The sequence below is a fragment of the Polyodon spathula genome, chromosome 4, assembly GCF_017654505.1.
Source record: "Polyodon spathula isolate WHYD16114869_AA chromosome 4, ASM1765450v1, whole genome shotgun sequence".
Taxonomy (NCBI): domain Eukaryota; kingdom Metazoa; phylum Chordata; class Actinopteri; order Acipenseriformes; family Polyodontidae; genus Polyodon; species Polyodon spathula.
In genome coordinates this window covers 8230339-8365136 of record NC_054537.1, presented here as the reverse complement: position 1 = coordinate 8365136, position 134798 = coordinate 8230339, and the positions used below count along the sequence as shown (strand labels likewise).

General features: G+C 37.8%; 3 protein-coding genes across 5 annotated transcripts; 2 read left to right on the top strand and 1 right to left on the bottom strand.

Annotated features, from left to right (window-relative positions):
- Window positions 1-5652: 5652 nt before the first annotated feature.
- On the bottom strand, window positions 5653-15530 carry LOC121314130 (enkurin-like). Of its 3 annotated transcripts, none has more exons than XM_041247071.1 (6): window positions 14951-15530; window positions 9845-9990; window positions 9018-9038; window positions 8500-8729; window positions 7098-7244; window positions 5653-6111 (listed from the first exon to the last, which is right to left on the bottom strand). In XM_041247071.1, exons 2-6 carry the CDS (start codon window positions 9921-9923, stop codon window positions 5938-5940), a joined length of 651 nt encoding a protein of 216 aa, XP_041103005.1. In that variant the 5' UTR covers window positions 9924-9990; window positions 14951-15530; the 3' UTR covers window positions 5653-5937. The 3 variants fall into 3 exon arrangements, with proteins under 3 accessions (XP_041103005.1, XP_041103003.1, XP_041103004.1); XM_041247069.1 differs by lacking the exon at window positions 14951-15530 and adding an exon at window positions 12766-13035; XM_041247070.1 differs by lacking the exons at window positions 9018-9038; window positions 14951-15530 and adding an exon at window positions 12766-13041.
- Window positions 15531-15557: 27 nt separating this feature from the next.
- On the top strand, window positions 15558-20646 carry LOC121314129 (threonine synthase-like 1). The gene is made up of 2 exons (XM_041247068.1): window positions 15558-15755; window positions 17063-20646. Exon 2 carries the CDS (start codon window positions 17099-17101, stop codon window positions 19328-19330), a length of 2232 nt encoding a protein of 743 aa, XP_041103002.1. The 5' UTR covers window positions 15558-15755; window positions 17063-17098; the 3' UTR covers window positions 19331-20646.
- Window positions 20647-47874: 27228 nt separating this feature from the next.
- On the top strand, window positions 47875-128584 carry LOC121314128 (probable G-protein coupled receptor 158). The gene is made up of 11 exons (XM_041247067.1): window positions 47875-49188; window positions 58851-58956; window positions 92981-93083; window positions 97801-98030; window positions 100674-100742; window positions 114435-114544; window positions 118241-118479; window positions 122005-122143; window positions 124433-124538; window positions 125612-125758; window positions 126066-128584. The coding sequence occupies exons 1-11, from the start codon at window positions 48242-48244 to the stop codon at window positions 127935-127937; spliced, it is 4068 nt and encodes a 1355-aa protein (XP_041103001.1). The 5' UTR covers window positions 47875-48241; the 3' UTR covers window positions 127938-128584.
- Window positions 128585-134798: the final 6214 nt, after the last annotated feature.

Sequence of the window (134798 nt, the reverse complement as noted above, 5' to 3'; positions counted from 1 at the left end):
AGCTGGTTGGACTGTCTCCAGGACGCCGTCCTATCCAAATAACAGCATAGAGCCCGAACTGGGCATAGCGTGTGTTGTCTATGCTCTTCCTCTGACTCGTGCAGGGGAGGTCTGAAAGTTTCCAAAACCACTGATTGGTTACTATGGAATGAGGATACCACCTTTGGCAAAAAGAATGGATTTGTTCTTAATATTACCCGCGAGTCACTTCCAGTGAAAGCCATACATGTATCATCGATGGACAGCTTATGAAGCTCACTTACCCGTATGGCAGATGTAATGACTATTAAAAATGTCACTTTTAATGAAACAGGGCACAGTTCTGCTGACGCCATGGGCTCAAATGGGGGACCCATAAGGGCCCGTAGTACCAGTTCTAGATCCCACTTGGGGACCATACTTTTCATGGGAGGATGAAGCCTCCGAGCCCCTTTAAGAAACTGTACTGCCAGGAAATGTGCCCCAGGGGACACCTAGTCAATTTTGTCATGGCACACTGATATTGCTGCCAGGTATACCGTCAAAGTGTATGCTGATTTTCCTGCGTCAAACAGGTGTTGTAAGAAGGTTAATATCGTCTCAATCGGGCAAGACACCAGATCGTGACCTTCGGCAAGGCACCAGTCTTGGAAAACTTTCCATTTATATGAGTACTGGGCTCTAGTGCTCGGCGCCCTAGTAGACTGTAGTGTTTCTACTACTGCATCTGGCAAACCTCATCTGAATAGACAGCTTCGTTCAACGGCCAGACCCAGAGTTGGAACTGGGCTGGGTTCGGGTGCCATAACAGCCCCTCCACTTCGCTCAGGCGGTCCTTACTCAGTGGGAGCTCCCATGGCTGATCTGACAACATGTTGGAGAGGAGAGCAACCAAGGGCGTCTCGGCCATCTGGGTGCAACCAGCAGAACCTGTGCTCTCTCCACCCTAATCCTCTCTAGTGTCAGGGGTATCAATGGTAGCTGAGGGAATGCATACAAGAGCCCCTGTGGTCAGGGGTGAGCTAGCACATCTACTCCCAGGGGACCCCCGTCTCTCTCCATGGAGAACCATAGGGGGCAATGAGTGGACTCAGCTGTGGCAAAGAGGTCGACTCGTGCCGGCCGAAACCTCTCCCAAATCTGTTCCACCACTTGAGGATGCAGCCTCCACTCCGAGCTGTCTGGAGCTCCTCTGGACAGGAGGTCTGCTGCCTTGTTGTCCACACCGGGGAGGTGAACTGCCCTGATGGAACGCAAGTTTCTGTGCGTCCAGGACAGGACCGTGCGCTGCGTGGTGAAGGCCCGGTGAGAGCTGGCTGCCTTCGTGATTTATGTAGGTTACCACTGTGGTGTTGTCCGTCCGGACCAGCACATGTTTGTGTGCTAATTGCTGGCCAAAAATGTAATAACGCCAGACTCACTGCTTGCAGCTCTTGCGAATTTATGTGCGCTTGCTGCCAATGTCCCTTCCACTGACCTTTTATTCCTCTCCCATTCCAGACCGCTCCCCAGCCCAGACTTTAGGCATCTGTAGTGATCACTTCCCTTCTATGAGGGGATCCGAGGGGAGATCCGAGGCTCAGATTGCCGGGACGGAGCCACCACTCCAGTGTCTTCTGGGACTGTCTGGACACTTGCACTAGCCGGTACCGATCTCGGACCGGGTGCACCTTGAACATATTCACCCAGGCTTGAAGCAGGTGCATTCTCAGCAGCCCTAGTGGAAGAATTCTCGAGGTGGCTGCTATCAGCCCCAACAACCTTTGATATAGTTTGACCTGTAAGAGAGCATACTCTCTGAATAGGGAGTGTGGTCTCCAACAACCGAATCCTGTCTTCCGACCATGAGGCAAACATGCTCACAGAGTTCAGTTTGATATCCAGGAACACTGGGGACTGAGACGGTATGAAGTTGCTCTTTTGTTGATGTATTGAGAGCCCCAACTTTGCCACATTATCTATGACCTGTTTTGTGTGTGCCTCTGCTCATGCTTTTGACTGCGCGCAAATCAACCAATTGTCCAGATAGTTTGGGATCTGAATACGCCTCAGCCTGAGTGGAGCCAGTGCTGCATCCATGCACTTTGAAAATGTGCTGGGCACCATCGAGGGGCCAAATGGCAGCACGCAGAATTCATACGCATTGCCTTGAAATGCGAAGGGCAGATATTTTCTGTGCGCGGGACGGATCAGGACGTGAAAGTAGGTGTCTTGCAGGTCGATCGATGTGAACCAGTCTCCCGGTTGGACGGACTGGAGGATACGCTGTGCTGTCAACATGTTGAACTTCCTCTGCTTGAGGAACAAGTTGAGGACCCTGAGGTCCCTAATTGGTCTGAAACTACCGTCCCTTTTGGGCACCAGGAAGTACCTGGAGTAAAAACCACTGAGGACATCGCTTGGACTTACCAAGCGTACAGTGTTCTTCCTTTGAAGATTGACAATCTCCTGTTGAAGGAGTATCACCCTTGCTGGTTCGATGATGGTGGGGAACACACCCTTCAAGGGTGGCGGACCTATGTGGAATTGTAGAGCATATCCGTGTCTCATAGTCGATAGCACCCAGGAGTCCTGGGTGCAGCCTTGTCATGGGTCGTTGCCGTTGGTCAGTCCGGTTGTGGGGGGGTTTGGTGGCAGCCGGGGCCCATCAGGGGTGGTCTCCCTTGGGCTTGAGAGGGGGCAGGTCTTTCTTAGGCCCTGGCCTCAGTCTCCAGCTGGAAAACCGGTTACCCCTGGCCTGCAGTGGTCACCTACCGCTGTCCCTGCCTCTGCCTTTGCCTGATTGTCTACTCTGGGGTGGAGGGCGATGTTCAGACCCTTTGACTCCAGCAAGCTGTGCATGCCACCTTGGGTGCTGCCTGTAAGCTGGAAGGCGTGAGAACTTTGAGACAACCTCCATGGCCTTATGGGACCTCTCAAGGCTCACATCAATGGTTGCCCCGAAAGTCTGCCCCGGTGTAATGGGGGCATCCAGCAGCGCCACCTTCTCAGTCTCCACGACCTTAGCTTGCGTCAGCCACAAATGCCGGCGTGCGGCCACCATTACCGCCAGCGACCTCCCTGATGCCTGACCTAACTCCCCTATTAGGTCAGTCATTGCCTTAGCCACTGCCTGGAGCTCACCTGTGTCTGCCTCCGTGGCTCTGCCCTGCAGCCTCTCTGCCAACTGGCTCTGGTAGAGCACCAGTATGGCCATGGCGTTTGCTGCTAGCACGGACAGCACTGCCGATGCGTATGCCTTTTTTAGCATCGCGTCCGTTGTTTTGCAGGGCTTTGAAGGGCATGTTGGGTCCTTATCCCCCTTGGTGAAGGTGGAACCTTGTACCAGCACTATGACCGTGTCCCCGATGGTGGGAAAGCGCCTAGTCCTGCTTCTTGAGCTCCAGCAGTGTGCAGCAGAGACTCTGCTGTTCTGGAGGCTGAGGACGCAGACGCTGGGTTGCCCCAGGAGGAGCGCTCTGTATATGGGGCACTATATTAAATGTAAATTTGATTGATTGATTGATAGACGTTACAGTCAAACTATTATATACTGTACAAATATTGTGTAGCTACATAGTATTTGATCATAAGTCATATACTTTTTTTAATTGCATGACAAATTAATCTATTCCTCAGAAAGTGTATACATCCTCAGTAATAATAATAATAATAATAATAATAATAATAATAATAATAATAATAATAATAATAATAATAATAAAAAAAAAATTCTACATAACTCCCAACGCACTATTGTTAATGACACAGCTCAATATCTTTATTCAGTGATGGGTTATTGAGGTCTTGCACAGTCTTCAGACGATGTTTTTCCATATCAGTGGCTTACCCCATGCAATGGTAGACCTTACTTGTCTTCTGGGGCGTTTGCTATTCCTCAGCAGTTGCAGTCTTGAGTACTGATGCTATGAAGATAGATAAGGCACCACCTGGAGAATGTAAATTATTGAGGTTATCTGTTTTTTTGTGTGATTTATCTAGCAGAAATAATTGAAAAGGCTGCTAGACGTCTCTGAGAAAACCATTGGACTCTAAAGAGGAGCTAAAACCAAATCTTGATTTATGAATACCTGTTAGAATCCAGGACCCCCCCCCACCAAAAAAAAAAAATGGAGACAGACTTTGTAAGAATCACAGGATTGACTCATCCTAAACCGTTTCAGAATAAATGAACAACTTCTCTTTGTGAACAATGCTGTGACTGTGTTTTAGAGTGATATTTATATAGAGGCACTACTTTCAACCTCATTCATGTATTAAAGCAAAACACCTCAAATATCTGTAGTATGTAAAGTATTCCTTGAGCACACTACAACTTTTCAGACTCTCACAGTGCATAAACAGTTTATTGCTGTCTCTAGTACTCTTAAACAATGACGTGCACTGTTCAGGTCAAGCGCACACACACAGGATCTTGTTTTAGCTGACTCCTCTGTCCTCTGTGTCTTGTACCTTTTTATCTCTGTCTATTATGTCTTTGTTCTAAAGATGTCAAGACTCATAAACGGTCTGCTGTGCATTTCATGGAACATTAGGTCAAATTAATACATTTGAAACTTTGTGATCAAATAAAATTCCAGGTATGGGTGAATCAAACAATTTATAATCAGTCATAGGAATATTACAAAGTTTACAAACGAGAGGAGGCCATTCGGCCCATCTTGCTCGTTTGGTTGTTAGTAGCTTATTGATCCCAGAATCTCATCAAGCAGCTTGTTGAAGGATCCCAGGGTGTCAGCTTCAACAACATTACTGGGGAGTTGGTTCCAGACTTCCACAATTCTCTGTGCCTCCAATTTTCTGTTCTGAATGCCCCTTTATCTAATCTCCATTTGTGTCCCCTGGTCCTTGTTTCTTTTTTCAGGTTGAAAAAGTCCCTTGGGTCAACATCGTCAATACCTTTTAGAATTTTAAATGCTTGAATCAAATCGCAGCTTAGTCTTCTTTGTTCAAGATTGAATAAATTCAATTCTTTTAGCCTGTCTGCATATGACATGCCTTTTAAACCCAGGACAATTCTGGTCGCTCTTCTTTACACTCTTTCTAGAGCAACAATATCCTTTTTGTAGCGAGGTGATGTGAACACAATATTCTAGATGAGGTCTTAGTAATGCATCGTACAGTTTTAACATTATTTCTTTTGATTTAAATTCAGCTCTTTTCATTATATATCCAAGCATTTTGTTGGCCTGATTTTTACTTTTTATAGCTTCACCACATTGCCTAGATGAAGACATTTCTGAGTCAACATAAACTCCTAGATCTTTTTCATAGATTCAATTTTAGTGTCTCCTATATGGTATTTATAATGCACATTTTTATTGCCTGCGTGCAGTACCTTACACTTTTCTATATTAAATGTCATTTGCTGTGTGCCTGCCCAGTTCTGAATGCTGTCTAGATCATTTTGAATGACCATTGCTGCTGCAACAGTGTTTGCCACTCATCTACAAATTTAACAAGTTTGCTTACTATACCAGAATCCAAGTCATTAATGTTGATTAGGAAGAGCAGAGGACCTAATACTGATCCCTATGGTGCTCCACTGGTTATCTTGCTCCATTCTGAGATTTCTCCTCTAAAATTGGCTGTGTAAGCAGTACACATTGCCAAATTGTGGCTGGACAATAACATCCAAGAGCAGATTCAAGGAATTCAGTTTATTAATGGGACTAATATGTTACTGATTGCATCCCCTGTGTAGTCATTTGTTGGTTGCATACCACTGGCTAACCAATGTTAGAGAAAGAGAATACAATGAAAACATGGTTATAAATAATGGTTCATCTGGTTCCCACTTGCAGTATCTATGTAACAACCAGTATGCAAATTTCTAAAATATACTTGACTGTAACAATAGGTGGTATCATTTATTTAAAAGAAAATGTATTTAATTTAGATTCTATGATTTATTATTACACATGACGACACTTATTTAACACAGAACCCTCTGGAAAGTCATTTATTTGCAATGTAGATCGTTTTGTGTCTCTCAATCATATCAATGTCTTTCTCCAGCTGTTTCATCTCTGTCTCCAGTCTTTCCTTGCGGTACTTTTTTGGTGTTGTGTCAGTGACTACAGAGATGCCCTGGTATTGGTGATGGAGCTCCCCCCAGTTCTTCTTTAGACCCTGACATCAATACAGAAAACATGCATCAGTCACATCTTATTTTCATCATAAAAATAAATCTAGATCTTGGCAACTCTATTAAGAAACACTCCTGCAATAATAATTATTTTACTGTATTTTTTTTACAATCAATGCATTGATTGACAACGAGAATACTAATAACTATTGTTTTAAACAGACTTCTTTAACCACTTGATGCCCATTTGACTCAAATTTGGAGCCTTGCAAGTTGCTTCTTGATTCAGTTCCCAGTGGCAGAGCATGTGGGAAGAGGCAAGGTTCTGTTTGAGCGGGCAAGGTTCTGAGGGAGGGGGCAAGGCCCTGTGGGAGGAGGCAAGGTTCTGTGGGAGGGGGCAAGGTCCTGTGGGAGGGGGCAAGGTCCTGTGGATGTGCTGCTCACACATTCTTACTCCTCCTTCACATTTTCTTCATTTTCAGGCTCATATTAAATGTAATAATGAGAACCTACATATCACATACAACTAATATACTGCTTATATTATCATGGCCAATATTTAGACATCCCCAATATTGACCTTTCCAAGACCTTTCCAATATTGTATGAAAATATCAATACTGGTACTGTATGTTTTTATTCTGAAAAAAAAAAGAAAAAACATAAATGCTGTTCTAAATATGAATAAAAAAGGTTATGCTGCTTTCAAACGTGCACATGTGTGCACACGCACAAAAATTAACACACACACACAAACATGCACGCCAGATTCAACCCCAGCACTTGAACACACAAGACACACACGCACACACATTGCTTTTCACAGTAGAAGCATAGCAAAGTGTAATAAAGCATTGTGAACACATCCCAAAGAACAGATAATCATTCTAAAGTCCAGAGACTAGGTATATCAAAGCATATTAAAAACATGGTAAACTATGGTCAATGATGCTAATGTATAACCATGGGAAAACTGCAAGATTACCATGGCAACTTTGATAAGGGCTATGAGATGCTATTATTAGCTTACCTGGAGAACTGCATCCCTTTCTTCATCAGAGAGCTGCTTCATTGATCCTTGTCGAATCCGCTCCTTTATATATGCATCATACTCTTCCTGGGCCCTCTGCACCTCTTCATTTCGCTTTATCAGATATTCAGGAGTCTGTCCATAGTCCTGCAGGGGGCATGCATTAAAGCAAATATTATTCAAGGGATACAATCTTAATATTTTGTAAGGCACAGTGAATGACAAAAAAGCAAATTTTTACATTTGGTTTTCAGGACTTAATGAAGTTACAATCCAAGCAATGTAAGCTGATAAAATGGTTGCTTGTATGACAGATGGCAGTTAACCCCCATTAGAAAGAACAATGACAGAATTGCTTACATTCTAAATACATACTGTAGAGGTGGCAGAGACTGTGTTACCTCCTGAGGGATTCACACTATATTCATGAAAGTGATTTGCTCCCTTTCTTGTATAAAGATATAAGTGAAGAAAAGCAGTGCTAACATGGCTTGTTTATTATTACTAGACCTCTTTATTATAACATTGTCACTCTGTCCTTTTCACATCAAATAGAGTACATTAATAGCTTGATTAAATATACAGATGGTGATCATTAAAGTAAGTAAATGGCAAAGGAAAAAAAAAAAAACATTTTGGTGGCTTGCAAAGCGAGTTAATTAAAACGTTGGGATTATTCTCTCTACAGATGATCAAAATCTCAATCCTGCATTCTAATAAGTGAACAACCCCCTGCAATACAGTCCAGTTGGCTAATAGAGCCAAATCTTGGGTGTCTTTTTTAGGGTTTTTATTTAGGGATCTCATTAAAAAAACAGGAACCCTTATGCACTGGTCATGTGTGTCTGTCCATCTACATGGTGAAAACCAGAACTACCTTGACTTTGCACCAATCGTCACCAAACTGTTATCATACACTTCTAGCCTCCTACTGACGTGTCAGATTGCATGTGGTTATCATCTCAATTTTATTTTAACCGTTCATGAACTGTGCAATGATAAGAGTTCTCTATATGAGGATGCATGTTTTATGACTAAACCTTGACTTTTTTTTTATTTGGACAACCTGTGCCAGATTCAACCCCAGACATTGAGAAATTAATGGTATGAAAGGCTGGAGAACTATGCTGTTGTTACTTGTAATTAGAAATGTTGCATAATATGGCTTAAACAGCTTTACCAATTAAGATGTTAAGGTGTTTTGAGTTCACAAAATGCAGATTTCACTTTTTACTTGTATATCACCATCTGCTGGATGAATATTGTAAATGCACTGTTATTTTAAAGATCATTTCAATGTTTCTAGAAAAGGGGAAAGCCAAATCTGAATTATCGAAAGATATGCATTTCTTGTTCTCTGGAGTTGCCAATCAACATCACAATAATTATTGTACTGCCATACCTTTTTATTTGTGAATTTTGGAACAAGCCCTGAAGTGTCCAGAAGTTGCTTGTCTCCTCTTCTTGTGTCCACATAGTTTGGTTGGGGCTTCTTTGGCACTGACATAATAGTTTCAACGGCGTTGGTTTTGATGAAGTTCTTCTTGGTCTGAATCCCCATGACTGGGTGATCAGTTCTGAGTGGTAATCGAGGTTTCTTCTGATCACCACACAGCTTTTTTAATGGTTTCTCTGTAAAATCAATACAATCATCTCCTTTTCTATCTCTGTTCTCCTTTTAAAAGCCCCGAATACAGACTTGAGTTTAAGACAGCGCAATCAATGATGAGCCGCACGGCTTGGAATCTGCTCATTCTGGTCTTTGATATTATTTTCAGAAGCAGCTCATAAGTAAATACTACCAAAATAACTAAACATACTAACCTGTTGCCAAATTCTACTTTTCTTTTTGTTGTATGTATCTTTAAATAATTATATTAACTAACAAAATGAGCTTTAGTATTGTAAATATATATTTACCAAGTAGTCCACCTTCAGTAGCTGTAAAGAACGAAAAATAATTACTTTTCGAGAGATACACGCAGATCTCTCGTACATGGGGGATTACTCTACATCAGTGGTCCTCAAGAATTACTGATCATGGGCTCTTCTGCAAATTTCTCATAAAGTAAAGAGCATTTTATATGGTCTTGGCATTGATCAAACTACTTATTTCAAAAGATACAATTAAAAGGCCTTATCAAATGGAACAAAAGCAGAGATTGCGAGCAAGGAGTAGTAGGTGGCAGTGCCTGTAGTTGCTCTACTGCTGTTTCAGTATTGCAGTCATCCAGATTATGCCAGTTGGCATTGTGGGCACTCCACTCTCACAAGCACAACTCTGTCCATGGCAACAGCTTTGAAGACCACTGCTCTGTGGTTAACAGAACACCATCTGCTTTCCATTAGGGCTATGCCTTGCCCTCAATTTTTGTGCAGTATTATCAATATTTTTTAACAGGTAAAACTTCAGGATAATTGGTTTAAATATATAATGTAACATATGTCAGTAATTCTGAGGTTATTTTCCCCTGATCTGAATTTGTTGGAATATTGAAAAACAGTTTTTAATTTACTCTAATACCTAAAAAATTATGTCATTCTGTCTGATTAACTGTTTCTGTGTTTCAGTGAAAACAAAAACATGGATCAGTTTATTATTTTTGTTTTGTTTACAAAATGCATTTTACATTCAGGGGTCAGGAAATCCAGATATTCCTTTTATAGGAAGCAGAGCTCCTGGCTAAGCACTCTATCTTACATTAATACACAAACTGTTTACTATCATTTCATTAGCAATGGCTTACTGTCAGCAAGTTTTGGTTCCTTTGAGTGTTTCTGCAAGAACTTTTCTGGAGAAGGGACATCTACTTTAACTGGTCCCATGGTTTTGTTTGGAGCTTTGTGCCTTTGGGTTTCTTCTTTGACAGTTTCCCGAAACTTTGATGTGTGTCTGTAATATACAAGACCAAATATTACTGTATGTAATACCACATTTAAAATCAGAAAATGATAGCATTTTTTCTGATTTATAGGTGGCTTTGCTTGCCAATCTAAACACAGTCGCTGTTTCTAAATGGGACCAATCACCAACTGTAGTATCTCGCACCAAGTTATCAGTGAGAGTTACTGCCAGAGACTCTATAGAGCAAGGATAGTTTACACGTATTTTTCAGTACAGCAATGATAGTTTTTAGGGTATTAGCGCAAAAGCACCATTTCACTTTTAATCTGTAGTTCCCCCAGCACTCTTAGGTAAAATGTAGAAAAAAAAAGTCAATCAATACCTGCCATACAGTAAGAGAAATAAATCATCAAAGTAAGGTAAAAATTTCCTCCTTTTTCTTCAGTTTTTTGCAGACCCCAGGCACTTTTAGCCATGCATGTATATTACAGGACATATGAGTTTAATGACAGTTAACCTATTTTGTCAACATGGAAGTATACTAGGGAATGCACTTATTGTGACGTCTGTTTATATTAAATGATTTGTTTATGTTCTAAAATGGAACCTTTGCCTGCAAAAAAATATATTTTTGCCATTCTGTTGAGCTGTTTGTAATTTTTGAGTAATTTTTGCACTGAGGGTCCAGGTCTCACATCTGTAAGTTAGCACTGGCAGCACGCACTGGTCGAAGACTTTTCTCTAGAGGCATAAGGGTAGTTTCCTTTTCAGAACCGTGCTTAATCTTCCAAAGGCACTCCAGCCTATTTTTGTTCTTCTGTTGATTTTGCACATTTGGTTCTCCGTTGCTGAAACTAACTGTCCTAAGTATACATAGTTATTGACTTATTCAAGCTTGATCCCATTGACTTCAATTGCCTGTGGAGTGGTATATTACTGAACATGACTTGAGTCTTCTTCAGGTTCATTTTCAAACCCACTTTGATGCTGGCCTCGTGTAGTTCTTGTATTCTTGTTTGTAATTCTTCTGGGCACGTTGCAAATAGAAGGATGTCATCAGGAAATCGTAGGTGATTCACATAGGCTCTACTGATCTTTAGACCCTTATTTTCCCAATCCAGTGTTTTGAAAATGTCTTCTAGGGTGGCCATGAAGAGCTCTGGGGAAATTGTATCTCATTGATGAACTTCTTTTTAAAACTGTGGATGTGGCATTCTTGTATATGGTGCTGATCAAGTCTCTGTACGTTTTCTCAATTCCTTGTTTTTTCTGAGAGCTTAATACAGATCTTGTGTAAACAGAGTCAAAGGGTTTTTCATAGTCGATGAATCCCAAGCAATGTGGTAGATCGTACTCGTTGCTGGTTTGAATAACTTGCCGTACAACTTGAAGACAATGCATTGTGCTAAATCCACTCCCGAATCCTGCTTGCTCATTTGATTGTGCCGAGTCAAATTTACCTTGAATATATATCTATATAAGGCAATATTTGAACCCTAACTAGGCATACCTCTACTCCAGCTACATAACTGCTACTCTACACAGATTCACATCTTAACCCTTTCAACAGAAACTTGATGCAAGTTTGATCTGCTTTTATTGTGCCTGAAAAACACAAGCCAAGTTAGTAGAAACAATTGGGGCTACCTTAACCATTATCACTTTTACAGTTGTGCCTATTTGCTTGGTGCTGGCCAAGGTTGCCCCGGTGGTTTCTTGAAACTTGGCTTGTGTTTTTGATATTGCCATTTTAAATGGCTGGGCACTTTATGTTTTTTTCATATTTCCAATGTGTTTTTGTTTCAGATATATTACATAGGCCCATAAAGCAGATGTGAAGACTTCTAATTAAAACATTTAAAAAAAACTGACACTTCTTCACAACCAACTCACACAAATGCTGTCTTTTCAGCTGGTAAGTGTAAATTAGATACAGTTATGCAGTCCAGGTCACATTACAATATAAGATATGCATCTGTCTGTCAAGGGCTGTGTTTCTAATGAAAGCCCAAGAGTATACAAATGACCTCTTATATTTCACTGTATCAGCCATCTGAGCATACAGACACTTTGCAGGCTTCTGTCATCTCATTGTCTCAGCAATGCTGTCAGCTCTGTTTTTTTCCACCACCAACAAAGAATGATCACTTGAGTGGTAATGAAAACTAGAGGAGAGATGAAATCTGGCTCATTAGATATGATGTAATTCACCAGGGACTTTAAGATCAAGTGTGGTGTGGAGCTTAAGACACGTTTTTAAAGAACAAAAAAAAAAAAAAAAAAAAAAAAAAAGGATTTACAACCAAGTTCTAACTGTATTTTGCAATCTTGATAGTTACGAGATCTGGTGTAAATAGGCTACTATTCCGTACAATTATTTACATTGCATGTCATTAAATAAATTATTGCAGCACAGGGCACAAAAAAAAAAAAAAAAAAAAAAGACTGCGTGAGAAACCGGTGGCGTTTAATACATACTAAGATGAGTAACACGCTATAGTATTGAAAACGAATTATAAACGATGCATTATTGTTTCTGCGTCGATAACAGGATTATAAAGAAAAGAAAAAAAGCAAAAATCGCAGTAACCTTCAGCAAACACAGGATCAACCTCTGGCATAAAAATTAAGTCGTTTCTAAAATAAAAATAAAAATAATAATAAAAAAAAAGTATTTTTCCTGAATTCATTTAGTTAACCAACGATAGGCTAAACAAGAAGCCAGCGTCGATATGTAAATATATGCAGTACAATGCAAATGAAAATAAAATAACATTTGAAAAAAAGGATCATTCAAACGTATTTAATTGTTTAATAACTCACCTCGGCTGTTTGGTAACTTTAACCTCCTCTCGGGGTATAAGATTATAAATGCTTTCGGCAGGAAACATATCTGTCATTATGACTAAATATTAAAAAATGAAATTATAAAATAAATCGAAAACTTAAATTTGGAGAACTCTGGTGCAAATGGCTGCTTGGTTGATTTGTTTAGCAACTGTTGCCCTTGGATACGGTTTCCTTAGTAACAAGTTCTAGTTGCTACAATACCCACTGTGACGTCACAGTCTGAAGCCAAGCAGAGGTGAGGATGTGTTGCTGTTTTGAGCTCTTTATTAATTTCATTCGAAAAAAAATGTCATTTCATTTTAAAAATTTGCACCAAATATCTAGCATAATCCAACTGCAACTCACCCAACCAGTTCAAGCGGCTGGCAAAACGCCAAGCAGGGGAACAGGTTGCACAGTCCACAGCGTGGCACTGAGCCATACGCACGGAGCCACACGCAGGCCCTTTACAATAAAGTAACAATGCAGTGGCTTCTTGGAACGACCCGGAAAGAGGCCCTGACACAAAGGACCACACATTACATGTTGCTAAAGGCATTGGACAAATACTTAAATACTGTTATGCAGTTCAATAAAACCATTTCGGCATCTGCAATTTTTTCTAAGCCAGAGAACAAGCAATGGCATTGAAAAAAAACAAACAAAAAAACAAAAGTCAAGGGTCCAGAGTTTAAATAGTTATCAGATCTGAGCAGGGAACACAGTGACCAAACACACCAGACAACAAGGCCACTGTAGTGAAGCTTCAAGGCAAATTCTATACTGATACAGCTGACCAAACTGAAGTAAAATGACTGCTCATAGGGGCTGTGAATGCACAGGTAGTTGAAGTGAATATCAAATAAAGATACTGTAGCGATCCGTGCATCTATGTAACTGTGTCTTGTGTAGTGTACTGTAATTGCCGTTGTATTGTTTTCCTTTCCCCCTTTGTGTTCCCTGCAGTTGCTGGTCGACGTGTTGTGCTTTTTGTGTCCCCCTGTTATTGGTTGTTGTTTGTCTGTGCCCATTGGTCCTGGTGTAAGGCTGAGGACCAATGGGATGTGTGTAAGCTCCAGTACCCGATTAGAATAGAGAGGGGGAGCTACTTTATAAGAGGGCGCGGCGCCGGCAATTGTGTGAGTTCTCAAAGCAGGTTACTGTTCATGTATTTCAGTGAAGCAGGATTGAACTTGAATCAAGCGTGCTGTCTCCTCCTTTCTACTGTCTGTGAAACGCTACAGTATATTCTAGGACACACCTACATTTCAATATCCGTATTTGTTGCACTTTGTAAAACATCAAGGAATAATTTTAAAACAAATATGCTTACAGTGCTTGCTGTTCTGTACTAATCAAAACATTTTACTGCAAATGTACAAAATAAGTCAAGTTAATAAAAAAGTTAGTCATAGATAACCGTGGCACATGTGCAACGCCTGGTTCAGTTTTGATAGCGCTACATGGCTGCAGATAGACATGTAGCCTAATAACTGCACGTTTTCTTGTTGGTCTGAATGTGTGCTTTGCTGTTTTTTTTTCAAACAACATTAAAAAGCAAGGTGTTGTTGCTTTGGTAATGTTTTAAATGCAAAAGTTCAGACTTAATGTTCCCAGGTGCTTCATAACAGAATACAAGTCTGCAGCTCAAGGCAACACGTGAATGATTGCAATCAATCAGTACATGCCAGGATACAGCCTGTTTACTACTCGGAATGGAAAAATGTGTGTAGAGCGATGTGCATGTTTAGGACATGAGTTTTGTCATCTCTGTATATGGCTACAATGATAATAAACTGATCACATTCCCCCAGATAGTACAATATACACATTTAGCCATATAACACGTATTGTGTAATGGAATAATTCAAATATCACAAAACTGAATATTGCACAATTGTATTTGCAGGGTTCTTTCATTCAGAGCATATCAATGTACCTGTCATCCTACATTTAAAGTTGAACCCTCTTATAAGTGTATTACTGTTTTCAAATAAAAAATCTACATAGCTTACTCCTGTTGACATTTCAAAACATTCCTTTCAATGCATTATGTTGTCAATATATTATACAATCCGCCGTGTTTACACTTTCACATATATTTTACAATATCAATACAGTGAATCAAGTTTGTTATGGAAAATCATGTCTGAGCCAATAAAAACGAGCCGTTCCTTACCAGATCATCTGAGGTCAGATACTGTCACATGTGTTCAGCATGAATGTAGCGAAGCGCATATATCAAAAAAATATATATATATTTTAACACCTGAAAATTAATATGAAAAAGGAGAATAGTGTTGCTATGTTACAGTTGACGTAACGGAGATTTGCTCACCAACCGGTACTTATCATCATAAAGTATTAGAAAGTGTTTTGTCGTAGTATCTCCGTTTTGTTGTTTTAGGTAAACCAAAAATAATCTTTAGCTACAAAAATATAACCTTTTTGAAATGAAGAAAGCGTGTTTTTTTTGTTGGGGTATTTTTTTTTCATTTCCCTTGTTATTTTATTTGAAATCTGGTGGACTATTTAATGTTGTGTCGTTAGTATACACAGGCAACACTATCACAGTGCTAGTAAAACAATAACTCCGTTTTTAAATAGCTTTGCACGACCTTGTTTGATTATTGTTTGTAACAATATAACGTACATCCGAAATTTGAAAAAAACAAAAAAACAAAAATCTATTTTCGTCTGTGGAAAACATCGACCCCAATAGTATAACTAGTTTCACAATTGTAAACGACCGTGTCCTGCTACGGCTACCGTACCGAACTAGGCATGCTCTCTCTCCGAGTACTTGAGACAGAATTTTAATAGGCTCTGGTGACAGGGAGGTAATGAAACGGAGCAACGGGATTGGAGCGACATCTGTTGTGATATTAAATGACAACCTGCTGATGCCAACACAAGGGTAATGAACTGAAAACGCCCATGTGAAGTTGAGAGAGACCCGCTTCCTGTTGTGTTTACGCAAATTTGTAAGTAAACAGAAAACAAGTATGCAGGCTGGAATTAAGAACATGCTGGCTGGGACAAATAATTTTAGGCATCAACTTTCAAACATTGCACCAGAAGTTTTTTTTTTTTTTTTTTTTGGCCGGGGGGGGGGGGGGGGGGGGGTGGGGTGTGTTTAGTAAAGTAAAGCTTATTGAAGGTGAAAATTGTATGATACAGTATTTCTTTTTATTATCATTAAGTGTTGTACAGAATTCCCAGCATGCATACTGAGTACAAAGAGATTTGATCTATTTTAAATGCAAAGTAAATAGTTAAGTAGAATTACAGTCTGAAGAATTTATGTGACATTAGGTTACTTTTCATTTATGCTTCAAAGGAGGTGATTGACATGTTTGCCTTGGTATAAACCCCAAGCAATTATCTGAAAATTGTGCTTTTAAATAGTTTGTTAGTTTCAGGAAGCCTCAAAGTGTACAAGTAGGAGAAAGTCTGTTCTAACAATGATGAAAGGAGAGTCCGACAGAGAAAGACCACAAATTAATACAAACAGGATTGCTCTAAATTGGCCCATCATTATAATCTCTCTGTTCGGGACACAGTAATGTAGGTGGGTATCCATCGGTTAGTTCTGCACAGAACCACTTGTCCAATTGTGGCAACACTTGCGAACGCTCTTCTGTAACACCAATGATCTGTATCACAATGTTATGAAATGCGGAGGCTGTTTGTGTTTGTTATTCTGTACTTTGTGTAGTTTTATATCTATAGAACCAGTTTTCTAGATGATGTGAAACTTGCTAACATTCTTTAGTGCAGATTATGATCTCAGAGTATAAGGATGCTGTCTGTATATCTGTCTGTATGTCACACATTTTTATATATCAAATTTTGATAAAACTTGCTTAGGATATTCTTTAGAACAATTTAGGAGTGCAATCTAGGGATATAGAGTCTGTTTGTTTATCTGTCCGACCCTCTCCCTGTATTAATAATTATGTAGTCATTTAGCAGATGCTTTTATCTAAAACGACTTCCAGAGACTGGGGGCGAACTATGCATCAGAATGATTATTATGACAAAATTGATACAGTATAAAAGAAACACATATCCAACCAAGACAAAATCGTGAAGAGACTACATTGCAATGTTAGCACTGCTTACGACACAAAATTTGTAGTTCTAAAATCTACATTTCATTTAGTACAAATTAAAAACCACACATAGTTTTGGTTTTTAGTGATCAGGCTCGATGGTAAAGTTCTTAAAGCTGCCATTTATAGGAATTAATCTGAGCAAAATTAATACTGCCCTTTTTATGTTCCCTTAGACTGGACTCAGTGTGTTTTCAAGTTCCAGTCTCAAGATGGTTCCAGTCTCATCATTTTGTCTTGTGAAAGTACTGCTAACCAAGGGAAGACTGATGCATTACTTATTAACAGAGGGAAAGACTTTCAAGTGCTTAACTACAACCTTCCTACCCAGCACAGCATGTCTGTCCACTCTGGGATCATGCATTGGAAAAAAAAATATCCTCATCATGGGCCCTCCTGGAGCCGGAAAAACAACTGTAGGGAGAATTATTGGCCACAGATTGGGACGCTCTGTCATAGATGTAGATGATGACATTCTTGAGAAGGCATGGGATATGACTGTAGCAGAAAAACTGTCAGAAGTTGGTGGGGAGCAGTTTTTAGAAGAAGAAGGCAAAGCCCTTTTAAACTTTACAATTTCTGGGAGTGTCATTTCATTGACTGGGTCCAATCCAATACACTCTAGGAGCATGGAACATGTGAAACAGAATGGAATAGCGGTATATCTTGATGTGTGTACAGAAGACATCATTGAGAGACTTGAGAGAATGAAAGTTGATAGAATTGTTGGGCAAGGCCCAGAAGTTTCAATGAGGGACATTTTACGATACAGACAGCAATTTTACAAAAAGTGGTGTGATACACGGGTGCTGTGTGGCGCTGGTGACACAGCAGAGAAAATAGCAGATAAAGTACTTGAAGCAGTAAAGAGATACCAAGACTCAGAATCGGAGACCTTTGTTTCAACCAGAGGCACACTATCAAGGAACAGTGGATCAAATACTGGCAAGAAGTTCTTCAGTGATGTTATTGTTGAGGGTCTGGCCCCAGATGGAGGGCTGTATGTGCCCCTGAATGGTCTTCCGAAGCTCACTTCCAGTGAGTGGCAGAGGCTGGTGAATATGTCTTTTCCTGAAAGAGCTCAAGTGCTACTGGAAAGATGCATACACCCTGCTGATGTACCTCCTGCACATCTGCTTGAGATAGTCGAACGGGCTTATGGGGAAAACTTTGCTTGCTCAAGGATTGCTCCAGTTCGACACCTGATGCACAACCAGTATGTTGTGGAGTTGTTTCATGGGCCCACTGCTTCTTTTAAAGATTTGTCTCTGCAGCTGATGCCTCAGCTTTTTGCATACTGCATACCTCGAACGTGCAATTATTTAGTCTTGGTGGCAACCTCTGGAGATACAGGTAGTGCAGTTCTTGAAGGTTTCAAGAATCTTAGTGACATTGATAAGCAGAGGATCACTGTGCTGGCATTCTTCCCTGAAAAAGGTATAAGTTCAGTTCAGAAGATGCAGATGACAAGATATGTTGAGGGAAATGTAAAAGCAGTGGGTGTCAACTCTGACTTTGACTTTTGTCAAAGAGCAATCAAAAAGATGTTCACTAACTCTGAGCTGACAGGTTTTCTTGCAGTTGAATATGGTACAGCCTTGAGTACCGCAAACTCCATAAATTGGGCACGTCTGCTCCCACAGGTGGTTTACCATTCTTCAGCATACTTTGATCTCATCAGCCAAGGTGTCCTTTCGTTCGGAGATCCCATAGATGTTTGTATCCCTACCGGTAACTTTGGAAATGTTTTGGCAGCTGTGTACGCAAAACGGATGGGAATTCCTATCAGAAAGCTAATCTGTGCTTCAAATCAAAATAACATTCTTACTGACTTCCTAAGGACAGGGGAGTATGATCTTAATGGTAGACGTCTTCTAATCTCAGTTTCTCCTTCGATAGATATTCTGAAGTCATCTAACCTTGAAAGATATCTGTACCTCATCTCAAACGGTGACTGGCAGCTGGTGAGGGATCTATACTCACAGCTGGAAAGGCAGAATCTTTTTCGGGTGCCGGGGTCTTTACTCGAGAGAATTCAGCAGGATTTCCTGGCAGGCTGGTGCTCTGAGGAGGAGTGTTTAGCCACTATCCAGTCTGTGCACTCTGCCACAGGATACATTCTGGACCCCCACACAGCTGTTGCCAAAGTTGTAGCAGACCGTCTGCAAGACGGGACGTGTCCAGTTGTCATTGCCTCTACAGCTCATTACGCCAAGTTTGCACCTGCTGTTCTAAAAGCTTTAAAGTTTAAGGAAGTAACTGAGAATACACTACATCAGCTTCAGCTGCTCCATTCGTTGGGTTCACTGCCTCCTGTTCATAACACTTTGCTAGAGTCTCTGAAAGAAGACAAACAGAAGCACAAGATATGTGAAGCAGACCACAGTGCTCTCATCCACCAAGTAGAAACTTTCATTCAGGATAAGTTCATGAAAGTATTGTAAACATTGAACAATAAATGAACAAGACTCACATTGATGCTTTAGGAAATCCAAAGAACAGTCAGACAAGACTATAAAGTACAAAGTACAATACAGTGCATGTGATTAACTTGCTGAACTTACAAAACAACAATAGGCTTGTGCATCTTTAATATGCATCTTCCTTCACTAGAGCTGAGCATGGGTTAAGCCTTCATGATACCACCAGGAGTACACTGCATCTAAATGAAATGTGACACATTAAAATCCTTTTTTATTTTATAAATGTTATGCTTAACCTCCTATTCCTGTATGGAGTAGCAGGGGTATGGTGTCACTACAGCTAAGTTGGACTTCATCTTAATTAAAATGGGCTGTCAAAAAAGCCTACATAATTTAAATTGGTATAATTAACAGATTTATGGGACAGGCAAATAGAACAAAAAAGCGTTTCACAAGATCAAAGAACCATAACACTGAAAGTAATGAAATAAAGAAAAAACACAACATTTAAGTCATTGGCATAAGAATTGCTCAGGCTGTTCATTCCCCTTGGTCTCTTTAAAGTAGAGACAACTATTGTGGTTGTACTGTAGCGTGAATTTATGCCCATGGGGGCAGGTTGAGACCACTAATTTAAACTACTTTCACTTGTGGCCTGAGCCAAATTCTTCCACTTGCTACATAGGTGAAAATAAGCCTGCTATAACACCTAAGCCCACAAGAGGTTGTAATTTAATGAATGTAATACAAACTGCTTTCATCCCCACTCTGCATGTGTGTGTCATATTCAGGTATCATACATTTTAATAAACAGAATGCCTTGCATCCAGTGATAGCAGATGTCCTTGACCAGTGGTAATGCAGTTAACAACAAATTTGGTGGCTTTGTATATGGTTTGATTTTAGTATTCTGAGCTACCTGATTAATGTTCACATTGGATCTTCATTTCATGGAATTGGTTATTTTTGTGGGTGCATGGATTTGTGCCATTAGTAAGTAAGTAAAAAGCTTAATGATGCATTGAAATGATTGAAAACATACGGAGGCTTGTAACTAATACAATAGAGCAGAACGAAAATAGAAGCTGCCAAAGTACATTAAACCAAAGAGAGTATTGAATTGAGGTGACAGTCAATAACACAAATCCACCACAGGATGGCATGATCGTTTCTGTTAAGCTATGTGTTTCAGAATGGTCTCGTATGCCTGATTAATTACGTTAAATTTAAAATTATAGGCTAGACAGGTCCCAGGATCTTTCATTACACAAATGAATAAAGAAGACTAGTTAAAATTGTTGTATATTTTAATTTTATAAAGTAACAGGAAAAATCAATCTACAGCCCAAGTGTACAGATGCATCATCTTTTATGGAGTTACATTTTCCAATGTAATCCAATACACTTTATAATTTATACATTTATGTACAATTTACTTAATAATGTATTATCCATTTGTGCAGTATAATTCTGCATTGCTTTTGTATTTCAACCAAATTTTAATTAGCTTTTTTTTTTCTATATTCTGAAATAACGTGATTTTTTTTTTTCCTTGTTCCATTAACAACATAAGTTACCAAGCTTTGAAAACCAAGCCCTTGGTTAAAAATGCAGATTCGGATTAGATCTCTAATGGTAGAAAATCGTTTTTTCAATACTGCAGTTATACTATCGTATCTATTATTTTTTTTCCCATTCAAGGACGTTCCCAATTGAAGGGACATGGGCCAATTATCATGTAGATCTCTCTTGTTCATTTTTTTTGTTGGACAATGGCTTATTTTCCCACCTGAGATTGCCTTCGAACTGATATTTTCTTGTGGTCTGTATCAGCACTCCTTGTTCACCTGTTAGAGTTAACAGTGCCATGGTAGGATTCTGTGGAGGAGGCGTTTCAAATGTAGAAACTTCGGTAATCTCAACTAGCTGCTGAAGCAGAACAGCGCGGATGGAAAGTCCAGGTTCAACTGGCTCTGCTTAAGATGAAGTTTGTGGTTGAGGACCTCAGCACAGTAGAAAGAAAGCAACATCGATGGAAAGGAAGGTAAGTAAGCTGGGCTTAGCTGAGTGGGGGATGGAGGGGGGTGATGCTAGGATGCCAGAATCCCTGTCAAGCCCTCTTAAGGTGTATTGGGCTAGTCGACAAAACACAGAGGATGGAAGGTGCCCACTTGAAGACCCCAGAGAAGTACTCTACTCAGCTCAGTCCAGATGGTTGTTATGCTGATCCGATAGGGAGGCTGCACTGTGGTTGATCCCTGGAGCCAGCATTACAGCTCTTGTATTTGCTGATGCACCAGGGAGGCAAAATAGACTGATTCCTGGAGCCAGCATTACACTTCAGCCATCAACACCAGGCAGAAGGATATCTACATCATTAGATGGAAGGAAATGCAGATGGGTCACATTAGTTTACAGTAAAAGAAGCCATGTCTTAGTTGGTGCTTTATTTAATTTTATGCAGAGTTCCAGTTTGCAAATACTGTTCCCGAAAATAATAATGCTATTGATTTTCACAATATGAAGGCGCTTTGGTATGGATCCTTTTGTTACAGTCACATCTTTAAATATCTGCACAATATTAAGATACCATGGCCATTAAGATACTTGGCTACTTGAGACACTGCTGAAAAAAATATTCACCAGAGAGGCTCCAGATGATGAGCAGCAATATTCTAGGATTAACACCTTGGGTTCATAGTGACACGGTAGCAGATGTCTATGTTACTTCATAAGCTCCTCAATCTTGCAACATGTCTATACCAGGAGGCTTTGAGTGTTCACATGGAAATGATGCATTCATCTGTTGAAAATGTTCTTGTTTTATGTAGTCTGTCTGATTCCACGATTTAAGCCAGCTTCCTCTTTTGCACCCAGGAACTCGAGAGCGATGTCAGCGAGCCACCAACCTCTGGAGATGTCGGCTTTTTTCAGCTCACTGGGTGTCTAGCCTCTCTAACCCACAGGACCGTCGGAGACAATGCAACACTCCCTTTGGAATCCCCACTGAAAACTGGCAACCGCACAACCTGCGCTGTATGACTCACACCCTGCACACCACGCCGCTGTGCTTTTACCAGTTAAGCCACTGGGAGACCCTGTTTAAAACTTTTTTAAGAGAATATTGTGTGTTTCATCAAAGCAGCTATTTTTTAAAATGTATTTCAAAGCAGCAGACAAATTGGGTGTTCTCATCAATACAATATATCTGAAATAAAGTTATGTATGCAAGTTTATACATGTCATAGTTTTTTTTTTTTTTACCCCCTTTTTCTCCCAATTTGAAAGAGCCAGTTATTTTAGGCTCAGCTCACCGCTGCCACCCCCGCGCTGATTCGGGAGTAGGCGAAGGCGAACACATGCTGTCCTCCGAAGCGTGTGCCATCAGCCGATTGCTTCTTTTCACTCTGCAGGCCCACCATGTAGCCTCCTCAGAGCTACAGCGTTGGAGGACAACGCAGCTCTGGGCATCTTACAGGCAAGCCTGCAGGCGCCTGGCCAGTCCACAGGGGTCGCTGGTGCGCGCTGAGCTGACGCTCGGCCAATTGTGCGTCGCCCCTTTGGAGCTCTCCTTATGTTTTGTGCTGCGTATTAATGTGGGTTTCTTGCTGAAGAACTATAATGGATTTAAAATAAATAAATAAATAAATAAATAACCCTTTTGCCATCCACTGTGCATCTTCCATCCACCACAGCTTGTAAAGTCATTGGTGCAACCGGAATCTAATAAATCAGATGTAAACATGAAATAACTGTTTCTTCTTAAGGGAACGTGGGTGGCTTTGTAATTTCACTAAACACATTCATAACAGTCCCTAGTTACTGAAAAGAAATCTGCTGAAGGCACAGTGTGTTTTCTTTTTAAAAAGGAAAGAAAAAAAACAAATTGAAACTTAATTTGCGGGGCTGTCAACACACACACAAGTAGCACACTGGTGGACTGATGTTATAAAAATGAATAGATTTATATGAAGGTACTGTACAGTAATTTGCAAAATAACTAACTTTTTTGTAATGCTTTATTAAAGACATGTTTATACGCACCAGTTGTCTAATGCTGCAAGGTGATCAATGTCCTCATGTTAATTTGAACAAGGCACTTTTGTTTACTGAAAGGTCTTTCGAACCTAAGGTTTTCTAAAGAGCATTTGCTCTGCCCACTGCCTATCAATGTCAGATCAATTCCAGGAAAACAGCTGAGCTTGCTGGAGTTACCACAGTTCATCTGAATGCAGATTGCACTCAGTGATACAGCACTAGAAAAGGGAAGGCTGGATAGGAGGTATTCAGAATGATTGAGTAAGCCACCTAGCTGGGTATGGTTTACTGATGTAAAACACTCAAGACGTTTAATAGAAGGTGAATAACAATGTTGTGAGCATTCGTGTGTATGCAGGCACATAAACAGAGATTAAAGAACTGGACTCCTGCAGAGGTCACAGGGAAGGTTTGCAGTGTTGTGTTTGTAGCGTCACAGAGCTGGGATTCTGTAATGGTGTGTGGCAGATTGGGATGTATGGCATCTTGCTTTTCATCAATAACATTTTTATTTAGAAAATTCAGCTACTTTCTTCCCCTCGTTGATAACTTCTCGCTCGATGTCCCACAAGTATTTATTTACGGTAAAATGTGTTCTTATCTGTGAGATCTTATTTTTTTTGAAAGAAGGTTTGGTGTTCTTTATTTTCCCATGTTGCATCATGCACACTGCTGTTTCAGCGCTGTTAAGATTCTCACTCCTCCATCATCATATATCTCAGGTACAGTACAATTTGTTAGATCTGTTTTTCATTATCACGGTTTTAAAGCTGCTGTTATTAGGGTGATATTCACAACTGCTGAATGCCCGAAGGGTACTTCCTATTAAAATAAATGTCTAAAACTTTTTGCACTACATCGAAGTTCTTGAATTGATGGAAGTGCCTTCTAGACTTTGTAGAATGTAAAATTGTACATTGTAAATTGAGGATGGAAATTACAGCAGCTATGGCCAAGCATGGTAAAAAAATTGGTAAAATCAGGGAAATGCATCTGTAAGCCACAACATAAGTAGGTGTATGAGGAAATAAACCAATGGTGAGTGGATAATGATACCTTGCCGAAGGCTGTTTCTACAGTTTTAGCAAGGGCAGCATGTTATCAAATTACACACTGATAACTGTTAACTTTAAAAAGTGAATTGTGTAGGACGTGATCTGCATTGCACAGGCACCTGCCAACAGTAGAATCTCTGACTGACTGTTTTGAAAGTGTATGTCTGTGACAGTTTCATCAAAATGATTGACAGGCCCCTTGAAAGTACAAGTCGGTGTCAGTATCATTCTGGGGCTGGAGACTGATTTGTGCTGAGGGTTAAAAAAAGTAAAGACTTTATGATGCCTGGTTTATTTCAGGATATACCAATTCTGTACTAAATCAGTGTATTGTAGGATTTCCCTATAGAAGAAAGTGGGGCAATCAATTCTCTGTTGCATAGGATAGTATAAGCTTGAGAAAAGCATGGGCATGCTGTATGGTAAAGTACCAATGCTTTGAGATATTGGCTTCATACTTGATACGCATTTGCATTCTGTGATTCGTTAGGTCAAGCTTGAGTGTGGCTGTCACAGTACAAGCACATTTAGCTTTTATTTTAGCTGCTGTGTTATGTAATGTACTGCCGTTGCAGACTCTGGTTCCTGTCGGTTGATGAGATGAGCTCGAAAGCTCTATAATTAAGAATGTAGATGAGCCCGGCTCTCTTGCAGAGTGGTTAAGATGCTAGTATTCAGTGCCAGGTTGCCATTTTGTTATTGTACATGACCGCTGCTACAATGTCAAAGCCTCATATCTCAAAAACCTTGAGGTAGTAACTTCATATTTTCAGGGTTTTATTGACTGATGCTAAACCAGCCATTAATGTTTGGGACACAATTGTATTCTTGACTTTCTTAGTTAAGTTCCATTGCCGGTGCTGTCCATTAAAATGAACTGTTTCAAGGCCACATTCTTTTATCCTCTGATGGTATTACCAATGCAGGCCACTCATTTTCAGGCAGCATCTTTTCGAGCTGTATTCTATGATTCTCTCACTAAAGTTCCATTATAGGGGGTGTCCAGTGGAAATCTTTTCACTGCCACAGCCTCTGACCATATCAATGATACAGATTTTTTTTTTTTACCATTTCCATATTACTTCATGTTTACAAACTAGTCGATCTGATATTACATACCCTTTAGATAACACCACTGGGAATGTTTTATTTTTGCTCCCATTTCTATTTTTTTATTTTATTTTATTTTATTTTGTTTGTATTTCTTTTAAACAAAATGGTGGAAATCAAAGCTGCTATGTCCCTCAATCAAATTGCATTTTATAATCATTTTTTGTGTAATTCGTCTATAGTTTATCAAAAAGCTGATCTTGTTGACAACGTTGTTTACATTCCCTACAGGTAGGTGTAACTGCAGGGACACAAAACCCAACTATGAGATGGTTCTGAATGTGTAATGTGCTGTTATTAATCACAAATTTAAAGTAATAGCCATGGCTTTTTTTCTATAACAAAATCTCATTATACTACTTTTCATTAGCATAACAATATAGATGGGATAGAATTGAAACCCTCCCTGCATGGATGTTGTGATAATTAAACACCAGGTGCAGCTTCAGCAACTGTGAAGAGAAGCAAGCCCCAGCTATCTTTAGTGTTGTCATGGCTGTGATTGTGCAAGCCGGTGCATGATATTCAAAAGCACAAGAAACAGTACTGTGCTTTGAACTGGCTTTTTTTGTTGTTTTGTTTTTGTGACGTGTTAAACTGTGGTAAACATGTTGCATGCATTGTTCTTTTCAGCATTTCACATGGTTGCAACACAGTGGTAAGACATAATAAACACCATCAGCATGAGCTGCAGTCCTTTTAATTAAATCAATGCAGCAGGGCAACCTGTGAGAAATGACATTTAACAATTCAGCAAGTGAGCAGTGAAATTAATCTCAGTAGGGTGCCAAGCTCACAATAGCATGCCAGCGTCAACTCATTAGAAAAGTCGGATTGCCTTAAATGTAACTTTACAGTGCAATTACACTTAGGTTGCTTTTTTTCTTCCCATTCTATATTTGTACTGCATAATAAGAAAAGGGATGGATGTTTTGGTATTCTGTGCTGGGACCAGATCCCTTTCAGCTGCTTACTTCACAGGGTAATCCTTTGAGTTTTCATTTGCAAGCAGGCTCTGTCACCATGCTCAGTCATGAATGCAAGGCTTCTTGGGGAGAATATTGACTCGACTGTTCATTTGTATACTGTACATATGCCCGATCTGCCTCTGGTACTGGTAATTTGAACTGGAGTGGGGTAGGGGAGCAGTAATTTAACAAATTAATTCTAAATAAATATGCACAGCCAATTTATTATAGCATCAATACATACTATTTAAAATACACAATCATGGGGATCTCCTTGTGGCTCATCTAGTTGAAGTGCTGCCACGGGGAGCGCAGGGTGAGTCACACAGCTTGGACAGTGTGAGTTTGTGTCCAAGCTGTGCAAAGAGGCTGAACTTTGCTGGGGACTCCGAAGGGGGCGTCACCTTGGCTCTGACACTCCCAGGGGTGGGGGATGGGAAACTGGCAGGGACTTATTCTCCTCATTGCTCAACAGCGAACTCTACTGGTCAGACACCAAGCACATTCAGAGTGGATAAGAAGCAGGGCTGATCTCTCTTTTGAAATCGGTAGCCTGCCCACCTCTGCTCTGCTGTGAGATTGGAGGACGTTCATTACTGCTGAGAATGTCTGTGCTGTATGGGGACTCACTGCGGTGAGGAGAAAAAACATAATTGAACATTTCAAATTGGGGAAAAATAAATACAAATAATAACTGGTCACTCTTAAAAAACAAACAAAACAAAAAAATTTGATCATAAGACATGCAGAAATACTGTCAATGATATATTTATCATTATATTACTCTGCTTTAAGATGATTGTACAGTTTTTGGACCATTATCAAACTAGGACTTTTAAAAAAAAAAAAGTCATGGGAGATTTATTTTTCAAGCTGTGCTCCAGTCCATAACTAAAGCAGTACAGTACACCTGACAGCGATGGAATCTGATTAAAAAGGGTCTTCAGCAGTAATGGCTGAGAACCTGTGGTATGAAGAAAGCTGCATGGCAGCTGTTCTCATGCAGCTAACACCCTTCATTCTGCGATGCATCTTGCCTAGCTCGAATGAGCAGAGATAATTGCATTTTCCAGCTTTTCTCCTGATTTATTTAATGCCTGTAACAAAACAAAGGGCTATGTTCTCCAAGCTCTTTGCTCCAAATTGGCATAAGCACTTTTTATTTTCAAAAAGGAAATTCACAGGAATCTTGGGACAAACACGTATAGAATTAAACAGTGCTTGAAACGTATCTGGAACAAAGCTTATACTTCTCCTTACAGAATATGTAAACAGAGTGAATCAGAAATATATGATGGGCTGGAAACCAGTTCAGAAATTAATGAATGGGGTATCAGATACCAGCATTTAGAAATTACCAGACAACACATTGGATTTCAGGGCTTCTAAATTTCTCTAAGTTGTTTTACGCACTGCACTTTTTGCTAAGGAAGCACAGATTGTAGAGACTGATTTAGAATCCTACTGTAGCCTCAACAACAGCGAAACCAGAATGGCAGACTGCTTTGCATAGCCCCACCAGGGCTACTGTCTATAGTGACCCCACTACATATTATCATAGTCCCTTGAGTGGTCATTATTAGGCTTTTAGATTGTATCTGCTTGCCTTAGTCACAGGGTCATGTGAGACAAGACAAATGGTTTTTCTGTTGTTAACAGATACTATTTTCTCACCAATATATTTTAATCATCTACAGTAGGAGCTGAAGCATATGATGTGGCACTTGATCAGCTGCGCAGTGTATATGACCTAAAGGCAGACTGATAACGACTACAGACACTTTTACATCAATAAACAGCAATCTCTCTTTCCTGCGTTCACCTGATGAAGAGACCCTGAGGTCTCAAAAGCTTGTGATTAATTATTTAGTCCAATAAAAGATATCACATCTCCTTCTCTTTGTCTATTAGGGAACTAAAATACTTACAAATATATATTTAATATTAAAAGGTAAGACAAATAATCACTAATTAAATATACATTAGTTTGTTTCTATATAATCAGATTGTTACTGATTGATGCACAATAATTGTGTAAACAAGGGAAACCCAGGGACCAGATTGTTTTGAGTAATTAAAACATTTTATTTCATTCATACCAAACAACTTCAGCTTTTTCAATGGTAATTTTCAATAGTAATTACAGAAAACACGTCTACATTTAATTATTATTGATGGGACAATAATGCTTAATAATAACTGTCGGTCCAGCCCAGCTTCATGGATTGAGTTTAATCTACAACACGCCAAAGACTTTACAGCAAAAACAGCACAAGTCCCACAAGTTTGAGCCCTAGCCATGTGTTCAATTCGCACCATTTCTAAGGTTTCTCTAGTAATTTTCTGGCATGAATTGAATCGATATCTCTCAATTAGCCTGGAAGTCATATTTGGAGATTCTCTTGGGCCCCTGTTGTGTTGAACAAGATGTAAGATACAATGTGGCAGGCTGGCAAGTGGATAGAGGCCCAGAGACAGTCTGTAGTTCAAAAAAATAACTGTTTTATTATAAATAAACACAAAAATGAAAGGGCACAAGGGCCAAAATAAAGGGATTTAAACACAAATAAAGCAAGACAAAAAGCAAAAATAACAATTTCCAGGCTGGGCAATGCCTTCACTGGATTCAAACATTCAAACATAAAAACAAAACACCAACCTGCTTCCTCAGCTCCCTCCTCCCCCAAATGAGAAGCAGAGGCCTCCTTTTATGTCAGGTGGCTGGGTGCTGATTGATCGTTAATTAACCTAATCAACTAATCAACCCCAGCCACCTGAAGATAATAAACCCAGGCAAGTAGGGGAAATTAACCCCATCCCTGCCAATTTAAAAAGGGCAGAGCTTTGCTCTGCCACATGCAGATGTAGGATTCAGTAGTTTGTCAATTATTCCTGCCCATTTCCCAGGATAATTGAGAAGATTTCTGTATGAGTGCTGCTGTCTTGCACCCATTTCTTCGTGTACTATAGAATACTACAACTAAATAAAACAATACAGAAACATAGCGTCAATATGGTAAAAGACAGTACAGTATGATGAAAGAAAAGGGATTTTTTAATTACTTTATAAAGGTAAATCTACCTCTTACAGTGCCGTTGTGAACATACTTTAGTATGTAAGTCAAAACTAAAATTACAGCTCTAGCCCGTTGCCATATGAAAGAATATGATAGAAAGAACTATATGATACTTTTGGCATTTTCCTAGGAGTTAGTTTGTGAAAAAAGGTAGCAAGCAATTCTTGTATGGAATCAATACTTGATCACTAGAGACAAGACTTTTGTCGACTGTTTCTTTGTCAGTGCCCTTATCATTACTGCTCTAAAGTAAAAAATATTTGATTTTAAAGAGTTAATTGTAACTGTAGGTGACATACTTTACCAACAGATTAAATGAAAGTACATTCGTTTTCATGTAATGGTTGCTCGCTATCAAAGTGACCAGATAATCCTGGTGTACAAGATAATGTTCCTGAAATACATGCCAGTGGAAAGACTGACAGGGCTCATGCTTTTATTGCAGAAAGCCTTCTGGCATATCATTGGAAGACCAGCCAGACAATGTGTAGAGTCATCCATTGTAATTCCTCTGTGGTTTCTGGTTAGATTTGCACATATTTATCTTTAACTCTGCTTAAAATGACAAATGCTAATGATACATATAGCAAATCTTGAAACCTCAATTCTGAGATACTTTCAAAGGGGGTAGAAACAAAGGCATTCTATCTAAAACTTCTGACTCAGAATCTAAAAAAGCTTGATCTAAAGGCAAATCCGGTTCTTGAAAGATCTCTATATGAAAAGAAAAAAGTTTCATGAAACAGCAACACAATAATCGTTAAATTCTGAGACTGCTCTTCTCACATGGATCATTTTCCACCTTCCCAGCTCTGATACTTTGTTCTTTTTCAGTAGAAAGTATTATGCAGGGTCTTTGTAAGTCACAGCTTGTGTTATTTGAGCTGAGATTGATTTGTTCCTGGGTCCTTTATGTAAGACTGGTGTCTTCATTAGTGAAGGGAAATCTCCATGCAAAAGATTTCTTAAATCTCCTTGCCAATCCTTCCCATAGGGACTACGGAATGAATACCTGTAGGAAGAGTACAGATCAGCAGCATCATTTTCCTTTAAATCACTATAAAAGACAAATAAGTAGCTTCTTGCCTCAAAGCCCATCTACGCTACTATCTTCAAATACCCTAGAAGAAATCTCTCTTTGCCTAAGTTTTTGGGATTCACAAGTTTTATCTTGTAAACCCATGCTAAAGAAATGTAATAGTTTTCTTATGCTGCATGTTTTTAGTCTGCGGCATGTTGTTGCTTTGCAATAAATCATGTAACCAGTAAGGGATATTTCTTACCTACTGTACATTGCCATTCACAAAATGGTAAATACTGTAAAGTTTAAGTCAGGACATGCATACACTAGATTATTTAGTAAAGCTTAGCCTAAACAACATTATACATCTTTTCACACTACATTCTTTGGCCTTGCCTTTTGAGGTGCCCCTGCCCATAAATTATGTCGCAAATAAGTGGAGAGGCCAGCTGTAGGGAAGCCATGAGCAGGGGGACAGGATAACTACTCTCCCCATGAGACAAAGCCAAAAAGCAGGTGGAGGCTAGGGAGGAGGAAACGAACTCTGATGTACAGTAGGGACATAATGGATTGAGGTAAGATATAAATCATTTCCTTGCGAATCATTGGACATATTGTTTATTGAAAGAGAAATGACCAATAAGATACTAGCAGTTCAACTGAACGATTTTTTCTGAGTACTCAAAATGCCTAAAATATGCTTGATGTTTACATGGTTTGATCTAAGGTTAAAAGAGAGTTCTCTGTCTGAACCACCGCATTGCTTAAAATACCGCATGATTTCAATTAAAGATGTTAGGGTTACAGTTAAAAGGGATTTAGCAATTTAGATAATTATATTCATATATTTTCCATTGCATGGACATCAAGTCACTATATAGGTCTCAAATGTGTACTCCCGAGTGGCACATCCAGTAAAAGTGTTTCTCATGCAGTGCAGGATGCGCCCTATAGCCTGGGATCGCAGGTTCAAATCCAGGATATGTCACTGCCGACCGTGACTGGGGGTTCCTGGGAGACGGCACACAATTGGCAGAGCGCCATCCGGGTAGGGAGCACTTAGGTTGGCAGGGAAATCCACGGTTCATTGCACACTACCGACCCCTGTGGCTGATAGGGTGCCTGTGGTTCTGTAGTGGAGCCATCAGATCTGTGTTGTCCTCCAGCATTATAGATGTGATGGCCTCACTGTCATCCGCAGTATGAAAAATGACAGATTGGCAGGAACACGTTTTGGAGGACTCGTGTTCCAGCCTCCACTAGGGGGTTGCAGTGGTGAACCAGGATAGAAATAATAACTGGGCATTCCAAATTGGGGAGAAAACCAGGGTAAAACCATTGGAGATGACTACATTAAAGTAAAAAAAAAAAAAAAAAAAAAACATTTTAGAATTAGATCTGGTTCTGCACTTGGTTAAAGAAATAATTGTTTGCAGAGTCTTGCAATTTCAAGGTAGTTTCATCTGGCATGTGAAATTGGTCCCACCCCTTCGCACACTTCTATCCTGCCAGTACCCAACCAGCTGATTCTGCTAATGATTAACAGGCTTTGCAGCCAGTAGGTTGCTTGACCTCAAAGACACTGAAAGGTGAAATGACCTAGGAGGTGTCAGATATGTTGAGTCTCACTCATTTGAGGAATTTTTTTTGTTGTCAATTTTAGCAGTCTCTCCATTCTTTAATGAAGTGTTCCCAAATCTTGCTCCTAAGTTCATTTGAATTGTCTGACCTTGGAATCTCTGAAGTGTAAGTGTAACAGATACGCTGGGAGAACAGCCAAGCAAACTGAGAACTTTCTTTTACCTAGGGTAGTTCCAGATGTCATGCTTTAAAATGAAAATACATGTTTGCGATATCAAAGTTCCTGCCTATCCAGCTATACATAAATAATAAGAGAATGCTAGTTGGCAGTGGAACATTGCAGTGCATCTAACACATGTGACTCATTGCTGTTACTGTTAAGTTATTCAGAAATGATTATGAATTAGAAGTCTCAGGCTGCAGTGAGCCTATCTCTGATACAATTGTATCTTTTGATACCATTTATTCCTGCTGGGGCCAAATCAGGAATTCTTGGTGTTTGCACAACTCCACTGGCATTGATGTAATTAGTTTACATCAGTGCCAGTGGAGTTCCCTGTCTAGTAAAGAATATTTTAGTATCTATCAGTACCATCACTACATATGCATCATATAAAGCCACTGCTGGGCTACATAAATTAACCCTTCAAAGCAGATTACTGTAGACTTGTGCACCGAGTTTGGTATGAAAAGATGATGCTGAAAAAGCACCTCATGATCCAAGGTCATGCATCTCCCAGAGGATGCCCTCTTCAAGCTGTCCCAAAGAGGCGATGAGAAGGAGACTATGATTTCCAAAGGCAATGTTCTTCTTTCCTGGGCAAGCAGCCATTTATGTAATTGTAACAAGGTGGCAAACCAGCAGTGGTGCAGTGGAACTGGAACTTGCATAATAGGCAAGCTAAGTCACATGACTCCCATCTCCCACACACTGTTCCTCCTGATGCAATGAGAAGAGCATTGGGAAATTCTTCTATTACCAACTACTTCTTTAAGAAGGTTAAAAATGCTGACATAGACAACAGCAACAAAGCATCCACTACGACTGTGGACACAAACTCTAACAAAGCACCTCCCGGAATGGTAGTTAACCGTGGAGGCACAACAAGTAAAGCATTCAGACAAGATGAAGAAAGACACTGTGGAAATACTTGTAGAAAATAGATAAATGCATTCCCTATTGTATGTGTTACTAGAAGTGCAGTATACAAATGCAGTGTCAATTTATATGATGATTCTTGTTTAAGAAAATCAGTATTTCAGTGGCATTCTGGTACCTTCAGATACAGGACTACACCACTGAGAACCAGCGGCCGTGAGCTTCTTAACCGCAGCAAAAAAGAGCTATTCTTCTTTCCATAAGCAGTTCTAGAGCATTTAACCACCAGCAGGGGTCAGAATGTGCAATGGTTGTCCTTCAGACAGCAATGCCCATTACAAGGAAAATGCAAATAATCAACAGAAACTATAGGTAATGTGGATTGGCCATATGCTAATATTCCTTGCCTTTGCTGAATGCAATATATATATTATTATTATTAATCATGGATTATTTCAGGTTTACGAATACACAGTCACGGCTGACAGGAACACATACACTGTTGATTAACACATGGACGTTCATCTATACAAATCATGTACAAAGTACTTGCATTATAGTGCTTTAGAGGCCATCCAATAAAATGATCCAGAAAGGGTAAAGCCAAGTTCCGTTGCCGTGCCAGGCCAATGGTAGCGCTCAAGTTCTGTGTGTTTTAGGAATCTCCCTGTATATAATTATGTTGCTGGTTTACTAAAAATAAAATAAAAACATATCACCAGAAGGGATACACATGGTGGTGAGATCCTTTGAAAGAAATGGTAGTGCAGGTGCAATTCCTGTCCCCTCGCAAACTATGGAAATCGATTAGGAACAGTCCCAAAACTCGGTTCCCCTCAAGGGCATCTGGCATTCTTTAAGAAAGGCTATTTAGGCAGCCTGTTCGCTGACATGTTGTTTTGACATGAAATTTATTTATATCAGATGGAAATTACGTCAAATTACAGCTAGCTATACTGTTCGGTTATTCTTATTTAACTATAGATATAAAAATATATAGTGCAGGGTGCAGTGCAGTGGGTACAAGTTGATTCAATGTTTCTGTTGAAGATCTAGTTACTTCACATCGATCCTTAAGATAACAAACCAGAGTGCAAAGCTTGGAAGTATCAAACTTAGAAAGTCAAAACAAAGCTGTTAAATGAAAATCAATACCTGTACAAGAATGATCTGAAGACTGTTAATGTGAAGAAGAACTGATGAAGAAATACACTCTGCAATACTCAAAATATTGATTTGAATAAACATGTGAGTTTTTTAGATGTTTGGTGGGCTAGGTGGTCCAGCTGAGCTGACTGAGCTGACTGATATTTAATATTTTGTGATATTTACCTCTGGAGACCTGGGTTGGAAGCACCAAAGTCATATCAAAAAAATGACTGTGGCTTAGATCCAAGTAGCCTTGTGATTGTGTAAAAAAGAAACACAAAAATCTCTTCATTCGCAAAAAAAAGACAACATAATGTTGCAGCAAGTGGTACATGTTAGAAAGTGGTCCTTGTCATCCCCTGAAGCCACTGTGGTCTATTAACTAGATCTTAGCATTTTAGAAGCCATCCTCCATAGAACGTGACTGGCTGTGATGATCAGTGATGGTCACGTGATGTATGCTGCATCCGATAGAGAAAAAAATGTTACTGAATCTTGGAGACTGGAAACCAGCCTTTGAATTTTCTGTCTGGACTTGTTGGCCAGTAGCAGTTAATGAAGCAGAACAGATTCAACAACGCGTTTAATGGGGCATGACGTGCTTCAGTTGCCTGTTTAATATCCTGGAATTGATGCCATCCAGAACTAAGGCTTTATGAGTCATGCTCTGTTTCAAACTGGCAATTCCATCATGTATACTCTACTTAAAATTCTGCCTTTTGCAAGTATCAGTGGCTGGCTGATCCCGTTTCAACACTATCCTCTCTACATTAATATATTAACACTGTTTCTATTTCAAGCAGCATCTTGAGACTTTTGTTTGACACATTTCCCCTCAGTGGGTAACAACCAAGTTGCTTCACAATGTGCTTATTGCTTTAATATTAATAGCCAAGGCCCAATAGTGTTATCAAAAAGCATACATCCACAATGCATGATAATGATCATTATACTACAATATACATAATGTACTGTGCAATATTTGACCAACTCAGAGGAAATACTCCATAGACCTTTACAAAAATCACAATGAGATTTTGCCACCTCAGGTGGTACCAATAAGTGGAAATTCTGAGCTTGACACATGAACTAAGAGCGTAATGAGCGTACATTCAAAACACTCTGCTGCACTTTGAATTCACACTGAAAACACTCTGCTGCGCTTTTAATTCACGCTCAAAACACTCTGCTGCGCTTTGAAACAATGCAACACTTTGAATTTACACTCAAAACACTCTGCTGCACTTTGAAACACTGCAGCACTTTGAATTCACGCTCAAAACACTCTGCTGCGCTTTGAATTCACATTCCAAACACTCTGTTGCGCTTTTAATTCACACTCAAAACACTCTGCTGCGCTTTGAAACACTTTGCAGCACTTTGAATTCACATTCAAAACACTCTGCAGCGCTTTGAAACAATGCAGCACTTTGAATTCACACTCAAAACACTCTGCTGAGCTTTGAATTCACATTCAAAACACTCTGCTGCACTTTGAATTCACGCTCAAAACACTCTGCTGCGCTTTGAAACACTCTGCAGGACTTTGAATTCACATTCAAAACACTGCAGCACTATGAATTCACATTCCAAACACTCTGCTGCGATTTTAATTCACGCTCAAAACACTCTGCTGCGCTTTGAAACACTCTGCAGCACTTTGAACTCACATTCGAAACACTCTGCAGCGCTTTGAAACAATGCAGCACTTTGAATTCACATTCAAAACACTCTGCAGCACTTTGAAACAATGCAGCACTTTGAATTCACATTCAAAACACTGTGCTGCACTTTGAAACACTGCAGCACTTTGAATTCACGCTCAAAACACTCTGCTGCGCTTTGAAACACTCTGCAGCACTTTGAACTCACATTCGAAACACTCTGCAGCGCTTTGAAACAATGCAGCACTTTGAATTCACATTCAAAACACTCTGCAGCACTTTGAAACAATGCAGCACTTTGAATTCACATTCAAAACACTGTGCTGCACTTTGAAACACTGCAGCACTTTGAATTCACGCTCAAAACAATCTGCTGCACTTTGAATTCACATTCAAAACACTCTACTGCACTTTGAATTCACATTCAAAACAATGCAGCACTTTTAAGTCACATTCAAAACACTCTGCTGTGCTTTGAATTCACATTCAAAACACTCTACTGTACTTTGAATTCACATTCAAAACAATGCAGCACTTTTAATTCACATTCAAAACAAGCTGCAGCACTTTGAAACAATGCAGCACTTTGAATTCACGCTCAAAACACTCTGCTGTGCTTTGAATTCACGCTCAAAACACTCTGCAGCACTTTGAATTCATGCTCAAAACAATCTGCTGCACTTTGAATTCACTTTCAAAACAATGCAGCACTTTTAATTCACATTCAAAACACTCTGCTGTGCTTTGAATTCACATTCAAAACACTCTACTGTACTTTGAATTCACATTCAAAACAATGCAACACTTTTAATTATTCACATTCAAAACAATCTGCTGCACTTTGAATTCACACTCAGAACACTCTGCTGTGCTTTGAATTCACGCTCAAAACACTCTGCTGCGCTTTGAAACACTCTGCAGCACTTTGAATTCACATTCAAAACACTCTGCAGCACTTTGAAACACTGCAGCACTTAGAATTCATGCTCAAAACACTCTGCAGCACTTTCAATTATGCTCAAAACACTCTGCTGCACTTTGAATTCACATTCAAAACAATGCAGCACTTTTAATTCACATTCAAAACACTCTGCTGTGCTTTGAAACACTGCAGCACTTTGAATTCACACTCAAAACACTCTGCTGTGCTTTGAATTCACAATCCAAACACTCTGCTGTGCTTTTAATTCACACTCAAAACACTCTGCTGCAATTTGGATTCACATTCCAAACACTCTGCTGCGCTTTTAATTCACATTCAAAACACTCTGCTGCACTTTGAATTCACACTCAGAACACTCTGCTGCGCTTTGAATTCACATTCAAAACACTCTGCAGCGCTTTGAAACAATGCAGCACTTTGAATTCACATTCAAAACACTCTGCTGCACTTTGAAACACTGCAGCACTTTGAATTCATGCTCAAAACACTCTGCTGTGCTTTGAAACACTGCAGCACTTTGAATTCATGCTCAAAACACTCTGCTGTGCTTTGCATTCACATTCCAAACACTCTGCTGTGCTTTGAAAAACTGCAGCACTTTGAATCCACACTCAAAACACTCTGCTGTGCTTTTAATTCACACTCAAAACACTCTGCTGCGCTTTGAAACACTCTACTGCACTTTGAATTCACGCTCGAAACACTATGCTGCACTTTGAAACACTGCAGCACTTTGAATTCATGCTCAAAACACTCTGCTGCACTTTGAATTCACATTCAAAACACTCTACTGCACTTTGAATTCACATTCAAAACAATGCAGCACTTTGAATTCACATTCAAAACACTGCTGCGCTTTGAAACACTGCAGCACTTTGAATTCACGCTCAAACACTCTGCAGCGCTTTGAATTCACGCTCAAATCACTCTGCTGCACTTTGAAACACTGCAGAACTTTGAATTCATGCTCAAAACATTCTATAGCACTTTGAATTATGCTCAAAACACTCTGCTGCGCTTTGAAACACTGCACAACTTTGAATTCATGCTCAAAACACTCAGCAGCACTTTGAATTCACATTCCAAACACTCGGCTGCACTTTGAATTCACATTCAAAACACTCTGCTGTGCTTTGAAACACTGCAGCACTTTGAATTCACACTCATAACACTCTGCATCACTTTGAATTCACACTCAAAACACTCTACTGCACTTTGAATTCACATTCAAAACAATACTGCACTTTGAATTCACATTCCAAACACTCTGCAGCGCTTTGAAACACTGCAGCACTTTGAATTCACGCTCAAAACACTCTGCTGCACTTTGAATTCACATTCAAAACACTCTACTGCACTTTGAATTCACATTCAAAACACCGCAGCACTTTGAATTCACATTCAAAACACTCTGCTGCGCTTTGAAACACTGCAGCACTTTGAATTCATGCTCAACACACTCTGCAGCACTTTGAATTCACGCTCAAATCACTCTGCTGCACTTTGAAACACTGCAGAACTTTGAATTCATGCTCAAAAATTTCTATAGCACTTTGAATTATGCTCAAAACACTCTGCTGCGCTTTGAAACACTGCAGCACTTTGAATTCATGCTCAAAACACTCGACAGCACTTTGAATTCACTTTCCAAACACGCTGCTGCACTTTGAATTCACGCTCAAAACAATCTGCTGCACTTTGAAACACTCGCAGCACTTTGAATTCACATTCAAAACACTCTGCTGTGCTTTGAAACACGGCAGCACTTTGAATTCACGCTCATAACACTCTGCAGCACTTTGAATTCACACTCAAAACACTCTGCTGCACTTTGAATTCACATTCAAAACAATGCAGCACTTTGAGTTCACATTCCAAACACTCTGCAGCGCTTTGAAACACTGCAGCACTTTGAATTCACGCTCAAAACATTCTATAGCACTTTGAATTCATGCTCAAAACACTCTGCTGCACTTTGAAACACTGCAGCACTTTGAATTCACACTCAAAACACTCGTCAGCACTTTGAATTCACATTCCAAACACTCTGCTGCACTTTGAATTCATAATCAAAACACTCTGCTGCACTTTGAAACACTCGTAGCACTTTGAATTCACATTCAAAACACTCTGCTGCGCTTTGAAACACTGCAGCTCTTTGAATTCACGCTCATAACACTCTGCAGCACTTTGAATTCATGCTCAAAACACTGCTGCGCTTTGAATTCACATTCAAAACACTCTGCAGCACTTTGAATTCACATTTAAAACACTGCTGCACTTTGAATTAACATTCAAAACACTCTACTGCACTTTGAATTCACACTCATAACACTCTGCAGCACTTTGAATGCACACTCAAAACACTCTACTGCACTTTGAATTCACATTCAAAACAATGCAGCAGTTTGAATTCACATTTCAAACACTCTGCAGTGCTTTGAAACACTGCAGAAATTTGAATTCACGCTTAAAACACACTGCAGCACTTTGAATTTATGCTCAAAACACTCTGCTGCACTTTGAATTCACATTCAAAACACTCTACTGCACTTTGAATTCACATTCAAAACAATGCAGCACTTTGAATTCACATTTAAAACACTCTGCTGCACTTTGAAACACTGCAGCACTTTGAATTCATGCTCAAAACACTCTGCAGCACTTTGAATTCACGCTCAAATCACTCTGCTGCACTTTGAAACACTGCAGAACTTTGAATTCATGCTCAAAACATTCTATTGCACTTTGAATTCACGCTCAAAACACTCTGCTGCACTTTGAAACACTCGTAGCACTTTGAATTCACATTCAAAACACTCTGCTGCGCTTTGAAACACTGCAGCTCTTTGAATTTACGCTCATAACACTCTGCTGCGCTTTGAATTCACATTCAAAACACTCTGCAGCACTTTGAATTCACATTTATAACACTCTGCTGCACATTGAATTCACATTCAAAACACTCTGCTGCACTTTGAATTCACGTTCAAAACACTGCTGCACTTTGAATTCACATTCAAAACACTCTACTGCACTTTGAATTCACATTCAAAACACTCTGCAGCACTTTGAATTCACATTTAAAACACTCTCCCACACTTTGAATTCACATTCAAAACACTCTGCTGCACTTTGAATTCACGTTCAAAACACTCTGCTGCACTTTGAATTCACATTCAAAACACTCTGCAGCACTTTGAATTCACATTTAAAACACTCTGCTGCACTTTGAATTCACACTTTCAAAACACTCTGCTGCACTTTGAATTCACATTCAAAACACTCTGCTGCACTTTGAATTCACATTCAAAACACTCTGCAGCACTTTGAATTCACATTTAAAACACTCTCCTACACTTTGAATTAACATTCAAAACACTCTGCTGCACTTTGAATTCACATTCAAAACACTCTGCTGCACTTTGAATTCACATTTAAAACACTCTGCTGCACTTTGAATTAACATTCAAAACACTCTGCTGCACTTTGAATTCACGTTCAAAACACTACTGCACTTTGAATTCACATTCAAAACACTCTACTGCACTTTGAATTCACATTCAAAACACTCTGCTGCACTTTGAATTAACATTCAAAACACTCTGCTGCACTTTGAATTCACATTCAAAACACTCTACTGCACTTTGAATTCACATTCAAAACACTCTGCTGCACTTTGAATTAACATTTATAAACATGCAGAAAACGTGTGTGTAATAGTACTAATCTTAAATGTGGCTAAACGAGACGAAATATGAATGTCATTCTGTATTTGACTAAAAGTGTAGGGCAAATACTGTTTAGCTAACTAAACTATACATAAAAGAATGCAATTGTGCTTCAGGTTTGTTGTTGATATTATGTGCAATATCACAATCCAACCACGTGTAGAGTTCCAACTTTCAAGAAATATTGTTATTTATAACAGGAAATATCTAGATGCACTTAAAGAGAACAGTGGAGGAAAGGCTAATTTTCAGAGACAATGCCAACGTTTTTTCATTACATATGGCCAACTAATGTACAAACACAAACTACATAGAAAAGACAAAAACGATGGAATAGACACGTTCTATCAATATGTACAGGAGTATGTTAATAACAACTGGTATTTGTTCTAATATTAAACAGATTTTTTTCATTAACAACAAAGTTATATTAAACAAGATCACATATTCAAAACGTGTTGTACAGCAATACATTTTGTAATCTCTTGAGAATGAGTGTTGTTTTTGAAGCAAAATAACTTAAACCAGTATGCATGAAATAAAGTCACCCGTTAGCCATATATTCCAATTTATATATATTATCATTATTGTATAAATAACAGTATTGTTAATTTTATCATCTTTGAAAAACAACTGTCTGTAATAATTTTGCATACTATCGACCATCTAGCAAACCAAATAGTGTACACTACATGTACTAAGGCGGTGAAAGCAAAAAACTGAGATACGAAGTAAAATTGAATTTGGAACAACACGAAAATTCACAGCGACATAAAATAACATCGAAATAACTACAAAATGGAAATGAACTCACATGGTACATTTGACATCACCCGTTATTATATTGTAAATTGATGCTATTGTGTTTGAATCATAGTACTGGTTGTTTTTGTTTCTTGTAATGTATAAGTAAAACCTATATATATATATATATATATATATATATATATATATATATATATATATATATATATATATATATATATATATATACACACACACACACACATATATATATATATATATATATATATATATATATATATATATATATTTATAACTATATGTTACAATCTAAGTACATGGTCAATATAAACTATTTGCTTTGTATTTCAACTCTCTGTATTTTGATAGACAGTACGTTTGTACAGTTACAGTTTCTATTAGTACATTGCTCTGTTGGTTAATTCAGTTAGCTTTAGCTGAAAAACGTCTGGGGAAATACAAATGTAATAACATAACTGTAAAAATCTACATGAATGCTTTGAACTTAATGTACTGTAAAGTGTTATGCGGGTTAGAGTGTTTTGAAAGCAATAAATGCTTTGAATATAATGCACTGCTGTAGAGTGGAAAGTGACTAGTAGAGTGTTTTGAACGTACACTGAAAACAATAACACTTTATATTAAGGTGCTGTTTATTAAAGTTTTATAAATATATAATAGATGCTTAATAACTATGTTATAGAGTGTTAATAGAGCATTATAGATGGTTTAAATAAAAAAAGCCATAGATGGAATTATGTTTTTATATAGGGGACAGTCTATAGCCACTTATTGTACTTGGGATGTTTAAACATAATTCTGCCTATAGCTTTTGCATGGTTATAAACCATCTGTAATGCTTTATTAACACTCTATAACATAAGTATTAAGGATCTATTATATATTTATAAAACATTAATAAGCAGTGCCTTAATATAAAGTGTTACCCCCGTGTTTGTTTTTCTGTGTGAGTGTTTTGATTACAAGCATGGGTATTCAGGTTCGGGTAGCGATTGCGTTGCCACCACCGTTATCTACAGGGAGGTCTGGATGTGGTAGAGAGTGGAAGAGGGTAGAGGTTCAATAACTCGTCAGAAAAAAAGTTTATTCATTGATAATCTTTATAAGAAAGCATTTTAATACATAAAAACCAAATAGCATTTAAACACACTAATCACAATATCCACAAAAAATATAATATCTCCAAAGCTGTAGAATACCTTTATGAGAGGAATATGTAGTACAAACCACAGTAGCCAATGCTAGTGTATGGGTGTCATGATAAAACTAATAAATCTAATAGTATATAAACACATATTAATCACTGCAAACAAGCATAAGAGATAAAAAGAAATAAAGTAACCAAACAGCAAGCACTCTGTACAAACAATAAAATAACCACCACACTCAGTGATTTAAAGCAATACCTACAAACACATGCATGAAATCCCATGCACCTGCTAATCCCATATACTGCACTAGCTGCTCTCTATCTATCTAACACTCCCCTGGCTTTTCTAATTGACAGTCTGTAGCCACTGCATAAAGCACTAATGGCTAAATCAGAGAAGGTAAATATTAAACAGCTAACTGAATAGAGCAGTTAAAAAGGGGCAATGTTTACTTAGAGGGCTAGCTGTTAACACTACATGAAAAGATAGGGTCTTGCCTGAGTTAGTGTGCTGCACGTCCCCAACAATCAAGAGGTCCCCGTAGTCTGCTGCTCCTTTTTCTGGTATTTCACACAGCGGTGTGCATCTGAAGTGTTTCAATGCGGTACGCTATCTGTTGTACTTCCTTGCTATTACAGCCTTGTGGTGTTGTCCCATTTCACTTTGGTTACAGCTGTCATTCCGATTGTTATCTGGAACCATATGTTGATTCAGCTCACTCCAAACTCTGGTGTAGTATGCCTGTGCGTCCCCACTGATCTCCACCCGCTCGCTTCCTAACCTGCTCTTAAATACTTCTCCTGTCCCTCTTTAACAAGACAACAGTATTCAGTCAAGCATCCAAACAATACCTACAAAGCATTACCATTGTACACCAGCCCAGACATTACATACCACACCAGTAAAGGCATGAAGCAACAGACATGAATTTCAAGTTTCTACTAAAAAGGCCATAAACAGCATTTGCTGCGTGTGTGTGTGTGTGTGTGTGTGTGTGTGTGTGTGTGTGTGTGTGTGTGTGTGTGTATATATATATATATATATATTATATATATATATATATATATATATATATATATATATATATATATATATTTACAAATGTTAGTGCTATTTATTTAAGACAAAATGTAGAACCTACTTGTGGTATAAACAGAATGCTGAATGCTTGTTTGCGGTATACATGTTTTAATTGCAGCAGGAGGACGTCCTTAACCACTCACCCCTTTTGGCGCTCGTGATTTACTGGAGCATCCTCCTGTGCTGAATAAAAAAACGCACACCACAAACGATCATTCAGCATCCTCTATATCTAATAGGAGCTTTCCTTCAGATGGACTTCTATCCTTAATAAGTATCAAGTGATGTCACAGTTCAAAGACTCCTTTCACGTCAGGGTCATGGTTCGGTTCTGACCCGGGATACCATTGTAAATAATCAGTTATTGACATGTACAATAAACTTGACTAGAAACATTGTTAGTGAAGCCATGTTCTGCTGGAAAATCAGACTGTCTGTAAAGCAGAGAGAGGACGCCGAAAGAAAGTAAAGAAAAACAAAACAAAACAATACTGTATAGAAAAAAGTTTTGATCCCTTGTAATTTGTGAACTGTTGATATCATATGAGACAGGGATTATAGGGATGTAGAATATTTGAATTACATTACACTGCATCACTCTGAAGAATCTTCTAATTCTCATACTCCCTGTAGAAACAGTATTAGTAAATAGAAACAGTCAAAGGTGAAGTGTGCAAGGAGAGACAAATCGACTTCAGATTTGTCAATTCCTTTTTCATTTAAATGGCTGCTGCCAATTGCTTTTTCATTTACAGATAGTGTGCAAGGAAAGACTAATAAAGTTACAATTTGCAATGGCTTTTCAGAGATTTCAGTTCACATGAAGATAAAATAGATCAGACCTGTTTAAGTAGTTTTAGCCACTTCAGAAAAGTTTCAGCCACCCGAGGAACATGACTATTCACACCACACATAGAAAATACACATGAAAGCTTTAAGTAGTTTTAGCCATCGCAAAAATATCAATAGCTCCTCTATAGCACAGGAATCACTCTGTATATACAGTTACATATGTATGTATTGTGTGATTAGTCATTTTCCTGGGGTGGCTAAAAATACTTAAAGCTGATTTCATGTATATTTTTGAGATGGCTAGAACTACTTAAACAGGTCTGATCTATCTTCTCTTCATGTGAACAGAAATCTCTGGAACAGAAATCTCTGAAACAGCAATCGCAAATTTTAAATAAACAAACCAAAATTAACCCTTTGATGATTGTGTGCAACTTTAAAGTGTATGAGGAAATAACCTGATGATGAATGGATTAAAGACTTTGTTTACTATGCCTACATTTATCGTAAACGTGCCACTATATTAGACTGTCTACCTGATTAGATTCACCATCGCCCTGAAATAGAGATTAGGGCTGCAAATAAAAATGCAAATAATTCACTAAAACGTGTTTTAAGGAAACATGTTAATTGCACAGCACGAAACCTTTATTTGCACTTTATTTGCACTTGTCTACACAATAATTGAGCACCAATCAATAGACCTTATTTAACCTCTGATTAAACGCAACAACAAAATAAAGACTTCCCAGTATACACAGCGATAGATAATTCAGGCAGCGTGACTGGCTCTGCGGGTAGGGATAAGGAAAGGTCACATGTAGTTTCTGTCCATTTACAGCCTCGATAAGGCAGTACAGTAAAAATGTCATCACCCTGAGTGTAAGAAAAATGTTACCTCCAAGCGGCTTTTACATCATTCAATGGTGAAGTTAAATTGCCATTGATTGGTCGTCAATTGTATATCCGAGGGCAAATGAAAGCAAGGCAGCTTTTCCTTGTTAAATTGACATGTTTGAAAATGTATTTTAATTCACATGTTAAAGGGCACTACACCTGAGTATCTGCACAACCTTTATAGAGATTCAAACTAGATTGGTTATGTGATGTGATCTCTGCAGTCCTATAAAGTTTATTCACTGTTTTAAGCATCATTAGAGATCAAATACACCCAACCATGCTGCACTTTTATTCTAACAGCGATGGATACTTCCATGACAATAATGCACTAGAATTGTGCACAAATATTTTAAAGAGCACGACAGAGACTTCAGGCCACCCCATCGCTGCATCTAGCTCCAATAGTGCATGTTTGGAAGAACTTGAACAATGCATTTGCCATTGTGCCCCTCTGACTACCTCTCTTCATTATGTGCATGAAATATGAATGACTGAATGGATTAGCATCCCTTGAGATGTCTTCCAGAACCTTTGTATTGTGTCAAGGCTGTCACCAGGGCAACTGGATATTAGACACTGTACACATGTTCTAATTAAGTGGCCGGTCAGCAGTTGTAAAGATATCTTGAAAGCATTCTGTTCGGATAAGAGTGAAAAAATGCTCCTGCTACCTGTCATTTTTGGGCAAGCTTAAAATATCTTCTGGGAGCATGCTCATTCTGTTCTGGTCCTGCTTATGCCAAATTTTATAGCAATATAATGGACTGAGTATCAAGGAGGTGGAATGACTCACTCAGTGCAGATTGAGTCATCATGGCTATTGGATAAGGTTGGATTCTAAACCAGAATCTGGTTGCATATTTTAACTGCAGTATAGAAGATAAACTTTACATGCAGTGGCAATTTACACAGCTGTGTCCATAAGCACTGAGGCCATTTAATAATTGCAATACTGATTGATCTCTTCATTTCTCCATGAGTTTATGGTTGTGAGCAACAAGCAATAAATGTGGATTTTGATTAAAAATTTTAACACTGGTGTTGAAACATCAAGGCTCTTGGTCTGTATCCCTTATTATCAGCAGTTTTAATCCACTCAAACTTGTAAATGAGGCTTCTGTCTCAATGACTGCTGTGTTATTAATCCACACCAAAAGCTTGAATTATCTGAAAATAAGGGATATTCATTTTTTTTAACACTATTTTGTCAAATAAAGTTATGTCATTGTATGTGAATTACTATGTAAACCAACACAGCTGTATAAACAGTATTTAATGTACAAACAACCGAAAACATACACAAACAGACACACGCACACTCTAAAGACAAGATGATTAGCCTAGCAATATCACCATACAAGCATAGTAGTCAGGATAGTTTGCAGTGCCAATACACTAAATGCTTTACTGGCAGAAAACCAAACTTGTTGTACAGCATGCCTCTCTTTGTCATTTACATAAGTAGATCGGCTTTAAAGAGAGTTTTTGTTATCAGATCACTTTTATAATTCTAATATTACTGTGTTCATTTCGGGATAGCCACTGATAACATTTTTATGTAACAGCATCACTTAAAATCATCTCATAAGCTGGATTTGTCTATTTTTATATGTAATAATAATAATAATAACTATATTGATCTATTCAGTGTAGAAATGTTTGATTAATAGTATTTGTTTTTTTAATATAAAATGTAATACATTTTAGGCTATAATTAGTACATAGTCCATTAAATTTTAGTAATTAAATATATATATATATATATATATATATATATATATATATATATATATATATATATATATATATATATATATATATATACACACACACACACACACACACACACACACACACACACACACACACACACACACACACACACACACACACACACATATATATATATATATATATATATATATATATATATATATATATATATATATATATATATATAAAAAACTGAGTGCTTTTAATATAGTACTGTTTACATTTTCTGGGCATTTTAGGACGCCTCTGACAGGCATAAGTAGCAATCGAAAAATAAACGAGTTATATTTTGCTGTAACTATTACATTTCCATTTATGTACAGCTGTTGTATTGACCATGCAAAGACAAGCTGTAGATACGACTTCAGTCCCCTCCTGTGCAATAACAGTTATCCTAACATGTCCTAAAAGCGCTGCTCTGCTTTCAGCACTGGACAGCTCCTTCGCCTCTACCTAACCTTTCTCTAGCACATGATTGACAGAAAGATTAGCCATACAGGAATCAAGCCCACTTTACAAACCCTATTAGAATATTAAGAAGACCGGGTTTAAGGGCAATTGGTTCTTAGCTGCCCCTGTGTTTAGTTACTGCTTCTTTTATAGAAAGAAGAGGGTGGAGTTTGTTTGTTACCGAAGTGTGTGAACGGTACGCTTCTCTTCATCTGAATAGTCATCGTATTTTCCCCTGCAGTTCAGACTGCTTGTGGGCGAGTATCATAGTGTATAAAGAGTGACTGGCAAACTGGAGGCGCTACTTTTCCCGGAGGAAGATGTTGTTTCCCCTACAAAGAGCTTGAAAAACATATTTTAATAGCAACCACAGACAGGCGGATGTGGATACAGGCGTAAGCAAGCTAACTATAGAATATCTCCGAGAAAAGGATGTGACCTGCTGAGAATAAGACTGTCCTTAGCGTATTTCCAGAGCTAAGCCACAGTTCAGAGTGCGTTAGCTTATCTACAGGTGATTATAATTGCATTTGGTGTTTTGAAGATTAGCCACTGTTTGGCTGCATGCATTTGCATTTCTTCTTCGAGTATCATAAGAAAGAAGACTGGGGTAAAACCGATATGGCTGTTTTTCTGCTTTCCATACTATTGCAGATACAAATAGGATTTGTTATTGGATCAAATCATGGATTTGAAGGGCGGGCTGTGCACCACAGGGAAAAGACTATTAAAGGAAAGCAACCTATTTATAACAGTCATATGAACAACCCGGAATACCAGCAGTATTCGTCTTATTTGATGAAATCCGCTACTGATCGCCCTGTTTTGGCACAGAAAATAGACGGAGATCTACCCAGGGTCGCAACGGCTTTTCTTCATACAGGAGATTCTTCTAAATTGAAAAATGTCAACTGTTCCAAGGGATACGAACTGGAAAGTCTACGGGGCATGTCACACACCGCATCCCATTCCTCCCTGCACAGTGCGCTGGATACGGTGCTGCATGCCACCAACTTCCTCAACATGATCCTGCAAGCAAACAGGTCCAGGGAGAAAAACCTCCGAGGGGACGTCGAATGGTACCACGCGTTAGTTAGGAGCATTTTGGAAGGGGATCCCAAAATTCAGAGGGCCGTGGTCACCTTCAACGAGGAGCCCGTGTCGTCAGGTCCGCACGTGTTACTGCAAGCCACCAGAACTGACAGCGAAATAGTACTCCAAGACTTGTCGTCCACGGCCCATCGCTTGAGAAACAAGACGCTGGAAACGGAGTGGTTCAATGAGTTCAAATCCAGGAGGAAGCCTCACCTGCACAGGAGGGTGTTGATCCACGACATCGCGTCGCTGGATGCTTCACTGAGGAGAGGAGACAGTTACGTGGTTGATAAGACTCACATCAAGTGGTCTGCACCGTTCCTTGAGTGTCAGAATGGAAATTTTATCCCCCATTGGCTTCTTACTCTCTCGGCTGGGTTCTATGGACTCAGACCAAACCTCATCCCCGAATTCAGGTATGTACAAGTAACGTATATTGGTGTCACTGTACTGATATTGTTCTTTGCAATGTGTGACTCGCTTACTACTTCCAGTACGCGTTCTTCCATTTGTTTTTGTTTTTATTATAGCAGATTGTAAATATGACGTACGGGAAATCTTAAAGTTTTGAACAAACTAATGCAGCTTGGATAAATCTGTTATTTGCAGTAAATTATTATTATTATTATTATTATTATTATTATTATTATTATTATTATTATTATTATTATTATTTAATTACCATGTGTATTTGTGCAGCGTTTTGCCAAAATGATTGAATCGTTGGTTGTTTTCGGTTTTGTCATATATTTCATTTTTTTTCGCCCAATTGCTATTTGGGTCTGACAGTAAGTGTACCGAGACGAACTGGTATGAAGGCAACATCGAGGTTTGGGGTGAATGACACAATGTGCATCCAGTAATTGAACATTGTAAAATTAACTTGTATTATTGTAGTCATAAATATTGTACTTCTAAAAGTCTAGCGGGGATAACATACTGAAATGGATTATACATACTCTATAACATACTGAAATGGATTATACAGGGTGACTCGAAAGTATGTTTACCTCATGAAATATGGTGCGTTGATGTGGCAAACTTACTTTTTAATCACAGTGTATAGTATGACTTTTATATACGACGTTTAAGTAGTTTTGAAAGGCTTAATCGAAAAGAAAAAAAAAATCAATATACAGTACAGTACTGAAGAGAGGCTTCTGGCATTGTACAGTCACGTGTTTCCCCTCAGAGAGGAAGTGCTGGCTTCCCTCTCAAGCCCAAGGCACACTATATCATGTGCTTCGTTCTACTGCAACATCAGTATTTTAGATCATGAATCTGCTTCTTGGCCAACACCTGGACATTAAACACATGTGTTTGTATATTTGTTGGTGCCAGTTTCACCCAAGTTTCTTCTTTTATATATATAGTGAATTCTAAAAGTGTTTTTAATTAATTTCCGATTAAAAAATGAACAATAATCAATTTGAAGTAATCTATCTATCTATCTATCTATCTATCTATCTATCTATCTATCTACTTGTCTGTTTTAGGGGCTGGTCATGTGCATGTGAAACAAAGCCTGTTTAGGCATAAATAGATTTTTAATTCTTTCTTTTTTTTACACCTCTTTTCTGCACAAAGAAATAACCCAGCAATTATATTATTATATTATATAATATTGTTATATTACTAAGCAACTTGAAACAAAAGCCAGAACAGGACAGAATAATTTAGATTAATACACTGCACTGAGAGTAAAAGCCTTGACCCACCATTCGGCTGTAATAAAACACATTCTTAATTGGTCTGAATTTGTATAATTGTATTCACTGTATTTAATTTATTTAAAAAAAAACAAAGACAACACTTACCTGTGCTCTGGTGGCATTATGAACAAAACATCAAAGCCTCTCACATATTCCCATCTGTGTCTTTTCTATGGGCTACCCAATAAATAGAAGTTTTACTTACATGGCTTATACACCTTTGAGCTGCACAATATTGGCATGTTTTTGGCTGCTAATTAGTTTGACTAATTAATAATCTTCGCATGCTGTAGCTGCAGCTGCAGTTATAAAGTATTATCCTGATAGCTTCAGACAGTTATAGCATTTACAATGTTCCATGATAAACATTTCTGTGCATAGTTTCAGAGTGCAATATGAACACAATTTGTTTGTGAAAATGGTGAACTTGTAAAATGAGGCAAGTGAGGTGCAGTGACTTAATCAACTAGCCTTTCAGCACAGGAGCTGTGGTTTGAATCTGGCCCTCACTGAGCACTGATCCTCATCACACAAGCATTCAAACTTACAGCAGAGACCCAGCACTAAATTACCTTTTAGTTCTGAAAGTAGAGTTCATTGACACATATGCCTACTAGTCTTGTATTGTGTAAAGCGTTTTGTGATGGTGGCCTACTATGAAAGGAGCTATATAAAAATAAAAATATATATATATATATATATATATATATATATATATATATATATATATATATATATATATATATATATATATATATCCACTCCGTAGTACTGTAAAGCCATTAATATTTGCAACCAAAATATTTAACGAATCACAACCATAAAACCTATTTTGCTCCAGAAATTTTGGCTACCTGTTGCAATGCACGAAGTGTGTATTGTTAGTGGAATTTGATTTCGTGCCAAAAATGTTTTTTTTTTTTATACGCTTAAAACGCACCGTAAAGGCTCGCAAATATTTATGGCTTTACAGTGTTGACTTATTGACTTGCACATACTTTAGTTACTATAGTTTGTAGTATAACCCTTTAGTCTCACCAATGACAATGGCATTGTTTAATTTATTAAACATGTACACCTTTACAAATTGCCTGTTTAGATCACTGGGGTTTTTACATAAAACAAAAACCCTCCATTAAGCATTATTTAGTTTGGACCTCTCCTAATAAATTATCTTAATGGCTTTAATCTCTCCCTCTAAGTTCTGGTTTAATAAACAAATTACAATACTGAATGCATTTAAATATCTTATCTGTCAGAGTTTAAATAATATAGTTAGTTGGTCTCAAAATTATATATTAACAATCATTTAACTATATATATATATATATATATATATATATATATATATATATATATATATATATATATATATATATATATATATATATATATATACACACACACACACACACACACACACACACATACACACACTGTGTATATTTGTTGCTTTTTTAGAACAGTTTTTCATTGCACATACTAATTTTGGATTCCTCTGGTATATATTTTGTGTCTGCTCTACGACTTCTTGACTGTCCTGCTAACTGTTTCCTTGGTGACCAGGATGTGGGAAAGAAAAAGGCTAATATTGTAGTAGCCAAGCTACTGGAGGGGGATAAGTGATAGCAGAAAATAATAATAATAATAATAATAATATATAATAATAATAAAATAATAATAATAATAATAAAGCCCACTCCCTTCTTGCTGTGTATTGAAATGGCAGGACAGGCATGATTACTAAAGCACTGACCTCTACTCTCATTGCAATGACACATTTCATAAGGCATTTGTAACCAGGGTTAGAAATGTTGGAAAAAAATACAAAAAAATGTATTCAATAGGCAGGACAAATGAAATCTAATGTAAACCCTAAGGCAATATATTGCTCACTAGATATTGTTATCATCAAAGTCTTCTTTCTGCCAATGGCTGCATTATTGTCTGTCAGCACTAACAGCAAAGTCTTAAGTGCCATGTATTTTAAAGGGGCCACTCAGATCTGGCAAGTTATATCAAATCAGTCCTCATAAGTGGAATACAATTCAGAGGAGGAAAAATAAATACAAAATGACATTTCAGAAGTGAATCTGCCCTTACAATTTTCAGCTCATTTAGTTATTTTCCACTTAGTCATGGGATTTGTGCTTCAAAAATGTCACAGTCATAAAATGATGTTTCCATTACTTGAAATACCTGTTTATACTTTACTCTAGTTTACTACTCTGTGGTACTGGGATTTGCTGTGAGAGATTTAGAATCACACTGCAGCAGGTAACTGGGCAACAGGCAGATCACACTTGTGAAGAGTAAATTGAGTATGACAGGGCAGCATTGACCACCAGCAAAACCCCCAAACAGGTAGCATTACATGGACGAAGACCTGGCAGGTCTACACCTTCTATAGCAACTGGACGCTGAAATGTAAAGCAAAGTTCAATGTCATCTCCATGCCTCCAAAACACAGTTAAAAGCACTGAATGTTGGTGAAACCAAGGAAACAACAACCCTGTGAAAGAAACGATCAACATTACATTCTCACACTGATTGAACACAAAGTAATCACATTATTATTATTATTCTGGATTTCGCGTAACACAAGGCAGTCAAAATTCCATTGCGTTTTAATGAAGTGTTCTCAAACATTGCAATCCTATGTACAGGTGTCAGGATTTCGTGCTGGCTGTAATATCTTGCACACAAGAGGGGTTACAGTGTAACTCACAGTCATGGCAACTACTGTGCATGGGGCCAAAAAGCTACAGTGAAATAAAAAATGTGACTCCATTGTTTAAATTAGTTGTGTAAAATAGCTGATCTTGATATTATTGCTCTGAATAAAAAACTAGGGTGTGAGTATGATCAGGAAATATTGCTATACCATAAATTGGACATGAATTCAGCAACAAACCCAGGGAGGATTGTGTGGTTTCTTATGAAAGGGTTTTAAACTGGCAAACCACAAACTTGTCTCTCCCAAGGTAGTTCATTTAGTTGTGATAACAGGGAACCCTGCCACATGTCAGGCATTATGGCCAATATTTTATTAAAGTCTATTAAGAGTATATATATATATATATATATATATATATATATATATATATATATATATATATATATATATATATATATATATATATATATATATATATATTGCCTTCAAAACAGCATCAATTCTTCTAGGTACACTTGCACACAGTTTTTGAAGGAACTCGGCAGGTAGGTTGGCCCAAACATCTTGGAGAACTAACCACAGGTCTTCTGTGGATTTAGGCAGCCTCAGTTGCTTCTCTCTCTTCATGTAATCCCAGACAGACTCGATGATGTTGAGATCAGGGCTCTGTGGGGGCCATACCATCACTTCCAGGACTCCTTGTTCTTCTTTACGCTGAAGATAGTTCTTAATGACTTTTGCTGTATGTTTGGGGTCGTTGTCATGCTGCAGAATAAATTTGGGGCCAATCAGATGCCTCCCTGATGGTATTGCATGATGTATAAGTATCTGCCTGTACTTCTCAGCATTGAAGAGATCATTAATTCCAACGAAATCCCCAACTCCATTTGCAGAAATGCAGCCCCAAACTTGCAAGGAATCTCCACCATGCTTCACTGTTGCCTGCAGACACTCATTCGTGTACCGCTCTCCAGCCCTTCGGCGAACAAACTGCCTTCTGCTACAGCCAGATATTTCAAATTTTGACTCATCAGTCCAGAGCACTTGCTGCCATTTTTCTGCACCCCAGTTCTTTTGTTTTCGTGCATAGTTGAGTCGCTTGGCCTTATTTCCATGTCGGAGGTATGGCTTTTTGGCCACAAGTCTTCCATGAAGGCCACTTCTGACCAGACTTCTCCAGACAGTAGATGGGTGTACCAGGGTGCCACTGCTTCTTCAAAAGACCTTGGACAGCACATCTGGAAACCCCTGTCTGCCTTGAAATTTCTGCCTGGGAGAGACCTTGCTGATGCAGTATAACTACCTTGTGTCTTGCTGTGCTCAGTCTTGCCGTGGTGTATGACTTATGACAGTAAACTGTCTTCAGCAACCTCACCTTGTTAGCTGAGTTTGGCTGTTCCTCACCCAGTTTTATTCCTCCTACACAGCGGTTTCTGTTTCAGTTAATGATTGTGTTTCAACCTACATATTGAATTGATGATCATTAGGACCTGTTTGGTATAATTTAAAAAAGTTAAAATAAGTTTTCAGATTTTATATTACACATCTGCACCTGAGGAAAACTTCAATTAAGCCATCATAAAAACGTTTCCAATTCCCTATCCATTTAGGACATGCTTGTGTGAAAAACTTTGATGAAAATATAATTTAAGTTTGTCTTGGGGAATAAACAGCGGAAATCTACACAGAGAGCTGGGCACCCTGTGTAATAACTTTTTTTGTATTCAAAATGTGTGAAGATTTATTTATGTCATTAGGGGATTACCTCCCAATAGGCAAAATGCATTAGTCTAGCAGATGGCTTCCGATTACCATTAATATTATTATTACCTCATCACTCACAGACAGAGATACACAGCGTCCAGGTTAGATCATCCTCACACTGACATTATGCTGACAAGAAGCCCTTGTTTGTACACCGTTGAGGCTCATTGTACAGTCCTGTTTCTTCTACACACTAATGCCTCATTTCCACTGCGGGCCGTGGCTGAGCAATAGATGCTGTAATTGAAAGAACGTTGGGCGCTGTTATTATTTTCGCTCTACATGCGATTTCAGACAGCCCTCCCAATATCCAGTCGTCCAAACCCTCTAAAAGAAGACAAACTGCAGTAGTGAAGAAAGCTTGAATGTCAGCTTCTTATTCAGCACATGCCTCCCTGCTATGGGATGACGCAGTTGCTTTGTGTCCAGACCTGGCCACATCGGGTGGAGCATGGCAAACCAGGCCAGAAAAAGCATCCGCGGCTGGCCAGGGCTGGTATGGCCAACAGTGGAAACACCCTTTTTAGGTGAAAACTAGGTATAAAAAAAAAAACATAACTTCAAAACTCAATACAAGAGAAACAGTAGGCATTGTTCTTTTATGTGTGAATCCACAGAAGACACTGGTATTGCCTAGGCTAACAAACAGTAATATATTACAATACACTATATACAGGCTAGCTTCACTATAACGAACCCCCATGGGACCTGGAGAAATGTTCTATATCAGGGTGTTCACTATAATTGGGTTTGGCATTTTTCTGTATCAGAATAATGACAAAATGGCAAATTTGAATTGAACATCAATATATAGTACTTTCATGAAAATTCCTTCACATTGATCAACATTTAAGCTGTATTGTGACAAGGTACATGTGTCACATGTGTGGGTAACTGTATTACAAGACAGAGAAACATGGGAGTTGGAGATGAAATGCAGGCACAGACGGGCAGGACTTACACAAAACAGAAAGTAAACACACGGGTCATGTGACACTATCAATGATGGTAAGACACAGAGGACACATAGAGAAGACCATACAAAACTTAAAGTAAAACAGTACAAAAAACTACAAATAAAAGGGATTAACACAGGGCGAGCGCTAGCTTTACTGAACGAGGCGTCCCACTCTAGGAACCTGCTACACAATGTAACCCTCGCTATACATTACTTGGGATCAATATCCCCTAAACTAACCTACTGATGAGCCGGTATTCTTAAGACGACTCCTGCTTCTTCAAACAGCCTCGGCTGGGCATTGTCTTCACAAGCACTGTGTTGCAGTTTGTAAACAATCATTTGATCAAACATAACAACCCCAAAAAGCACAAAAAACAAACCCGCTTCCACATATAAATTACACCAACATAGGCAATCACCCTGCTACAGGTATGTTTAAAAAAAAAAAAAACAGTAAAGAAATGAAAAAAGAAAGAATGTACACTTACATGCTGAATACAGTAATTACACGTCCTTTCTCTTGAAAAAACTATCCAACATAGATTGTTCCTCACGCCAATTGCCTGGTTGCAGTTTGTGTGAAAATGATGGACAGTCAACGATTGCATTCGTCATGCATGAGTCATACTACAAGAGGTCAATTTTGAATTAGCGTTATCTTTGAATGAGTCAACCATGGTCTTTGTTTTCACTGAGAGAGTAACACACTTGACACTGGAGAAAGTTCATTGTCAGTCAGACTGAGATCGTTGTGTCCGGGTCGATCCTGTACGTGATCATTCTAATAGGGCTAATTTGCATTGAAACAATCATTAAAAACAGGTGTTTGTTATAAGAAGGGTTTGTTTTAGTGAAGTTAGCCTGTATGTTAAGGGTGAGAACTGGTGTTCAAGTTTAGTGTTGCCCAGGCCAATCTAGTCTCGCCAAGGGCTTCTGGGCGAATCCCGAAGTTACTACTTTTTTTTGGCACTTGCCCGCGTCCAAGCGGGCGAATCTAAATTAGTCCAGAACTTGAAAAAGACGACTGGGTGAAACCCATTTTTTTCAACAGTTTTCACTGAATTTTGAGACTAGCCCAGGTGAGTCTAGTTTCCTCCAGCACTTCAAAGTCGATGCTGGGCGAATCTGGTTTGCCCATGCCAAATTTGGTTGAGTCTAGTTTCGTCCAAAGCTTCAACATCGATGCTGGGCCAATCTGGTTTTGCCTATGCCAATTATTTGGGTGAGTCTAGTTTTGCATTTCTGCTCTCTCCCCTGCCAGGTTCCAAGTGCGTGCCAGGGTACCTGCCTCGCCTTCACTTCTGACAGCAATGTAGCGACGGTATGCTGGGTTTCCAGCGATGGTATGCTGGGTTTCCAGCGACGATGCTGGGTTTGTAGGCAATACTCTGTACAGGATTAGGGTTAGACCCCCAAGTGAAATAACAATGTCCAAATGTCTGACAAAACTAATACAAATGAATGAAATAAAACAGAACTGTTTGTTTTGCTCCATTCCCATACATTTCAAGTTTGCGTCTTCCTCTGTCTAATACATAGGGCCATGGTGTCACCAAATTTCCTTTGACAAAAATGTAATGAAACTGTAGCTCACAAATAAGCTTCTACTCAGATTGAAACAGCTGACAAAATGTCACAGCAAGTTTTAAATTATTTACCATTCACAACCACTTTGTTGCCATACTGCGATATGTAAAAAGCAAATACATTTTGCATTTTACATTTTACAGTTGTGTAATGTAATGTACACTAATTCCAGCAGTTTGTATTAATTGCATAGTATTTTTTATTGCTGCTAATTAGCACAAGAGGATCATCTTGACAACTCCTGTTAAATGAAAAGGTTTTTCTGTGTGCCAAATAGCTGGACCGTGTAACGTTTTTATAAGTATCTTACAGAGCATTAATGGATTTTTAAAGATGAGGAGCACTGAGAGTTGACACATTAATAAAGTAATGACTTTGCTGAAATTATATGCAACTACAGTTCTTTAAAACAGCTGGAGTGTGCTTCAAATTTGTTTTTGTCAGTGCACTTCAGAGCAGCCTTGCTTTTTAGAGCAAATACAGATTTTTTGTTTTTGTTTAGAAATATACTATACTAATAGAAATAATAAGATGTAAGGAAAGATGTCATAAATTGTGCAATAGATTTGTCTGTTAATTAATAAGTCAACCCTAACTTTCAATACTCAATGATACGGTGAATTAGTGGGAAAGTAGACAAACGTTTTATCAAAATGTATTTTAAAGCAAAGTCATATTCTCTTGAGGAGTTATATTTCTAAAATTATTAACCATTAGTATTTGTTTTCTGTATCCATATTGATATGATAGACTGCTGTTTACAAAAATCCAGTGTGTTTCTGAGATCTGTTATAGATGATAAAAAGGAAAGAGAAAGGGATAAATCCATACACATATCAGTGGGATCAGTGGTGTAATAGCCATAAGGATTATTAAAAAGAACCACAGCTCATTGCATACACAACACAGCTTCATACAGTACAGTACATGCTTTTACACAGCGGATGTATTATATTGTCCTATTACCAATGTATTATTATTGGCAAGGGGGTCCTGGAAAACAATAGAAAAGACCATTGCAATGTATAAAAAACAATGACAATGTACAAACACCACAATAAAAACATGTGTGGTTCACACCTAACCAGCAGCCTACAGAGATCTAAGAATAGGATAAATAAGACATATCTTTTTGTGAATGTGGACTGAAGGAGAAGCATTGGCAAGAGGTTCTAAGCAATTCCCAAATACAATCTTTAAAACCAGAGAAGGAAAGATTATCAAATTCCACCCTCATACTATGATGGAAACAAATTCTTGGAGAGTTGATATGCAAAAGAAAATGTATACTTATAAAACATACATTTTGAGCTCATCCTATTAAAAGATATCACTGAAAAAGTAAACTATTACTAAGCTTGTGCTCTTTTTCTCCAGGGGTGTGGTTAGGGTGGACATCAACCTCCAAGATGTGGACATTGACCAGTGCTCCAATGATGGATGGTTTGCAGGAACTCATAGGTGCCACTTGAACAGCACAGAGGTAAGGCTGCTAGCAGGCAGTGGGTCAAGATCAGGCCAGACACACAGCATATATATCTTGAGAACAGCAGGCTCTGTCTGAAAGGAACACCTTGTGACAGCATCCCATTGCAATAAATCAATTTTTTGAACACCATAAGAACACTGCTCCACTACGTTCAGCTGCCCTACTTCTTCGTGGTCCGCTCTTGTGAAAACCAGCACCTGTCTCTTTATTTAACATTGGTTCAGAGTACAAATTCCTTGTGTTATTTACACTAAAAAGGCACCCCCCCTGCCCAATTTAATTGGACACTACTGTATAAAGCCATAGTATTTCTATATAGCAGCAGCATTGCTTCAGATATTGAGCATTGCTTATTATCCCCTGCTGGAGTTGCATGAGGTATTCCATCTACACTTATTGGAACAAGCTATGCCATTTTTCCCATGCTGGAGGATTCAGAATGGAACCAGGACAACAGCAATGAAGAGGGCAGAATAAAAAGCAGTATATCAGATACTATTATCAACATGACTGAAATGCTGGTTAAGAGAATGGGAAATGGCTCTGCTGTGGGCTCACTCAGAACACCTTGGTCGCTTAGCTGCATTTGAGAAATGCCAGGTAGTTAATCCTGATGTTTAAAATCATCAGATCTTCTGTTAGGTAGGCATATTTAGAAAGGGTCTTTTCCAGATGAGAATGACACTAACTTGTGAGCACTGTCCATTTATGGAATTAGCTATAAAACAGAAATAACATACCCAAGAGGAACAAGAAATGTGCTATCAAAATGGTGGCTTTTCATTCATTAAATGTTAGAATGCAAAGTAACTTTCTCTTGTAATACAATTAATAACACAGTATCTACAAGCTGTGGGCGAAGTTTATTTGATGGTGGAGTATTTATTACATCCAGCTTAATGCATTCTGCTTGTACTACTTCAGAACCCATTCTTTCTTTGCACTGAACCATTTAATATGCATACCCCTTTCAGCACACACACAAGCACACACTGACAAAAAACAAGAGGAGTATTATTAAAAAAAAACAACGAAACTTTCGAACTAAAGGTCTTGCTTTCGATGAAAAGCATTTGATAACCCCAAATTGTTTCAGGTTCCGTGTCAATGGTCCCACAGCAGATGCCCTCCAAAACAGGACTTTATAATCTAGAAACTTTCTTTAGCTACATACATTTCAAGCAGCCTCAGTGATCCAGGTGTAACGGGCAGGGTTGTATGATACACTGCCATCACAGATTCTGTCCTGTCCCCTGTCGGTGAGATGAGAAGAGGTTGAAAGCTCTGTAGTCATGAATGCAGATGAGCTCAGCTCTTCTGCATTGTGGTTCAGCCGCTTGCTTGTGGTGTGCGGGGTCACCAGATCATGCCCAGTCTCTACCCCGGTAGACAGGCACACGTTTACAAATGCCCTCCTACACATTGGCATGCTTGGAGCGTTTAATAGTCACCTCAGCCAATTGCTGTGTCTAGCAGGTATGCATTAATGCTTGATTACAGGTTTAAGGGAATGGCTGACAATTTTAAGACATGCAAATGAAAATATTTTGAGAAATGCATATTACTTGCTCCCAGTGGGCTGCGTACTGCCAACCTTTGTAGCATATTCTTTACCAAAAATCTTTCACAGGGGACTTTTGTTGCTGGTATTTATAAGTGACATCCTCCTTAGGTTACTGAAATACATTGTCTGTTTATATAACATTTCACTGTGCATGTGTTCATCATGGATTGGCCTGTCGGCAGCTGATTTCATCACTGAACACCCCCACTGTAAAGGAGTCAACTCATCACATGTCTATTTTTAGAGGGGAGAAACCCTAGTAGTATTTTTCCTCATTTTGCTTAATGCCTTTATTTTTATTACTTAGAAAGACACTTTATAATCCAGCATGTATTTGACTCCTGTATAATACATGTAGTTTAATGGATTGCAGCAGGCATGCTAAATAATTAAGAATGCTCTTTGTCTTTGTGGTTCTTTCATTGGGGGATTGGAGCAAAGAGAAAGGTATTAAACTAAAACTGCATTTGTCAAAAAAAGTCTTTTTTCTTCCCTGTTATTTTGCTTGCACATATTTATACTGGAGTATATATTTTTAAATAATATTATATTTAAAATAATGGTTACCTGAAGTACATTAGCACTGGATTTCTGGGGAGATCATGAAGCATAGTTAAACATGTATACACATTGTAAAATGTATAATGAAATTGGGGGCCCCCCAATTTGCATTGTATGCACATTTATTTGCTAACGTGGCATGACTTGTGATCATTAGGTCTAGATACACTATTTAAGAGTTGTGTGCAACTGTTCAGCTACAATCATCGGAAAGCAGAAGGGTCTCATGATTTTGCAAAAGCAATGTTACTGGGTACCATTACATTACAGATTGCAGATAGTGTGCTTGAAAACAGTTTATTATCCACTTATAGGATTTGGAATCCCAATGAAAGGGGAAGTTCAAGAGATAACACTTGTCACACAGTGAGCACTAAATCCTTCTGTGTTGCAATTCTTCTGTGTAACTGTGTAGTAAAACTGTGGTTTAGAATGGTCCGATTCAAAATATATTAATAGCTGCAATGCATAATGCCAGTTAATGGGATCCTTGTAGAATTACGATGAAGAAAAATGGCAGCATTGGAAATCTGATTCATTGCTAAATTAATTGTTTTTTTTAAAAAAAGAAATAAAATAAAATAATACTCTCTTCATTGTTATTTCAAAGAATACTAGTATTTAATTTGAGAAACTGAAACAGATTGACCTTCAGTAATGGATTCCTTAATGAAGACTCATGAAATGGTTGTGGTTGTGACGAAGTGCCCGCCCCTGTGTGTATTTTCTGTTATATGTTGAGTGTGGTGTGTTAAAAGTTGGTGTATAGTCATTGGTACACGGGATATAAATGGGTCTGTGTAACACGAGTGTTTAAAATGTATATTTGTATTTAGGCATGAGGATTGCACAGCACTTCACGTGCAAGTAAAATGTAATATGTGAGCACAGGGAATTGCACTTTATTAATTCACGTGCAGTTGTACCGCGACTCCAACTGAATGATTGATTAGCAGTCGAGTGAAAGCAGCATGTTTTCACTTACTCAGGGTTGTGTGTTCGGTGAGTGGAGAACGGGATTGGAGATGAAGGTAATAAGTGTATCGTATAATAATAATAATTCTTAAATAGAAGCTCACATTGTGTTGTCTGTATAGTCCGTTTTGTTTGTCTTTTTGTCTTGGCGACGAGTGCCGTGTCCTGTATTTTTGTTTGTTACAACCTTTTTATTTTCTGTTCTGTTTATTTATTAAATGCTGAGTGAAAGCCTTCACTCAGCTCCACCAAACTCCACCTCTCTGTTGCTTATTTCCTGGCTCTGGTCTGACACCACCCACTCTGGCCGTCTTTGGGACAGTGGTACAAAGATGTTTCAGCCCTAAACAAATCTAACAGCAGAGTGGAATATTGATTACTTGTAATCAAGATAAATGATTAAGTTGTACTTATTTTACAGATGTTCTAAGCCCTTACCTTACCATACTTTCTGTTAGAGTGACAGGAGGTTTTATAATACCCAGGGATATGTTTGAAAGTAATGTTTAAAGGCTTGCTCTGGTGGCTAAGTAAACAGTTTGTTTTGGATATCAACACAAATTACCATTGAAGTGCAATCAATATGCTTTTATTGAGGATTGCCCTTGGTTGGGACTATTTGAACTACACCAAATCAATAACATTAACAAAACAAGTTAAATCTATATATTTTTTAGGCAGATAAATACTTTAGAAATTGTGGATCTAATATATGTTATCTCCCTGCTGAAAACTCCAGCAAATGCAGGAAAACTGGAAATCAGCAACAGTGATCAGCAAGAGTTGGGAATTGTAACTGTTTATATGGATTGCTCTAGTCCGTCATTGTCCAGTCGCACAATGAATCACTTATATCTCCTGGACTTTATGCTTTCGCTCACATTCATTATTCAAACCAACGTACGATCGGTCCATTTACAGGCCTGTTTCACTTTCCTGTTACTCTTCATTCCACACACCAGCACTGTGTTCCCACTCAAACAAAACCCCAAGACAAAACACAGACAGAACCCCCCAGGATGGCCATCCTGTTTGTAAGAAACGTGGGCTATATATAACAGGGTGCCTAAAACTATCAATAATTAAATAGTCAGTATCCAATAAGATATTTCAAGGAGACTGAGTGAAGAAGCTACCAGAAAGTGATATTACTGACCATATTGGAAAGGATTAAAATTAAATACTGTAAAGTTATACAGAATAGCTGCCAGTTATACAAAGTACCTGCCTGGTAGCTAACCAGGATAAGCCAGCCCTGACCGCTACTGTCTTCTGTGGGTCGTGCTTCTTCAACTGCCCCAACTGGAGGTGTTGAATGAGCTCTCTAGGAAATCATTTCCAAACGCATTGATTTTGACTTTTTTTTGTAAAGTCTTTAGCAAGGCTACAGTAAAGGCACTCTGTAGATATACGGGACTTCATTCCTCATTTTCATCTATTTTAGGTTGAAAGGCCTTAAGCTCCAAATATGTTTTGCCATATGTTTTCCTGATTTGCAGGAGAGATCCATTTACTTTTCACATTTCTAAACAGTTTAACAAATCCAGTGGATTACAACTACCTTACAAACGGCATGTATTGTACGAGCAGGTTTTATGAGCTAGTTATAATCTGTTACAGTAATGCTCGTTTTTTCTTTATTTTTTTTGTTTAATTCAGAACTATAGCACTACACTATATAGTCCGACAATGAACTCCCACTAAATATAAAATACTTTTTGAAATTGGTAAAAAATTGTGTCATTAGCATGCAATTATAATGCATAATTGCATTGTTGGGAAATGCTTTCTGCTTTATTATTTAGTAATACTGCTATAGCATTATAGCAAAATGAATGGAGATGTAAATCACACAAATGTACAACCATACTTAAAATATCTTATCCAAATGTAATGCAGGGACGGATGAGAAAAATAAAACATTTATAAACAAGATTGGTTCTGAAGTACATAATTGGAGAAACAAAAGCTTGAATCTCCATCCTATCTCTGTAATTATAGACTACCCCTGACATGAATTAAAGTAGTTTTTCCTATTAAAAATAAATGATGGCATTTGAGCACTAAACTAGATAAAGCTGAAACTATATTTCAATTGGAACCTTTGGTTAAAGTTGTTGTAGGTAAAAAATAAAGTGAATTTAACAAAAAAAAAAAAAAAATCCCCCCAAAAAAACTCTTGCTGGAATTGTTCCAGCGCCTTGTTATTGTTTTGGTGATTAATCTGTGTGTCATATCTGACTGTTCACAACAAAGGTGAAGCCATAACCCTTTCACACTGCTTGAGAGCACTCTGGGGAAACACCATTTATTATACTTTTTTATGTGACACTAAAAGTAATTATTGGAAGACAAACATATTAGTCAAGGTTTTCTACATTGGTTGGAACCTAATTTTGCACTGTGATGAAGATTAATGTCAGTGTGGATCCTTTCACACTGCATTGTTCCCTGAAATTTTGTTTGGCATTCAGTGTGACAGCTTCACATGGTCTTGGGATATATAATATTGTAGCCGCTGTGGGAAAAATGTGAGGCTCTTTTTATAAATCACACACACAGGACTGGAACCAACGACAGACTAACCCAACCAGGCTACCCTCAGAGACAGAAAAGACCTATCCAAATGCATCAGAAAGTCTTAATATAAACACCATTCTTATTTGTTTTGTCTTGTTAGGTGGCTCTTCATTGTCAATGAATAAAGAAAGTCTCGGGGCCCTATCTTGAAGCGAGTGCTGATGCAAAAGTCATTTTAATTGCTGTTGCTTGGAATTTTTAAGTTCAAAAACCAAAGGCAAAGAGTTTCCTGTTGGTTGCATACTGTTAACTGTATTATTCCTCTGAGAAGATTTGCCTTTCACTTGCATTTAAAATTATGGTTGAAAGTTCAGCATGGCAGTTCAGGTTTTCAACCTATGTCCCAATGAATTCAGATACCTTTTACCCATCTCTGGCACCACAAGGGGAGGCAGTTGTGCTTCTGGTCTTGTTATCTTCCAGTTCCACATATTATCTCACAGGGGCACAGCTTTTTGGTTGACATGGAATACATTTCTCATCCTGTAGTTGATGCAGAAGAAAACATGTATGTTTTTAATATATTACTGTTACACTCTTGGGCAGACCAGAAAACATAAGAGACATTATCTACAAGACAGTACTTAGGATCGTCTTTTCATGTTCCTTTTTTCACAAGACCCAGTTTTGCTGAAAGCAATGGGGAATCTGTCATAGATTCATGAAGACAGAAAGGTGTTTATTATTTTGTGTGGCTCTCCGATAAATTGTTCCTAGAAGAGGATGTTGTGTAAGGAAACAAAGGTTTACTGAAATCTGTTTACACTTTGGAGAGCACTTCTAAACCTGTATGTGTGTGAATCAGGAGATGAGTCATGCCTTACTATTAAACAGTCAATAGTGCTAAATTTAGAAATACTTCAAGGATGACAGGTGTTTATGTACCATTAAAAAAACATTCGAGACTGCTGGTGATGTAATTTTGGGTGAGTAAGGTTTGGTCTTGTTCAGACTTCTCAACTCTATTTAAAGAAAGCTCTGTGTTATGTAACACCCTTGTGACTTGTCTAGCTTCATGGAAAGCAGTTCTAGTCAGTCCTGTTGATATGTATCAGGGGGACCTTGTTCATGAAATCTGTGTTATACAGCTCCAGTGGTTCCTGACGTTACAATTATAGAGTAGGATGGAAACAATAGAAAAGGAGCTTAGAAAAGGAGAGCGAGGGAATTTGGATTTCCAGCCTCCAAGGGGTGTTTTAAAAATGCCATTTGTGTTTAGCAGGGGGAAACTGGGGTAACTGGAAAGACCTGTTGAGCCTGTTGAGCATCCATGTGGATCAAGTGACTGTCAGGATGAGTGAATTGTTCACTGTGTCTTTAAGAGCACGTAGCCAGAGCAAGAGGGAGCTAGTGTAAAAGGCCAGAGTGGAAATCAAGCCGACCAGTCAAACCTGTAACAGTACTGAAACTGACTAGTTAGACATTACGTGATAGAGTACAGCAATGCTGTAAAGTTCTATATTCAAATAAAGCTCATTTAATTCATTTGCAACGTTGTCTAGAGTTAATTCATCAATGTGACAGTAACCACCTGAAATTCAGAATGACTCTCTGAGGATCAGAATTCTGGTGTCTAATCTTATATTTTTGATATTTGGGATCCCAAATATTACATTTAAAAATAATTTGGTTCTTAAGATTAAGTAAGATTAAGTGAACCCATCCAGTCTGTTTTAAATATTCCTCTAATTGGATATTTAACTAAACCGCAGTTTTGAAAAATCTCATAATGTGAAGGTTACTGTACATGCAGTATGGTTGCATGCAATGTTTGAAGCAATCTGATATTTTAAGTTGCTTTCTATTAAAAAAATAGTTTTCCAAGCACATTCAGTCCATGCTTCATTGAGTTGGTATGGTTAATACTGTACTTACGTTTGGCAAAATTTCCATTAAAAACTTAACTAGGACAAAAGTATTGTGCCAGATTCAAACCGAAGCTAACCCAAAAACTGAATCTGTGTCACAGAACTCAGAACAGTCTGTCTGAAAAGTAAATAAGGAAACACTGTTAAATTAACTGGCATAAAAATATGCCAACGAGTCCCTAGGTGACGAGCACATCCACTGATATGAGTTCTGTGACAGTGCAGCAACAGAAAGTTTCTCACCAGAACAGTCCAGAAGGCCAGATCCCATCATGTTAACTGCAGCCCAGTACAGAACTTGTTTTATCAAATTTATGTGGGCGGCACTGACAACATGCAACTCTTGTTGTCACGGTAACTGTGTAGGGAATGAATGATAATGAATGATTTAATTAAGTCTAGCTTAAGAAGTGTATAGTTATTTTTTTTTAACTATCATTGATATTTATGTAGGTTTTTGAACACACATTCTTTGCAAACAAAATAAGTGAGCCTCCATATATATGCAAGAATGTAAACATGACATACAGACAGACAGAGAAACAGACCCCCCCTCCCCACCATATCCCTAGAATCTAATATTCTCAATAACTTAAACTAAATAGGGTTAATAATGTAAGCATGACATACACAGACAGACAGACAGACCCCCCCCCCCCCCCTCCATATACCCCCAGAATCTGATATTCTCAATTCTATACTTAAACTCAATAAGGCTACTTAATACCTAGTTTATTGACAATTGGATAAGTGGTCCTCCAGATAAATACAAACAAGGACAGAAGGTCAGACAGACAGGATGTGATATTCTCAGTTCTGGGTATATGCAGCTCATAGTTTTAAAAAAATCCAAATCAGGGGCAAAGATATAGTGTAAATATCTTGTGTCTAAAACCAATTCATTTGACCTTTTTATGTTACTTTGAGGTAAAATAACCAAAGCTTTAAAACACATTTTGTCTATAAACATTTTCCTCAAGTGGAGCCATTTTGTATTCCTGCCAAGCACAATAAGTACACTTCCTGAGACCTTACCTGTGCTTTACACTTAAACTTTATACTCCCTGCACATAGGATACAACAGGGCTTAGTATAAAGCCTTTACTCCAGTCTTTAATCAACTTAGATTTTAGAGGAGAAAACTGATGTTATAAAATGAGAACTTGAAAGTTTTTACGAGATCCTGAATTACATTCTGGTTCTGTTTCATTATTTTAAAAATAAATAAATAAATAAATAAATAAATAATAATTAACACGTTTTTTTTTTTTCTTCTTCCAAAAAATAGAAGCTAATTTAAGACTGTATTTAAAAATGTGAAACTATAATCCTATAAAGGGTCAGGTGGGGTCTTATATGACCTTGTGAAAATGGAGAGGAAACTGAGCACTTCCATAAAACTAATAGCGTTGTCAAAGTGAAAACAATCCCTGCCTAAAACCCAGAGTGACTGGTGAGAATGTTGTTTTATGCCATGTAAGAAAATTACATCTGGCATTTCCACATTGATTGGAAAACATCAGTTTACAGGAAATAGAGTGTTTTGTATTAACTTGCATGGGAACAGATTGCAGCATCTCTGGCTCACAAATGATTGGTTGTTAACCCAGTATCTCTGAAAACATTCACTACAGAAGACTAGCTTGCCAAAGTCTCATTAAAGCCAATTGGACACAGAGGAAAATGGTTTTGGCATGACAATAACACAACATTGACAGTCACAGTTTAAATGAAGTACCTCACTAATTAATGGGCAGGGTGAGTGCTTATTATAGTATATGAGGACTGAACTGTATCATGAATAAACTTGTTTATCATTTTTATTCAGCATGAAGTGAGAGTAAAATAATATTAGTCAATATGTAAATAGAGGTGAATTATAGCTGTCCATCATTTAAAAATGCTTCATCTCAATGCTAAATTAAACTACTGTACAAAAAACAAAGTCAGGTAGACAAACCAGCAGGATTGGTCAGCAGTTTCTCCAGGAAGCTGCATGTCATATATTTATCATTTGAATGAACTCTTATGAGCGTAGCACACTGTTATACATGTGCAGTATGTGTGAGTCCTTTTAAATTAAATTCTATTCTAGTAGCTGGACACTAATGTTTACACGACTCAGGGTGCAATCTCGTTTATAATGTTAGTAGCTTGAGGAATGGCGACAAAATGCTTGTTGAGTACAGTCAATAAAGACACCCCCCCACACACACACACAAAATCACATACTGTATACTTATAATTATGGGTTTTAGAACCGAATGCAATGATACAGCTGGAGTTCATAGCTCCTCTGAAGCCTCGTACTAGTCACTTCAGTGCCATATTGCTGCCTTTAATTAGAGAAAGCGTCGAGAACAGACATGTGATCATAAGTGTCGCATCACTTTGTACTGGATTAGATGCTACAGATTTTAGGACAAGCCCAAGTAATATTCTGCATCTGGGATTTCTGATGAGAATAAATTGAAAAAAGAACAACATTTTGTTTATGCATAAACTTGATAAAGATTTCATGTCATACGCTTACAGTCAACATTGCTTTTCACTTGTGAGAAAACAGATATGGGAAAAATTAAAGCAGTTTTTTTTTTATAACATCTTCAGCTCTGACAGGTATCATACTGGGCCATTTTTGCATATTTATATATATATATATATATATATATATATATATATATATATATATATATATATATATATATATATATATATATATATATAGCGCCTTTTCATAGTGGACCACCATCACAAAGCACTTTACAGAGGTAGGCTATGAACTGTGCATTATATGCAGAGTCACTTACAATAGGACATTGATTTAACGTCTCGTCCGCAGGATGGATTACAAGGAGGTTAAGTGACTTGCTCAAGGTCACACAGTGAGTCAGTCAGTGGCAGTGGTGGGATTTGAACCAGTGGACCACACTGCCTCCATTAGTGTCACAAAGATAGCAAAACAAGCTTCCTGTCTTCTTCCATTCCTTCTTCTGATGTTTAAAAGATAAACATTGTGTGCACTGTAAATAGCTACTGGCATGTCACTGTCAGGTTATAGTAAATCCAGTAAAAGAAAATATACCCAGCAGTATTCCGCAGTTAACTGCCTTGCACAATATCCTATTAGTGATAGTAATCAAGCTGATGCAAAAGTGTGGGTTCATTTGACTTTAAACTGACCTTCTGTCCTGCAGTTTATAATTTAGCTGAAAAGTCAGGTCTCGAAATTATCTGAAATACAAAATGTATACTTTAAAACAATATCTTATGTCATTGTGTAATTTGCTGCCCCATTTGCTAAATGTACGTGCAGGAATAGAGTTGAATAATAGTGCAAAACTGAATCATGAGCACGTACTGCCGCACTGACCATTCATATTGATTTAGTGTCCTGTGGTTTGGGATTCGTTGAAGCTCTCTTTCTTCCTAATGCCCCGTTTCCATCTGGAACTGGAACTGACTTGAAAGAGATTTTTTTTGACATCTGAAGGAAGAAAAAATATATATATATATATATATATATATATATATATATATATATATATATATATATATATATATATATATATTTTTTTTTTTTTTTTTCTGGGAATTGATCTCTTAAATAGAGTTGAGAGTTTTACAAGCAGCATCTAACAGGATTTTGCTTGTCTTACAATCAGTATTGTGTATCCGGGTAGAGCAACTTTACAACAGACATATGAACAAAAAATACTTCAGCGATTACAAACAGTGCACATTCAGTTTCACACATTTTCATATAGTAGAATTTGTTAGCTTTGCAGGGTCATTCAACAGTGTACACACTCCACACTCATTAAGGCTTATGATTCCTGTGACAATGTGATTACCTGCTTTAGAAAGGCTGGCTTTGGAGTCATAGCCCCCCAGCTCTGCTGTCAGCCAGTCAGTAATGAATGTGTCAGAATGAGTGATGGACACCCTCCTTGTCATTTAATAGATATGCTGTTCTGATTTAGCCATTAGGATTGCTATTGGGCAGATAAAACATGCTCTTTACTTGTCAACATTTTCATATAGTGCTTAATACACAAAGGCAGAAATGTTTTTTTAATAATTGATTTAAAATTGTATATATTTCTTCAAAATGAAGGCGTGGGAAGGAAACAGGCACAGTTACAGATTTTATGACAAACAATTCTTAAAAAAGAAGAAAAAATATAGAATCCTTCAACATTGGACAAGACTGCTTCAAGTCCATTCTTTTTTCTTTCTTTTCAGTAATGAACTGGAAACCCAAAGAATATACTGTTATGTTGTCAGCAATTTTAGGAGTCAGGTACCTCAAACAATGAGGAAGTCAGTGGAGAGGCTGACTGTAATGCATTTCTACAGCATCAATATGGTCACCACCACTCTGAAAACTATCTATGAGATTAGATTAGCTCCAACCTCAATTGCTAGCTATTTGTAGAAACTGTGTGTTTATCGTAAGTATTATGAATACATTTTCTAATAAATGAATGTCTTTAGATTTGCAAATACTCTATTGTTAACCGCTGGTGTTTGGTGCCAATTATTCTAATAAAACTCATCATTTAAATGGAGGTAACTTGTTAACATTCTCCATAGCACTAATATACTGTATAGTTCATGGTCTTTGTATTAATGTATATGTTTTGAAATGGTCTATTATCTTATCTTATAATTACCTCCCCTGTTCAGATAGGATAAATGGTCTTGGAAATAAAGCTGAAAAACAATCGCAGCATACCTTTTTATTGGGGATGATAGACAGGGACATGAGTGTTATTGTGGTAGAAAAGTAAGTGCTCCGTCAAACCAGAAAAGAGAAGAGTTTAACCTAGTTAGTGGCATAATATTGAAAGCAGAGCAGTTATGCATATAAATACAGTTTATATGCCTCTCTAATTGGTAGGTATGACTTTTTATATTGTTTGCTATGCATGTTGTGTGGCATCTTGCTTTGATGTGTGCATAAATGCTGTAATATTTGAAGTGTTATGTCTGGAACACAGTACCCCTCTGGATAGCTGCTTTATTAAGTAAATGAATAAAGGATCAGTAATGCTTCACTGGAGAAATCCAATATACATATTTTTAATAAATAATGATGATTTGAAGTGAATTAAGGGCTTTGTAAATGCAGGAAGCACATAGGACATTATAACCCCAAGATAACCACAATGATTTATTTGTACATTGTTATAAATGTAATTTTGTGCACAAAGGTTAGGGTTACAAAAATATATATCTTCATCTCACTCAATGCTAACTGTGGCTGGATTTGAAGTTCCTAGGATGAAGGCAAGTCTTTTAATTTTTTTGTTGACCTGAGTTTGTCCTTTTTGAGTGTATTTTATGCGGTTCAATAGCTGATAACAAACAGGATGTGTTTAAAGTCTCAGCTTTGCCTTTTATTGAAATTAACTTGTATTTAATTATTTTAATAGTAACATTATATACAGAACTATAATTAAGTAAAACTTAATTTCATTCAGTGTACAAAAAGTGGATAAAACTAAGTCAAGATTTTAATACTAGCGATGGAGACACAAGTCCTCAACTAAACCCCAAGCGTCCTGTAGTTTTACTGGATATATTAAATGTCAAGTAAAGTATGCAGTCATAACTAAGCATTTTAGCGCCCGGGGCAGGCAATCATAAATGTTGTGTTTCTTTATACATACATATTTTAACGCATTATAAGAGCTACGTAATTATCAAATAAACTTGTTTTATAATGGTGCTGTTAAAAATAGCAAAAGGTTGGGGTCAGGGGAACCGAACGACACAGATAATAATAATAACGAACTGGTGGTGCTGTGGTGTTGGTTTGTGTAGAACCAGGTTCGTGGTCGTTAAGGCCGTTGCTAAGGAAGTGACGCATTCCTTTTCTTGTGCAGAGCCGCATGCAATCTTAGGACTATGCTAGGGGGGCACTGACAGCTGACAAGTGAAAACATTGAGGATCGCATAACAAAATATTACTTGAGTGGCAATGCATTTCAGTAATTTTTCCGTGCCCCACGGCTTTGCACCCTGGGCGGCTGCCCCGCTCGTCCACCCCTAGTTATGACTGTGACAGTATGTGCTGTTTTCACTCGCAATTTTGAAGTAAACGAGCCGCAGCTGAAAGTCATCCTAAAAACTTCTATTAATATTGTTATTGTTAATATAAAAAGTACACAGTTTTCTGTTCATAACCATTTTTATTGTCATTGAAGAGGGAACAGATTGATGAAGAGTATAACATTAATTGGCATAGATCTAAGGCTTATTGTGATATTACAGTTTTGAGTTGACTTTGCAGGTGAAGGGAAATCCATGAATTGACATCAACCATACTGATATTGAACCAGACTTTCTTAAAACTGTTCCTCACAATAGCCTGTAGGACCTGTTCAGACACAGCCATTCAGAAGGGTGGTTTAATTGAGATCGCTTTGAAATCAGAAGCCTGACAGCACGCTCTTCTGTAACACAGCTGTGTCACTGTCTTCAACATGCTCACCTCTGCAGTGCTTTTATCATTCATCCTTGTCTTATCGTTTGTTGATAGGGTGCCATTAAACCCGCAGGACAGCAGATACTGTTGTAGATCCTTTTGTTCTGTGCAGTTTTCACTGAATAAAAACAACCTTGATGGAAGGAGAGTCTCTCTCAGAAACCTATGTGAAAAAAGATGTAATACACCAAACGTTTATGTGAAATCAATTTTTTTCCAGTACCCTGTGTGCTTCTTAAACACGAACTAAGCACTTTGATTGAATTATTTTAGATTTATTTAAAAAAAAAGGGAAGAAAATCCCTATTTAACTGAGCTCCAGAAATGAATTCACTCCAATGAAAAGCATATCAATTCCTACGATTAGTAGGCTGAATATAACCTTCTCAGTACAGTCACTTTACATTACTAACAAGCCCATTCTGCTGATAGCACTTGTAAAATGAACTAGAGGTGTAAGGGGATTACAACTGTTAAGGATTTTCAGAGTTTTTTATGTTACTGAAAGATATACACATTGGCTGATAACTAGTGATAACGAGCTACAGTACTGCACATCCTAGTAGGTAGGAGATCACCATTGGCCCATATGGATGGGATGGTATCCCTTGATAACGTTCCCTTCAGTGTATTGATTACAGTCATTTTATTCTATAAGCATTGCTCTTTTATGTAATGTAGGCTTTTTCTGATACCCTATTTGTCCTTAGAATGTGTCACAATGCAACATCACCGCCTCCATGTAATGTAACTGGAGGCTTAACCACTATGCACTCTGTTGCATTCATGCAGTGCACCACACAACACTACACGTTGCATCAGTCACCCCATGTTATGACATTTTATGCGACTTTATGCATTTTTTATAGGGGCAAGAAAGCTCTGCCCTGCCGCGCTATTTACACAAAGGGCTCTGCCCTGCCGCTCTATTTACATAAAGGGCTCTTCCCTGCCACACTGTTTACACGCAGGGCTCTTCCCTGCCACAGTGTTTACATAAAGGGCTCTGCCCTGCCACAGTCCATCTTTGCCAGTTTACAGTCATTAAGAAAACAATTATAAAATCAAATAGTTTTAAGGAGAATGTAGCAGGGCGGTAGGAAAGCCCTGCTGTTTAATCGTATTGTTTATTTATTTTTAAAACGGGGTCTCCCCCTCCGCCCCTGTGTTATTTTGTATTTGTTTATTGTTTTATATTTGTATATAGATGACGGCGAACCGCCTTGCGTTTTGTTTTGTATTGTTTTACAGTGTGGATGGGAAGCCCCATCAACATTAAAAACAGAAGGTAGCCATCTCCTGAATTAATTAAGTGATTCATTTGTTGCTAATCGGGTCACCTGTATAAATACCTGCAGCTCTCTGCACTCTGCACTCAGGGTGGGGTGTTCAGAGGCGGAACGAAAGCGAGCAAGGAGAGAAATCTAAAAGCTAGAATAATACAGGATCAGTGACAGCAATCTGCCCAGCCTGACCTTTATGTGTAATTTATTTTGTGTTCGAGATTTATTTTGTTTAAGTGTTTTGTTTTGCTCTGTGAGCAGTGTTTATTTTTGTTTAAATATTTGATTTATGTTTGTTCTTTAATAAACGGTGCACTGGCCACTGCACCGTACCTTTATTTTTTGTTGTTCCTCCTTCTTGTCTGAGTCACCGCAATGCCATTTCCTGCCACAGAGAACATTAAGGAATATGAAGTGTGTTCAAAATAAAACTTTTTCTTTCTTCTGCAAGATGAGTCTCAGAACATTACAGAAACCATATGAAATATATGTTTGTAAGGACACTCCACCCTTACATCCTATTACAGGTTAAAGCATTTGAATTACGACAGTATTTCGATTTGTTCAATATATCATGCTATTGTTATTTGACTGGGATAAAGTTCCACACTGTGGATGCCCTGTGTGCAAAAATCTGACCTAATCTAAAGTATTAAAACTGTTCTGACTTTTTAATACAGTAACCTTCAATAGCCATTTAATCACTTAACAATCTTCAATGACCTTATCAAGTACCTGCTAATGGCCATTAGATTAATGTTCTGTCTTTTTTATCACTACTGTTCCCTTTACAAACATTTTGTGATTTAGCTTCGTCAAATAAAATGAACGCAGAATAAAACTGAAACACACAGCCATGTCACTCACTTACTATTCATAATATAGATGAAAATGTTAACCAGCATGAAATTGAAACCAAACCTGGAAAACTGTAAAGCATGTGTTTGTTTTGTGTCGCTACTTAAACAAACAAATATCACAGTAAACAACGTTTTAGCAGGTTGTAAATTTCCCACTTGTGTGGAATCGTATACCATATTCACTTTTAAAGCCTTTGCCAAGACACCACCTGCAGAGACCGATACATTATATGAATTTGTAATTCGTGATTATATCATTAATTGGAAGTGATTGGATTAAAGGTTATGGGCAGCGTTCCCACAGATTCACATCTGTCGTGGGATAATGGAAGAGGGAAGGAGTCACCTCAAGAAGTAATTACAGTCACTGTCATAAACAGACATCTGTGCTTGACCATGCGTAGCCAAGCTCAATTCTTTCACAAATTACATTTTGAAATGTGCATGCTGTTATATTACAGTAAAAGCCTTTACTGGACTAACCCCTCCCTTCCATGAAGCATTTCTAAGATGTGTAATCAAAATACATAGTAAAATGGCTATACTTTAGGCTAAATGCACAATATTTAGGCAACAGAGTTGACTGGACACTGCTCTCTCTATAATTTTAGTTATTTGTCAATAATGGAATGGAAAATAAAGAATAGTTGTGACATCATACTCATTAAACCCACATGATGCAACTCCTCAAAAAGTGTTTATTTGTAGAGATGGTTCTCCTTAATGCTGTCTCTTGGTTCACAGATGTACCTACACCCCTGGATACTTATAAACGTATTATAAGTCAAATCTAAATCAGATATAGACATGCAGATTCTGTTGCAGTTTAAACGTTTAGAATTCTTTTTCATTGACATTCTGAGTGCAAGATCTACAGTCTCAGTGAAAGCATAGTTGCTGCCAATAGATTCCAATTGGAACGTGACTCATATAATGCTTTGATTGTCAGGCTGCCTCCACTCTAGAGGGGCAAGGTATCGACAGGACACCTTCCTACAGTCTCTTCTCACCTCTGGCACAATGAGATTACTATGCTGGCTGCTCCTGAGAGTATAACAATTAGACTACACTAATACTTTGTCAGACACATTCAGCAAGCTCTTACCATCCATTATGTTGTGCAGAAGGGAATACCAATGATACTCGACATGGCCCCATGCAATGCAACTCTTCATGCTGCAGCTGTACACTGATGTGCAATTCGATCATAACCAAGAGAAAATTTGATAATATTCTCACACAAAATGCCTAATTCCTTAATGATAGCAGAAGAAGCGCTATGTTGTGAAACAACCTCAGGCCAGGGTTTCAATTATATGCTAACCCAGCATCTTAATATGGCTGATCTAGTTGTTTTATACATATTTGTAAGGCTCAGATTAATATATGCTCAAAAATACACCATTGCTGTTGGCTGGGTGTACACATAATTGTTTATCTGTTGAATTGTATTCCCTTTTGCTTTTATAAGGAAGTAGAAGAGGTACATGTTTGGCTACTTGGAATTATTGTGGTCATCACTGCTGACATCTCCTCAATCAGCAGCACACATTGCTGGCCATGTCAGAATCACATGGTGTTCAGACTACCAGTACATTCAGCTTTGTCATCAAGATTCCTGCTCACAGTAATGTGTTTAATTAGCTGCTGCTGAGACAGACAGGAGAACTTAATTATAGAAGGCAGATATTAGAGTGAAGTCAGGTTTACTGCCGAGTAATTGTAGCTTTAGAATTGAGTGCAAACTGGAGAGAGAGAAAGAAATAGAGAGAGGGAGAGAGCTATTTTAAGATCCACATGTTTAACCAGTTGTGACTATGATTATTATTTAAAATACCTTTGTGGACTTTAACATATGGTGAAGGCGACACCTGAAACAGATGCTCTGCTAGATACCAGTCAAACATTTGGAACAGCAACAACATCTCTACCTGCATGTCGGCCAGTGCGATGCAGAGGGATAGACAGCCTGGGAAACGGGAGGTGTTTATGTTCCTGTACACTTCTAGCATGTGATGCAGCTGAGAACTAAGAATGTTTCAGAATAGGAACCAAACTAGCTATACAATCCCTAAGGCAAGTGCCTATCTCTGGCATGTGCTGCATCACAGCCTGGTGATTTTCAATCATATGACTCTGGTGGTCAGTTAGGTTTTGCACAACTACCAGCTGATGTCCTTGTTGTTCCTTCATGGCATCCAATATCTTGATGATGGAACCTTGCCCACTGTTAACCTCCCTCTGTGCATTTAGCAACTCAAACACACCATCTCTGACGTCGGCTGCGGTATGTGTTTGTCGGGCAGGGGAAGTAGTCCAGCTTGCAGGTGAAGTTGGAGGGGACGGGCTCCTGTTTTGATTGGACTGTATTCCTGCGATTATTCTAAGTGGTGTGCTGGGTGATGGAGATGGTGCATCATTTTGGAGCTCACATCCTTTTGGGTTTGAGCAGGTGTACAAATTAAGAACAAGCTCTGTACCTTTATTGTAATATTATGTATATATAGATATTTTCTTTATTCTATTCTAAAATATCCCACTGAATGAGGGGAAATTACCAATGGAATTTTAAATGTTAGCCTGCGTAGTTCAGGGGGCGTGCAGCAGGGGGCTTCCAATTTCCTGTCAATTAGTACCTATTTTCTATTTAAGCCGTGATCACTTGCACCTTTGCTGTCTAGCGTTTCGTTTTCCTCCTCCTCCCCTCCTCCCCTCCTCCACCTTCTCATACATGCCTTCGCATCAGTCGTCTCTGGGGGACAAGTGATCTCACTTCCCCAACCTCAGGGCAGGCTTCAGCCTCCCTTGACCTTCAGGGGGGTTCTCACCGTGTGAGTCAGAGCGGACCCCAGGCCACACTTTGTCCTTTCGCAGCTCCTGGGCTTATCTTGCCTCACTCAAGGCTCTGTTCTATACTCTGTCTCAGTTCGGGACGTGGCTACTCATGCTCGAATCCCATACTAACCTCTATGTCTTGTTCTTATCTCAGGTCCCAGGCAGCGTGAAGTCTCGGCCATTTGGGGGTCTTACGAGCGCCCCTTTACAGAAGTCTCAGACACTGGGTACCTCTCCCTCTCTATCTACTTTCGTGTCCCGGTCTTCCGGGACCGTCTTTCTCTGAGGGGCGGCTCCCCGAGTCATAACCCTCATATGTGTTTTCGGTTGCTGGGTCCTTCGGCTCTGGGTCGTGTCGGCATCTCCACCCTCAGTCAGTGACCACTTTCTGCATCCTGTCTTCGGTTGCTGGGTCCTTCGCCCCTGGGCTTGTGACGGCATCGCCGCCCTCAGTCAGTGACCATCCTTCTATCCGGTTTCAGTTGCTGGGTCCTTTACCCCTGGGTTGTGTCGGCATTGCCGCCCTCAGTCAGTGACCACCTTCTATCCTAGCTTTTATGTCCAGCTTCGCTAGTCTGCTACTAGAGTGGGCCTCGCCTGCTCTTCTATCCTAGATCCGGTCCTTTCTAGCCAGCACTCTGTCCTACTTACCGCTCCCTTCTGCTTCTTCTGCCCTATCCCTACACCCCCAGCTCACGCCCCGTGAATTACATTTCGTTTTCATCCGTGCCATCTGATTTATACCCACATGCCAGATAATCTTAAAACAGCATTTTATATGTAGTGTTCTAAATAAATGCACATTCAGGATGACAAAATGCACAATTTTAAATGAAGTTTAGAAATTATACATAATATATTGTCCCTTTACATGAAAAGGGGGCAGAGCAAAGCCCTGCTGTTAAAATTTATTGTTTTCTTTTTATTTTGTATTTGTTCATTTCATCTTGCGGTGGTGGGGAGCCGGGACATCTTTGTATAAACACAACATAAATTACTGCCGAACAGGTCCTCTAGGCCATATACATAAACGTGGTACCATTTACACCGACTCTCAGTTCGAGGTGGGAGTACCCTCATGCTGCACTCTCCAAAAAAAAACATATATATATATATATATATATATATATATATATATATATATATATATATAAAAAGAAGGTTTACAAACGAGAGGAGGCCATTCGGCCCATCTTGCTCGTTTGGTTGTTAGTAGCTTATTGATCCCAGAATCTCATCAAGCAGCTTCTTGAAGGATCCCAGGGTGTCAGCTTCAACAACATTACTGGGGAGTTGATTCCAGACTCTCACAATTCTCTGTGTAAAAAAGTGCCTCCTATTTTCTGTTCTGAATGCCCCTTTGTCTAATCTCCATTTGTGACCCCTGGTCCTTGTTTCTTTTTTCAGGCTGAAAAAGTCCCTTGGGTCGACACTGTCAATACCTTTTAGAATTTTGAATGCTTGAATTAGGTCGCCACGTAGTCTTCTTTGTTCAAGACTGAACAGATTCAATTATTTTAGCCTGTCTGCATATGACATGCCTTTTAAGCCCGGAATAATTCTGGTCGCTCTTCTTTGCACTCTTTCTAGAGCAGCAATATCTTTTTTATAGCGAGGTGACCAGAACTGCACACAATATTCAAGATGAGGTCTTACAAGTGCATTGTACAGTTTTAACATTACTTCCCTTGATTTAAATTCAACACTTTTCACAATGTATCCGAGCATCTTGTTAGCCTTTTTTATAGCTTCCCCACATTGTCTAGATGAAGACATTTCTGAGTCAACAAAAACTCCTAGGTCTTTTTCATAGATTCCTTCTCCAATTTCAGTATCTCCCATATGATATTTATAATGTACATTTTTATTTCCTGCGTGCAGTACCTTACACTTTTCTCTATTAAATGTCATTTGCCATGTGTCTGCCCAGTTCTGAATCTTGTCTAGATCATTTTGAATGACCTTTGCTGCTGCAACAGTGTTTGCCACTCCTCCTACTTTTGTGTTGTCTGCAAATTTAACAAGTTTGCTTACTATACCAGAATCTAAATCATTAATGTAGATTAGGAATAGCAGAGGACCTAATACTGATCCCTGTGGTACACCGCTGGTTACCACACTCCATTCTGAGGTTTTTCCTCTAATCAGTACTTTCTGTTTTCTACATGTTAACCACTCCCTAATCCATGTACATGTGTTTCCTTGAATCCCAACTGCGTTCAGTTTGAGAATTAATCTTTTGTGCGGGACTTTGTCAAAAGCTTTCTGGAAATCTAAATAAACCATGTCATATGCTTTGCAATTATCCATTATCGATGTTGCATCCTCAAAAAAATCAAGCAAGTTAGTTAGACATGATCTCCCTTTCCTAAAACCATGTTGACTGTCTCCCAGGACCCTGTTACCATATAGGTAATTTTCCATTTTGGATCTTATTATAGTTTCCATAAGTTTGCATATAATAGAAGTCAGGCTTACTGGTCTGTAGTTACCTGGTTCAGTTTTGTTTCCCTTTTTGTGGATCGGTATTACGTTTGCAATTTTCCAGTCTGTCGGTACCACCCCTGTGTCAAGAGACTGCTGCATGATCTTGGTTAGCGGTTTGTAAATTACTTCTTTCATTTCTTTGAGTACTACTGGGAGGATCTCATCCGGCCCAGGGGATTTGTTTATTTTAAGAGCTCCTAGTCCCTTTAACACCTCTGCCTCAGTTATGCTAAAGTTATTTAAAACTGGATAGGAACTGGATGACATGTGGGGCATGTTGTCAGTATCTTCCTTTGTAAAAACTTGTGAAAAGTAATCATTTAATATATTTGCTATTTTTTTTTCTTCATCTACGATTTTGCCATTTGTATCTCTTAAACATTTAATCTCCTCTTTGAATGTTCTCTTGCTGTTGTAATATTGGAAAAACATTTTGGAATTGGTTTTAGCTCCCTTAGCAATGTTCATTTCTATTTCTCTCTTGGCCTTTCTAACTTCCTTTTTGACTTGTGTTTGCAGTTCTGTGTACTCTTTCTGCGTACTTTCTTTTTGGTCCTTTTTTAATGCTCTGTAAAGTGCCTTTTTTCGCTGAATATTTTTTTTAATTGATCTATTAAACCATTTTGGCAATTTAGTTTTACATTTAGATTTGTCTACTTTAGGGATGTAATTGTTTTGCGCCTCTAGTACTACATTTTTGAAGAACAACCATCCTTCTTCTGTGGGTGTTTTCTCTATTTTACTCCAATCTACTTCTGTTAGTCTCTGTTTCATACCTTCATAGTTTGCTTTTCTAAAATTGTAAACCTTAGCTTTAGTCATTACTTTTGGGGTTTTAAAAAACACTTCAAATGAGACCATGTTGTGGTCTGAGTTTGCCAGTGGTTCTCTGACCTCTGTTTTAGTTATTCTATCTTCGTTATTTGAAAAGACTAAATCAAGGCATGCCTCCCCTCTAGTCGGTGCCTTGACAAATTGTGTTAGGAAGCAGTCATTTGTCATTTCCACCATTTCTATTTCATCCTTCGTGCTACCCACCGGGTTTTCCCATTTTATTTGGGGGAAGTTGAAATCCCCCATTAGTATGGCTTCTCCTTTGCTACATGCATTTCTAATGTCATTGTATAACAGATTATTGTGCTCACCGTCTGAATCTGGCGGTCTATAGCATGCTCCTATTATTATGCCCTTTGAATTTTTGTCTGTTATTCTGACCCATATTGATTCGGTTTTATTTTCTTTGTCCAGGTTTAACACCTGGGCTTCAAGACTGTTTCTTATGTATAGCGCTACCCCTCCTCCTCTTCTGTCCTGCCTGTCTTTCCTATACAGTGTATACCCACAAATATTATATTCGTCCCCATCACTCTCAGACAACCACGTTTCTGTAACACCTATCACATCATAGTTACCTGTTAGTGCAGTAGCTTCAAGTTCTAGAATTTTGTTTCTGATACTTCTAGCATTTAGATAAATACATTTAATGGTTGTCTTACCTGAGTTGTTGTTCTTGTTTTGATGCGGTCTCCCTTCTGTTTTTTTGTTGATTTCTCCCCCCTTCCTTTCTAGTTTAAATGCTTCTGAACCTGCTCGAGGATCTTTTCTCCAAGTAGACTGGTTCCCTTGTTATTTAAGTGCAGTCCATCCCGTCTATACAGATAGTCCTCGTTGTAGAATGTGGTCCAATGATCAAGATAGGTGAAGCCTTCCCGTGTGCACCACATCTTCAGCCATGCGTTTTGATTAATTATTTCCAGCTGTCCATATGGTCCTTTGCAAGGTGCCGGTAGTATACCAGAAAATACCACAGTTTTGGTTTTCTCTTTTAATTTCCTTCCTAGCTCTCTGAATTTTTTTGCAGGGATTTTGGTCTGTCTCTTCCAATGTTGTTTGTACCGATGTGGACGACTACTACCGGGTCGTCTCCTGTTCGTTCTAGGAGCCTGTCCACGTTCTCAGTGATGTGCTTGACCGAGGCTCCCGGAAGGCAGCACACTGTTGTAGTAAGGGGGTCCAAACTGCGAATTGAACTTGCTGTGTTTCTCAATATGGAGTCCCCAACAATCATGACCTCCCTTCTTTTTGCTGTCTGGTCACCACTGTCAATAGGGTCCTGGATGTTGTTCCTTTCATTCTCTTGTTGTTGGTTCTGCTCATCAAAATTCTGAAGTGACTCAAATTTGTTGGTTGTTTTGATTTCTGGTGGTTGTGTTTGACGAAGTTTCTTTTTTTCCCTGCTTCTGCCTACCTGAACCCAGCTGTTCTGACCTTCTATCTCCCTGGTGGCTTTCAGTCTGTTAGGGGTGATGCAGACTTCCATGAATTGTGGGTGTGCCAGTTCCTCAAGATTCTGTTGCTGTCTCACTTCTTCCAGCTCCATTTCTAGCATACTTACTAGTTTATGCAAGTCCTTGATCGCGCGGCACTTTACGCACACTTGGTTTAGCTCCGCTGGGTTTTCTTGGATTTCCCACATCAAGCAGGTGTCACAGATTACTGGCTTGAAGACCATGTTGAGGGTTTTTTTTTTTTTTGAAGTTTAGTTTCTTCTGCAGCCGTCAACTTGCTTTCAAACTGCTTCTAAACTGCTCTGCACTTTTCCACGCCTGTACTTCTCCCACTCGCTGTCGCTTCCACTCACTGTCTCTGGGAAGACTATAATATAAGATATAATATCATACAGGATCAGTGACAGCGTTTGCCCAGCCTGACCTGTATTGGCTATTTAGTTTTGTGTTCAGGATTTGTTTTGTTTGCCTGTTTTATTTCTCTCAGTGAGTAACTGTGTTTATTTTTGTAAAAACTTTTATTTAATTTTTAGAATAAAAGCGACGCATGCCTTTGCACTGCAGTACTTGCCTGTTTGGTTTTCTTCCTGCATCACCACTCAGCCCCCTGCTACACATAGATATTCCCATTATTTTTCATTTCCATTTGGCTGCTGCTTGCTGGTGGGAGAGCTGCCTCCCTGTATTCTTGTAGTTTCCTTAACAGCGAGTTCCCCTTATCTAGTCGTTGAGACAGAAAATGATGCACATGACCTGCGACAATTAAGCTTTTTTAATTTGTTCATTAACGACTCATCGTCTCAATTTACACAACAACCATGTTTACCACAGGATAATGGTGTGACATTATCTATATGAACAGCGTTGTGGGTACTTCAACCGTAATGTGCCCACACAATATTATATACAAATTACATTTAGTATAGTAACTAATGTAACCCATGTAATTAAATCATATGTTTTGTTCAGGAATTTGTACTTAAGACATCTTCATATTTAAATGGTTGTCTTCAGGTGACTTTGCTGCTTTGAAACTGTAAAATAGTCTAAATGAAGATTTATTGTTTGCTGCAGATTTAAACAGAGATTAGATTCAAACAACCTAATACTTCTTGAACCTATAGCATGTTAACTCCACATCCAAGAAGCAACATGACAACATGTACAAGTCATAGATATCTATATATCTCTATATATATATATATATATATATATATATATATATATATATATATATATATATATATTATATATATATATATAGGTATATATGTTAATTCCATCTTGGTTGGAATTAATTTTCTTATCATGACATTCAGTTTTGTATGTATTTTAGTATGTACAATTGTAGGCTATAAATCCATATGTTTCAAGTGCCATTGGTATTTGTAGTTGTTAGTTATTATACATTTATGTTTATTAAGCTTTTAAAATTTCGATAGAACTCCCTAACCCAACATAATTTGTTTATAATGAACTGTTGGCTGAATTCCTCTAATCATGCATTTTCTCTGTTACTCTTTGCTCGCGATAAATAAACTCAACATGATTAGATGTACCACCGAACACTTACAGTATTACAAGAACATTTTACATGCATACAAACGTGTGAAGGTGAAAGTTTACATTGTACATAAAGTGTGGAGGGAGTCTGACAACATTATAAAACAGGTTTAGGTAAAATCCATGTCAATGATCTTGATCAGATTCCTAGTTCATTGCTGTGTTCTTGATGAGTGTTCTTTGTTCTTGTGTGGAAAAGCCAAGGACGCATTGCAAATCCACAATCACCTAAGGAAACTTTATTGTAATATATAATATGCGTTTTCTCTACCAAGATTTCAGTTGTACAATTCAAATAAAATCTATAGTAGATGTAAGCTGTCATATAATGGTACGTATGCAGAATTCAAATAGGCTACAGTTGCATTGATAATTTGTTGGTAGTGACATTACACTGCATGCAAACAACTGTGTATAATTTTAGCAATACAACAATCATTCCGTAAGGTTACAAATGGTTGAAATAAGTGAATAAACCTCATTCATAACCACAAGTATAGAACATATTTTCATAACTACAAATATTGAATTATCGAGGTAGTCTGTAAGAAATTAACCCTTGTCCTGTACACTCTCTCTCTCTCTCTCTCTCTCTCTCTCTCTCTCTCTCTCTCTCTCTCTCTCTCTCTCTCTCTGTATCGTCGGCATCACAGACACGGTCTGTTAAATGTCTGTTTCAAGGTGAGTTATATACTCTTTAGTTAATAACATTTTTTCCAAGTGCAAATTAACTCCTGATAAATGATAACAATTAACATGGATTTGCTTTTAAATTCCCATGCAAGCAAAGGAAATAGGTTGCAAGAAGACAGCTCGTTAAGATATTAACATTATTTCATAAATCAACATAATTTCGGAAATCACATTAGTACGATTATTTAATAACAAAATAGGCACAATGACTGCTTAAATGCCAAAATCAATGCAACATACCAATTTCTTGATTAACACTGGAGTTGTCATTTACGAACATTTGAAAATCCTGCCCAAAGCCACTTGGAACTTGGTTTCAAGAGACTAGGTTTCAGGCCACTGCATGGCACACCAGGGGAGGCTAGGTTTGATACAGCAAAGTTTCCTCAAGCTTGATTACAGTTCAGTGTTTTGCTGCAGTTTTAATAAATGTAGGCAATATAAAAACAAGTTCAAGTTATGACAACACTTATTTTGCTTTACAACCATGAGTGACACATTTTGGGAGAGATAGTTTTTTTAAAAAGCTGCGGTTGGTTAAGGTTTGTTATATTTAATGAGCACAATCTGTCTGAGGGGAACCTGAATTTATATTTAACTTGAGTACACTTCTTTAAACTGAATGAGCTGTCATAGAAGACTCTGTTTCACAGCCGTCGTTTGTTCTTCCATTGGTCCCTCCTAATATCACATTTCTCATTTTCCAAATACTATATATATATATATATATATATATATATATATATATATATATATATATATATATATATATATATATATATAGATATATATATATATGATTGCAGGTGGTATCTCTAGCTTATTGACAAATGTAACCCATTAAGTACTAAATAAATGTTTCTTTGTGAAAAAATAAGGACACAAGCTATATTTATGTAATTATGTAATTCATTACAGTAATAAAGTAGCCTGTCCTCATATGAGGATAATTGAGCTTAATGGGTTGAAACATCAATTTTCTATATGAAATTAAGGGCCCTATTTAGCAAAACTGTGTGGAACTGCATGGGCAAATCTGTCAGCTATTGCCCGTCACTATCCCTGAGAACAAGCTTGTGAACAGCTGAAAACCCCTCATGTAGTAATTCAGTGTTTATAAAGAAATCACTTCCCAGAATTCTAAAATGTGACTTCTTCCCTTTACAAATAATTTTACACAGTCAAGCTTGAGAGGTGGTGTGTAATGTTTTAAATTTGATAGACTGCCAGTCAAGCCTCTTAATGGACTGGCCCAATGAACTCTGCTTTTCTCTTGGTTCAAGTTGTATGTTTAAAAAGATATATTCCACTCCCCAGCTACGGAAAGTTCTGGAAGCTTCAGCAGTATGTGCCCACTTCCATATCACTAGGTCCAGGAAAGAAAGTTGAGCGCACTGCCCTAATGACCTTCCCACACATAGCACTAAGCTCAACTGCTGCTCTCATCAGGATGCTATTAAATGAGTTCAGAATTACCTGGGGCGATCCTATTATCAGAAAAGAGCACAACACCGGCATGAAATACTTCAAATTTGTGTTGGAGTTAATGAAAGAGCAGAACTCCCATCTGCAGAGGCTCTGCTTAGCAGTGGTATGCATTTGGCATTATAACTTAATTCTTGATTTTCCCCGCAATACTGCAGTCCCATGAGAGACAAACCCTGCCATCCCAGATAAATTAAATTAACCAAATAACAGGAACACAAAGGAATTGCTATTATTCTTTTTTAATGTGCAAGCATTTTTCAGTAATTCACTATTATCATGAAGTATGTAAAAAACCAATTGTTATTTAGGACATCACTGTTATGCTTTCGTTTCAGGTTAATAAAGTTAAGCAGTTGTTCGTGAGAGAGTAGACAAATTAATTTGAGTTAATCACAGATTAATGTCAGTTTCTCTTTTTTTACATGGAAATTATAGTGAAAAAAAAAACAAAACATGTATTTGAATCTCCGTAACTGTTTACTATAAAGAGTATTTTACAGTAATGTTAGAATCACATTTGGATTTTCCTTATATGAAGCTCTTTTTGCAATGCAGCATACGTTGGAACAGTGTGATTCCTGTGTATTTACATAGAAATAACTTAATAAATGTAAATATTTTTTGCATGATATAACCCTAACCTAAACCCTAACATTAACCCTAACCTATGGGGTGTTGTGTTAACATATTGAATTACATACCGCTTTGTAGTTTTCCATTTACTTAACGAAAAACATTTAGAAATCCTGTACTACTATTGTGGCTTCCGGTAGAGTTTTGTGATATAATTTTGTAGTTTCTTTGATTACATGATGTTTAATAGAAGATATAAATTATGTTCATATGTGTGTGTATATATATTATATCTCAATCCTAAAATTCTAGGTGATGCACAACTTTTGGCCTAGCTGTAGAGTATAAAAAAAAACCCAGAACAAAACAAAAAACAGTACTGTGTTGCAAACAAAACATGACTTGGACCATCTAATAAATCTGTTCTTCATTTAGATTAGAATTCCCAGTTCATTTCCATCCTATTTGAAATGTAAAATATTTCATTTAAATGGGTACAGAAAAGTAGTAGATTATGCTTCCCGGCTTTTTTTTTTCTTTTTCTTTTTTTTTTCACTTTTCTAATATGTTTAGCCATTAACACTGGGGTTTTTATTTGCGTAAAAACAAACAAAAAAAAACCAAACATGTTGTTTTAAAATCTGATAAACATCATTTACATTCAAGCATTAAAACTGAGCAGCACTATGAATGTGTGGTCAATAGGCAAAAGCAAATGACTTCACAAGTGTCAGTATTGAAAATGGTATGTCAAACTAAATGATACTGCCGTGATTTATAAATTTATAAAGCAGCAATTTGTACGATAGTTGCAATGATCTCTGTAGACCGTATTGTGTTATATTTAAATAGGGGACACGTGTTAACAATGTAGACAGGTTCGTTGTATTTTTAGATACATCTGGATGACTTTGGTTAGCATGTTATTTTTGGGTTGGTTTTAAGTAGCTGTCTATTAGAAATCACCACATTGCCAACAATGGTTAAAATCCTTTCAGCGTTTATTGTGTGAGCTGTCATTCTGATTTAAGAGATTCTTCAGAAAGTATAAAACACTCCACTAGAGGTAAAGTGATATAGACTGTGCTGGTACCAGTATGCATAACGGTAAAATAAAATCAATAACTCATGGGTGATGCAACGTAACTGGTATTTATGACTAGAAATTGTACTGAATCTAATAGAAAATGGGCCTGATTATGATGAAACACAATAGAATGCAAACATAAGGGCAAAGTGCTGTTTGCGCAGGATTACTCTCTGTTGTAGAGAGTTTGAACTGGGCGCTGGTGGAATTATGTTAGACCAATAAAGAAAAAAGGTGGACGGGAAAAGCTGTTAACAAATCAGAAGCAACTGACATTCTCTTTGCTGTGATCTTGATGAAGTAAAGTTTGCTCTTCATTGCCCTAGCACCATTTCATAATGCTCTGTTTAGAAATATTTACGTTCAATGAACAATTTTGCATGTTCGATTGCAGTGTTTCAATATATTCATAAATATATATTTCTAATACATGTTACCAGCCTTTTACAATAGAGCTTATTTACGATGGGAAGTGTGATATGAAACGTGGTTTCATTAACTTTAGTGCTGCTGTGAAGACTATAGATTTGTATGAAGGGTTTTTGTAGAATACATAGGCCTACACCTCATACAGCGTACTTTCTGGAAGTAATTTAGTCCAAAGTGTTTTCAATTGAAATAATCACTTATGCTGCTGTTGGTCTATGGAAAATCTGCATATATGTTTCAAACCGACACACAAAATATGAAATCATCTGGAATAAATTATTTCCTACAGGTATGAAGTAGACATATGAGTTTTATATTATTTAAGAAAACTGTTTTTTTTTTTTTTTTTAAAAACCTTCATTTCTTTAAACACCATTCAAGTTTATGAAGCTCTTAATTTATTTAACACAGTTTTGAGAAGGCTTGTTGATTCACACTTTTTCTTGTGAAGAAGGTAAAGGACTTGTCTTTTTCCCTGCAAAAATCTAGACCCAATTGACTTTAATAAGGAACTCCCCTTGTTTTTCTTATGCTGAAACTACAGGACAGGTACTTTCATACATTTCTTAAAAGACACCTCAACTGTTAGAATTAAAGAGAAAGTAGATTATAATCACATTACATTAAACTTCCCCTTCTTTTTATGATCCAGACATTTTTCCTGTGGGTGGATTTCAGTAATCCTTACACGCATAAGTTTAATTAGTGTTATCATAACATTCAGTTACCAAATGCAGACAGAGATATGAAAGATGTGTGCCCACATATCCCTTGAAAACACATTATTAATACCTGTCTTTAAACAAGCCTTTAAATAGTACTGTGAACTGGCTTAACAGAACTTGAAATAGCACTTGGCTATTGATCTCGATCCTTTGTATAAAGCAAACTTCAGTAGAGCTGCCAAATGCAAGGTTTAGAATGCAAGAGATTCCCGCGATGCATTGTGCCTTCTGGTCTTGCATGAGCTTGGGAATTGGAGCTTGTTAATTTACGGATAAGAAAAGTGAACTCTGGACTTTTCTCAAATGCTGCGCTTAATGATTGCAGCTCCTGACATGTAAAATGCAGTCTCTTAGACATTGTGTGCAGTGCTTGTGAGACTTGGCTTTCATCTCAATAATAACGGTGCTTTCTTTTAAAGCAGGACAAAGCATTCATCCGTCCAAATGATTTAATTGGATTCTGCTAAAGCAGAGCTTGTAGGTTTCATGAAGTCTGTACACTCTGAGTGACACCACGCTGCCTACGCTTAAATGACTGACATCTGCAAATGAGGGAAGATCAAAATAAGTGATGATGGGGCAACTCTATCGATACAGATATATTTTTGTCTATCTTGAAAGGCTTATTTCCTAACTTTGTAGGTGAAAAGTATCCTATATTGTGGCATGTAATTAAATATAACATGTTTCGCTTTTTATGAGTCATTGTTTGCTGTTTGGCTGAAAGAATATGTGGATGATGTGTACAGCACCATTGCCTGTGGCTACTTCACTTTGCTTATATAATGGCTCTATAATATAGTATTTTAAATACTACTACTACTACTAATAATAATAATAATAATAATAATAATAATAATAATAATAATAATAATAAATAATACCATGTGACGGAAACATGAGTTCTGGTGATGAATCTTCCTCCCGACCTGTGAGGGCGCTAAAGAACGAGAGGAGAAGTATCTGGAAGGGCTGGCCTGACAGTTCGTTTCCGGGTCAGGGAAGTGGGTCAGCCTGGAAAGAAGCGCGACTCTGTTGTAAGACCGTATTGATTTGAAAGGTAAACGAGGGGCAGCTGCAAGTAATAAGGCAGCTGCAACCGTTTACCTCGATATCATGCGGGATTACATATAGGGGCCAGGGTAACGCGGATCTTTGCCTTCGTTTGGGTAAAACGCTGGAGAGACAGAAGGATTGAGAGAGGAGCTCTCAGTAAAAGAAAAGAAAGAGTGTTGTGTGTTGTTTGTGTCTGTGTAAATAACTGTCTGTGTTTTCACCACTAGACAGCATACACACAAATCCGGAGCTGTCGCTAGGGTCAGCACGAACCGGATCACCACTGCACCAACCGTCACGAATTACCCGTGTCTTCACCACCGCACACGCATGTCTGCACTCAACCAGGACTGGTGACCGTGTGTTTGTTTTGTTCGGGACTGTGCCCTGTTATTTCTATCCCCGGGCTTTACACGTTGCTGTGTATACCAGGGGATTTATTATTTGACGGTCAACAGACCTGTATTACAAATAAAAGCACTTTTTTCACTGGATATCGTTGTCTGTTCATCAATCCTGCACCGCATCACCGCGACATCTGTTCACCTTACCAACCACTTTGCCACATACCACAACAGACAACTTAATAGAAAACCATTTTATTCCAAATCTACTGTTTTAATATGTGTACAACACAGATTACTGTTGAAAATGAAGTGTCCAAAAACAGTTGAATTCAATTAAATTGAAGCTACAGGAGATTACATGGGGTTTGCCTTTCCTGACAGACTTTGTTCAATTAATAATGCCCCTGGAGCCAGAGTTCCATCTATAACTAATTTTCCCATCCTCACAATGGAGTTCATTAAGCCTAATAAATGATGAGGTTTAATGGGAATGTACTCTATGGTTTATACCAGCCATTGTATTGCCACCTCTGAGCCAGGCCCACAGCCATGCTTTATATGCACATATACTTGATACCACACATCACAGACAATGGACTAAAAACAGCACATGATTCCTCTTTATGCAGACCAAGTGTTTCATTCTAAAATAGATTTGCATTTTATTGAGATTAACCAGGATGTTCCCAAGTGTTGTAGAGCTCTGACAGAATGCAGAAACTGAAGGGAGGCTACGGTACCCACCCGCTTACTTTACCAGGGATCTGAAGGGATTTCTTACATGGTGCCCGACCGGTCTAATTTCGGTGCCTGGGCACCAATGAAGCGAATTATTTTCCGTGGGGAAATCAAATTAGTCTTTCCATTGAATAGACAATAGGAACAAAAAAAGATGTGTCTGATTCCCTAAATACCAGTTTTGAAGGTACACTCTGAATCAGATTCTGATAACTGGTGAGTATTTTAAATGTTTGTCTGATTTCACGGTTTAAAGCTGCTTCATATATTGGCCAGTGCAGAGACCCGGGGTTTGAAATAAATGACTGACCTTGCTTTTAAGACTGAATTTATTACAAAAGCATAAATAAGTGCTACACATTTATTTAAAATAGATACAAATAATAAATAAAACACTGTTATAAACTATTTATTTATATATCTGCTTTGCTTGTTTTTATTGTCACTCGAGTATAGTATCTTATTTGTCCTTCGATAAACAAATCAGCCAATGATCGTCAAGAAAAACGTTTATATCCTACCCCAATCCATTACATCCCTTCAATATACAAACCTGAATAACCCCTTTGCTGAGAAACCTCACGAGATCACCACTTCCCAGAGATCAGATCATATTTACAGGGTTATTTAGTGTCAGTCAATTATAGGTGCTAATCAATGTATTTATCTGCCACATTGTTGAACCTCTGGCCATATTAATGATGTACACTGTCTTATCATTTGTTGCACACTTTATATTATTGCAAATGTGGGTAAAAAAAAAAAAAGCATTAATCTCTGAACCATTTGTTTAATTATTTTATATAATGTGAATCTATTTTAGTATGTGAATATTGTTAAAAGTGTAATATAACTGATTTTTGACAACGAGAAAAGGGCAGTGTGTGTGTATAGGGGCAGGGTGCATGCAGAGGGGCTGCAGAGAACATGCACTGCATTAGTTCCATTGCCAGAGCATAGTAAAAAGGGCAGTGTGTGTGTATAGGGGCGGGGTGCATGCAGAGGGGCTGCAGAGAACATGCACTGTATTAGTTCCATTGCCAGAGCATAGTAAAAAGGAGAGTGTGTGTGTATAGGGGCGGGGTGCATGCAGAGGGGCTGTAGAGATCATGCACTGTATTAGTTTCATTGCCAGAGCACAGTAAAAATGTGGCTGAATTGTATTACGGCAGGACAAAAGCATCAGCCTACAGCAATCTCCAGAGACACAACATTAGCTTTGGGGTTAAAAAAAACAACCCTATTGATTATTCTAATATATTGTGTAAATATGGAGTTAGCATTGTATGCCCATGTCATATAGAAATTACATTTAAATTTTCACCAGAACATTGTACTGTGACAAAGCTAAATGTAATCACAGAATTGGAGTAATATATTGGAGAAATACTGTACAGTAGAGCCCATCGTTTATACTATTGTACTGTATCCCTATTTTTAAGGGGAAACATGCAGTTACAAATACACACTGTATAGATATACATCAACATTCCCGTTAAGAAAGTTATTTTCTTTTTTTTCCCAGTGCAAACCAATTAAAGGACTTGGATTTGTTCTTGATGCGTACCAATGCGTCTGCAGACATGGATTCTACCATCCGAGCCGGCTCTCAGTCAATGGCTACACAAGTAAGTGCCCCTTGCTTTAGAAATAAGGATACCGTTAATAAGGCACCATTCCTTTTCTTACCCTGATCAGGGCTACACAGTCGATTCCCCTCATATAAAGAGTCTCAGCCCTGTTGTTTTGTCACCAGTATTGCTCCCAAGACTCCAGAGAACATACCTCATTTTAACAAGCTTTATTTATAGAATGAAGCGAATACAAAAGCATCCTACTGTGGATATGAAAATCCTCCCTGGTTTGTAATGCAAGAAACTGACAGGGTTAGGAGATATACTGTGAAGGAGAATGGTATTTTGTCATAGTGCACAGGGATTGTGCTCTGGAAAGTAAAGGACTTCATTGTAGAACACAATGTTGAGGAGAAGAACATCCCACTCAGGGGACACATCAGGATCAGGATTCAGTGCCTAGCCCATTAGGTCATTCTAACAAAATCAACTAGCTAGTGCAACATGTTATGCAAGTGTATTAGAGAAGAAGGTTTTTGTGAATGTTTTTATATTTGCAGAGTAATCAAGGAACCCATGCTTTGTTTTTATATAAGGTAGGGAGAAGGACATTGTAGGAAGATTTGTTGGTGGTCTGTTACTTGCCCTGTTTATTTAAGTAACAGTTGTTAAGATTATCCCACACAATGACAATTTAACTGGACGGTTTTTGTGTTTAATTGCACTGCTCCTCATTGTAGTTCCTCCACAAATCTTAAATTATCCGACAGTAATGTTTCAGCTCCACTTGGTCCCTTGTTCCTTATAGGCAAGGGGGGGTCTCCTTAGCGATTTTCTTAGCTGGGGCTTGGGACACATTAAACACCAAGATATAGCTGCTTAGATTTAAACTCAAGCCATAGGGAAGTAAACGTATGCAAGGTTACACTCTGAAGAGTTTATATTTAATTACATTTCGCTTTATCATTTTCTGTCTCTTAAAGAACCCGCTGGTCACAGTGAATGGTCATGATTTGTCTTTTACTGAAAGAGCTTGAATTTCCTTAAAAAGCTGACCGTAGTGAAACCATAACAAAGGCATAGTGAAAGCATGATAAAGCACGGGTAGGCATTGTAAAGCACAATGAAGCCACTGCATAAAACTGCAAAAATGCTGTGGAAAAATACAGTGGTACATGTTATAAGAGATAGCAAGGTAAGCTGTGTCTCAGATTCTGATTGACACACACTGTGATTGAAAGAAGATCTATTTTAAAATGCTGTTTTATCTGGCCTTTAGTTGCATGGGTAACTGTTTAATATTTAGCGCCTCAACTTCTCTGATCTACCTGATTGCTGAGTAAGTCTGTTTGTTTTTCTGAAAATTCAGTTAAATCTTTTCTAATATTTATAGAATCAGACTGAACCTATTGGAAAAACACATGGTAAAAAAGGCTATAAAAGCTTAGAGGTTTTTTGTGTTTAGCACATGAAACTGCTCTAAAGCCATGCAAACAACTTCTGTTATTTATTATTTTTTTTATAAACTGGAAAAGGAAAATAGCAACTAGTGTGATCATTAGAAATAATAAATAAGGAAATGTAGAAATGGTACATATGAAGGTGACAATAAAATTAATTTAGCATGCTGTTGTTTTTATCTTTTCAAGTGCAGCAGTGCACAATCCAGAGCCTCTGCAAGGAACAGAGATAGCAATTTATAATTGGAGTCATTCATTTTTACAGAGCAGTTTATAATAATAATAATAATAATAATAATAATAATAATAATAATAATAATAATAAAGGACTTTTATGTAAATCATGTGTTTTGCAGAACATTGCCTTTGAGAAATAGCTTGTTTCATATTTTAAAAATGGCTTGTTAATTGAATTCAGTGTGTCCACTGTTTATTTAATTTGTGTCAGGAGCATTTTACTCTGAAGAACTTGGCAACCAGAAAAGACACAGCTAAAATATGGGGACATTAATGTCCGGACTGTTGCCAAGATTTTATAAAAGATGTTTTGAGAGACCAATGCATAAGAAATGATGTTTTGAGAGACCAATACATAATAAGTGATGTTTTGGACCCTGATGCCCACTAACCACATTGCTCTGTACTGAAGTTACAACAGTTCCCTAGGGGCCAATGACAAGCAATATACAATATTTTCTTGGAGGGTTTTTCTCCCTTCCCCTAATCTTTTTATTATGTACTGGACAGGACATGGTGATGAAACTCATCATCACCTACAATGCATCGTTTTTCACCATTGGAAAACATCCTCATTCTGAGACATGCAAATGAAGGTGATGGCAATTTAAGTTCCTTAACTGCCAGGGTATCCAAAGACTGGCGATGCTCGGCATCCAACAACGTGAAACAGAAGGTGATAAAGAGAAGAGATTAAAAAAAGAGAAAAGTGATTTGAAAAAAAATAGTTGTACTGCTTTAAAAATAGTCTAGCCTGGAGGAATACGAGACTAAATTTACAGAGAAAGTATGAAATAAACAAAGCGTTATCTGATGCACAGTGCGTGTCCAACAACTTTTGGGGAATGTTGTATTTCTTTGTTCATCTATGCAAGTTCATTCTGCTTTGAAAATACATGGCCATGTTTCCAAAGCCAGACACAGTATTTCTTTATTTTCCTACAACCTAGAACCAAAGCACTGATAATGGTGCACAGTATGGATATGTAAGACCTGAACCCTGTGTTCATCTATTGCAACAGGATGCATTCCACCTTACCACAACAGTGAAATAGTGTCTTTATCTTCCAGCTTTATCTTCCAGTGGGGGAAAGTATAGACTTCATGTAATATAAGAACTGAACATACAGGCTGCTACATTACAAGAAAATAAAGTGAACTCTTGAAGGGGTGGGCTGTACTGATAAAGCTCACTTCTCGACTGCACCGCGCACCTCACAGTACACCCTTCTTGCGTGTTATTGCTTACACAGTATACTCGGGCTGTGCTATTCTAGACAGTGCACTACCTTGCTTTGAGGTTCACAGTATACAAGGGATTTAACACTGAGCTGCTCAGCCATGCATGTTATGCAAAGATTGCATGTTGTATCGTGAAAACTACTGTAGACTAATGCCAGTTCCACTGCCCAATCTTTTTTTTGCTTCTTTAGTGAAGTTGTCAAGGCAAACCCCATTGTATCCAGGCGATAATGAATTTACCCCAATTATCCAAATTATTATTATTATTATTATTATTATTATTATTATTATTATTATTATTATTATTATTATTATTTATAATTTCATTTCTTGTCATCAATTGTTTTTACATATACTGAAAAACTAACTTTCAGTGGCTCAGAAGGTTTTGGATGGCGCCGCTCAGGCGAAGTAATTCCACCCTGGCAGTAACATATCAATCAGACCACATGCTTTGAGAGAGATTTTTTATATTCAGTGCACAGCTGTCTTACTTGATTCTCTCAGTCAAGTTCAATTAAACTGTTTCATTGTCCACATCCAAGGTGTTCCATTTCACCATACAACCAGGGATGCTTAGCTAATGTTCACAAAAACACCAATGTCTATAGTTTCTTATTGTTTTTACTGGTGCCTCACATTTCACGTTGCTCAAAGGATCAGCAATAACATCCTCTTGGTTGCCTTTAAAAACCCTTACTGGCTGGACACCATATCGTTTGGCTGACCTGTTCAAGACCTGTATTTCAAGTCTCACTGTGCATTGAGAGGCCTTGGTGGCTGTCCCCTCCATAGACCAGCTCAGGGTTGCTGAACTGTCAGCTATAGAGTAATTGCAACTCCAACCTCCAGCAGATTAAAAATGTTAAAAATGACCCAAGTAGTGCAAGCATAGAGATATAACCCATTTGTTGTTTGGTTCATATATATGACACTCGTTTCATTTAAAGCTGCACAGCTGAGATCCACGTAGCCAATGAAAGTGTAAAATTGCTAGGTTTTATTGAATTATTGTTAGCTACAATTACTTTGAACATGTTGGGGTTGGATAGAAATCAAATGGCGAGATTAGAATGGTATATCATGGAAAATAAAATGAGCAAATTTGAAATGTGTGAAGGAATCCCAGCTGGACTGCATGGGCACAGCTTGTAGCAGACAAATACAATCCAGTAAGACTGTCGTCAACAGTTTATCTAATTAATCTGAAAAGCCGAAGAAGCTCTGACCTCACAGAATTAATGCTATATTTCCCTAGCAGGTTGTAATATGCTGTATAATAAAAGAGAGTCCCCCGCTGTCCACAACATATTATTCAGTACTTTTTCCTCCTTCGGTGCTCCAGCTTATTTTTGTATTTAATTATTTATTTGTGTGTATTTTATTATACTTTAACTCCCATACCATCTCGAGAACTTGTCTTCATCTGTTATATTTACACAAGGAAATATCAAACATGGAACAAGTATGACAATCATCGAAAGCCATTGTGATTCATGAACAACAATATAAGTGCAAAATTACAATTGAATTGAAAATTACATTTTGTGACTTAATTTCCGTGCTCATGAAGCATGCAGAGTTGACAGCACTAGGGGACAAACAGAAGTAACACAATATCAGTGTCAATATGAGATGCCCCAGTCACCCAGAAAGCATGCTTTAATCCTGGGGAAAACAATGCCAGGCTTTTACTGGAAATAAAATAAAGTGTTTAATAACCATAATGATGCACATGTTTAAAGAAGAGAAGCCCTGGATCAGTAAGGATTATTGTTACACTTTTCTTCACAAACCCAAATTAATATATAGATTTGACTTTGTATTTTCAGAGAAAGCAAAAGAAAATCCAGTTTCTGGAAGCCGATATGAAGAGGAGTTGTCTGATGGAGTGCACGAGTGTCTGCCTTGCAGGGCAGGATGTTCTCACTGCACAGACGAGAACCCCTGCTATGCCCAGGAGGATGGGTACTTACGGATATCTATCCTTTCCTTCAATGCAGTCTGCATGCTGATGGATTTCATCAGCATGCTGGTCGTCTATTATTTTCGGAGAAACAAGGTAAAAACACAACTTCTGGCTGTCTGTGCATTTTTACTTGACAGTTCATGCAAAATGTTAATCCTTCAAAGGGTCTCCTGCTCGAAATTGGGGAAAAAATAAATAGCTGCATTATCAAAGTACACAGCCAGCGCTATGTTAAATTGTGGATTTAGTAAGAACAACATTTTATCTGATATGAAACATATTTCCTCTTATTTGTTAGTATCAATAAACACCTCAGTGGTTTTACAAAAGCTACTTGCACAGGATATGTTTGACTTGCGTGAAATTGCCCATTGAAAGATGTTTATATATATATATATATATATATATATATATATATATATATATATATATATATATATATATATATATATATAAAATTTCATTTAATAGCAAACTTTGCCCAATCCCACTCCACTTGAAATGAATATTTAGCATACTGTAGGTCCTATAAACTGCAGCTGGGATTAGATTGGTTTGAGTCAACAAGGTTTTGGCAATGGTTCCAGAGCAGTACATGATCATTATTCATTGATTACTTCTTGCATTAAAAATCTATGTTAATGTCTCCAGAATGGCTCAAATGGTCATCACTGTTCCTCAAGAAATATTTCTGCAGTCCTGAATACAGACGCACCAGACACTTATGCTAGAATCAGTAGGAAAATGCAACTTTTTACGTACGGATCGGTCCATTTTCACAAATGTTTTCTTTTTTGTTTTTAACCAACCTCTGCAAATCAATGTATTGAGTGCATTCTTAAAACAGATTATGAGGTCAGTCTTACATTTCAAACCATTTTAATCCAAGAAAATATTATCTAGCTTGGAGGTCTGTCAGGAAGAATACATACAGAAGGAGCTTTTATTGGTCTTGGTGGCATTACTGTGAATGTCACATATACAGCTTTAATTCAGTTTTGTTCAGCTTAAGGCTATACGTGTGTGAGACCATAAGCACTTGCAGTACTCTCAGCATTTTGGTAAATTGTTAAAGTTATACCTTATAAAAAAATACAGCTGAAATACAGCTGCATTATTCGAAAGCATTTCTCCCAGAAAGCATGATTTGTCCCATTCATTGTATAAGTGCATTGATGGATTTTTGTGTGTGTGTGTGTGTGTGTGTGTGTGTGTGTGTGTATATATATGGAAACCAGAGACTAAGATATGGCTATAATGCATTCTTTCTCATGCTGTGTTCAAATGGGAGATGATGTCCTTTTATCTTCTATCCTAGTCTGCCTCAAGGTGACACATTGCTTTTTTTTTCTTGAAACTTTATCATAACGCAAACTGCCGACTGACATACAAATGAAATTAGCTTGTAGGCTTAAAAAACATTTCATGAAATAGAAATGGGAGCAATAGAGCTACAAATAGGGTCACAGTGGGTCAGAAGGAAAATATGATTTGGCATCTGCAAGAATATCAATGTATTTTATAACTTAAGGAACAAGCCGTAGGCATTCTTGTAATAATAATAATAATAATAATAATAATAATAATAATAATAATAATAATAATAATAATGAAACTTTGCACTCCACTCATTTTTTTTTTAATCATAAAATCAGGTTCTAGCATTTATCTTGAAAGAATAACTACATGATTAAGAAACTGAAATGACCTTACCTGATTGCCATCTCCTATACAGAGAGAGTCAAATCAGCCAGCACAGAATAAATTAATACAGTGCTGAAATAGATGCCTGGCCATTTAGTTATAACTGACTCTACTATATAAGCTAACTTTATTTGTGTGTATGAAGCCTGGCTTATTCAGACATTTAAGAGCAGAGATTTTGAAAAGAAAAGGTTTAGCTTGTTAACTCTGGTTAAGCTGGTTAATCTGTTCAATGTTTGAAGCATATGGGGTTGCCAGTGTTCATTTAAAACATGTCAGGTGCACCTGATGCTAAATAGCATTTGTGTGTGTTTGTGCAGGCCCTGTCAGTATCTTGGGATGCTATTCCTGTTACTAGCATTTCCTGTGGCACACGCAAGTCTGAACATGCTCTCTCTTCGAAGTTAACTCTTTAAGTGACCACTTGAACACAGCTACCACTGTCTCTACCTCTATATAATGCATTTAGGTCTTCTGTTTCTTTTCTATGGTTATTGTAAAGAAAATGTGTGTCCAGAAATCAGAACTTCATACCACCCAACTATGTCTGCTATCTCCCAATGGAAAGGCCCTAGAATTGTATGTTTTTTTTAATATTCCCAGTGAGGTAGATGTAGAGACACTGATGAATAAGGCATCTGGCATCTGATTGGTTGGACAGTTCTAAATGATACAGTATATATTTTCATGTTTTATTTCTCTTACAGTCAGTGCTCATTTGTAACAGTAACTAGCTGCCTATTGTCTTTAATGTCATTGCTCCAGAAAGACATGTGAAAGTGTCGAGCAGTTGGAGCCAGCATAACACAGCCTTGCATGTCAAAGTCAAGGAGGAATTAACATTCCACAGCAGCTGTGAATTTAGCTGAAATCATTACATCTCAGTGTGGGAAACAGAACCCTTACCCCAGAGTAATTGAAATAATAAAGGGTTATACAGTAACAGGTGAACATTGAAATAATATACATTGAAATGACATTTGAAGGTGTTTAATGTTGTGACTGTGCTGAATAATTCTTGTATTTTTTCAGAGTATTCGAGCTTCGGGTTTGGTTCTTCTGGAAACCATTCTGTTCGGAGGCTTGCTTCTTTACTTTCCTGTAAGTAGCACAAGTGATTCATTCTGTCTAAATTAATCCAAGCTAAAACTGTGCTTGATGAAATACCCTTTGAAATCATTTTGAACTTGTGTGAAAATGTCATCTTCATGAAACTCTGTCACAGGATTGCCTGTGGATGACGTCAGACCTGGAAAAAACACACAGTACTGCGAGGTGAAATGGTAAAGGTGCTTGCTTGTGCAGGATTATTGCAAATAAAAATTTTAAACAGACAAAAATACTTTGTAAAAGAAAACGGTGCGTTGGCCAAAACAGACAAAAAGGACACATTAACAAACAATGGATGAACAAGCAAGTATCGTGCTGGTTTAAAAGCCAGCACGCTTAGCAATTGTTATTTCTTTTCTTATTATTTTGCCTCCTCACCACACGCATTCTCCACTTTCGAACACACAACCCTGAGTGCTTCGTGCTTCTATATATACAGTTGTGCCAGGATTCAATTACTAGTTTATCATTCACTTGAATCTTGACAAGTGAACTAATCTATGCAATCCCCGTGCTCACATACTATTACATACTTTATCTGCACGTGAAGTGATTGTGCAATCACGTGCCTAAATACAGCAATATATTTAAAATCACTCCTGCTACACAGAATCGTTTATATCCCGTGCACCAACACCTAAACAACATACAACATATAACAAAAAATACACACAGGGTGGGGCACACTGTCACAAACTCTTACTAAACATTCAAAATAATTAACAAATGCAAACATGACATGATTTTAGATTTTAAAAGCAGACATTGTGTGACCTGTAGTGTCGTACAGAACTCTGAGGGAGTTGTTAAAACAGAGGCAGGAAGGAATATGGCTCCTGGTTTTCAGACATGGAAGAGATGGATTCAGAACAGGGTGTCAGTTGAGATGATGGGATTGTGATACATTTAATTACTTGGTACCTTCAACTGGTGGTTTCTTTTGAAATTCTGCAGCTTGCCATTGTTGTCCTTCAATTGAAAGACCTGCTTTTATCATGTTTATGCAGCCCTGTTAGCTCTACAGATTTCCTAATTAGTAGTCTAGGGAATTACAGTAAAATCCTTTATTTACAGCCACCTGTGCCTCAGATTGTCCCTTGCTATTTGCTATTGAAACCCCAGTACAGTTTTTTTTAATACCAGTCAATGAGATAGAACAGATAAGTAACCCATTTCCACTGCTTCTTTTTTTGGTTTATTTTCTCTGGCCTCCATTATTTTCTCTGTCTTTGTTTTTGTGTGCTGGAACCTATTCTTCTCACAAGCATAATGGTATTTTAAGGTATCAGGAGTTGGCAACAACTGAAAACTTAAAAGAAATGTCTAAATTGTCAGTTTCATGCTTAGAATCTCAGACAGCCCAAGAGATTTTTTATTTTTATTTGTTACCTCTACAGAAAAAAGTTAAGGTTATTTATGTTAAGGGTGTTGTCATCATTTTGAATATAAAATGAGTCATGGAACCGCATTATGAAGCAAAGCAATCAAACTGAAAGACTTGTGAATAGGACGTTAATTTAAAAAAAACAAAAAACAAAAAAAAAACTTTCTGATGATTCATTGGATAGAAAGAGGGTTATCTCCTGTCAAAGTGAGCTCCAGTATCACAGAAGTGCATTAGTGTGCTGTACCACCTGTATGTCAAACATGCTTTCACTTGTCAAAATACACTCCAGTAGTTTTCCTGCTCTCCTGGAAATTCAGGATCACAGCAAACCCATGAATCAAGCTAAGTACTATACTATAACTGCTGCTGTTGGATAGCTACTTACTGCAGACGCATTTATTTCAATAACCACATTTATTTTTAAATGATAATAGTTACAATTATGGAAGATATAACCATTACTCAGTGAATATTTTGCTTTATTTAGGCAATTTCAAGTTATTAATAAGAAATTAAAAATTATTATTATTATTATTATTATTATTATTATTATTATTATTATTATTATTATTATTATTATTTAAATGTCAATACTTTTTGTCAATGAAAAACAACAGTTTTATGAGTAAAAGAAACCGATCATTGCAAATGCACTAGGTCGTAACCAACTGACTCCATTGTGATTTAGCCTAACATTTCTTTAAATTTTACAACAATTTCTCTGGATTGTCTTTATCCTTTTAAAACTTTAAAGACCCCCAGAAAGAAAAAAGGGGTTTTATGTGGGTTGTAATAATAATAATAATAATAATAATAATAATAATAATAATAATAATAGCATCAGTAATAAAACAAACTTAAATAAGATGGATGTAGTAATTGTATCAATTATGCGATTAAAACCAAGATTAACTAAGATACATTTTTTTAATCGCTTGCCGGTCCTAAAATCCAACTTCCACTCCCTCAAAATGGCAGGCGGGTGAAAACAGGTTCTCAAGACGAAGTGCAGCTGGGTCGTCTGACGCTGGCAGGTTCAACCATGCTGTGAAAACCTGAGTAACATACTTGGCCAAAGAGGAAGGGGCACTCACCAACCCTCCTGGCCAGCGTGGTGAATTATGACCAACCCCCCACCCCATGACAAACGCACAGACAAAAACATGGCCCTCATTCCCCGGACAACTCAAAGGAGTATGGAAAGATGCATGCTCGGAATAACAAGTGGAGACAGGAAAAGGAAGGAATGAGCGAAAAAATGAAATGGCAGTGGGCCAGACATGCAGCAAGAAGAACAGACCATCGCTGGACCAAGGAGATACTAGACTGGATCCCAAGAGATATAAAGCAACCAAGAAGAAGACCTCCAGAGACATGGCAAGATAAAATTAGGAAACACGCCGGAGCAACGTGGATGATGAGAAAGGTAGAATCTTGGGGAGGTCTTCATCCAGCAGTGGAATAAAAAAGGCTGAAGATGATGATGATAATATATAATAATATATATATATATATATATATATATATATATATATATATATATATATATATATATATATATATATATATATATATATATATAGTATAACTAAGTAACTACTATGTAAATGCAGTTATTAGAGACGCAATGTAAAGTATTACTGAAATATGTCATACTGAGGTTCTGTATCCTTAAATGAAAAGTTGGTGATCAAGGGATTGGTGTAAAAACTATTCGTACCCCATTTCTGAGATCTAACGTAATGTTTTGCTTTAGCTAAGTATAGTTGGTGTTTCCTACACAGTGGGATTCAGTTTTCACATAATCTACTTTGCAGCAAGTCCCCTACACTTAACAGACCAGCAAGACCAGTTCAGGTTTAACTGTTGCTCATAATAATCACGTCTATAAATAGATAGCCCTTGGATTATAATATAGCTGTGATGGAATTGTGATGTGCTGCAGCATCCTGAGATCGGCTCAAGTCAAGGCAACATCATAGACATGAATTCCACTGTGTGCTGAACTGAGTATCCTCTTCTCATTACCAATGCACAGAAGTCTGGTTCCCAACATTATGATGTTTCATTTGGTTTTGGTGATGGTTTGTCTCTGTTTCTAGGTTGAAATTTTAGTGGCTTTTTGTGATAAATGTATGGTACTGTATATCTTTCCTATAATTGCCAATATTATTGCCAGTGTAATCTGGTGTGTAATCTTGATTTTTTTCATGTTTGTTGAAAGACCTCACTCAGGTTTGTATCAGACAGATGTTTAAAAGCATAAATGGAATAAATTATGTTGCATGGTTCTTTAAGCAATAGCATTTGAAGTAACTCCAATGCATCATGAGTTGAAATATCTACAGTCCCAGAATTCTGTCATCTTGGTTCCTAGAGTAATGCAGTTTTGTTCAGCATGTCACATGCAATAACATCAGCCTCTGTGTGAATAAGGCTTTTATGTGGAGAAAGCAAACCTAAACAACACAGTAATCATTGTCACAGTAAGGGAAAAGACTGTATTAGAGTGAAAAAGGGTTTCTTTATTTGGTTTGAATGTTTTATTTTTTGTATTCATGTTTGCTGTTTAGGGCCCATATATGGCCGTCTGTCCGGCGGTCAAACTATAACAGGTTAACATGATGACTGTCTTCATTTGGCACCAATCTCCACCACACTTGTATCACATACTGTATGTTTGTATCATAAATGCAAGTATGTATATGTATGTATCTCATGAGGAAGAAGGCCTCTTTTGGCTTTGCCAGGCATCCTTGAAGTGCCAGTGGTTGAGATTCCAGTAGATTAATCTGTTTTAGCGTGAATTCTAAAATTCAGAATGTTTCTAGTAGTTTCTAAGGCATATCTCTACATATACAGTATGATATTTAACCCTTAGCAGTCCATTTATTCAGCGCCTGTCGGCGCATCTGGTCCAATATATTTTCACACGCGCTGTTTATTTTACATGCACTGTTTAAAATTTTGTTTCACAGTAAAACAGATTTAAAAGGCAGTGCATATCAGCAGGACACTCAGTTCTGCATCTCCATCCAAGCCCCACCCCTTGTTCACGTTATTTATCACATACCTCTTCATAGTAATGCATACTGATAAATCCTCACCTGATCACTTTTATCACCAAACTCCTCAATAATGCAATTCAAGTCATTACTTTATTACTATAACTTCTCAAAAAGCTCTGCAAATGTCTGTGATATTCTTTGTGCGCTGGATGCAGAAGCAGCTATCTTGTTTTTTTTATGTCCGTGTTAGATCTGTGGTGCACGGCCTCTGTGTATTGCTCAGATCCACCTATTTCTTTTCAGCTTCTCTTGGCTCCTATCGGTCTCACTCGGCCATTGAAAGGTTTTCTTGGCTTTGTCTGGAGAAAAAACGACTAGAGACCTATGCTTGACGTCTTTTTGATGATGTCGGACAGGGTCCAACATAGGACTACAAAGGGTTAAGGGACAAGCTTGTCTCTTTTGCTTGGTTTTGTTGTCTCCATTGTCCCTTCCCATACCCGTACAGTATACCCATATTTCTCTTTCAATTGACCCCAATTTATGTCACACGCAGCCCCCCAGGAATGGACCGTTCACAGAAATATCAAAATTCTGTCGGCAGACATGCTGAAAAAACACAGAAATGTGGAGGAGTGGTCCAAATCGCTCCCCTGATAAACATGAGACCTTTACTGATACTGAAAGACCACATCGGTTGGGAGAATGAAAACCGTGCTGTGAATGGCAGAGCGCTGTTCCCGAGGAATCCTCATCTGCACAGTTTCCACAGAAAGTAATTTACGCTTGACAATCTGGAGAGCAGCAGACCCATTATCAAGTCTGCAGTCCCCCCCCCCCCCCCCCATCTCTGGGTCAAGGTGTCATCTTCACTTGGAAAATAAGATTAATTTGTGCACTGTGACTCCGACTGCTCATCCAGGTGTCGTATAGATTAGAAAATAAGTTACTGAAATAAAAAGGAACAATGAAGGATTGTGAAAGAAGAAGTCATTGTTTAAAAGTTAACCCTATCAGTTTAACAATGAAGGATGGAACAGTTTAACAATTATAAACCACAACACATTTAGAATTCTGTCTGTGAATTCCTACCTGGTTATAAACTAGAACAGATTTTGGACACAAGTCCTAACACTACCAATAGGGGATAGGGCCATCACTGATGCAAGAGGTATCTTGTGGTCACAAGATAATAAGTAAGTTAGTAAGTCGTGCGCATGAGATATTAAATCGTTCCAATGGGATGTTAAATTGTTCCCACTAGATAGAAAATCTTTCCCACAAGATTTTTTTTCTCCCATGCCCCTTTCCAGGCTTCGTAACATAGAGTGGTAACCACCATTTATTTCAGTAAAATTAAATATGTTTGCCATATAATACAGTACATGTAAATATCTTAATACCTAAAACAAGATTGCATTAACAGTACAAATATTTTACAAAAAGATTGCAGTGTGTCTTAGTGGGGCTATTGTCTATTCTCAGTTTGTACTCTTATAAAAATTTACCACTGTATATTTACATGGTATTTTTGCAGTTTTACCATTCTTTCTACATGGTTATACTATGCATTTAATTTCATTTTCCCGGTTTGCCATGTTTATTAATAGGCTTTCCCGTGCCTTATTGTTCTTTACAGTGCTTATCTATGCTTTACCATGTTTTCACTATGCCTGCTCAAACTCTGCTATGCTTTTACTATGGGAAACTTTTATAAGGGTGATGCTATACTCAAACCAGAGTCTGTAGGACTTTGTAACCTTGTTGAGATGTGTTGCTAAAATGATGCAGTGGTATCCCTCAGAGCAATCAGGCGTCTGCTGAATCTGCTCTGAACTGATCATACTAATTACAGGAATTAACGAACAGGGTAATGCATGCAAGCCAAGACTTCTCAAACTGCTTGCCAAGGAGCCTGGCTCCTTGGTACAGCTACTAAGACACTAAGATTCTTGGAAGTACATGGTTCCAAGTTCATGCCCCCTCTCCGCCTTTGCATCTGGTGTCTTGGTCTGTTGATTCCCATGTCTGGGTACAGAACACCTGCATGGATTCATGGGGAACACTGCTCGGCTGCAGACCTCATTAATATAGATCCACACTAGTTGAAAATGGTTAGTTTAGTTCTAAATGGACAAAAAAAAAAAAAAAATGCTATGCATTTGGATGTGTTTCAGCTCTCGGAAGCACTGTACTTTCTTTTGTATTAAAGTCCATCAAAACAATAAAAAATAATATATAGAAATGCTCGTAACTTGGATTGATCAATTTTTTTTTACAGTTGGACAGGCTGTTGAATGAGTAGTGGCTGCTATCCGACTACAGTTCAAGCGTACTATATATCGCTTGTGATAATAATAGCATGCCAGTGTCATCTTAGGTGGAATAATCTAGGGGCTGCAGTAATGCATATCTATCTTCTAGCAACACATGCTGCAAGTCCTTTTTGGTGCACAATTGGCCAAGCGCCGCCCGGGTGGGGAGGGCTCAGGTTGGCAGGGTTGCATGCATTTTCTTGAATCCCTACTGCGTTCAGTTTGAGAATTTATCTTTTATGCAGGATTTTGTCAAAAGCTTTCTGGAAATCTAAATAAACCATGTCATATGCTTTGCAATTATCTATTGTCGATGTTGTATCCTCAAACAAGTCAAGCAAGTTAGTTAGACACGATCTCCCTTTCCTAAAACCATGCTGACTGTCTCCCAGGACCCTGTTATCATATAGGTAATTTTCCATTTTGGATCTTATTATAGTTTCCATAAGTTTACATATAATAGAAGTCAGGTTTATTGGTCTGTAGTTACCGGGTTCGGTTTCGCCTCCCTATTTGTGGATCGGTATTACGTTTGCAGTAATCCAGTCTGTCGGTACAACCCCTGTCTCAAGAGATTGTTACATGATCTTGGTTTGCGGTTTGTAAATAACTTGTTTCATTTCTGTGAGTACTATTGGAAGGATCTCATCCGGCCCAGGGGATTTGTTTATTTTAAGAGCTCCTAGTCCCTTTAACACTTCTGCCTCTGTTATGCTAAAGTTATTTAAGACTGGATAGGAACAGGTTGACATGTGGGGCATGCTGTCCATATCCTCCTTTGTAAAAACTTGTGAAAAGGAATCATTTAGTATATTTGCTATTTTTTTTCTATTTGTTTATGATTTTGCCATTTGTATCTCTTAGACATTTTAACTCCTCTTTGAATGTTCTCTTGCTGTTATAATATCGGAAAAACTTTTTGGAATTGATTTTATTCCCCTTAGCAATGCTCATTTCTATCTCTCTCTTGGCCTTTCTCACTTGTTTTTTTTATTTGAGTTTGTAGTGCCAAGTACTCTTTCCTGTGTACTTTATTCTTGGTCCCTTTTAAATGCGCTGTAAAGTGCCTTTTTTCTCTGAATATTTTTTAAATTGATCTATTAAACCATTTTGGCCATTTTGTTTTAGATCTTAATTACTTTTGGGATGTCATTGTTTTGCACCTCTAGTACTATCATGTGATGAAACACTATGACCATTCAGGTAAATAAGCAGCAGGCTTCATGGCTTCCAGATGTCATTTATGGAAGATGCTATGTTTTCTCATGGTGTAGGGGGTATAATTGAAATCCAGAAGATGCAGGAACTAAAGCAGCCAATGGAGATCAATAAGTACTGTTTAAATACTGACCTTGACTTGAAGAATGATCCTTTAATCAATAGTTGTAGTTTTTTTTTTTTTTTGTAACTTTAACTTATTGATTGCAATCAGTTCATTTACATTTTTATTGTCTACAGATCATAAGTAGCCAGAGACTTATTAAATTGTCCTGTAGAACAATGCAGCTTTCTTGTACAGGATGCTTTTTGGGACTATAGAATTACCTGGCCCATGAAGCTCTAGTATTCCTTGTGCTTTTGTTCATGCATGCTCATTACATTTAGCATCTCTGATGTATAAAATAATCAATGGATCAGTGAAGCAAAGCTCCAGATTCTTAGCCTTGTGTGATGATGCCCAGAACAGCACAGTAGGTGGAAGACTTCTTCTCTAAAACTTACTTTTCTCTTCGTTAGTTTTTGGTTCACACATTTATAGAAAGCTATTGGCAGATGGTGAAATTGGGAAGCTTGTGTGCGCTCCATGTGGATTCATTTCACATATGATGGCATTATTTCATTGTCACTCAGCTCAAAGATATAACAGTCTGACAGACAAAAAGCCTCTTTCTTTGAGAAATTGAAAAACATTAAGTTATACACTAAGTAACCGAATCGGTCAGATCTGTGCTTAGAAGACTTTGGGGTTTATTCAGTTGATCTAAAGAGTATCGAGTCCCAGTACTCCCACTGTGTAAATATTAAAATATTAGCAATAATATCAATTGATTTACTTTTAAAGACAAACATAGACAAAACTCATTGTTAGAGACTTCACAATACCTTTTTAAACCAGTCATAAATATTTTTTTTAAATCTGACCAGGGTTGCCTATCTTGTAAATGACTATGAACAGGATCATGTAAATTGGATTTGTATTGTTAGAATAATGAGTCTCTTTTTGCCATTGTTTTTATAATGTTTTTTTGTGCCGCCAAGAGAACGGTTACCTTTCTAATGAAAGATATATATATATATATATATATATATATATATATATATATATATATATATATATATATATATATATATATATATAACAGCTCCTATCCTGGTTAAATAAATACATTTGAGTTTCTTTTCACAATGTCCCTTTCTTTTATTTAAACCATATATATAGATCCACCACCATTTATACTAAGTGAACAGACCCTGTTAGATGAAGAGATTTTCATATTAAATATTTTACTAAAAGAAACACACTGCTCACAGAGCGAAAAACAAAAGTTTAAACAAAACAAAATCACAAACACAAAAAAATCATTTTTCTTCTCATAGACAGTTATCATGTATTATGCCATGTAAACAGTAGCATGCATCGTCCGCCATGGCTGTGCTTTCAAAATGAGAGCTATTAGTGTGATAAAGTAGACTGCGACATGCATCAACAATACGTACAGAACAGTACCTATTAGCAATGCAACATTTCATTATAATCTGATAAATGATTCTCTGGATATATGCAAACATGTGTGTTTTGCATGCAGGCAGATGGACAGACAGACACCTCCACTATATCCCCAGAATCGAATATCTGATTAATTGTAAGCTAAATAATGTTAATACCAAGTTTCTTCACAACTGGATAAGTGATTCTGCAGACATATGAACAAATGTAAGTGTGACATGGATGGATGTATGGACAGACAGACAGACACCTCCCTATATCTCCACAATGATGGTCTCAACAACTTAAATGAGATAATGTTAATACCAAGTTATATGATAGTTGGAAAGTGGTTCTCCAGATCTATGGAACATGTAAAATGTGACATACTGTACGCATGTACGTCGGTCTCCACTACAGTATATCAGGGGTGGGGAATAACAAGCTAGGTGCTTTTATAGTGAGCATCCATGTTGCTGATGTGTGTGTGTTAAAACAATGTGACATTAAGAAAAGTTATGTTTTCACTGGACAGCAGCAGCAATGTTAACTGATAACACATTGGAACACAACTGTGTAGCTGGAACTAAAGCAAGACAGCAATATACATCGCATTAAAACAAAAAGATTGTCACTGATCCGTTAGCAAAGGCCATTATACGAACATACCTACAGCCCTTAGCATGCAGAAAGTAGTAACCACACTATATATATTGTAGCACAGATTCATTCCTGAGAGAAAATCAGATAAAATGGGCTGATGATACTTTCGGTAAAAGGAGAGCATAATGATACAGCATTTCAAGGTCTAAAATCCACAGGCTAATTGGACCTGGTAGAACGTGGTCTCTGTGCTGTTTATAGGGGTTCTAGAAAATAGTATCCAGTGATTCTCCCAATAAAGCTCCATTGGTTTTTAACCCCTGGACATTTCAATGATACAGACAGTTTTCATTTTTTCATGTTTCCATTTTACTTAATGCTTACAAACTGTTCAATCTTATATGACATGCCCCTTAGATAACTCATAGCTTTGATGCTTTGTTTTGTTCACAAAAAACTCCCATTTCTGGTCTTAGTGTTTTAAGTGTTTTAGATGCAATTTTTTTGTATTCTACATAATATGAATTTAAAAATAATCACATTTTACTAGCTTGTGTGTTTTTGTGTGGGAAGTGATTTGATTAGAAAATAATATTTCTCTGGTTACAGCAAATAAACCCAGTGGAAATTGGGATGAGGTGTTTTAATAACGTGCCTGAGGCACAACTTCATGCTTCTCCTATTTACAATAAGAACATAAGAAAGTTTACAAACGAGAAGAGGCCATTCGGCCCATCTTGCTCGTTTTGTTGTTAGTAGTGTATTAATCCCAGAATCTCATCAAGCAACTTCTTGAAGGATCCCAGGGTGTCAGCTTCAATAACATTACAAGGGAGTTGGTTCCAGACCTTCACAATTCTCTGTGTATAAAAGTGGCTCCTATTTTCTGTTCTGAATGAAGATTAGTGACCCCTGGTCATTGTTTCTTTTTCCAGGTTGAAAAAGTCTCTTGGGTCGACATTGTCAATACCTTTTAGAATTTTGAACGCTTGAATCAGATCACTGCTCAGTCTTTGTTCAAGACTGAATAGATTCAATTCTTTAAGCCTATCTGCATATGACATGCCAATAACTGGGGATGATGCTTCCCTAACAACATTTTGGAACAAAATATTTTTGGTGGCATTGTTTGAAAATATCAGATAAGTAAGGACTAGGCTGCAGTGAGTTCTTAGGGAAGCCCAGATGTTTAAAAAGTTGTTGACATATTTGATTTCAATGAATAAAAAAATTGGAAGGTACATTATATGGCACAAGTTACTGAGTATATCATATATAAGCAGATGTCTTTGTACATAATTCAGGGCCTATTTATGCAAATCCATCACTTCCTACAGCAGACTTTGCTTCCTCACCCGCCACACCTTGACCCTGGTAAACAAAGAACCAATCAAAGGAAAGTTCCTTCAGTCATCAACCAATAATGAGACACTAACGAGACAGTAGACATGGCAGACAGGGGAAGGATGCAACATCCCAAATTAAACTGAAAATACAACAACAACAAAAAAATACGTAAATGAATACATCAAAGCAATCAATACACTTGTATGAATCCAATATGCCACAGCCTAACTGAAAATATTATTATTTATTGATTTATGTTTACTTGTTAGCCATGGCTATAAGGAAATATACCTTTAGCTAGAATTGACTGTGCTACTTCACCTAACCTAGCCCAACCTACATTAATTTGCTTTCAAACTGAATTGATCCATGATATACAGTATGCAATCTGGAGGGATGCTTCCCAAACTGCACAGAGACTGCCAGAGCTAAAAGGAGCTGCTTTGGAAACAGTCCAGGAATTTTAAAAGCACTGCAGGATCCCTTTGGTTTTATTTATGGAAATAGCTAAATGGTATTTTTCCTGAAATTTCAAATGTTTTTGGGTGAATAAATACTGTAGTTGTAATAAAACAGTGTACTACAGACCAATTGGGTTTTCTATTGGAGTTAGGCTTCTGGGTTTAATAGATTTACCTCCTTCCTGACAGCGGCTTCATTGATGATTGGAGATTAATACTATAACAAAGGAAGCACTGTCCTACGAAAACAACAATGGGTCTAATATGTCAAAGTGCCCCGCCCCTGTGTGTATTTTGTGTTGTATGTTGTGTATTAATGTTGGTGTATAGTCATTGGTACACAGGATATAAACGGGTCTGTGTAACATGAGTGTTTAAAATATATATTTGTATTTAGGCACAAGGATTGCACAGCACTTCACATGCAAGTAAAATGTAATAATATGTGAGCACAGAGAATTGTACTTTATTAATTCACGCGCAGTTGTACCGCCACTCCAATTGAATGATTGATTAGCATCGAGTCTCAGATGTTTTCCCTCACTCGGGGTTGTGTGTTCGGTGAGTGGAGAATGGGTGTGGAGAAGGAGAAAGTAAAACGATAACTAAACGTAAATATATAACCTTTGTTTTGACTCACCGTGTTTGTCTGTTAGTGTACTGTTGGTTTAAGTGTTAGTCTGTTTTGTTTCTTTCTTTATTTTGGCATCAAGTGCCATGTCCTGATTTTTGGTACTGTTTTATTTTATAATAATAAACCGCACAGCAGCACATCCATTTATCATTTCATCTTGCAGTACTTTGTGTTTCTTCTGGTCTGACGTCCCCACTACAGCCGTCTTTGTCACAGTCATATACAGTAAGGAGTCTATTTTAATGATCTGAACAGATGCTCTTTAATGCTATATTAATCCCAGTGGAGTTTTCACCCATGGGTGATTTACTGGGCCACTTACTACCATAACTACATAGACTATAAATTCAGAGAATTGAGTTCTACAGAAAATAATAACAATGATCTAGTTTATTAATTGTAGAGTGTCCACATCAATCCATTCCCTCATAGTCTATCCACGATACCCACAGATATGTGCATTACCAGTTGGTGCTTCAACAGCTGTACAAAAAGAGAGGCTATGGTCCAGCAGCAGATAAATAATGGTGAATGATAATGCAGACTGTAATTCCCATGGTCATAAATACGGGTACTATTTATCAAATTATTGTAATTATCATCTGGTTCACAATATGTATGTGATGTTAAGGGTAAATTACCATGGCCCTTTTAATGATAGTAATTTAGAAAGCAGTATAAAAAAGGGAGCAGATTGTTAGCCCACAACATAGTTGAAATATCTTGTATTAGCCTATTATTGCCTTTGTAAAAAGAGATGAGAAAATTGCTGACATCTCATCCAAGTCATTCATTCCTGAGCCTCAACGAGAGGTCCCTGCTTGCTGGTGATGTTAAGTAGATACGACGCAATCTTCCGCTGCTTAACATAACCACAAATTGTCCTCACATGAATCTATTTTTGCTACAATAGCCTCTAAATTGTAAAGGCTTTATTATGGTTTAAAGAACAAAAATTTTACCTACAAAATAGGACCTGCATGCTTCCTTTCTACTCCAAGTAGTAATTAAGCGAAGTGAAGTGCCATTGACAAAGTAAATGTTTAGAAACACATCAGCATTCATATACTTACTTTCTAAAAAGCCTTACTGAAACATCTAACACAGCTTGCCTTAAACAAACATTGAGGTACATGTAGACAAAGCAAGACATATTAGTGATATATAAAATACAGCTGGCCTACTTCTAATCCCGTATTTCTTTTCTCTCTCTTTCTTTAGGTTATTATTCTATACTTTCAGCCGAGCATATTCCGATGTATTCTTCTAAGATGGGTTCGTCTTCTCGGCTTTGCTATTGTTTATGGAACGGTGACTCTCAAGCTCTTCAGGTAAATGTTCATGATAACATGAAAATAAACATTTATCTGTTTTAATATGTGGCTTGAATTCAAAACTGTGCAGTTATTCAGCCCTAGCAGATATGACACCTGCAGCCTATTTAACATCAATGCACACATTTATATATCTTCTCACATGAGATACTGTACCTTCACACCTCGCAACCTTTGATTTGTTCTTCTATTTTCTGATTTGAACAGTGAGGGATTTCTTGGATTCATTAAAGGTATTGCATTTCAAATACCAGCTGATTATTTATTTAATTTGTCACGATTTATTATTCAAGCACTGACAAATACATAAAACAAGCGTAATTGATTATTATGTAAGATCAGGAGGGGCGATGAGGGTCTTTTGTTGCTCTGCTCCCTGCCTTTGAAACTCTCCCAAGTCATGTCACGAATGCTGGCACAGCAAAGTCTTTTAATCAAATTTAAAAACAGATTTGTTTGTGTTAGCTTATTCTTGAGCTAAGCTGGCCTATGACTTTTTTCCTTTTTATTTAAGAAGAGTTTTTTATTGTAAAGTGCTCTGGGATACTCTATTTGAAGAGTGCTAAATACAGTAAAAGAAAATTGTATTTTATTATTGTATTATGCAAAAAGATGAAAGATATTCTTGCTTCATCAACGTTACAGGCTGTAGTAGCTGTTTTCCTTCACATTCAAAGCAGACTCTACAGGACAGAAGATACTTCACATTTAACTGTGCTGAATCATTCTTTTCTCAAGATCATTATGCAAATGTTCATTCGATCTTGGAACTTTTCAGACTGCTGTATCACCGCCCCTGAATGGACTGTAAACAGTTGTGTGCCTGTTCATTTGTTTGTCATTTTTGTGCACTGTAAGACCGCCCACACCATTAGGGGAATTAGGGGGAGAGGTTGTAAAGGTATGTATGTGGGGTGGGAGAGACCGTTTGGGGATCATAGTCAGGTGCATGAGTGTGTGTCTGTCGGTGTGTTTGGGGGTAATTGGGGAATGAGTGTGGGTGGGGTAGTAGTTGAGGCTCCCTGTGACTCCCCCCCTTGTCTTCAGGGGCTGTGGTAGTTCCTGGGGTTGGAGGTTAGTCTGATGCGGGAAGAACAGAGTTGTAGCAATTGGAGGGGAGGAGATTAGGGGGGATGAAGCTAGAAATAGTTGCCACAGGGTCCTCCATGTTGAGTTTGAGAAACATCATACTAAGAGAAGCTGTGTTGTGCTACTGTAACAAACCAGTGTGCTAGTGTACGGGCAAAACACTATACTGCTTGTTGCAGAATGGCTGTTGCTGTGTGATAGGAGAGAGTGAGAGACTAGGGTGGTGTTGTTTTTGTTGTGGGCTTGGCCAACAGAGGCCAGTATTATTTTATGTTAATTACAATATATGGATAAATACTATAATTCTCAACCCATATGAAAAAAGTCAGTAATAAGCATTGTTATGCCTATTTATGACTTTCCTCACATAATTTTTGGGGGGAATTCTCTGTAAGTCTTTAAACTGCTGACTGTAGTTTTTATTTAAAAAAAAACAGACATTTAGGGAACACATTGTATTTTTAACAAAAAGTCTTTTGTGGTGTTTAAACACTTTATGAATGCATTTCATAACATTGGATACATTCGTAACAATGCATTTTATGCATTTTTATGAATTGACAAAAATGACTGTAAAAGAAAAAAAAAAAAACATTGCAGAGCGTCCATGACGTGACAGAAGAAATCCAAAGCATGTAACCATTGACGATTAATGCATGTGTGTCATTGCTTAGCTATCTCCCCCCAGGCCCACACAGGGTGCTTGAATGGGTTGTCTTTAATCTGGTAGTCTGATGTAACTATGCTGCAGTCACTGAAGCACGACTAGGAAAGGGTTTTCCTATTCATTATTCAAATTTCTTTTTTGCAAAAAGCACTTTCATTGTCTGCCTTGAGATTATTCCATTTCATGATGATGTCACTACTTCTGTGAGCAACGTAGAGTACTGTCTTGTGAGAGTAACTAACTCATGATTGGTCAATCTATTCATCTAAATGTACTTTATTTATTGATCTACCTTGCCCTATGAAGAGAATGTCAAACACACTATCACCTCTTTCTGTGTTTGTTGACATAATTTGTACAGTAATTTTGAATCTAACATTGGTTAGATTTGTTCCATATACAGCACAGAGTATTTGATTTTGTTTCTTTAAAAATGTAAGTAAAAAGCAATTATGTTTTTAGCTGTGACCTTTCCATTGATCCCACTACTTTAGTCTTCTGGGCTTCATATGATGCAAAATGTCAGTTAAACGTCTGTTGCATTTTTACAAACAGCGTTGTTTGACTGTAGTGTTATGTATTGACAATTATAATTTCCATGTTTCTACCATGTTTAAGGTAAATCTGACACACATGTATCAATCTATCCCAAGGGTGAACAACATGAAGCAGCTCCTGATCAACACAAGGAGAATAATGCCATTTTCCAACTGAATCCATTCAAACATAAATGCTATTGTTCGTCACTTATTCATACACAGATCACATCTCCCACCCCTAGCACTGTGTCTGAAAGATATAGTCCTGTAGATACAAACCCATGGTAAATCACATGTTAACTATTTTTACCCTGTTTCACCTATGACCTTGAAAATGACTTTCAAGATCAAAATCTAAGATGGGTTGACATTTGAAAATGGTCAACTATGTCTGAACTACATTTCTGCCAAATGTCATGCTTTAATCACAGTGGGCTATTCCACTGCACTATCAAGCGACAAGCAGCCTGGCTGATAACTGGTTCTCTAAACATTGCCCTCTACTGTTACATCAGGGTAGTGCTGCCTCATTTTTTCCCTCTGCTATTTATACATATGGCAAACACTGTGATGCAGTTTCTCAGCCAAAGTGCTTTTTTTTTTTTTTTTTGCACAGATGCTGCACCACAAAGATAATTAATGCTTAGCAGCTATAGTTAAAGGCTTGCAGAAGAAGAAAAAAAAAAACTGTACTGACTGCTAATATCAGGTACAGTGTAAATGTCAAGAGTGGGCTCATGGAGCACCTAATAAAAGAGCAATATGTGTTTCTTAATGGGCAAGTTTTTATGAAAGGTGCAAGGAAAGTTAAATTTAATCATGCAAAAGTCAATCTAAAATGGATTCTCATAAATGGAAGTTATGAGCTCTTCAGTGCATTTACTGTACATGGTGGCATCAGAGGTAATGCTGGCACAGAGGCAGGATAAGGTGGTACAGCAAGATAATGGTTGGAATTTGCTTGTTGGTTGCGTCCTTCAGTAGACTTTCATGCTGTAGACCAGTGGCGTAGTCAATTCCAATCCAGGCCCTTTTTTGGTATTTTTGTGTTCTGGGTAATTTCACCCAAAATAATAGCTCTACCCACCATTTAAACTCATTCAATATCACATTTTAACCTCACATAACATATACAAGTTCACAGTAATATGGGTAGATGTGAAATCTGGCAGAAGATAGTGGTAAACAGGATTAGAACTACCACCAAGGAGAGGTGTGTGAATCCCAAGTCTGCACTTCCTTGACCAGCTCAACACAGCCACCATTCATCTGGTGGAGTGGCACTGAATCATGTTGCCTCCCTCTGCCACTCTGGCGACCTGCTTTGTGTTAGGGCATCCTCCTGGATTTGCTATGGTGGTTTCTCGTTGCAGATGCATTCTTTTTGTAACGTTGCAGAGTTCTAAAGGTGTTCCTGTCCCGAACAGCACAGAGAATTCCCTACATGACGAGCTGGCGGGTGCTCAGAATGCTGGCAGTGATTCTGCTCATTGTGTGCTGGTTTCTGATTTCCTGGACCTCTGCTGTCTGTCAGAACATGGATAGGAATGTGTCCTTCATTGTTGAGGGGAAAACTTCAGACAACCTGCAGTTTAAAAGGTGTCTGCTGGACCGTTGGGACTACATGATGGCCATTGGTAAGCTCCGCACGGCTCAGTTCAGATAAGATCTGGGCTCACTTAAAATCTTCAAAAGAACTTTGAAGTGCACCAAATCTGAACATAGCTTAATGTGTTTTCTAGTAGGGTTCCAGAGTTTAAAAGGTTCCCCTGGACATTCAGTGAACTTTTCAGTCAGTTATTGTTATTCTAATCAATAACAAACAGGATGTTTTTTAAGTTTAATGTTCCTTAAGAAAACAACAAATTCTTATGCATTTATTTATTTTTATGTATTTATTTAATCATTGCGATCCATGCCTAATTTACAATTAAAAAATATGACTGCAATGTATAAAAAACAATTACAATGTACAAACAATGCAATAAAAACACGTGTGGATCAAACTTAATCAGCAGCATACAGAGATCTAAGAATACTATAAATGAGTCATATCTATTTGTTAATGTGGACTGAGGTAGAAGCATTGGCAGGTGCTTCTAAACATTTCCATCATACCAATTTCGCAATAAGTTGTAATTTTAAGCAAAGATGCATTACAAATACCAAAATACCATTTGCAGCCACTAGCAGAAGACCATACCCTATCACTTGTTATTTACAAGGCTGTGTTTATAGACTTTAGAATTATGTTCATCTTGTTTTCATCGTGTGTATTTGATTTATAAACTAGATTCTCTGGTTCTGTAGAACTCACTGCATTTTTTGTGTTTTGAAAATTCCTTGTTGGTTTTGTTTGGTAATGCCTCATTCTCAGTTTATACAGTATATTTTGACCAGCCTTCAAATCACTGTATAGTATATTCGATTACCCCTCATAGAAACGATAGAATTCAATAATGTAAAGAAGTAAAGCAAGTACAGTATATTTCTAATTTTTACTGGTATAGTCTTGTGATGGTGGCAACTTTATTTACTTGCCCCAAGTAAGACTTCTGATCAAGGGTTGTTTAAGTCTATCCAAAGCTATTACATACTGGTAGACTGTGGGACTCTTGCAATAAGTCTGTAGTACTTTACAAAATGCATATATCTGTTTATAAATTAAATTTAATATTAAGCATATTATGCAGTAGAGAAAGAATAATGTGCATGTGTTATAGTCTTAAAATATAAATAACATAACATCTGTCGTAGAAGCTCATATTTACAATTCCTTTTCCAATTCCAATTCAACTTTTGGCTAGATCCCAACAAAATGTTTTACTGTCAGCCTTAGTTACATTTGAGAAAAAGCATGCTGCTTCTAATTAGTCTTGAAGGGGGTTTGGAGATACAGTACTGTAACATTTTTATTGTGTTTGCAATAGGATATGAGGTCAAAAGAGTCAAAGCCCAGACAGTTTTACCAACAACCAAACAATTATGAGTTTTACTAACAAGCAAACCCAAACATCTAAATCTTTAATCATGGTTATACATTTAAAAGGAGATTTTAGAGTAATGAATGTAAATCCAAATAATAGGGAGAAAAAATTGAGTACATTTTGTATTGTGGTTTAGATTTTATGATTAATTTAAATCTGGATACTTACTAAAATCCATTTGTTGGGTTACCAGGACTGTTAGCAAAATAGATGGAAAAGCCAGTGAACTAGAAAGAGAATGTACTGACAGCCTGAAAAATAACACATCAACACACTGATAAGATAAGCATTTAAAAATTCAATTTCTACTGCTGCCAGAACACAGTGTGCTTCTAAACAGATATGGCTACTTGTTTTCAAAACCAGAACTGCAGTCAATTCTGACAGGCAAAGCAGCTGGGGATAAATATTAGACATCTTAAGAAAACACACAAACAACGGCTGCAGCGGTAGCCTGAATATTGATTATAGATAAATTTAGTAATCAGCAATTATTTTTTTGTATTTCTCTCCCAATTTAGATATCTAATTATTTTCTCGCTCAGCTTACCGCTACCACCCCTGCGCTAACTTGGGAGCGGCAAAGACGAACACATGCTGTCTTCCGAAGCACGTGCTGTCAGCCGACCACTTCTTTTCACACTGTAGACTCACCATGCAGCCACCTCAGAGCTACAGCGTCAGAGGACAAAGCAGCTCTGGGCAGCTTACAGGCAAGCGGTGGGCCGAGAACACTCTGGCCGACCTAGGCCAATTGTGCGCCACTCCCTTGGAGCTCCTGTCCATGGTCGGCAATAGAATAATAATAATAATAATAGAACTCGAACTGGTAACGTCCAGACTATAGGGCGGATCCTGCACTCCACTCGGAGAGCCTTTACTGGATGCGCCCCTATGCTGTATTTCTTATTTATAAATGTGCAAATTAAAATTATAAAACATGAAATGATTAGCTGAGGCATGGGGATCTTCTTTCTGTTTTAAAACAACTAGGATCAACCCTGGCATTGAACTTTTTACTGAGCTACAATACATATCTTTACTTCTTTGTCTCACTATTTTTGATTGTTGACGTATTTAAATATTGCATGTTAATCTTCTAGGAAAAGCGTTTGCTTTGTGACATATTATTGTACTACAAGATTGTCCATATGTTTGAATATTAACAGTTGACAGTAGTCTGTCATTTTGCAATGTGTGGTATGTAGAAATATTTGATGATAGTCCAAAAAAAGATGTTACAATCTTTAGATAAAAAACAGCACAGAAAAGGGAAATACTAATAATCTGCACCACACATAAAAATTACATGAATGTGTTCCTCTGTCCTGTAAAACATTTAACATCTGGAATGGTATTTGTGTCTATCTTATGGCATCCCCTGTATCTCCCCTTTGGCTGGTACATGTACCTTATATCATATTTTATAATTATGTTCAGCATTCGACAGGGCAGGAGTTTACATAAACTGTTTTGTAAATTTCTAAAAATGTAATTTAAAAAAAGGGACCGAAGGGGATATATATTTTCTTTTACTAGTACTGTAGCACAATTCATCTTTTTATCTTGGAAAAGTCATCTTGAGATAAAAAACAAATAGCTATAGTAATAGATACACTGACTGGGTAACAATATCTTTGAAATGGATGTGCTTCTAATACAACTGCTAACTAGTACAATAACAAATAAATGTAGGGAAGCAGCTTCAGCAATTAACAGTCACCACCTGACCTATTTTAAGTTGTCCTTGAATGATATATTATATATAACTTTTAAACTGAGTATGCTTATTAAAAAAAAAACAGATTGTGATGATTCAAAGTTGAACTATTTCTAATAACCCTCTGTTTGGGGTATGGCTTCATCTTCAAAGTTTTACAGTAATCGATATAAAGGAAGAGTAAACTGAATAAAATCACACTAACAACAACGATTCTGTTTATTTTGTCCTATAGTATTATACTGGCACATTATATTCGTACATGGACCTAAAATCCTGGCAATGCATGGAAACTGCGTTTGTGAATGCATTCTATTTGTGGGTTTGTTACATTTTAGTATTCACGTTGTCCAAACCTGGATTTCTTTTGTTTCATTCATTTCTTATTTAGATAGCAATTGATTGCAGATTAGGCTGGCTGTCAACCTATTTCCTGTTTGTGTTTTCCCAAACAGCTGAATTTCTTTTCCTCTTGTGGGGAGTTTATCTCTGCTGTGCAGTACGGACAGTGCCATCAGCATTTCATGAGCCACGCTACATGGCCGTTGCAGTCCATAATGAACTCATTATCTCTGCACTATTCCATATCATTAGGTAAGCAATCTGCAGACATTTTATTAATGAGAAAAACAAATAACTTCTTGGTGTGTACATGGCTTTTTAATGGTGTTTAACATAATAATAATAATAATAATAATAATAATAATAATAATAATAATAATAATACATTTTGCAATACAATGTCACAATGGCCTAAAATTTCACTGTGATATAGCTTGAAAGAATCTGCAGATTTCTGTTATATTTAGCATGTTGATTATGGTGTTAAAGCTCACAGCTATGTGCTTTATCAGCATGCTCCCTTAGTGCTCACTGCCACAACTCTCAGCTATCTGAACTTTAACCACAGGGCACTTCTTATAGAGCTGAATTGCTCTGAAAATAAAGGACTAGTTTCATTCAGCCAAACTAGGGTATGTAACATTGTTCAAGACACTAAATTAATAGCTGGACTCTTTTTTTACTTTGGAACACAACGCTCATCAAAAACAACAATAATAATAATCAAGACAATACCAAAATAGCCCTTGCAGTCAACAATTAGAAGAGCTGCAAGGAATGCTTGCAAACATCACCAAAGATAGGGGAACAGTTAACAAAACCAAAAAAAAAAAAACCAGTACTCACTCCTGAAGTTACTTCAGACAGTACTGTATAATCAATATACTGTGGTATCAATGGGATTAAAATAGGCTCCACATTCGATTCCATGGAGAATAACAGTACACCATGAACACAAATAAAACTAATAATAATCTGAAAAAAACTGCGTGGGTTTGCATCAATTCAAAGGTTCTGACAACTGAGGTTAATGTCCACATTTCCAAATCTGGAAACACAGAAACAATGAAGTCTGAACCCCTCCCCTGTCTCTGGCAAGAACCGGTAGTGTTTCCTGGTAGTGATGCTTAATATGACATTACCACCCATTCCACTTCATCTGTGAATATTTATTCTGATTTCTAAAACCAACCCTTTATGAGGAAACAAAACTGCAAACATCCCTTGGCTGTATGGTCGAGGAAGGGCTAAATGACTTTCAGATTTCATAAAAGAGTCACAGAGCTGTTATTTAGCACCATAATATTGAATTAGGATGAAATCATGCTGCCTCTTCCCAGGCTGGCCCAATCTGTAACCCATCTTCTAGCACAGATATAGTTACAGATGTCTTGTGATCCCATGGTTAGCCTTCTACACTGAAAAGCACATTGTGTTCTCTCGCACAATGTAAACTAATAGGTTCATGTGAACTACAGTACCATTGCTGTTAATGTTACAGAAAATAGATAAACAAACTGGGACACAAAGGAAGGAGCTGGTCATGTGCCATGAACATATTCATGTTACATATGGGGCTGTATCCATAAAGCATTAGTATGCTAGTAAATGCATAATACAGCAATTCGTGTAAATCACTAGTATACAGCTATGGCCAAAAGTTTTGCATTACCTGGAATTTTAGGATTGAGACATAATTAAAAAAAAACAACAACTATATGAACATAATTTAGATATTGTATTTAATATCATGTAATCAAAGAAACTACAGAATTATATTGCGAAAGTCTGCCGGAAGCCATAAAAGGTCAGTATTTCATGTGAGATTTTGAAATGTCAGGCCTTTGTTGTCACTTTTTCATTAAGTGTATGGAAAACGTAACATTATTCAGCAGGTTTTATTTCGACTTTATAAAGCAAAATGTGTTCATTCTATAGGGTGATGCAAAACTTTTGACCATAGCTGTAGGTCATTTGGATATCACAATACAGCAGTGTTATGATGTCACTGTCCCGTTATCTGCAAGCTTTCAACTTCAATATTAAAAATGTCATGAATAAATCGCATACATTCAGTTCTGCTTATATAATGTATTATACAGTGTGTTATAAAATGGCAAGAATAGATGGAGCAATCTCATTGGCTAACACATGTTCCAACCTGTGCAGATATGTCACCATACCAGCACAGTATGGAACGTTGCCTCACTTTGAAAGGGGTGGGGTTAAGTGGGGGTGCTGTTTTCTAAGTGCAATAACACACTCGAACGTGTTCAAATATGACCCAATATCCACAGACCTTGGCTGTTTAACACTTGGCTTCACCTCTTGCGGATATTGGACCCTTTTTAAACCCCTTGTTGTGAGTTATTACATTCTCTCAGCATTTAGTACACTTTAGAATATCATTAGAATGAACAGAATGTTCTATTATACAACACGTGTTTGCTGCCATCCAATCAGAACAGAGAAAGAGTGTGTGTCTGGAGCCTGCAGGTTGAGTAACTGTCAGTGTGCTGAAGTGATTTCTGTTTCTTCTAGGTTCACTGTAGCCTCTACACTTCATCCAGACTGGATGCTTATGCTCTTCTTTGCTCACACACACTTGACAGTGACTGCTTCCATGGGGTTGCTGCTAATACCAAAGGTACTCTTTTTTTTTTTTTTACTTTTCTTTCAACGCCAACATGATGGCAAAAACAACAATTGCAAAATGTATAGTATAATATATTTTATGGGGATAAAAAAAATAAGTATTTGACCAGTGAGACATACATAGGACTCTTTGTTTTTGGTTTTTATTTTTGGTCACGTGACGTCCCTTTAAAGTTATATTGAGGCGACTCTGTTTCTTAATTAAACTCGTGGAAAAGCTTTGATTGTGAAACAAGATCACTTTTGGTTTTTCTCCCATAACTTGAATGAGACAATGATTCTGTTTCATCGATAATGTAAAAAAAAAAAAGGCAGCTCCTTATTTTTAATTCAAACCGATCATAAAAAGCGAGTTCAGTTAAATTGCTTTTCCTGGGTTTAAAATCTTAATGACTCGTTGCAAAAATGCTAGACCCTGTTTTGCAAGTAATAGTTTCTTCTTAATTATGATTTAATTAAATCAATTGAACTTCATTCTCTGTATGCGATCGGTTTGAATTAAAAATAAGGAGCTGCCTTTTTATTTTGCATTATCAATCAAACAGAGTCGTTGTCTAAATCAAGCTATGGGAGAATAAGATAGTGAACTTGTTTCACAATCAACACAATCTTTAATAAAACGGAGTCGGCTCAAAAAAGGGACATCACGTGATCAAAAATAAAAACCGTAAACAAAGACCACTAGTCATACAGTACGGTACATACAACTTTAGAGATTACAGCTGTTATCAAATGCAGTAGGGTTCTGACTAGCAGTAGTAGGCAGACTGAATTCCATTTTTGGCTAGACAACACTAGCTGACAGTCAGGTAGATTTAAGGTGTTCCTCTTCACCTCTTAAGGAATTACGGTCCCAGATACAGTATCTCTCTGTCCTTGTCTCATCGCTAGTGTACCTAAACATCAAGCTATAAGAGACTGCTGTTTTTGCCATAGTGTACCATGTCATGTAACACGTCTTTGTAGGCATGAAGGCCTTCTTGTATTTTTGGTGTATGGCAGCCTAAAGGTGCAGTACAAGTTAAAGTGAAAGGGGTTGTTTTGTGTTATGTGCCCCATATCCAGTTCCTGCTAGCAAGGACTAACCCGAGAGACGACACTGCTGCTGAAGCCTATGAGGATGACCTTGATTTAGGCAGGTCAGGGTCTTACCTGAACAGCAGTATCGCTTCAGCTTGGAGTGAGCACAGCCTGGATCCAGATGACATCCGGGTAAATAAGCAAAACTCTTCTGAAGATTTTTTTATTATTATTTTAAATTTGATTTTTGACTTTTGAAAATATCCCCTAAGTATGAGGCAGTCTTCAGGATTATCAATAAAACATGATGTGTTTCATTATCTAAACTGTTATGAAGAGCCACTGTTTTGTCTGTTATTTGTGTAAAGAAGCATGCGCATTATTTTTTAATGACGTCAGTAACTGCATGTGTTTTTTTTATGTTCCTGTACACTGCTGCATGCCATATGTGCTTTTTTAAAGATGGAACAATTATTGTTTCTTGTTTTTAACCACACAGGAAGAACTGAAGAAACTTTATTCTCAGCTTGAAATCTATAAGAGGAAGAAGATGGTCGCCAACAATCCACACTTGCAGAAGAAAAGGAGCTCAAAGAAGGGGCTTGGCCGCACCATAATGAGGCGCATTACTGAGATTCCAGAGACTGTAAGCAGACAGTGCAGCCGGGAAGACAAGGAATTGGGGGATCATACTAGTGCCAGAAACAGCATCAGCACTTTTAGGAGAAACCCCTTTGACCCTGCGCACTCCAGCACAAAAACCAAAGAGGAGTCTTTGAAAAGCAAAGCCTTCTCCATCAAGAAGTCACACAGCAGCTATGATCACGTAAGGGACCAAAGCGAGGACTCCAGCAGCCCCGCCACAGAGAAGATGGAAGTTTCTATCACTGAGAGTTCCCTCTTGGATACCTTAATGGGCAAGGAGAAACAGGAGAAAAAGTCCACAGAGGCTATTGAGGCTGAATCCACAGAGTCTCTTCCGTTAGTTTGCAAATCTGCCAGTGCACACAATTTGACCGCAGATAAGAAATCTTTGCACCCCAGAACATCCATGTTGCAGAAATCCCTCAGTGTTATTGCCAGTGCCAAGGAGAGAACCCTGGGGCTCACAGGCAAAGCCCCAAGCCTTGAGGAAAACAGCAGACAGCAAAAGAGTCAGCAGAAGGGGAGAGAGTCCAACAAGCCTCACTCTGAGAAGAGCGACCACCAGCAGAATAATGTCGCCAGCCTAGCGGAGGAGGCTAAAAAGTCCAATAAACAAGGAATCATGAAGCCCCAGGGGAGTAGCAGTCAGCCTTCTCTCAGCCCAGACCCAGGGAAGACAGGACCCAAAGATCAGTTTGATGTGGCTGAGGTTTGCCCATGGGAGGTTCAGGACCTTCCTCCTACTCCACCAGAAAATAAGGTCCAGAAACACGTATCCATTGCTCCGAAGGAATCCATATTATCCCATGGGTCCCACGCAAAAGGTAAATCACAGAACAAGCAGATAGCTACAGAGAATTTGTCTTCACAAGTTAAACAGTCAACTCAGAAGAACTTTGATAAGTCAGAAATATGCCCTTGGGACTTTGAGGAGCCCCATGACTTGATAGAGGGGTCTAAACCACTGGAAAGCCATCAGTCTATGCCACCCCTTTCTAAAGGCGAGCACTCTAGTAAAGCTCAGAAGGCTGAGATTTGCCCTTGGGAGTTTGAAGAGACGGTAACCCGAGGCGTTGAAGTTAGACAACCAGAGTCAGATAAGATCAAGCAAGGGGGGCAGAAAAAGAATGCATTCCCAGTTGATGTTCAAGGCAAGGAACTTCTGTCAGATGCCTCAAAATCTAACAGCAGCTCACAGCTGCCTACACCCAAAAAGGCAGAAGTCTGCCCATGGGATTATGACCCTGAATTGTCACCTAATTCTGACATGAATGCTGCCCCAACTGCCTTTTTGAAAACAAAAGACACAACTCCAAAGAAGAAAGGACTGTTCTCAATTTCAAAAGATAAGGAAAGGAGACGAGACAGGGATGATGAAAAGAGTAAAGCCAAGAGCAAAGAGAAGGCTGCGTTTACAAAAGGTATGCAGAAACCTGTCAGCCAATCAAAACTGGCAGAGGTGTGTCCCTGGGAAACTGAAAGCAGACTGGATACTTCAAAACAGGAAAGAAAAAGCACACTGAATGAGCTGAGTGCAGCCAAGAGCAAACAAGCTGCTATTTGCCCCTGGGAATTCGAGGGCATTCCTGACACTAAAGAACTTGACACAAATACTTGTGTAGAACAACTCAATCCAGATTCCAAAAGGGAAGCAGCTGGTCAAACCAGATTGGTTGAGGTTTGTCCATGGGACTTTGATGACCAAACAACTGGCAATAATGCATGACATGTTTTCAATTCAGCATATTCATTGTTCATGGAGCTTTTCTTTTTTTTCACATGACGAACCTCATAAATCCAAAAAGACAAAGAGAAGTAACAGGAATGAACAGAAAGGAGGCTTTACCCAGGTTGCCTTTTTCCTCCAAATATCATTAGTTTTTTTTCTCTTTTAACAAACTGTCACGTCTTCTATAAAGCATTCCAGATTGATACTGAGTATTTTGTGAATTTTTGCTGATTTATGACAATATTCTAATATTTCAAATTATGCAACTGTACGGCACTTTTACTGCAACATAAAATACCCGTTTTAACTGTACAGTACTTTCAGTTTCATTCACATTTAATAAGTGTGCACATGGCCACTGATGCCACAAATTCTTTTCCATTGCTATTTTATTTGTTGAAGTTTATATGGTGGATCTTCTGTTCTGTCTAGTGTTTACAAATCCCAGCATATATCCTTCACAATTATAGTTTAATATTAAATATTATTCAGGGTTTTTTATAGAGTGAATTTATATGCTTTTATTTTCCCACCAGAGGTATGCATACCCTTGGTTTATATTTCATTCAGTGGTCCTACCAAGAATCCATTAAAGCAGGGGTCTCCAATCCTGGTCCTGGAGGACCAGTGTCACCCCTAGTTTTTGTTCCAACTGTATCCTAAATTACTTAATTGGACCAATTAAGTGCTTATTAGATGCGTAATTGGTCCAATTAAGTAATTTATGGTACAGTTGGAACAAAAACCAGGAGGGACACTAGCCCTCCAGGAGCAGGTTTGGAGACCCCTGTCTTGAAGTGTAAATTACTTACCATAATGATTTCTTTATATGTGTTTTAGGTAAGTAAAGCTAATTCAATCAGTTATGTCTGTATGTTTGTATTACAAGAAAAGCAAATATTACATTTCTTTAAAACTATTAAGGTTTAAGCATAGTATATTTATGTAGGCGTGTCATAGTTATAGCAATCATATTATCCAAAGTGCTAGAAATATAATCAAACAGAACTTTACAGATTCTTATTTCTTTACAAAAGAATGCCATGCAACTTGGTTCAATTATGGTCAACAGTGTGTGGACAGTGTGCTATAAAAAGTAGCTCAATCAGATATAACCCTTGTGGATATCAATCTATTGGACTTCAATGTCAGGTTTAAGTCTTTAGTCGTTTTTATTGCTGTACAGTACATGAAAAGCCTTTCACTTCTGGGTTACAAGTTCAGTACCAGCTAAGACTTGAATGCAAGCTGGAGTCCTATGTGAAACTGCATTCTCCGGTTCTGAAAAGACATGTGTACACACTGCTAAAAACACCATCACAATCAGTAATAAACAATTATTTTGTTCAAATTTGCTCAAAGGGAAAGCATTGTGTAAGCATGGAGAATGAATTACCATTCAGCCCACACAGCATTGTTTTAAATCAAGCTTTTCCCAAGATAATACTTTACTGTGCATCACCATACTTAAATATGTTTTCTTTATAGGTCCCCGTGATTCCCCATGCTTAACCATGCTTTCACTTTGCTTTGAATATAGTATCATACTTGTACCAGTTATCTGCAATAAAACGTGTATAAAATGAAGGTTGAGGTACATTGGTGGGACTGTGTGGGAAACTTGGCTAGAATATACTACACCTGCTTGTAGTACTTCAGTGTCCAGTGTTATCAACCTGTCACCTTTATAAATCAGTTATGCTTGTTATAGCTTTTATCTGTGTAATAAACAGAATGCTTAGCTTAATGATTACTCCTTCAAATGTCCTATTTAACCATGTGCTGTGTCAGAGCCATTCAATGCCAGGATTGCTGGGTATAATTAAAAAAAAAAAAAAATCAGCCAGGTTTCGAAAAGTCCAGTTGGTAGAAATTTTAGTCAGCTAATTTAGTAATAATAACTTGTTCTAATTGAATGTGCTAACTGTTCTATTTCAGATAATTTTTGCCTTGCTCTTTTAGGATTTTACTTGGCTGTTTTTTTTTTTTCAGCCTCTTCATTTTTTTTTTTTGCATTTTAGTTGACCATAGGAATAAATATATTTGGAACAAAGAAAAAAAAAAAAAAGTTTCCTAATATTAGACTTTGTGGAATCATGCTGTATTATCTTATTGCTTCAGTGGCTTCTGCATGAAAACAAGAATTGGTAGGACTGACATTTCACTGCCCTAAATAACTTTTAGCTATTGGACTGTTATAGATTGTATAGTGAGTGAAACTGTACCTTACCCACTGTATTCTGTGCTTGTTATAATAATCCTCTATGACAAGCTATGGCATCCACCTGAAAATATTTGGTAGATTTATATTGTGTTGTGACAGCATGTAAATAAAATATCTTCTCTGCAATAAACATTTATATAAAAATATGTTGTTATTCTCTTAAAACGTATGCACAAAAAACGTGGATACGTCAACAAGATCACTGCTGTTGTTCTGTCAGGCCAGCTGAAAGGAATATCATTCAAATGTCATAGCTATGCACCTTATCCTCTCATGCAAAAATAGTAGCCCAGATTCTGGGGTTAAACAGTATGCACAGCTACAGCCAAAAGTTTTGCATCCCCCTCTATAGAGAATCAACTAACTTTGCTTCATAACGTCGAATGAAACCTGCGGAAGCAATGTTAACATATTGAATTGCAAATCACTTTATAGTTTTCCATATGTTTAATGAAAAATGGAAAGATGTGACATTTAAAAAATAAAACATGAAATAGACAACTGTTAACACTCTAACATCACACACACAAAACCAGATTTTTGTTTTAGGAGAGAAAGGCAGTAAAAAAATAAGAAATTGTGTCCACTTTCTTCTTCTATAACTTGTTGAACAGGCAAACCATACAGTAAATGAAGACAGACCTTTGTGAAGCTTGGTATACTTCGGAATGAGATGAACCTGGGACTTTTGAACTAATGTTTTATTCATTTATAGTTTTTTGATTGAATTTACATGCACTTACCTCCTGGTCACAGGTCTGTAGAGCAACACAATGAATATTTGTGACTTAAGACAAGGTTGGAAATTTAAAACAAAACAAATTTGAGAAGTCAGCTTGAGCTAGCAGTTTAAATCATTGTGCTGAAGACTTGACACATCTGGGTACATGGGTTTAAATTTTCACATTAAAAAAAAAGTATTGTGCTAATTAATTAGAATACCCCATTGCTACTGTGGTTTTGACTTGTTGTGCATATAAAATCAAATCACTGTATCTGAAAATTTTGTAACATTTTCAAAATAGGCAAATTAGTGATTGCCTAATTTAACTGATGAGTTTAATAGGACACACATGCAATTCACTTAAAATACTAAGAGAAAAGAAACACATTGCAATAAATGGTAAAATGCATGAGGCATTTTAGAAGTTGTTTAAGATCCTTAATTAAAGCACAAAGTTTTCTAACATTTTCACACATAAGTGCCTGTTGTTTCTATATCTGACTGATTACTGACTATTTCATATGTGAAAAAATGCTGGTGATTCAAATTATCATTTCATAGGGGGCATGTTGAGTCAACTTCACATATAACTAGTGCTCTTCGTTTCTGGTTTTTATTTTTGATCACGTGATGTCCCTTTTTTTGAGCTGACTGTTTTACAGGAAAGTGTTGATTGTGAAACAAGTTCACTTTAGTTTTTTCTCCTGTAACTTGATTGAGACTAGGATTCTGTTTCACTGATAATGTAAAAAAAAAAGGCAGCTCCTTATTTTTAATTCAAACCGAACACAAACAGAGAATGATGTTAAATTGATTTAATTAAATCGTAATTAAGAGGAAACTATTGTTTGCCAGACAGGTTTGCAACATTTTTGGTATAAGGTTTTAAATCTGGGAAAAGCCATTTAACTGAACTCGCTTTTTGTACATGTATTAATTATCTTGACAAAGTATGAGACGCGAGATTGCAAAAAAGGGAGATATAATACCCTTATACCTAGAACTACAAGACCGGTCAAATGGACCGCTACATAGAAAAGGATTGCATTTTATTTATTTATTTATTTATTGCATTCATATAGCTATTGTTATGCAAAAGTATCGCAAAGCACTGTACAGTACATAGCAGAAAAAAAGAACAAACCACAATACATTTATATAGCATGTCATACATACAACTGCCACAGTCAGACCATTTAAATAACAGTATAGAAATAATAATACAAAAGCAGCAATTTTAAAACCAACTAAGATAAGGTTAACAGACGATTTTTCCACCTGAGATTGCCACCACTAACCTTCGACCAGACATTGTCTTGTGGTCTGGATCAGCACGCCTTGATCATCTGATAGAGTTAACAGTGCCATGGAAGGATGCTGTGGATGAGGCATATGAGAGGAAGAAACTTCAGTATGCTCAACCAGCTGCTGATGCGGAAAGGAGAGAATGGAGAGTCTGAGTTCACTCAGTGGAGGTGGGTTGTTGAGGATTTGTGGCACACTCTACAACCCGATTTCTCAAAGATGTCGGGTTCAGTGGCCAAGAGTTGTGTCGCACAGTGAAGAACTGGCTGTGGTTGAGATGGAAAGATTCTGGATGGGGTTCTCAAGCATAATAGAAAAAAGCAACGCTGATGTACGTGTAAGTAAGCTGGGCTGAGTTGAGTGGGGGACGGAGGGGGGTGATGCTGGGATGCCAGAGTCACTCTTGAGCCCTCTTGAGGTGTCGTGGGCTAGTCGACGAAATACAGAGGACAGAAGGTGCCCACTTTAAGACCCCAGAGATGTACCCTACTTATCTCAATCCAGACGGTTGTCATGCTGATGCACTGAGGAGACCGCACTGTGGTTGATCCCCGGAGCCAGCATCGTAGCCGTTGTGTGTGCTGATGTGCTGGGGAGGCAAAATGAGCTGATCCCTGGAGCCAGCATTACACTTCAGCAATCAAAACCATGCAGAAGGATATCTACATCAACCGATGGAAAGAAACGCAAATGGACGAAGATGCAGATGGATCACATTAGTTTCCTGTAAAGCTACGTCTTAGTTGGTGCTTATCTTGGTGAGAGCCGAGTTCAAATCAGCATGAAGTTTTTTAACATCTACTCTTATGTAATGCAAATCAGAAAGCCATTTTATAAAAGTACGTTTTTAGTCTTGAGTTAAAAATTATAATGGTTCCAGCCTCCTTGACAAATGAAGGCAGAGCATTCCATAATTTAGGAGCTCTGCAAGAAAAAACCCTACCTCCCGTGTTGCTTCTGTTGACCCTGGGAATAACCATCAGCCCCGCATCCTGTGACCTAAGAGTGCGGTTTGGAAGATACAAGGTCCGTAACTCCTGCAAATAACTAGGTGTTAATCCACTCAGGGCCTTGTAAATTAACAGCAAAATCTTAAAGTCAATTCTATACTGCACAGGGAGCCAGTGTAAAGAGGCCGAAGTAGAGGTAATATGTTCACTTTTCCTGGTTTAATTCAGAATTCTGAACAAGCTGCAAGCGGGATACCACATGTTTGGGACACCAGAAAAAAGTGTATAAAATAATAAATTCTAGATTAAATAAAGGCATGCATTAGGCTCTTGGCATCAGATGTACAGAAATAATCAGTCTAAGTTTGGCTATATTTCTCAAATGGTAAAAAGATACTTTAGTAACTTCCCTAATATGAGTCTCATATGAGAGATCAGGAGCAAAGATGACCCCAAACTCTTAATTTCAAGTTTAAATTTTGATGAGAGCCTGTAAGGGTCGAGCTTTAATTGGTTCTGTGATCCCACTAGCATAACCTCTGTTTTATCTGAATTCAACATTATAACATTCTGTAACATCCAATGCTTGATGTCTGAAGGCAATTAGCTAATAACACCCAGGCAGAAGAAATTACTGGCTTTAGGGACAAATATAGCTGGGCATCATCAGCATAGCAATGGAAGTTCACTCCGTGCCTGCAGATAATGTCACATAATGGTAACATATATAATGAAAACAACAAGGGACCTAATATGGAGCCCTGTGGAACACCACAGACAACTTCCGATAATGCTGATTTTACCTCTATAGAGACGGACTGAAACATTTCAGAAAGATAAGATTTGAACCAGGATAGGGCAAGGCCAGACGGTCCCCCTGTGCTTTCAAGACGATGGCAGTAGGATGGCATGGTCTACTACAGTATCAAAGGTTGCTCTTAGATCTAGAAGAATTAATACTGATGGAAAGCCCGAGTCAGAGCTTATCAGCAGGTTGTTCACAGCTCTGACAAGGGCCATCTTAGAGCTATGTGCAGCACGAAAACCAGACTAAAACTTCTCCAATATACCATTAAGAGTTAGAAATTTTTCAAATTGAATTGCAACAACTCTCCCTAGAACCTTCTCTAAGAATGGTAGGATGGAGATTTTGCTTATACAATTCAGTATTCAATTTTATTATTTGTATTTATCAGTCAGGGCTGTACCGGCGATGTATTAAACTGTGATTAGATCACTCTTCAGCCCTTACATGAATGGCTTCTTATAATCTAAGGTGTCTATTGTAATTCAATCAGCCTTGTGTAGCGTCTACAAAAGGCTAATGAAAAGACTGGTGGAAAAAAGAAATGGAGACAGTGGAGTTTTACAATACAACGAAGTGTGGGGTTGACATTTTAGACTAGATGGGAGGGAAATACCCCATGAAAGCTGGGTCTTGCAGGTGGCCTGGTCATGTGCTTTACCATGTATTGGATCTCACTGCCATCAACTCTTTTATTCTTTACAAAGAATGCACAGGCAAGAAGATAACGAGGAGAAGTTATATATTGCAGCTAGCAGAAGAACTTCAAGTGGACTAAAATGCGGACTAGAAAATCCTGCATATCTGTACTAATTTAATCCTGATTGCAGCGTCCCAAGCAGATAATACC

Coding starts and splice junctions, on each gene's coding strand:
- LOC121314129 (XM_041247068.1), top strand. CDS start 17,099: ATGGTTCCAGTCTCATCATTTTGTCTTGTGAAAGTACTGCTAACCAAG.
- LOC121314130 (XM_041247069.1), bottom strand. CDS start 12,842: ATGACAGATATGTTTCCTGCCGAAAGCATTTATAATCTTATACCCCGA. Junction 9,039..9,844: donor GGAACCAAAACTTGCTGACA/GTAAGCCATTGC, acceptor CGTTCTTTACAG/CTACTGAAGGTGGACTACTT. Junction 7,245..8,499: donor CAAAATTCACAAATAAAAAG/GTATGGCAGTAC, acceptor TGCCCCCTGCAG/GACTATGGACAGACTCCTGA.
- LOC121314128 (XM_041247067.1), top strand. CDS start 48,242: ATGCATTTGCATTTCTTCTTCGAGTATCATAAGAAAGAAGACTGGGGT. Junction 93,084..97,800: donor CTCAGTCAATGGCTACACAA/GTAAGTGCCCCT, acceptor TTGTATTTTCAG/AGAAAGCAAAAGAAAATCCA. Junction 100,743..114,434: donor GCTTGCTTCTTTACTTTCCT/GTAAGTAGCACA, acceptor CTCTTTCTTTAG/GTTATTATTCTATACTTTCA.